This window comes from Nuphar pumila, chromosome 10 (assembly GCF_984573655.1).
Source record: "Nuphar pumila chromosome 10, dmNupPumi1.hap1.1, whole genome shotgun sequence".
NCBI lineage: Eukaryota > Viridiplantae > Streptophyta > Magnoliopsida > Nymphaeales > Nymphaeaceae > Nuphar > Nuphar pumila.
In genome coordinates, this window is record NC_143258.1 from 112190295 (window position 1) to 112334473 (window position 144179).

General features: G+C 38.1%; 1 protein-coding gene and 1 pseudogene across 3 annotated transcripts; one reads left to right on the top strand and one right to left on the bottom strand.

Moving 5' to 3' along the window:
• Nucleotides 1–1472: 1472 nt before the first annotated feature.
• LOC149827940 (uncharacterized) lies at nt 1473–98630 on the bottom strand. Its single transcript, XM_090019737.1, has 9 exons — nt 98033–98630; nt 96287–96424; nt 81920–82339; nt 57713–57817; nt 49865–50005; nt 30937–31140; nt 29522–29614; nt 23582–23693; nt 1473–1839 (listed from the first exon to the last, which is right to left on the bottom strand). Exons 1-9 carry the CDS (start codon nt 98513–98515, stop codon nt 1796–1798), a joined length of 1740 nt encoding a protein of 579 aa, XP_089875863.1. The 5' UTR covers nt 98516–98630; the 3' UTR covers nt 1473–1795.
• Nucleotides 98631–134932: 36302 nt separating this feature from the next.
• On the top strand, nt 134933–138344 carry LOC149827941 (ETHYLENE INSENSITIVE 3-like 3 protein pseudogene; annotated as a pseudogene). 2 transcript variants are annotated; one of them, XR_016434585.1, is made up of 3 exons: nt 134933–135273; nt 135748–137777; nt 137877–138344. The product of XR_016434585.1 is annotated as an ETHYLENE INSENSITIVE 3-like 3 protein pseudogene, transcript variant X1 (transcript). The 2 variants fall into 2 exon arrangements; XR_016434586.1 differs by having other exon boundaries at nt 135761–137777.
• The last annotated feature ends 5835 nt before the right edge of the window (nt 138345–144179 follow it).

The window sequence follows — 144179 nt, forward strand, 5'->3', positions numbered from 1 at the left end:
ACAACGCCATCAAGAACCACTGGAACTCCACCCTCAAGCGCAAGTGCTCCACTACCGGCAACCCTCCGACCAAGCGATCCAACAGTGCCAGCCCCTCTTCCGCCACCGCCGACGTCCTCTGTCTCAATCTGAGCAGCCCGTCGAGCTCCGATTTGAGCGACTCCAAACATGATGTGCACGCCTTAGAAGCGAAGCGCGTTTCAACTTGAGGCATGCGCTTCACATGAGTGAAGCGTGCATTTCAAGCCTGAAACACTTCACTGCAACGCCTCAATACCTTGAGCGTGCGCTTTGCCTTTGAGGCGTAAGCTTCAGGTATTGAGGTGTACGCCTCTCACAACACCGGTATCTACATCTATATCTAGGTTCCTACAAAATAGATAGCAGTTTAATGTAAGCAAGACCTACGGAATTGGCATTTAGTGCAAGCAATGGCGAGAAGCTACTGGTGCATTTTTCACCAAGCATATTTCTCTTTGATTGAAGGGAAGCTTTTATAAAATTGTAGTAGCGAAACAAATTTGAGTGGCGCGAACCTTTTGGTGAGAAAAAAAAATTACTAGAGAACAGATGAGAAGAAAATGTCGGAGAAAGTAAAAGAACAATTCTACCACCACAAGGGTTGCCCGTGTGGCCAGCGGGGTGGGCGTGAAGGCATTTGAGATGAAAAGGCTAGTTTGAGCCCTGCTGGCATGCGGGTGTGTCAGTAGTTTCCACAGGTGGGCCACGTAAAGGAGGTTGGACATAGACCTCGCAGGGGGTGGGCCTATTAAGTGACAAGGTTCTTGGCGAAGGTTCCTTGTCATAAAAAAATATAATAATTCATCATTAAGGCAAGGTGGTCGTGCCTCCACCCATGGTTTACCTCACAGGGGGTGGGCCCATTAAGTGACCCGGTCTTCAGCAAGGGTTCCTCATCAATAATAATAACAATAATAATAACAATAATAATAACAATAATAATAATAATAAAGAGAAACTTCAGCTGTATCACTAGTCAAGGCAAAACAGTTTTGATCTAGACAAGAATAGTGACATGAGTTAAAGCAACTAGGAGAAGAGAAAATGAAGAACAGGACATGGAAAATGAAATATGAAAGTGTTGAAGAGAGATACATTTAGCCTTAGAAATGAGAGGAGAAGAAACTTTTCAACCCTCGTCCTCTCTCTCTGCAATTCCCCATGTATCAGGCACTACTCCACTATGGATCAAAGAGAGAATGTTGGCCCTTCTAAGGTTTAAACCACACATCCAGAAACACTCGAACTGCGGAACAAGTTTATGAAGGAAAATGAAAACCTCACCATGCAATTCTGGAAAGCTGACAAAACACTAAAATTTGCTTGGTGCTTCAACCATGTCATTGTTCTCATCTGTGTGCAATTCTTGAAATACATTTACATTAAAGCTTGTAATAGACATACAGCAATTGCAAGTTTTGATACAAAAGATTCTAAAAAAAAACAGTAACTTGCATCAGCATCAAAAATCATATTGGTGTTTTACCAACCCACAAGGCTGTTATTGCCCGCAAATTCCTGGCATATTTACAACAAAGCTCGAAGTAAACATGCCTGTGTCTGGGTTTTGCAAGGAGGTGAGCCAGGATGAATAAGATACATGAATTTACGACTCAATTCCCAAATACAATCCATTGTCAGATGAGTCTAAAAATATTACAAACAAGTGTAGACTGATAGCTTAGACCCAAGGAAGTCAAAGATTGAGGGAAATCAGAAGCTAAACTTACAAGCTCCCAAATAGTCATATCTGACTTTTGTAACTTCCTGCATATCAATCTCCTTGCAGGCAGTAGAGCTGCCGGATATTCCCTGAGGCTGCAAAGAAACAGAAAATGGCACATGAATTAGACAGATTCAGCCATAATAAATCCAGTGCTGAATAATTGCTTTCAGAATTGTGTTCAATGTAGTGTATTACATTACTATGTGAAAATTCTATTTTGAAATGCAAGAATGACAAGAAAAGGAAAATTGATTATCAGAAGCTTCCTAGGAAACCATCTGTGGGCCATGGAACCAAGTTTTTAGTAATTGGATGAAAAGAGCTGGTGCCACAAACACAAGAATAAAGGTAAAGAGCAGCAGGACCAGAATGTAATTTACTCATGAATGTTAGTCAAGAAACATGTTGCAGAACACAAAGATCCAAATTTTCCATGTCCAAATTCAGTCTTTAAGTTGGTTATTTCCAATTTAGGGTGATACTTGTCAAAATCCATGGATCCAAGAAGCAAAAGTCTCAGGACCTATCATGTTATAACTCAATCAAGAAACACTTGACCCCAGATTATGACTGTTAAAATATATGTAATCATATATACATATATATGTATTTATCTCATCATACCCAATAAAGGGTATTTGTGTAATTCTGCTCATTAGGGGCATTTTAGTCTTTTTACATCTTTTTACATGTATTTTATTTTACATTTTCTTTTTCTTTTTTATTTTTCATTTATTGTAAAATGCATTAATGCATTGCATTGGGGGTCCCAACCAAAGGAGTTGTTGGACCCCCAACGGTCACAAATGTGACCGTTGGGGGCCCAACGAGTCCCTTTTGGGCCTCCCAATGTTCTCTCTCTCACTCTTTCTCACTCTTTTGTGTATAAATAGAGGGGTATTCCCCCATGTAAGGGATGGCCTTTTAGGCCCTCATTCAATAAAGCATATGTAACTTATGCCTCTTCGTAGGCTTATTGTGGTGTCCCTTAGTGGACCATTTTGTTATTCTCCATTGTGGGGTTGTGTTTGTCCAATGTTGGACCTTATGAATGCATTATGCATTCTTGCAATTCATTTCCGCATACTTTCTTACATGGTATCAGAGCTTGGTTATAATCAAGCTAGTCCTTCGGTGCATCGGAAAGCGTGATGTTCAAAAAATCGAAAAAGTGGTGAAGTTTTTGTTATCTCTTTTCTTTCTCTATGTTTTGATGAAGCGTTTGTTATCTCTTATCTCTCTTCCTTCTATTTGGGATTACTTGGCATTTATTCTTACACTTTTCAAGTATTTTGCCCAAGCATTACACATGAGAAAAACACTTGTTTTTTTTCTACCATTGAATATATATATAGATATATATGTAAACATATATACATATGTAGTATGTTTTGAAAGGAAATATATGGAAATGTATGGTTTTTTTTCTAAAATAGTATTTTAACCGTCATTAAACTTATTTAAGGAAACTATATATATGTAGTATGTTTTGAATCTTGAAGCCTTTTTTTGAAAATAACTCATATATATATATATATATATATATATATATATATATATATATATATATATATATATAACCATGAATTATTTATTCTAGATGTTTCGTCAATCATTGTCTTATCTTATTGATTTGATAATGATGTCTTATTTTATAAAATATAAACTTGTTTTTCACACATATATATATATATATATATATGATAATCATCAAAATACAATTTTTATTTCATCCTTGATAGACATGCATATTCATGTTTGAAATTCTCGATTCGTTACATGCTTAAAAATGTAAAATTTTATATAATCATTTGCATATATGCTTAAACTTGATTAAAAGCATGTTTATTTTATGAGACATATGGCTTTAATTATTGCATGAGTGCTTTTTCTATGAGAATGTATGCACTTAGTCTCTCATATTGTTTCTTTTATCTATGCATATGCCTTGGTTCCTTGTTAAAACTCTCTTGTGTCATCTTTTGAAAATATGTATTTTTGTATTACAATTGATAGCATTAAGATGTTCTCAATGTTTGAGAATGGTTCTAGATTTTTCATCTCTAGATTGTCGTGAATACATTTTGATAACCGTTTTGTAATGCTTGTTAAGCATTCTTTTACATAAATAAAATTGTTTATTCATGTGTGTTGTTCCTCTTTTACCCTTTTTATGGGTTTTGCTTAAAGTGTTTTTTAGACACCTCCTTTTGAGTGTTTGAAGAACTTTTGTGGAAGACCACCTTTTGCTTCATTACATGATAACTCAATGTTCTCTAAAATGTGATTGCATTATGATAAATGATTTCATAACCTTCTTTTGGCTTCATCCCTTAGTGGGTGTGTGTACTCGCACTTTATGTGCATGTTTATTGGTTCATTATTGAACCTATTGCATTCAAAATCATCTTCTTGTGTACTCTATCCCACTTTAATGAGATATTTTCTCTATTTTATGTATGCCTTTTCGAGCATGTTGTATTATGAGAGCTTTCGTGAGCTTTCTCTTCTTACATGATATAGAAATTTCATATGCATTATTTGTTTAATGTTTCATTATAAGTCTTTTTTAGTGTAAATTAAAGAATTGATCATGATTAAGCATAATTTGTGTTTATGCAAAATTGTTGTTATGAGACATTGTTGTGATTGATTATATTGGACCTTTGATTCGATTTTTTAATCGGACCTCTTTGTAAAAACTTCTATTCGGAAAATGATTCCTTAAGTGTTTATTGCCTTTTTGTGGCATTTATATTTGTCCATCACATGTTATTTAATGCATCATTTGTTTGGCCTTATTATTGTTATATTAGAGATGTTTGTTAAGGTGAGTTATGTGCACCTCGTGTTATGTTATTTTAGGTTGTCAACTTGTAGTTTGACCCTAAAATGACTTGTTATGTGATCTTTAATTATGAGTGTGTCACTCATTTATTTTTTGCCATTGTTCCTATGGATGCTCTTAATTATGTGAACTTGTGATGGATATATGATGGTTGGAACCTTAAATGTTTTAAGGTATATTAAAATCAATGTTTTATTTGTTATATGTTTGTCATTACAAGTCTTATTGCCTCAAAAGTCTTCTCCTTTTATAACTCTTATCTAAGTGTCATCATATGTAGACAAGATTTTTATTACACCTTTGTGTGTTGATAGCCCTTTGTTGGCTTTGTTGTCTTGGTCTAGTAGCTGAACACACTTGTCTTAAGTGTTATTATATGTAGACAAGGCACGTTGATTCACACCATGGTGTGTGATTTTAGTCCATATTGACATTTATGTCCTTGTTCTAGTCGATGAGATGTATGCCCATGGTTGGCTTCTTTCACTCATTTCAAATGCCATTTTATATAGACAAGAGATGTATTGTGTTTTAGCCCATGGTTGGCTTGATACTCTTGTTCTAGTAGCTGAACATACTTGATTTTGAGTGTCTTTTTACGAAGACAAGAGATGCTTTTGGTCCATATTGGCGTGTATTCTCTTGTTCTTGTCGTTGATACACTCATTTCAAGTATTATTACATGTAGACAAGAGGTGTTTATACAACCTTTGTGTGTATCTTTTGGCCTTTAATGGCATTATGATTATGTTCTTGTTCTAGTAGCTTATACACTTGATTTGTGGGTTTTGGAGGACTAATGATGTAGTTGCTTGTAGTGGATGAACTATTGTTGAAATTTGTGAAATTTTATTCATATTTTGCCTTTTAAAGATACAAGTGAATCATATCATTAATATGCATATTTTAAAATCAAATTGATTTTTTGGCATTTAATCTACATATTAAGTGCTTATGATTTTGGCCACCTTTTATATTTGATATGCAAAATGAGTTTTTGTAATTGCAATAATTTGAGTGAGATGTTCCTAAATGTGTAAGGTTCTCTACTAAAATAACACTCATTATTTTGCCTCTTAAGTGGACTTAAATCTTTTTGAACTTTTGTGTTTTATACACTCCTTTTATGCTCTTGACTCTTGGGTGGATGTTTTTTAGATCATGTCCTTGCAAGTTCACATATGGCATTTGTTTGGCATAAAAAATTTTCTCTCTAAGATGTGAGAGAAATCATTAACTCATCTTTTGTTGATAAAATGTCTCCCTATTGGTGATCTATGTGTGTTAAACATGCTTTCTTTCGTATGCTCTTGTACACATTCCCTAGGGAGCAATTTGTTCGTATGTGAACATTGTCTTCTTAGATATATTTCTAATACATGAAATTTTTTACTTGATCTTAATACAAATCTCATATTTTGTGTGTCTTTGTGCACTTGTGAGTGTTCTCCGTGCACACACTCCTTACTTCCAAATATTGATAAAACCCTTTGTACGAATGATTTTGGGAGCCTGTGCTCACCTATTCTAAGAAATTCAATCTTTTGCATTTGTGGGTGTCCCATTTGTACCTTTGAGTACTTTTATTCAAGTGTTCTTGGTGTGTCTTTGCACACGTATTCCTTTGTGGTGTTGGTGCTTGAAGTGCACATCTTTGAAGGCATTTTTACATGGTTCTTGGAGATATTTTTGGTCAAATGTTCTTAGTGTGGCCTTTGTGCACTTATCTTTCTTCAAGAACTTAGTGTGTTCTATCAATGTTTAAGGTTAATTCGTGTTTTGCATAAATACTCAATCAAAATGCATAAATTATCTTTTGAATCATTGTCCTTCTTAATCAATGTTATGGTCTATTATCCATTTTTTTATCTCTTATTTGATTAAGATACAAAGGTACTTTTTACTTGGAGTTCTTTTGGCTTGTTTCACAGGATCTTCAGGATGGGATGAATGAAGCATCTATGATACATCGTGAAAGGAGCTTGGGGATGATTATTAAAGACAGTTAAAGGCTGACAGATGCAAAGTTCTTTCATGTGCTATAATGTTGATGACTTCTTTTTTTGAAGACGAGAACCCTCCTTTGTATCTTCAAACTTCTCGTTATCCCCATGCAAAGTTTGAGGGGGTGTTAAAATATATGTATATATATACATATATATGTATATATATACATATATATGTATATATATACATATATATGTACTTATCTCATTATACCCGATAAAGGGTATTTGTGTAATTCTGCTCATTAGGGGCATTTTAGCCTTTTTATTTTACAATGACACCATGGAGGAATATCTTCTTCCAACATCAACTTAATGGCCTCCTTTGCAGGGATCGGATCCTTATCAATCGCATATAATTTTTGCAGTCAATTTAATTTTCCTCATATTCATGCTTTTTGATAGATAAAATACAAGTTAATTTCAAAACCATGCAATAACTCCGTCCATGATTCTCGCACTGTGCAAATCTTGGTTATGGCTGCCGCTGTTGCCATGACATGAGCCATTAGGTCTTTCACCATTTTTGGTCTGTCAATTATCACAGATTTTTTTTCTAGGCTTTTTCTCCCATCTCCTTTTGCAGTTTTACCTTTCTCTTAAAAGTACATAGTTGTTAACTCTGCTCTTGATATGCATTTGCAGCTTTCATACATCAAAATCTGCATGCATGTGAACAATCGTTCCCTACCTGTCAAAATATGTACATTTTTGTACTTTTTTCTTTTTTATCTTAGGTTGTATGCTAGGAATCTCTTGTATATGTATTTTTCTTTTTCTTTTTCTTTTTCTTTTTCTTATTTGTTTTGGTCATAAGTTGTGTACACTTAGGTAGCCGTTAAGAATAACTAGTATCCTTTATGTTCTATATATGGGCCATTTGGCCCCTTTGTAAAACTATGCATATTTTGTGCATAATATTATTAATACAAATATTAATTTTTCATGTGCTTGTGATTGCCCTTTTGTGGCTTTGTGAGTGAACCATTAGTCCTTTAGTGGCCATTGTATTTTTGCTTTTGTAGCTTTGCGCTATTGCTTTCTTGAGGAGTATTTCATTACATGGTATCAGAGCCTTGGGCTCTTGATCCCTTGAAGTTCTTGATTGTGATGCTCGTGTGTTCGTGAGCTCTTGGTGATCTTGTTGCTTGCCTTTATTCCTCATTCCTCAACTATCTCCTAGTTCTTCCTATTTTTTATTCCTCATGGCCAACAAAGTTGTTACTGTTGTTTCCATTAAGTTTGATAGAAACGACTATAACATATGGGCCACGACTATTAAGAGAATCTTGATGGGGAAGGAGCTATGGCAATATGTTGATAGATCTGACACCGAAGCCTAAGCCTATCCTTGTCATGAACAAAGATGGTGTAGAGAAAGCATTGAAAGATGGAGAAAGAGAAAAGACCATGAATGAATATCGCAAAGCTATGAAGGAATGGGAGGTTGGCCATGCAAAAGTTCTCTTACTATTTATGAGTAGCATGAATGAAGAGACAAACCTACACTTGAAAAGGATGAGGATTGGGTATTCATCAAACATTAATCCAAAATTGAAGAATTGAAAACATTATGCCAAAATCCTTGAATTCGAGAGAGTCGATGAAGCTTGGGTATTCATCAAACAAACATACATTCAAAAGGATGCTGGTAACAAATGGGAGCTTCGTGACCGCATCCAGAATTATAAACAAGAAGATAAAACTGTGAGAGAATATTATGATGTCTATGGAATGAGATGGCCAAGTTAGAGCCCATTTGGGACAGTCCAAATGATGATCTTCAAAGAAACAATCAAATCTTTGAAGACCAATTCTTTCAATTATGAAGGGATTGAGGACTGAATTCGAGCATGTGTGTGTTGCTATTCTCCACAGATTCAAAACTTTTCCTTTGCACAAGGCCCTTGCCGAAGTTTGCATGGAGGAAACTAGACTCAAATCCATGGTGGAGTATAAAGAATCAAAGGACAATGTGTTGGTTGTCTCTAGGACCAGTGCTAATACTAACACTTACTGAAATGAAATGGGGATCTTCGAAACACGAGCTTAGATTCACAGGGGCAAGTGTCAAGAATGACACTAAAGCATAACCCTTAAAAAGAGTATAACTAAAAACAAAATAAAAATAAAAATGTACTCTTTATTGATATGAAAAACCAATTGCTTAAGAAGCATTGGAATAAAATACAAGAGGGGCTGCACCCCTCTATATACACAGTTGAAAGAGGACTCAATAGAGTTGTTGGACACAGTCCAACAGCTCTATTTAGAGCTGTTGGACTGTGTCAGTCCAACAACTCTATTGCTAGTCAAGTCTGGACTTGACTAGCAACAGTCATTCTAGTTCAAACTGAACTAGATGACATAAAGACAAAAAATAAAAATAAAGGAAAAAAACTACAGAAATGATAAATATATATTTATATATATATAATAATATAATATTATTATTATTATATATATGTACAATTTTACATTTTAACACTCTCCCTCAAACTTACGGTACAATGAGCAAAAGTTTGTCTAAGAGAAAGTGAAATCGGGGAGTAGCGAGAGGTTTTATAAAGAAGTCTGCTAACTGATATTCTGAAGTGGCATATGACAGATCAATTATCCCGTGTAGATATTTCTCTCTAACGTAGTGACAATCCATTTCGATGTGATTGGTGTGCTCGTGGAATGTTCTGTTACTGGCAATGTGGATCACACTTTTGTTGTCACAACACATTTGTGAAGCCTTTGTTGCTTCAGCTCCCATGTCAGCAAGCAGTCGCCGGAGCCAAACTACTTTCATGGTCGTGGTTGCCATGGCTCTGTATTCAGCTTCGGTGGATGAGAGAGATACCTTCTGCTACTTTTTACACCTCCACGATATCAATGATTCCCCTAAAAAGACACAAAAGCCAGTGGTTGAGTGTCTGTTATTGGGATCACCTCCCCAATCAGTATCAGTATATGCAATTAAATCAAGAAAAAAGGAGGAAGATAAGAAAAGTCCTCGTGAAAGAGAGGACTTGATGTATCTGATAATACGCATGACTGCTCCCATATGAACAGAAGTAGGAGCACGTTGAAATTGACTTGCTGTGTGAACAGCATTGCTATATCTGGTCTGGTAATGGATAGATAGGAAAGTGCCCCGACAAGCTGTCTATAAGGAGTAGGGTTTGCAAAAAGTTCTCCATCATCAATCTTCATTTTAACATTAACAACTTCTGGAGTGTCAACTTTCTTATCATCAGTAATACCAAACCTGAAAACAATATCAAGAGCAAATTTAGTCTGAGATAATAAATATCCTCTAGGAGAATAAGCAACTTCAATGCCTAAAAAATATCTCAACAAGCCCAAATCAGTCATTTCAAAATGAGATTTAAGAAGTGTTTTGATTGTTTCAACTCCCTGTTTATCGCTTCCGGTGATGATCATATCATCCACATAGAGAAGAAGCACAATGATCCCTGCATCAGAATTCTTAATAAACAAAGCAGTGTCAGTTAAACAGAATTGAAAACCAATATCAATCATAACATGACTAAACCTATCATACCAAGCTTTTGGTGCTTGTTTAAGTCTATAAAGAGTTTTTTTCTAAGCGAAGGACTTTACCCTTAGGAATACTTAGACCAGGAGGGGGTTTCATGTATACTTCTTCAACTAGCTTTCCATTTAAAAAAACATTTTTGACATCTATTTGAAAAATAGACCATTTTTTTATAGAAGCTAAGGCAATTAAGGTTCGGACAGTTGTCATACGAGCCACCAGAGCAAATGTTTCTTCATAATCAATCTCATATTCTTGGGCATAACCTTTGGCTACTAAACGGGCTTTATATCTTTCAAGAGTACCATCACTCTTGGTTTTAATTTTATAAACCCATCGACATCCTATAGTTTTCTTTCCTGGAGAAAGATCTTGAATATTCCATGTAGAAGCCTTTTCAAGTGGATCTAATTCAGCTTTCATGGCTTCTATCCATTTGATATCATTTTTTGCTTGAAAATATGTGGATGGTTCTTCATATGAATGAATTAATGCAATAACTGCCCTATATGTGGGTGAGAAAAACTCGTATGATACAAACTTTCCTGGAGGCCTCGAGACTCGAGATGATTGTCTAGTTGGAATGTTAGAATATTTTTCAAGTGCACATGGAGGATTAGACTCTTGTCGCCTAGAATATTGAATACTAGTATCTATATGAACTTCATTTTCAACATTAAGATCAATAATTCTTTGATCATCATCAAAGTTACAGTCAAGGTCATATTCATCAGATGTTGATGTTAGATCTAGCAAAAAGGAGTACTCAGTGACGTCTTTTAATTTTCTAAAATCAAAGAAGCTCTCCTTTTCAAGAAAGGAAACATTTCTAAACACATATAGTCTATTATTTTTGAAGTCAAAACATCTATAACCTTTCTGTTTTTCAGCATATCCTAAAAAGGCACAGGGAATCGCACGAGGAAAAAGTTTATCATTTTTATCAGTAAATATGAAACATTTGCACCTAAATATTCTTAGTCTAGAGTAGTCTGGAGAAATGTTCATAAGTTTTTCAATGGGAGTAATATTTTGTAACGAAGAAGATGGCATCCTATTAATGAGATAGGTGGCAGTTAAGGCAGTTTCTGCCCAAAAGTCTTTCGGGACTTGATTTGCTATTAATAAAGTCCTAGTGGTTTCTATAATATAGCGATGTTTTCGTTTTGCCCGCCCATTTTGTTGAGGTGTATAAGGACAAGATCTTTGATGTGTGATGCCATGCAATTTAAGATAATTTTAAAAATCTGTGGATAAAAACTCTCCCCCTGAATCTGTGCGAAAAATAGTAATATCATTTTGAAACTTGTTTTTAACCATATTATGAAAAGTTTGAAAGTATGAAAATACTTCAGACTTATGTTGAGAAAGTACATCCACGTATGTCGGGAGAAATCATCGACAAAAATAACATAGTAAACAAATCCTCCTTTAGAAATTACTGGTGCAGGACCTCAAACATCCGAGTGTATTAATTCAAGTGGTCTTGAAGAGAAAAAGGTTCTGTTCTGAAATGGTAATCTTTTCATTTTGCCGAGAATACAATCTTTACAATCAAATGATTCAGAGTTATAAGATTTTCCTAAATTTAGAAAATGTTGGAATTTGGCTATATGTGGGTGACCAAGTCTCTTATGCCACAGTTCCAACTCTATTTTTTGAATATTATAACAAAAAGCTTTCTTCGGCATTTCCAAAAAATTCATGTAATAGAGTCCTCCTTCTCTATGGCCTTCCCCAATCAGCTTGCCTGACTGGCGATCCTGTACCCAACAATCATGAGAAGAAAAGAAAATATTACACCCATAATCAGAAATTTGAGATACAGATAAAAGATTTAAATTTAATTTGAGAACATGTCTAATTTCTGGAATAGAAAATTTCTTTGTTTTATAATTTTTTTCAAAATTTCCTATTCCTTCTATTTCAAGAGAAGTCTCATCAGCAGTAAAGACCTTTGACACACTTGTTTTATTTTTAACACATTTGGATAGACTTTGATTATTTAGGGTCATATGAAAAGATGCACCAGAGTCAAGGAGCCAAGAAATTTTACCTAAATCAGAAAAAGATGAGGCTGCTGCGCCGGTTGAAGCTTCAGATGAGAAAGAGGCACCTTTGATGAGAGGCTGAAGAATCTCCATTAGTTGGGCCAAAGAAACTGGTGCATCCTGATCTTTAGGCTCCGATCTAGCAATTGCAGCTTTTTTTCCTCTCAGCTTCTTAAGTTTGGGACATTGTGGCCTGTAGTGTCCCGGTTCATGACAGTGATGACAAATAACTTTCTTCTTATCAAAGTCAAGATTTTGTCAATTAAAGTGAGGAGGCCTATATGATCGGAACATGATTCCCTGGTCTAGACACGACTAAAACGGAATCATCTTCAATTTTTAAAGAACCTTTTCGGAGACGATTTTCTTTCATTGTTAACTCTTCAATAGTTTCAACAATAGAAGGAATTTTTCCCCGATGAAGTAGGGCCGATTTAGTAGTTTCAAATTCCGGCCTTAATCCAGTGATAAACTGGTAAAAATGTTCAGTATTGAGTTGTTTCTGACGAAGCTCGATGTTTTCGGCACAATGTCACTTTGGTTCTAAAAGGGAAAGTTCTTCCCAAAGTTCAGACAACCCATTGTAATATTCACGAATAGTTTTGTCTCCTTGTGTCATCATTCGAACTTTTTCTTGGAGGTTGCACACGTGTGCAATATCTTTAAGGGAATACATATTCTTAAGGTATTCCCATGCCTTATCGGCATGATCAAATTTGGCAAGACATGAGCATTTTTTAATGTCAACGCTATTGATAAGCCATGACATTATCTTCGCATGAGATATTCTTCATTCTTTCCATTTCTTCTCGTATGAGGCAATAGCCTTGATTTTCTCTTCTTCTAATAGAGGGACCTCTTTATCTCCCTCCTTTTTAGTAAGAGATAGCTTAGGTTCCGAATCAGAACCATCCACAATTCCCCATAGGCCTTTTCCCCATATATGGTACTTCATGATTGAAGCCCATGTTACATAGTTCGTATCGCTTAGTTTCATAGGCACGATGGTGACTTTATCATTGTCATCCATCGATTACAAGGAGAGAAAGAATAGGGATAGAAGAGAAACAAGAAGGAAAATGAAAAAGAAAGAAGAAAAAAAATAATACAACAAGACGTGAAATCTTCCCCAATGAAGTGATAAAACACTTCTCTTCAAGTGGCGAACACTTTTGCAAATGGGCATGGAAACCGAGGCAGCTTTTCCTCAAGATTTAGTACTTCCGCGGTTCTGATACCATGAAATGAAATGGGGATCTTCGAAACACGAGCTTAGATTCACAAGGGCAAGTGTCAAGAATGACACTAAAGCATAACCCTTAAAAAGGGTACAACTGAAAACAAAATAAAAAAAAATGTATTCTTTATTGATATGAAAAACCAATTGCTTAAGAAGCATTGGAATAAAATACAAGAGGGGTTGCACCCCTTTATATACACAGCCGAAAGAGGACTCAATAGAGCTGTTGGACACAGTCCAACAGCTCTATTAAGAGTTGTTGGATTGTGTCAGTCCAACAGCTCTATTGCTAGTCAAGTCTGGACAGTCATTCTAAACTGAACTAGATGACATAAAGACAAAAAATAAAAATAAAGGAAAAAATTTACAGAAAAGAAAGAAATGAAAAATGTATTTATATATATATATATATAATATTATTATATATATGTACAGTTTTACATTTTAACATAGTGAACACATAGATTCACTCTTTAACCATGGATTTGCACTAAATATTGCATGAAAATCGAATCAGTATCCGATTTCTCACATGATTCAAAAGAAAGAACCCGTACCTCAGAACCGACGCTTGGGACATGGGGCACGACTAAGATCCGTCGCGAGAACTGCCAAAAATGAAAACACTTAAAATGCTATACAATTAATAGCGAAAAAGGGAGGGACAGCAAAGTAATCGAGCCGAACACCAAGGGTTTTGGACATGGTTACGTGTTCTAACCGCTTTTACCAAATAGCACAGGCGGAGACCTATTTGGTTCCACTAACAAGAGGAAAATCAGGCGGAGAGTGTCGGTCCTGCCTACTAAAATAGAAGCTCGGCAGGGATGAGCCCCCTACCAGCCGAAAGCAGAGGCCATCAGGGGCATTACCCCTGCCAACCGCAAATAGAAGGGCAGCAGGGCATTGCCCTTGCCAGCCATAAATAGAGGGGCAGCAGGGGCATCGCCCCTGCCTGCCGGAACCGATAGGGAGCAGAGGTCTTGCCCCTGTCTGCCGGAACAGGGAGGCAGCAGGGGCCTTGTCCCCTGCCTGCCGGAAACTAAAAGGTGGCAAAGGCGAGCCCCTGCCGACCGATAATATCGAAGAGGAAGGAGAGGGTGCAAGCAGGGGGTTACTGGCTCCCTGCCGTCCCTTCGACAAACAGACAGATGGAGAGAGGGGGCACGACAGAGGCTGTCGTGCCTCTGCCAGCCCTCCGGCAACCACAAAATGGAAGGGCCAGGGGCAGCAGGGGCCACCTGTTGACCCGCTGGCAGGCCCTAAGGAAAAGGGATAGAGGCGGCAAGGGCCACCGGCCCTGCCAACCCCATGATCAAAACCAGATGAGAGAGGGAGGGCATGGCAGAGGTTGTACGCCCTCTGCCGGTTCTCCGGCGACCCAACCGAAAAGCAACCACGAGAGAGAGGGTCATACCTGCGAATCCACGGTGACAGCAGCAACGCCGACGATCGAGTGGAACCCGTAGCCGCACGCCAGAGGGGTTAGAGCCTTCGAGGGCCCACCGAGAAAAACAGAAGAGACGGGGAGAGATCATGAGGGATCAAGAGGGAGATGAGTGAGGAGGAAAGAGTCGCAGGCCTGAGGGTCCCCTCCACCGCTCTTGCGACTACTTGAAGGCTCGGAGTAGCCCGATTCAGGAAACCCCAAAGGGGTTTCCTTTCTCAGTGTGAGGGGAGGCGACAGGGGTTTGAAACGTGCAAGGGTTTTAACCCTCGCATTCACATTTCATAACCCTAATGGGTTTCGGGTACGAGTCGGGTTCAGACCCGACCCAAGATCGAAAATTTTATATTTTTTTAACTCGCCTCATTACACGGGGCGCGGCTTGGGTCCGAGTCCGAGACCCGGGATCTGAGATTCCAGATGCGGTCTGGATTCTAGATCCACGACATCTTTGGGAAATGGATCCGTGAGTCAAATCCAATTGCAGATCCTCGCACAGTTTTATATACATATATATTTTTATATATGTATACTCTTATATGTATCTATATGTGTATATATATATATATAGTTTCATTGTGGATCTTGGATCCGAAAGGTGGATCCCAGGCCCATCTACGTATTATTTTAAAAAAAAATCTCACTTAAATAAATAAATTAGTTAAAGTTATTGCATTTATATATACATATAAATTTATACGATATAATATATATAAAGACCCCTTTATGGGTCCTGGATCCAAAACTTGGATCCCAAGCCCAAATCAAATAATTTATGCATTATAATAAAAAAAATCAAACAAATAACAAAAAAATACGGTTATTACATCCCTACCCCCTTAAAAGAATTTTGTCCTCGAAATTAGAACCTACCGAAAAAGTGTGGGTAGCACCAAACTCAAATATCACATGAGTCTAATAATCGGCAACTAAGAAGATACCTTCGATCAGATCAGTCTCATCCTCTTGCGTAAAAGTCATATCAGCATAGACTCTGCCACTAAGTCAAAGCACACATTTTTCACAAATTAGACCCTTACCAATCCTACCCCCTTGGGGTTGATCATGAACAATAATCGCTCATACAATCACACTAAGACTTAAATTCACACCAAATGAAAGTTTAAACTATGAATGCGATCAATCATACAAAGTTTATATATTTTCAATAAAGGTATTAAATAGCCTTACAAGTGAAGAAGACTGCTCTAGAGGACGAGGCACGACTTGTTGACGCTTTAGGACATGGCTCACATACCAAAAATTAAAAATTTAACACTAAAAAGATGATAAAAGTGTAAGTCTTTGTAGTGGCTCTGATACCAAACCTGTAACGATCCCAACTCATACCCTTTGAAAATGTGAAAAAAAAATTTAAACAAGTGCGAAAATCGTCCCTGAGACCTGGGGTCCTTACAGTTCCAATTTCAGCTGGATAACCACACACCACAAACGAATTTACATTTATCATCCATAACCAAACAAACCAAACTCTTTATTAATGAATCAATAAGAGTCTCATACTTAAGTCAACAGTGAAGTAACATCTGCAGAAAATAAAAACAACTAAAAGAAACAAAAAGTAGAGTCACTATGTCCATAAGTGAAACAGCAGAAAATCATAGAAGTAGGGTGTCAGAACCGAAATCCTGAGCACAGGTACTTCTAATAAAACAAGTGAGCTAAAGAATACAGATAAGATCTTATGTAATAATTTAGAAGAATACAATGATGACAATTACATAATTCAATTTAAGCATTCATGCAAAAGGGAACAATTTCTAAGCATGAAAAATCATTTAAGCAATAGCAGAGATCACAAATTAAGTAAGCGAGACATTAGAGATTAAACATCATGCATCCACCAACATGTAACAATTAAAAGAACAGATAACATATGCATGTTCTAATGCATACCAGGAATATGCATGATTTATGTGTAATGCATGAACATTTCGTTATCTTTCAATAAAGTTTCCTTTTTTCATATGCATGCCCTATTAAATGCATACAATTTAAGTTCATCTTTTTAATTATCGTTGCCCGCGGATACACCAAACGGGTAAAATCCCCGAGGTCAAGTTAGGTTCCCAAGGTAACTTAACACACAATTTATATTTTATTACTGGATTCCAAACTTAGCCCTCGACCGATATCATGAAACACCATCTATCAGAACATTAGACCTTCACATCTAATGTCGTGGACACCCCACGCCCACAAGTGTCTCTTTCTTGGTACCAAAACAACAGTTGTGTCAAAACACACCACCCCAAGTCAAGTGGCGGACTCTCCCTAAAATTGTGGCCAGGAGAAGGAAACTCAATATCGGGTTCAGGGGACAAAAGTAAAGCTCACGGAGTTTTTGTATCCTCACAGTCTCCTCAAGACCGGATCTCTAAGATCCTCACTCTTTCGATGAGAAATCTCAGAACGTAAATTACACTTTTCTTAATTATTATCTCTTATTAAAGTCATTATTTGAGGTTTGCAATTCAGTATGCAAAAGTAAAGGCAAAAGGCATCTACCCGTGCGAGAACCATCACGGGACTCTCACCCATTGAAACACATAGAACAACGCAATTAAAACCATAATATAAATGTGATTTTTGTGATGCATTTAAACAATTAAAGAAAGAGCAACCAAAGCTCAAGGCTCTTCAGGCTTGTGATGATTCATTTAAACCATCGATGCATCATACGCAAAAACCATAACCTGCAATGTATGCAATGAGGTCAACAAGCTTCCAAATGCATATTTATATATGTCAATTTAACCATGTGCATGATATGTCACATTCATATGCATGTGTCTTTACGAAATCATTCCACATACATGCATTCACTCATGAATCATCTCAATTGGGACAAGTGAACTCATGCATTTATGTACATGCGAAACACACATCAATGCATATATGCACATGCATTTGAAACAAACTTCATATAGTATGATGCTTAAGCACGTCACATCAAGTCAAAGCATATAAATAATTCCAAATCTTGACATGTCTCGAGAACCAAAAATACATGCACACCACACCTTTTGAAAATTTATATGCACATTCAGAAATACAAACATGTATCATGTGCATACCACAAAAATATTAATAAGCATGTCTTTGTTCAATTCGGATGCATACTCAAGTCAAATGCATACTTTTATTCATGAACCAGTTCCAATTAAAATATGTGAACATGCACGCCATGAGGTACGTGCCAAAATACATCAATTCCATGTATGCACATGCATATGCAAGCAACCTTGCACTAATGTCTTAATCAAGCATAACCTGTCGATTCTAAGCACAAGAGAAATATCATTCTTTCCTTGATTCACCTCTAGCAAAACATGCAGACAAGTATATAAGCATGCGAGTGCAATAAAAATAAACTTTCATGATCCATGTTTTCAATATATGCACATGTCCATACATTCATATGCGTAGAAAGAAAAACTAAATCTTTAACACATGTAAACCAGGGGATAACATGAACACTTTTCATATGAGAATCCGTATATAGTCATATGCAATTTGCTGAGTCAATGAACTTGAAAACAATTTTGCAAACCTAATTATTGATCTTAACTATGCCTAAAAAAAACAATTTTATAAGCATCGATCAAGTCTTTCAAACTATATCCAGCATGAACCCAATTCAAGAACAGAAAACGCAGATTAAGGTATATATAACCAAGCATAAATCTTGATCATAACAAACAAAAATAAATCTCGATCATAACCCAATATGAGTCCGTTTTTGTATAAAAACCCCATACACCGAATTTTTATGTGTAAAGAACCGAAAACACCCATATAAAAGAGAATATATGGATCTTCACCCATGTGATCTAGAGTGAACACATAGATTCACTCTTTAACCATGGATTTGCACTAAATATTGCATAGAAATCAAATCGGTATTCGATTTCTCACATGATTCAAAAGAAAGAACCCGTACCTCAGAACCGACGCTTGGGACATGGGGCACGAATGAGATCCGTCGCGAGAACTGCCGAAAGTGAAAACACTTATGCTATACAATTAATAGCGAAAAAGGGAGGGACAGCAGGGTAATCGAGCCGAACACCAAGGGTTTTGGACATAGTTACGTGCTCTAACCGCTTTTACCAAATAGCACAAGCGGAGACCCATTTGGTTCCACTAACAAGGGGAAAATCAGGCGGGGAGTGTCGGTCCTGCCTGCTAAAATAGAAGCTCGGCAGGGATGAGCCCCCTGCCAGCCGAAAGCAGAGGCCATCAGGGGCATTACCCCTGCCAGCCGCAAATAGAAGGGCAGCAGGGCATTGCCCTTGCCAGCCATCAATAGAGGGGCAGCAGGGGCATCGCCCCTGCCTGCCAGAACCAATAGGGAGCAGGGGCCTTGCTCCTGCCTGCCGAAAACTAAAAGGTGGCAGCCGACCGATAATATCGAAGAGGAATATGAAGCACAGTCCAATAGAGTTTTCAAATACTTCTGCAAAATTGCAATTCACTGTTGAAAACATGCAAGGCAGTTAGCCAGTGGACTTACCTCATAAGATCATTGGTTTCAAAATTTCTAACATCATGCACGTAGATTTTCACAAAGACTTCTTCCATGTTCTGTACATGAAGCAATGGAGTCTCGGCATTTCACACAATGCATGCTCTTGATACAATTCCCTGAATGCTAGTCCCAGCTCTGCTGCTAAATTGATGCACACCAACGTGAAAATCCCAGAGCAAAATGATAGGAAATTCGGATTCAAGTTTGATAAAGGCCATTCATAAAACCACAACAAAGACAATAGAATATTAATCCCAAAGAAGTCTCCTACCTTCATATCTAGCCCTAAATATTAGTTTTCTATATTTTCAGAAGTAATCAACCAACTGTAATCCCAACTATCCTTTCATAGTTGATAATATCTTATCTGGCCCTTATATTTTTTCCTAGTTTAACAAAAATCATCTAAAGAAATAAATCAGGCTCGGTCAGCATCTTGGGTCAGCATTAACAATGGTCACAGGGTCACTAGTTCGTGGTTGGATAAGTGCCTGGATATCCCAATATGCTACTTAGCTTCACTATTGATGCAGCGGGGAGGATCTGCGCAACCATCACGTAAGGGTGCCGATGTTGAGGTAGCTGGTGCAGTGAAGAAGTCGAAGTTATTCCGTTAATGGGCTGATGTTGGCTGCTCCTTCCAATGCACGATTGTGCAGCACACAGTAACTCAATGGCACGTTGAAGCAAAGGCTCGGATCAATGGATCCGAGCAACAATTTATTAAAAGATTGACAGTGCTTACAGGGAAAAGAAATCAATAAATAACAGGAAAATAAATAATGGTGATTGGAAAGAAAGAAGAATAGAAAAAAAACAGCAATGAACGTGCGGCTGCCAAAGAAAAAAAATTTGCAAAAGAAAGCTTTGAAGATGCCAAATTGTCTCCCCCACGCAACCCTAGAATAGGGTTTTTAAAGGAGTCAACTGGATCCGGGTCTCGGGTCCAGTCCCGGACCTGAGTCGCCTTCTCGTTGATGCAGGACCTAGGACGACGCTCAGGCATGGGCTCGTCTGGAGTAGGTACGCAGGGGTACCTCATCCCTGCGCCTTGGTACCACGATCTGGATCGGATCCCCTGCGTGGGTCCGATCCTCGATCCCCTCGTGCATATCCGGTCCCATGCCTGGGTTAGGCTGTATGGATCTGGGTCGATCCTGCTCTGCATCATTCGCCCCTGGTTGGGAAGAAATCGGCTCTGACGACTTATTGTTTCTATAGTAAGCATATAGATCAGACACATTGAAGATAGGCGAAATGTGTCAATCTTCGGGCATTCAGACCCAATCACCGAAGGATCTTGAAAGGGTCATATTTCTTAGGACTCAACTTGCCATAAGTACCTACTGGAAAACGCTCAGAACGCAGGTAAACCCATACTAACTGACCGACTGAAAATTGGACATCGTGACGACCCTGGTCTACAAAAGCCTTGTAAGCTTCATAGCTTTCAACAAGTTTGGCTCAGACCTGTCTGTGAATATCTCGCATGTACTCAACAGCATCAAATGCGTCTGGGGCTGGGTCAGGGAAACTGGAGTATTGACGAGACCGACAGCACCGTCGCCCACTCCCGTACCCATTTTTTGTGTTGACGTCGTGTGCGGCTCCGCTGGCGACTCTAGGGCGACGAGCCAACCTTCAATCCTGTCCAGCCGTTTTGATCAGAGTTATCAATCGAGGAAGCGATACGGGAAGCGGGAGCGAGAAACGAGGCACTTTCAAATTTTTAGGAAGCGGGAAGCGTGGGATGACTTAGAAGAAAATTATGAACCGTCTCGAAAGCGACCTAGGAAGCGAAGCGGAAGCGAGGGGGAAGCGAAAAAATAAAAAATAAAAAATAAAAAATAAAAAAATGGAGAAGCGTGGGGGAAGCATGCTTCTCATAAATGGGAAGCGCGTTTCCCATAAAAAGGAAATGTGCTTCCCATTTATGGGATGTGCGCTTCCCAAAAAAAGCTTGCTTCCCTGCATGTTTCGGAAGTGCGATGTTCCGCGCTTCGAGGAAGCGCACTTCCCCATGCGCCTAAGCGCTTCTGATAACTCTGGTTTTGATATCCCTGCCACTTCTTTGTTCATGTGCAACATATTTTCTTGCATTTTGGTCATCATATCCATCACATGCATCATTGGATCTTCGTTACCGGTTTCCTCCCGCTCTTTCCCACTTACAGGATCGTTCCTCGCCTCTTGAGCCATGCCGCTGACGAAGGAGGAGTGTTGGTGCTCTGATACCACTTTGATGCAGCGGGGAGGATCTGCGCAACCCTCACGTAAGGGTGCCGACGTTGAGGTTGCTGGTGCAGTGAAGAAGTCGAAGTTATTTCGTTAATGGGCTGATGTTGGCTGCTCCTTCCAATGCACGATTGTGCAGCACATAGTAACTCAATGGCATGTTGAAGCAAAGGCTTGGATCAATGCATCCGAGCAACAATTTATTAAAAGATTGACAGTGCTTACAGGGAAAAGAAATCAATAACTAACAGGAAAATAAATAACGGTGATTGGAAAGAAAGAAGAATAGAAAAAAAATAGCAATGAACGTGCGGCTGCCAAAGAAAAAAAATAGCAAAAGAAAGCTTTGAAGATGCCAAATTGTCTCCCCCATGCAACCCTAGAATAGGGTTTTTAAAGGAGTCAACTGGATCCGGGTCTCGGGTCCGGTACCAGAGCCGAGTCACCTTCTCGTTGATGCTGGACCTGGGACGCTCGGGCCTGGGCTCGTCTGGTGTAGGTACGCAGGGGTACCTCATCCCTACGCCTTGGTACCACGATCTGGATCGGATCCCCTGCGTGGGTCCGATCCTCGATCCCCTCATGCAGATCCGGTCCCATGCCTGGGTCAGGCTGTATGGATCTGGGTTGATCCTGCTCTGCATCAACTATACATGCTATATACATAAAAAATCCATATGTATGTGTGTATGTATGTCTGTATCTGTGGGTGTGTGTATATATCTATCTAGACAGAGAAAAAGGAAGGGGCAAATATGTATTATGCAGTTAGAAGCTCTGAAACTATATTAGATTGTACTATCTTATTTATTAATAGCTTAGAATTACAAAAATTGTATAGTGAAAAACATATCAAGCTTTCTCCCTTTAAAGATACCAATAGAAAAAGGTCTGTTAATTTCACAGGCAAATTCAGCAAATCTTGTCTCATAGCACTGATTCACAACAAGGAAAATGAAGTTATGCAGAACATAACATAAGCATACAGCCACTGGAATCACCATTGAGATAACATAGGAAAGGCAATTTCTCAAGAGAAATATTAAAAAATGGATTCTTTCTCCAAAAAAGGAAAACAGATCAACTTTTTAGAAAATTAGAAAATTTTGCAACAATGACTGAGTTTCTTCTGCTGCTTTAAACAAAATGACTTGAAATTCCTCACAATATCTTGCAATAATTTTTGCGAAATTCAATCTGTTAATATTTTGAGTTTTCCTGCAAAAATATCTTTAAAACTTTTGAAGCTCTCATAATACTAACATAAGAAAATTTAAAAAGTCAGTAATATTGATGACTACAGCATCAAGCGACCAGCTCACAGACCATCAAATAGAAAGCATCCAGAAGGAGAAACCATGGTCCCAAAGTAATAAACACATGTGACCACTCTGTGTGAAACAATCACTTGTAACTCCTGCTTGAACTTCGTATAATTGTACTGGACAAAGTTCTCCAGTTCAAAATGGCTATCTTGAAGTTCATTTGCATATTTTCTTTAATTTCATCTCATTAGTGGCTGATGAAAGAGAAATTTAAAGCTGTGATACACCCATCATCTTTGAAATTTAACCATATCCCTGATTAAATATTAGCAAGAACAATATCCAGCTAAGGGGGGTTGAAACAGTGATGACAAGGCACTAACAGGACCAGACATCGAAAGATGCAAATAAAAAGTATTTGTTGGTGTGCACCAAATTTGAAATGATAAGTACAGTGTAAGAGAAATGGAGAAAAGATAAGTAGAACTGAGACAGTCATGCCCCTTCCATTGTTTCAACTATTCCATCTCACTGATATATTGAATCTTCGCATAACGACATGTAATACTTTCATGTATGAACCTCATAAAGTAAAAGCTATCTACTTGTAAGCTAAAAGAATAAAAGAGAATGGAACAGTTACAGTAGAGCCAATCCTTGAAGTATATGTGAAGGGCATTCGCTAGTTCTCGTTTCCGGCTGTCCTCAAGTTGAGAATTTCTTAAGGAGTGTTTGATATCATCTAAAACAAGAAACTGAGAAAGAAATATTTATCAAATCAGCAACATAATAATACAAAGCATGCATTCATAATATTAAAACATTATGGAATCACATAAAGCAAGGCATATAATATGAAATAGGGAACGCATGTCAATAACACACTAGGAGAAGGAAACAGTTCACAATTAATACTTTCTTCCTCTTTCTTGTTTCTATTTAGTTTAACTTTTCTAAGGAGTTTGTAGCAACAGTTTCAATCTCTATTGTTTCTTGAAAACAAAAAAAAAGGTAATCTTGAAAAAAGGGAGAATTCTTTTAAAACATCCAAAAGTTGAACCAACCTTTTAATCATTTTATTAGAATCTCCTTTAAAATTATTCCATCCATCAACAATTTTGAGGTTCGATTCAATAGTACATTTCAGTCCAGGAAAACTCATTGATGCAACAACCTACTATCCCACTATTGGCCGGGGCATGACTTTCACACTTTTTTAAAAGAAACAACAGTATTATGGATTGACTATTGCCTGGACTAAATGGATTTTACGAGAATAAGAAAAAATTTTGATAAAAAAAAGGTTTTTTCCTGTGAGAATAACATATTAATTAATAAAACATTTCTAGTAGAAATTTACCAGTATCTGTGTGTTGTGTGTGTGTGAGTGGGTGTTCGGTGTATATGTCTGTGTGTGACTGTGTACAGATATGTATATATGTATAGAAAATATTTGGTTCTAACGAAGGTACAGAACTATTGAGCTAGAAATCATAGGTAAGCTAATATCAACGACATCTAATCACATAGATGTGTTCAGCATGGTTTGTTTGATAAGGATAAGACCTTGGATCATGTTTTTCTGACAATAAGAACATGACTTTTTGAGTTTTGAAGTTTGATACATTGTGGGCCATTGATTTTTTTACCCCTTCAAAAACCAGCTTACATGTCAAAATCAAGTGATTCAAAACTCATTTCCTACTAAACAGACCATGCAAATCACATTTGTAAGGTTTGATTTTAAAAAAAAAATTGAAAAAAAGGGTGATTTGCACTCAATGCTTCTGTATCTTTATTAGTACCAGATATTTGCCCCATATAATATATATATATATATAGAGAGAGAGAGAGAAAGTGGCAGCTGCTAACTGCCGTGCTAACCGGGCTTTCGAAGGGTTTTCCCCATGTATTGCTTAAATCTGACCGTACAGATTTACTAGGAAAAACCACTTGGATCATGTTTCTTCGATGAAAAATGTAATAACCTCAATTTTTGACAACTATTTGTTTAAATTTATTTGAAAATAATGGGTATTTTTCTAAATTTGGGCCTCAGATCCACATTTTGGATCTAAGATCCATAAAGTGGTCTTTATATCCACATCTAAAATAAAACTAATAATAACAATAATAATAATAATAAATGAATAAAATTTTAATTTTTAAAATTAATCCGAGAATCCACAGTTGGATCCATTTGGATCCAACTTGTGGATCCATATCGTTTGGGGTCAGGTTACGGGTCTCGGGTCCGGACCCGAGCCGCGCCCCTGTGTAAGCAGCATTTTAAAGAAAAGGGGCAACCCGATAAGGGTTGCCCGATAAAGCTGTAACCGAAAACAAGAAAGGCGCAGGGGGGGGGGGGGTTACGCAGGGCGTAACCGACCCCGACTCAGTCTCTCTCTCTGTGTCGAGTTGGGTGCGTATCGGAGAAATAGGGCACGCCGGAAAACCTGCGGCAAACAGCAGCTAAGTCTACCTGTCACGGCAGCAGTGAGGGGCGACTCTAGCCAGCTCGGTACTCCCGCCACGGCAGCCTCCGATCGCCGGAAATTTCTCCAAAGAAGGTACGAGTCTTCTTGGAATCGGGGTTAGGAATCGAACATGGGTTCGATTCCATGAGTGGATTTGAGGGGAGGATTTGGGGTTCCTGTCAACCCTAAACCTAAAACCCCAAATCTATGAATTTGGGGGTTTCGGATCTTTCCTAATGAGGGGTGTTTTCTTTTGTTTTTGTTGGATTTCTGGAAAAGGGGCGGCTCAAGAGAAGCTGTGGCATTATCGACTTTGATATCGTTATGATGAGGCTGTTAAACTTTTTTTTTCAAAGGGTCGTTAGTCATTCAGTCCTAAGAAGATAGTTCTTGTGATAATGCTGAAATATTCTTGTGTTTAAAAATCATTTGATACTGTTTAGTTGAATAAATGAAATAGCTTCATTTATACTTTAGTTTAGGCATTAAGATGTTTGGGGATTTTCATTAGGTGACTTTAAGTCTTATTCCCTAAGAGTTTTGTGGATGATTTTCTCAGTACACAGGATTTTCTTCATTAAGCATGAGTGCACAGTTTCCATATTTATAGCTCCATGGCCCGATCCCTTCTTTTAGAAAGAAAAAAATTTATGTGCAAGTTAATGAGCCCAACCTAGTCTTTTGCTCATGTTGAAATCTTTGTGTTTGATTTGCTTTTGCTTTTGCTGTTTCGATTTGAGTTATCAAGCCTCAGAAATCTATTTCAAATTTTGTCTTGCAATTTCATACTGTGATGTGCCAAATAGGAGGACAGAATTATTAGATACACATAGCCGACCTTCACTCTTTTGTACAGTCCCCCATTCATATTCGGTATAACATGTAAACAGGGCACATTTGTTATCATTAGTTCACTGAATTTTTGTTTGTTGCAAAATCTTATTGAAAGTTTGACTGTTTTCATTAATGTGTTCTAAGTTATCCATTTACAGAAGTATTGGTCATCCGCATTGATATTTCAAGTTGTTCATTAACAGAATCTTGAATGGGTTCATTAGTATTTTTCTGTTAGGCAATCTATTGATAGAAATTGGAATTTCTTCACTGTACTTTTCACTTTCACATTGACAGAATGCTTCACCTCAATCTAATATCATGTAGCTTGAGGGTTATAAGTAGTGGTGTTATCCCCAACACCATTGTCGTTGGGATCATCTTTGTATCTTTGATCTGCAACATTTGGGAAGTCATTGATGACATTGACCGTGTGGTTTCGGTATGATCGGTAGATTCGTAGTCGGCTGGGTCAAAATGATTTTTATTGCACCATTATGAATTGCTTTCACAGCTCTGATTTTCTTGAAACAGTAGGAATTGACTTCACTTGATTAAAGTAACATTGACTATTGGTTTTTGTATTAGGTTACACCAGATCGTTTACTTTTCCCTACTTATGAATATTTGAGATACCTTCTCTTGAATGTCTGGTTCTATTAATATGATTGCAAAGTTTGTTTGGTGGAGGTGCATACACGATGTGAATGCGTGCAGCCCTGAAATATCAATTTCTAGATCCGGTTTATGTGCATGTGTGTGGTTGATAACTCATGCTATGAATGAAAGGTTTCATGTATCTACATTATGGGACATGTTTAATTATCATGCATGTATGATTTGGTTTCAAGTGCATATGCATATATGGGATCGAAGTCTATTGGCATGTATAATCATGCATAAATATTCTCATATACTTATGAAACTATGGATGAATGCATGTGTGTTAAGTGATTACATGAAAGCACTTACACATGCATATGACTGTGGAAGCTCATGCACATTGTTAAAATGGTATGAATGAATGTGCATTTTGAATTATGTTGGTATTATTGCATACATTGCAAGTTGTTATGATTTTTGCATACGATGCATCGATGGCCTAAATGGACCATCGTCGGCATGGAGAGCCGTGGGTTTGGTTTTCTTTCACCTATGTTTTTAACTGCATCACTTGAACCACATAAGATGGTTTGGCACATTACTACACTGTTCTAGTTGTTTATACAGGCTGGAGTTCCGTATGGGTCCCCGCAAGGGAGGATGCGGGTTTTCACTTTATTTTTGCATATGGTGTTGCAAACTTAAAAAATTAACTTTAATAAAAATATAAAAAGAACAGTGTAATATACATTCTGGGATATCTCATCTGGAGTATGAGAATCTTAGAGATTCGGTCTTGGGGAGACTGTGGGGATACAAAAACTCTGTGTGCTGTAATTTGATCCCCTGAACCCGATATTGAGGTTCTTTCTCCTAGCCACGATTTTAGGGAGAGTCCGCCACTTTACTCGAGAGTGGTGTGTTTGACACAGTTGTTGTTTATGTTACCAAGTAAGTGACACTTGTGGGCGTGGGGTGTCTCTTGTGTCCCCGACATTATATGTGGAGGTCTAATGTTCCAAAGGTGATTCGGTCGAGGGCTAAGTTGGAACCCAGTAATAAAATATAAATTGTGTGTTAAGCTATCCTGGAAACCTACTTGATCTCGGGGATTGTACCTGTTTAGTGTATCCGCGGGCAACGGTAATTAAAAAGAGGAACTTAAAGTTGTGTGCATTTAATAGGGCATGCATATGGAAAGATGGAACTTAAATGAAAGATAACAGAAGAAATCATGCATTTTCCTGTTATACATTAGATCATGCATGTTTGAATCATTCTTTATAACATGACATGTTTTGGTGGTAGCATATGATTTACTTCTTGAAATCATGCTGCAAGGTTTGGTTATTTAGTTCTTGATATATGGTACTGTTTTACTGTTCTTGACTGGTGAGCATATGTAATTGTTGGTAGGTATGAATATTTGAATGCTGCAAATCTTATATCTGCACTCACTCAAATTACATGAAATCTTATACATGTTCTTTGTCTCACTTGGTTTCTTTAGAAGTAGCTGTGCTCAGAATTTCGGTTCTGACACCCTACTTTGTTGGTTTTTCACAGAATATGGTGAACAGTGAGGTTGGACTAGCTACTGGGGATGGATGAGAGTCATACTTGGGCTTGTCAGCTTCAGCAGGGGACAGAGTGGCTCTTTCTTCAATCCTTCTTACTTTTTCAGTTGTTACTTTACTTTCAGTTGAATAAAACATTGTCTCTGAAATTTACTTTTACTCATAAATAAATAAATGGTTTTTGGTTCTTATGGATGATGGTTGCAAGTTCGTTTGTGGTGTTTGGGCTATCCAGTTGAAATTGGAACTGTGAGGACCCTAGGTCTCTGGGAAGTTTTCCGCCACTATTATAATATATATATATATATATATATATATATATATATATATATATATATATATATATATATATATATATATATATATATATATATATTTCCGCATTTTTAAAGGGTATGGATTGGGGTCGTTACAAAAAACATGATTTTTAAGCCTTGAATATTTGGCAAAATCTTAGACCATCGATTTTTTAAACCTTATAAAACCTACCTGTGTATCGAAAACGAATGATCTGCCTATAAAATCAAGCATGTAGAACGCATATGTAAGGTCGGATTTAAGAAAACATGGAAAACCCCTTTGAAAGCCCGGTTAGCATGGCAGTTAGCTAGAAAAGTGGTTAGCAGCTCTCTCTCTCTCTCTCTCTCTCTCTCCATATATATATATATATATATATATATATATATATATATATATATATATATATATATATATATATATATATATATGCCTCAAGTGCATTGATCCCAACTGTATGGATGTGTTCGGCATGTCCCATTTCCTGGGCTCTGACCCCTACATTGTGTTCTTTAGATGAAAAAATAAAATCTTTTAAGGCTTGAAATTTAAAAAAATTATGGACTGTTGATTTTTTAAACCACAAAAAAAACCTGCTTACATGTCCGAATCAAACAGTCCAAAAGACAATTCCCACTGAATTGCCCATGTAGAACATCTGTATACTCAGATGGAAAATGGCCGTGCACACCCACCCTTACTCTACACACACACACATGCAAATCGATAACCTAACTGAACAAGAATCAATCAAACGTAAGCAAACCCTGGTTGACAATCAACCAGCAAATTCACCTTATTCTTCTGTGATGACAAATAAGTCTCTGGCAAAGGAAATGGGTTTTGCTTTGTAGATCGTGGCAATTCACCTTCAAACCATCTAGGAATCTGACAGCATAGAGTTGAATAAGTAAATATCAAAATAATCAAATCCTTCTTTTATTGGAAATAAAAAAGCATACACACAGATGCAACTGAAAGATAACAGAAACGAAATCCTACAGCTTATGTAGAAGCCACCTTGAACGACAATTTATTTGCTAAAAGCATCATTTCATTGGCCATGATTCATGAATTTCTCAAGAGATATCCAAAACGTTTCACTTTTCTTGGGTTTTTATTGCAGAAAACTTACCAAAATAAAAATACAAGATAAAACAATAAATAAAAGAAACATATGAATGGGATTTTCCAGATAAATTACCAATAGAAGAGAAATATACTGCATTTTTCCTCAAAATTATTTGTATTAGCAACAAAATTGCAATATTTTCAATTATCTCACAATTTTATTGGAGTTTAAAATGTCCTGTAAGTAGCACACTGTTATAAAAAACATTGCAACATTTGTCACTGTGGTTGCTAGAAGCTAAATTGCCTCAATATTGAATAAATAAATAAACTATGGCAACAATAGTTGATTGCAATCAAGGATCCAATTAATTGGATTGACTCCAAACCAGTGGGATAGAATTCAGGACTGGATACAATCAGACTAACCCTGATGTCCGGTAAATTTCCAGGATTTTGTACAAATCAGATTTGTCCTGATATTATATAATAATTATCACAATACATATATAACGGTATGATAAAAAACTGGAACCACAGATAAGTGAGCAGTTATGTAAAATATAAAATTATGCACATTTCTAAGTACAGCTTCTTCAGAAGCTTTAAGATTCTCCAAAGGTTAATTAATGCCAAGAACCCATCAGCCAGAAGCCCCAAAAATGGGATAGGATACAAGCAGCAGTTGAACTAGACTTCGGCACTTGACAGCACATTTTGACCTTGTTGGCATTAAAGAGTGCCAGGCATCAAACCACAAAACCCTTATTTACTTTGTCAATTTGTCATGATTGAGAAATAGATTCACATCAGGAAACATCCAATGAACTACATGGAGGGTCAGATTAGGAACTGCCAGAGCAGAAAGAAAACACTAGAAGCGAAGTAATTTATCAAATTATGAAATATGAACCTGCCAGAAGAGTGCAGTCATGTGTGGTTGTGCACATAGATGTGTGTGTGGAAGCAAATAAGATGCATCATGAGGTTAAATAGTCGTTTTTTCCCAAAACAGAGGGAATGTTCACATAACAGTTACAATTAAGAGTAGGGTTACTTTGGTGTTTGGAAATCTGTTGTTCTATTACAAAGGTGATCTTTTATAAAGCACTGATGCAAAAAATGTTAAACCAACATACCAAGAAATTTGTGAACTGATATGGATCAAGGCATGTGGCAGACTCAGCCTGAACATCTGAAACCCCTGCTGGATGAGATAGTGAATCATGTGGATCAACCATTCCAAGCGTTAGAGGTTCATCCCATCTATTAATACTTGAATCAATGCCAACTTCAGTCATGTGCTCTTCCAACTGAGAATAAAATGTGTTGTATGGAGCAACCTGATATTCAAGAAGACGCAACAATTACACAACCTTCATAGACACCAAACTCTTATTTCTAAAGACACCTTCAGCACAAAAAGAGGCCACCAAGTATCCATTTAAACAACACAAATATAACTAACTCTCAAAATAACTTCAGAAACTACAAGCAAGTGCTTTCAACTAGAAGATGCAAATAGAATAGCAGAAACAATCATAAATAACAAAAAAAGATGTTAAGAGTGTTTAACACTAAAACATGTAGTCAAATTCCTCTACATAAAGAATAACTCAAACGAAAGACAGAAGAGTTCACTAACATGACAAGGAACCATAAATGCACCACCTACAAAATGAAACAATTGCTTAGCATGGCTTTGATTTTAAAGAACAAAGGAAGAAATAAAGGATAAATAACAATTTATGAAAAAGCAGACCATGAAGGGAAGTGTTGTAGCTGAAAGTTAAGTAAAAATGTGGTCCAACAGGGTCGGGTGGATTGATCCATGAGCCATAGTGAGAAATTAGTGTACAGCTATGCCAGATATATATATATATATATATATATATATATAGAGAGAGAGAGAGAGAGTAGCCATCTTCCACAAAGGACATCTCTTTGTGTGAAATCCCCACTCATTGCTGTTGAAAGCTGTTAAGATTGATACAGGACATTATTAAAATTTCACTTCTGTCTTAAGGGCATTTTGGTCTTTTTTATTGGTTGCCACTTATGAGTGGTGGTTTTGATATTTTTGCTTTTGTATTTTTTTTGTCATGTTACTTATTGGTGGCAGGCGGTAGTTTATCATTTACATTTGTAATCTCATTGTTGTAATTATGTTTTTGTCACATAAATGATATCAATAGGTCCCCCGCTACTCACCCCCCCCACACACACACACACACACTAAAAAAAAACTACAATAGAGCAATTGGTGTCATTTCTTGTTGTTACCACCATTGCCAATGGCTTCAACTTTGGTTTTTAAGGTATCAGAGCTTGGTGCATCTTCTTGACAGCTTTGGGTCCATCCATCATCTCTATATTCTTCTCCATTTTCATTGCTTCTTTTATCTTTATCCTCCTTTTTATTTTGTCATATCTTTTGTTCTTATTCTCCTGTCTTTTCTCTCTTTTTTTTTGCCAACTGTTGACAACACCTTGTTTTACCATTTGTGGCATCTGATTGCTTTTTTCTATCTTCCTTTTCTATACTCTAATAGATGATCTTGTTTGGTGTTCTTGATTTCATATACTTGACTTGTTTCTATATCTTATTCTGAGGTGGACCCATTATCATCACGTACGATAACCAATTCAACCTTAATGCTCCTAACCTACATGTTCCAAACCTTAATGCTCCTAACCTACATGTTCCAAACCTTAATGCTCCTAACCTACATGTTCCAGCTCCAAACTCAGCCCTTAATGTTCAAAACCTACCATTTCCCAAGGTGGAAATCAAGTGAACTTTAATTTCTTTGGTTGTAAGGGAATCACCATCCCTTGCATACAGTATCTTAAGCTCAAGAGTCACAATAGTGGGACCTCAACTCCACCTCAATTCTTTGGCAAGCAAAAAGAAGCAATGTGATCATGGAAAACCCAAAGTATGATGGTTGCCTAGCAAAAGACTAAGGATTGATTAGCTGCTTGAATTCCACGCTATTTGAATGCATCCTTGCCTCTACCTATGCAGTGGCGGGCCCCGCACTCCATATGAATGGCTAGGGGATGATTACAACCTTGCCTTGCTCCATCTTCCTTTTCTGATTGAAAAAAGCCACTCCACTACTGGCACAAAGGCCAGATAGAAGCTTGCTTCTTCTTTCACCAATGACGGAGATGAAGAAAATAACAAAGCAAGGGAAGGTTGCAACCATGCTCCAATAACGAATAAAGAAGAAAGCTCACGAAGGCCAATTACTTTTTGTAAGGTAAAGATCTAACTAAAATCCAAAAGGCAGAGTGGAGTTTCAAGTCCAAGTAACGTGGGCTGGCACTATCCCTTTATAGAGATGGTTGTTTATCCAGTCCAGCAGATTCTTTTGCAGCAGTGCAATGTGAACCAATCCAAGTGGGGTTCGCCCTCTGTCACCTCTCCTCCTTGTCTCCATTCTAATTGATTCGCTTCTTTGTTCATGTAAGTGCTTGGTTCGCCCCTTGTTGCAATTTGTGATCTTCCGCAAAGCCAAGTGACAGACATTCTCATTACCTATGAGTAATGGACTGAATTGCACAACTCGTGTGCTTAAGTATCACAAACAAATACGATGAATCTTAGAGACTAGTTGGACATTCCAAAAAGGGAGACAACTCTATATCTATGTATATGGCTCAAGTTAAATCTATTTGTGATCAGCTTGCCTTATTTCAATAGTCGATTTCAAATTCAAGTAAAGTATATTATGCCCTTCAGGGACTTGGCAATGAGTATAGAAGTTTTGTAATCAGTATGACCATGAAACCTCCATGCTAGGAGCCTTTTATAGAGTTGAGAACTATGTTGCTTCAATATGAATCATTGTTCTCAGCTAAGAAGAAATTTGATACCTCATTTCATTTCAATGACCATGAAGAGTTTATGACGAATAATAATAATAATAATATCTACAATCACTTTAGTCATGGTAATCATGGCCACTAGAGAAATAACTACAATACACTGCAGTAGAAGGCGATTAATAGAAGACATGGGTATGGGGTTCATAAAAACCTTAGTTGAAACAAGTGGAATGCAAATCATGGATTTGATAGGAAAAATCAAGGTGTTTTTTAATAACCAACATGCTGGTTGTGATCTCCTACTGATTTTAGAGACAAATATATGTCAATGTTGGGGTAATGCCTATGTAGTTAAAATCTCGCCTAGACTACCTGGGCGCAAGTATACCGCCTAGGAGTGCCTAAGCGCCCAGGTGAGTACCTAGGTGGTGAGACACCAAGGTTGATAATTTATGTTTTTCTTTAATGTTTAAAACATTATAATCATGTTTTGACTGTGTATTTTGAAACATTTAAGTTTTTCAATGTTTTTAATTTTTTATATTTTATTTTAAATAATTATATTATTTTGTGGGTCTTTAGGTGACAACTAAACAAATATTTGTTTACATGGATTTGAATGTTAAAAATGTAATTATATTTTAATTACTTAGCTTCATTCATGAATTATGTGTGTTTCAGATGTTTAGTGTCATAAATTGTGTTGAATATGTATTTTCTATTACTTTATTGTAATTATAAGAATTTACTGTAATTTTTATTTTCCGATTGTTTTCTTTTTTTGGGTCCTGACTAAGCCAATTAGTCCCGCCTGGGCGCCGACAAGGCCTTTTAGAAGACTGGCACCTAGGTGGCAACTGGTGCTTTTGACCACTTACGATAATGCACATCATAGTTGGAAAACTCGACGACTCAACTCATGACTCGGCCGAGTTGACTCGTATCGGCAACAAACCGAGTCAAGAAATTAGGTAAACTTGGTTTAAACCAAATTCAGCCGAGTCCTAAAATTGACTCGGCTGAGTCGGACAAAACTCGGATGAGTTTTAGCATTGACTTGGCTAAGTCAGCCGAGTCATAGCCAGTAATAAAAAAAAACTTAAAAGTATAAAGTAAAGCACCATTTACTTTTGAATGGGCAAAATGATAATTTGAAGAAGAGGAAGAATGAATTTTGAGGGAGGCTTACACTTTATGCCTCGCCTCAGTTTTTGGTGAAGTGCCTCGCTACGCCTCAACGCTTTTCACAACACTGATGCCAACTATGGTGCACATGACAATATAAGCAATCATCATATCATCTATACTTTAACATGCCCAAGTATCACAACAAGAAGACACTAATAGTAGCACAAATGTAGTTACTCTAGATTCTTTTATGATATTGCCTCACGTTTAGAGGCTAGTCATGTGAAACCAAGTATGCACTCATCTCTTGCCCCTTATCATGGAAAGTGTTTGTTATAGTGGATAAGGGATTATGTTATGTGATCACTCACATTGAATGTGCTATTCTCCATTCTCTTAAAGGTTCTATGTAATATTAAAAAATGTATTATGTGTTCCCAACTTCAAGAAGTTTAATCCCAGTTGTAGGTGCTTGATGATTACAATATTGATAATATCTTCACAACTGAGCATGTTGTTGTTGTTGTTGTTGTATTGATTGTCAAGCACTGCAGTAGAGGTTACCACTCTAGGAAAAATTTTGTGGTTGATGTTCATGTTAGAAAATGGTATTCCACCATCAATCACAAGAGGAAGAGGAGTAGAGAGGGAGAGAGACGTCGATGGCTGCAGAAAACTTAATTAGGGTCTGCGGTATTGGCTTCCCATTAAATATATGATGATACAACTATTAGGGTACGAAAATACCCATTACATAACATAAAATTATATTATGCCATTAATGAACATGTGTGAAAATAAAACCGAGTTGGGTCTGGATCCTGAGATCCAAACTCAGTCATGAATGACATCTTTTCACCCTCCCTCAAGTTGTACATGGTTTTGAACCATGAACAACTGCCTTTTAACATCCAAAATTTGTCTTTGATAAGCCCCTTTATAAACAAGTCAGCAATTTGATCAGCAGTCCGAACGAATTCTGGTTTAATTTCCTTCTCTTCAACCTTCTGTCGTACAAAATGTTGATCAATTTCAATATGCTTGACACGGCTATGATAGATAGGATTAAATGACATGTTGATGGCACTTTGATTGTCACACAATAGAATACATTTAGAAATTGACTCTCCTACTTCTGTCAATAGGAGTCTGATTCATGTTACTTCGGTTGTAGCAGTTGCCATTGACCTATATTCAGCTTCTGTGCTCGACCTGGCTATAGCCTTTTGTTTCCTACTGCTCCATGAGACAAGATTTAAGCCAATGAAAACACAGTATCCTGAGACAGACCTAAGCTCATATGGATCTCCTGCCCAATCTGCATCTGTGTAAGTGAGAAGTTCATACATGTGATGGTCATGCATATCCTTTATGTACTCAAGACCATCTCCAATAATTTCCTTCAAATATCGAAGAATGCATTTAACAGCTTCCATATGCCCAATATGTGGTTCATGCATGAACTGCGATACCTGATTGACAGAATAGACAATATCAGGCCGAGTGAAGGTAAGGTATTGAAGCATTCCTACTATCCTGCGATATCCTGTAGGGTCCTCATACAGATCTCCATCTTGTGAACTGAGTTTCTGATGAAGTACACTGGGTGTGCTCAGAGGCTTGCAATCTGTCATATCTGCCTTGCTAAGAACATCAATGGTATACTTATGTTGGGTAAGTGTCGTGCCTTCAGTAGTCCTATCAACTTCTACTCCAAGAAAATATCGCAGTTTACCAAGATCCTTCATCTTGAATCTATGGTTCAAGAGTTCTTTAACCTATTCAGTATGTTCATTAGAGTTACCTGTAATGATAATGTCATCAACATATATCAATAACAAGGCAACTATATTTTTACATTTGAATATGAAAAGAGAATGATCAAGAAGAGACCGACTAAAACCACATTTTTCCACTTCAAGAGAGAAACTGTCAAACCAAGATCGAGAAGTCTGCTTCAGACCATATATAACTCTCTTTAACCTGCACACATATTCTGTGAAGTTCCCTTCTGCATACCTAGTGGGTTGCTCCATGTATAATTCCTCCTTCAGAATTCCATGTAGAAATGCATTTTTCACATCCAGTTGACTGAGAGTCCACTGGTGCTCAACAGCCAATGATAGTATGACTCTGATAGTGCCCATTTTCACCACCGGACTGAAGGTCTCGTCATAGTTTTATCCTTGCTCATGTGTGAAGCCTTTGGCAACCAGTCTAGCCTTGTATCGCTCGATAGTACCATCCGGCTTATACTTTATCTTATACACCCACTTTGACCCAACCACATTTCGATTGTGTGGTCTGGGAACAATATCTCAAGTGTCACATTCATGAAGAGCCTCAATTTCTTCGTTCATAGCTTCAATCCATCTTTTAGAATTTATTGTTTGATAAAATGTGGTGGGTTGATCTTCCTTGCCCAAAGAGGTTAAGAAAAGTTGAAAATCCATCGTCAAGTTCTCATAACTAACTCACCAGTCAATAGGATGTCGAGGCCGGGTAGACCTTCTGTGAACAGGTGATTGAATGAAAACAGAAGGAGAATTCAGCTCCTGATTAGAGCTGAGAAATATTTCCTTCTCACGTCGAGAGTAAACAATGCCTTTATACCTTTCGGGGGCCAATGATGGTTCATAGATCACACTTTCCTAAGTTCTTTGCGCAGCAGTAGACACATTTCCCTCATCTCTTTGATTACAGTCTGAAGAACAGACACCGTCAATACTAGAAAAGAGATCTGAGTTCAACCATGGGTGATAAATTTCAATTTCAGGAGTGTCATCATTATGACCAAAATTTGATTCATCAAACACAACATTTCTGGATATCTTGATGTGCTTGCTTACGGGATCACAGCATATGTATCCTTTGTAATCATCAGTGTACCCCACAAATCTGCATTGTAAGGCCTTATCCTGAAACTTGTCGCATTGAACTGTCAACATGAACATAACATACACACCCGAATACACGCAAATCATGATAATTTGGATCCATACCATGCAAAGAGAAATGGGGTGATTTGTTTTCCAAGATATTCATGAGCAATCGATTTATGACATAGACTGTTGTATGAAAAACCTCTGCCCAGAAGGTAACTGAAAGATTACTATCATGCATCATGCTCATTGTACTCTCGACAATATGACGATGCTTTCGTTCAGCAATCTCATTTTGTTGACGTGTATGAGGGCAAGACACCTGCCTACTTATTTCATTTGTTTGGAGGAAATTAATAAAGTCATTTGAAGAGAACTCACCCCCTCCATCACATTGAAAACAAGTAATATTCTCAGAGAATTTATTTTGAACAAAGGAATGAAAATTCTGAAACTTGAAGGTTTCAGATTTACTTTTCATGAAGAAGAACCATGTATATCGAGAATAGCTATCAACAAAAATGAGATAATATCTAGTGCCAGACATGGAAGGAACTGGAGCTGGACCCCAAACATCAGAACATACAATTTCAAATGGTCTTGAAGCTCTTTTATTAATGAAATGAAATGGAAGAACATGACTCTTACATTAAAGACAACTAGAACATTTTTTATTATCGACACTTAAATTCAGACTTGGCTTGGGAATAAAACTGCTTGAAACAAGCTTATCAATAAAGTGACTACTACAATGACCCAGACGACTATGCCAAAGATTTGGCTCAATATATTCAGAAATATTAAGAACACTCTCAGGAGGAACTGAAGATGATGATGTGAGCTTCAAAATAGAATCAACAGGTTGAACACGAGAGGAAGGATTCTCTTGGAACACGTACATATTTCCTTGTCGTTTTCCTTCAGCGAGCGTTTTCCTCGTGTGAAGGTCTTTAACATGAACAGAAAAATGAGTAAACTCAACTGAAGCATTAATGTCATCGACAAGCTTAGAGACAGAAACAATATTTTTCTTGATATTAGGAGCATGAATGACATTTGAAAGAGCAAGAGAAGATTTGGACATAGGAATTACAGAATTTTCAATGTGCGAAATATGGTGATGAGACTCATCTTCAGTGACAATACTGTTTCTACCAACATAAGGAACAAGATTTAGGAGCTTACCAGCATCACCAGTGACATGAGTGGTTGCACCAGAATCAACATACCAAGTACCTTGATCATTCTGTTTGATGTTCAATTCAGTCAAGGCAGATAATAACAACTCTTTGACTTCTCCAGTATTCTTCAATATATTTGTTCCCTTTCTTGTCTACAATTATTTTCCTCTATTTTGCGGGTTAAACCAGCAATTTGCTTTGATGTGCCCTTTGCCTTTACAGATTAGGAGACATACTAGGAGTAGGTAATATTCCACGGGCTCCTTGTTCATTCTTCTCTTGACCTCCTCTTTCCCGAGATTCATACCTATCACATCCTCGACCATAGGTAACTCCTGTGGCAAGAATATTGTGTGCTCCAATGGGGTTGTGAATACCTTCAGAGAATCCCTTCAAGGTCATCTCATACTGTAAGAGCTTAGCACGAAGGTCTTTAAATGTAGGTAAGTTTGGCAAACACAACAAAGAAGTAACTATCATGTGATAATCGGGTCCCAGACCGCTCACAGCAAAGAAGTAACTATCATGTGATAATCGGGTTCCAAACCGCTCAAAGTCTGTTACACCATATCTTTATCACTGACAGCGCAACCCACGATGGCCAACTGATCCGTGATAGTCTTCATTTTGTTTAAGTACTTCATGACAGTCATGGAATCCTTTCTCAGCATTTGAAACTCTTTCTTTAAAAATAAAATTCTAGCCTGAGAAACTTGAAAATATGTCTGAACAAGATGATGCCATAACTGCATAGTTGAGCAGTCATTTGGGATTGCCACAAGCACCTCCTCTGACAGAGTAGAAGTGATGTAGGCAACCAAAGCCTGATCTCGCTTCATCAAGGATATATACTCTAGATTTCTAACAAAAGTAATTGAAGCATCGCCCTCCCCATTCTTTCCTTCTTGTGATATGAACTCTGGAAGAACAGGAACAGAGTCATCCAGATGTCCAGAAAGATCCTGACTCCTTATGAATGGGATGATTTGTCTCTTTCAGGTTAAAAAATTGGAATTGTTCAGTTTCTCAGACACAAGCTGATAGAGAAAGTTGGAAGAAAGGCCAGATTGAGAAGAAGAAAATGAATCCATAGTTAATGGGAAGCGAAAAACAAGGAGGATTAAGAAACCGGAAAGAGAAGTCACTTTAAAGTAAACAAAATAGAAATTTAGAACAGATAATTGAATTTTAGAGAACTTGGCTGCCTTTTCCTCTATTTTTTTAATAATAATATTAACCTGCAGACCCGAGGCAGAAAAAACAGAATATGCAGTAAAGAAAAATTGTTCTGAAGAAAAATAAGTATTCAATCAGTAAGAAAACACGTTAATATGAAAATAACGTGTTTTTTTTCTAAAAGGGAAAATACCAAAGTAGAGAGAAAGATAGATTGGTAGAACAGAGATCGTGTTTAGGTCAGATTCTGTTCTGACGTCAATATGGGAAAAAGGAAAGAACGAGTTTGACGTGATTTTAATCTTTGAAATCACGCAAACATGAATTCTGATATTGCGTGGTTAGGTAAGATTATTGTATGGGTGAAATCAGATGCAGCAGTATGAAAGAAAGAACAGTGAGAGAAGAAACAAACAGGAGAAGAAGATAATGCAAGGTTAATGAGCAAATCGGATATTTTGGATTGTGAAGGAAAAGAAGAAACGATATGAACAGAGAGAGAAATACCTTAGAAGAAGACAAAGAGGCTGGACTGAATGCTCATAGGAGAACACGATCTTCAAGGAAGAATCTCTGCTCTGATACCATGTTAGAAAATGGTATTCCACCGTCAATCACAAGAGGAAGAGGAATAGAGAGGGAGAGAGGCGTCGATGGCTGCAGAAAACCCAATTAGGGTCTGCGATATTGGCTTCCCATTAAATATATGCTGATACAACTATTAGGGTACGAAAATACCCATTACATAACAACATAAAATTACATTATGCCATTAATGAACATGTGTTAAAATAAAACCGAGTTGGGTCTCGTGAATGACATTTTTCAGTTCAATCTCAGAAGAAGCTTCATCTGTTGTTAGTTAATCAAAGCAATGTTGCCTCTATCGTACAATGTGGTGTCGAATCGTACGATACGATACCTGTGGACTTAAAAATGGGCAAACACGTGCTTTTATGTTTTGGGGTTTTAAAGAGATTTTGAGGGCCGAAACACTCATTTGTATAAAACATACTGGAGAGCTTTCAACCATAGTCACAAATATCGGCGATATTTTGAAAATATCATGATATTATCGTTGTAAATTCAGCAAACCATAACATAGATAAAATATCGCGATATTTTGAAAGTATCGCCAAATTTGATAATATCGTGATATTATCAATTAGTTTTACTGTTTTATTTATTTTTTATATTTTAAATATGCTTTTCTTCTTTCTTTTACATTTTTTGCTTATTTCCTTTATTATTTATGTAATTTTTTCTAAACATGATATTTTCTTATTTTTGTTATTTTTTATATTTTTTAAGCCCCAAGATTTTCTCAAGATTTATCACCAAACCTATAATATCACGAGAAATAGCCTCCCGAGATATAGTCGATATTGATATTTGTTACTATGCTTCCAAGAGACCCTAAGAGCCATGGGGGCTGATCTTTGCATCAAGGAGAGGGCTTTCATGATTTTGTCAAGTAAGAATGCATTCCCACCATTTTTTACCTAAAGAAGTGGGTTACGGTAAAAAAAGTACATTTCCACCATTTTTCACTCAAGAAAATGTATTAAAGTAAAAAATCTTTATTATGAGTAAACTTACAAGGCTACTCTCCACAAAAATTTTGCCTCTAGAGGTGCTTCCCCCCTGCAACCCCCGGCCAACTTACCGCGAGTTTGGATCCACGAAAATTAAATATTTATATCAAGGTAGAAATTAGGCTCCACACTCCTCCAACAAAAATGGTATCATATGATCCGACATAGCAAAAAAGCACTCAAGTAACGAGTGAAAACTGATTGAAAATTGAATGCAACTATTGCCATAATATTTTTATTTATGTAATATGAAAGTATGAGTCTTGTGGCATGTTCTTAATTGCAAACAACAACAACTACGCCTTCATCCCAAAACAATTGGGGTTGGCGATATGAACCAAAAAAGAAAATCATTCTAGGTCTTCCACATGAATCATTCTCCTCCAATCATTTCTATCGAATGCCATGTCCTCAGTGAGGTTCAAAGCATTTATATCCTTTCCTATCACCTCCATCCATGTCTTCCTAGGCCTACCCCGACCTCTTTTAACTAATATATTTTCACATTTCTCCATCCTTCTAACTGGAGCATCATTAGACCTTCGCCGAATATGTCCAAACCACCGTAAACGATTCTCTCTCATCTTATTTTCAATGGGTGCAACACCTACCTTCTTACGTATCTCCTCGTTCCGAATCTTATCTTTTATTGTATTTCGACACATCCATCTCAGCATACGCATCTCAGCTACACTCATATTTTGAATATGATGTCTCTTGGCAGTCCAACATTCCGTATCATATAGTAAAGCGGGCCTAATAGTCGTCCTATAAAATTTTCCCTTCAACCGCAATGGCATTCTACGATCGCACAACACTCCAGTTGCACTTTTCCATTTCATTCACCCAACCTTTATCCTATGATTTACATCTCCATCAATTTCTTCATACTTTTGAATGATAGATCCCAAATATTTGAAACAATCATCCACCGGTATTTCTTGCTCACCAAGCTTCACTACACTCTCATCACTACTTCGTTGCTTACTAAAGTGACATTCCATGTATTCTGTCTTACTCTTACTCAACTTAAAACCTCTTGCTTCCAATGTCTGTCTCCATAATTCTAACTTAGCATTAACCCCAGCTCTAGACTCATCAATCAAAACAATATCATCAGCAAACAACATACACCACGGCACATTTTCTTGAATTGATTTCGTAAGCTCATCCATCACTATAGCAAATAGGAAAGGGCTTAAAGCAGATCCTTGATGTAACCCAACCGTTATAGGAAAATTGGTCGTCACCCCTCCACAAGTGCGAACATTGGTTACTACTCCTTCATACATATCTTTAATTATACTAATGTACTTGAGAGAAACACCTTTCTTCATCATTGTCCACCAGAGAACGTCCCTAGGTACTCTATCGTAAGTCTTCTCCAAATAAAAAAAAACCATATGCAAATCTCTGTTCCTCTCTCTATTTCTCTCAATAAGTTGTCTAAGAAGATGTATAGCTTCCATAGTTGATCTTCCAGGCATAAAACCAAATTGATTCTCCGATATCATGACAATCTTCCTCAACCTAGACTCAATCACCCTCTCCCAAAGTTTCATAGTATGACTCATGAGTTTTATACCACGATAGTTTGTGCAATCTTGTATATCACCCTTATTCTTATATAGAGGCACCAAAGTACTCTTCCTCCACTCATTAGGCATCTTATTTGCAATAGTTGATGTTTGATGACGTCTTATGCAGCTCATAGAGACATAAATGCTTCATATGTGATTTTATGGTTGCATTTTGTGCATTTCATCATTGTTTCGTGTGTAATGATTTTTTTAAAAAAATGCTATTTTTCTGGGTTTTTTATGATTTTTTTAATTTTTTCCATAATTTATTATTTTTTTAAGATAAGATACGTATCTTATTTTGGGCCCGACCGATATGGATTACGATACGATACCTTACAACCTTGAATCAAAGTGTTAATAATGACACATAACATGACATCATAGAATAGGGCATTGTTATTTTGAGTCAGACCATAAGTAAGATGGGTTATATTCCTTCGGTACATGGTGACGTCAATAATTTTGTTTGACAAGGTTGTCATCTTGGTAAACATATTAGACTTTCTTTCCAATTAAGTATTAAAAGAGCATCTTCATCATTTCTTTTGATTTATTGACATGTGGGAGCCTTATTAATGTTTTTTCTAGCACATCTTATTATATGATATTTGTGGATGATTAAACTCAGTTTACTCAGATTTATTTTCTTAAGTATAAATATAAAGTCAGAAAAATTTACAGAGTTTAAAGTATTTGTTCAAAATCAGTTAAAGAAGAATATTTTGTATTCTCCATTGTGATGGAGGGAGAGAATACACATCCAAAGAATTTAAAATTTAATTAAGGGATAATGGGATAGAACAATAATTCTCTCATCTGTATACTTCACAACAAAATGAAGTAGTGAGAAAAAAACAGACATATCATTGAAGGCCTATCTCATGCATGCCAGTGGCATGCCAAAATATTTATGAAATGAGGCCTTCCATACAGCCACTTGAGAAATAGGCTACCATAAAAAATGTTGGATGATAAATCCTCTTTTTTTAGTTATTGCTTAAAAGAGCTAGTGATTATAGTTTCTTGTGTGATCTTGGATTGCGATTTTTCTTCATAGCAAGCTGAAAGAAAAAGATTACATTGAGCAGCTTGCAAAATTTTATCAGGCCGATCCCAATAAGCTTGTGTGCAGGTTGAAAAAGTCGATATATGGCTTGAAACAGGCTTCACATGCATGGCACCAGAGTTTCTACAATGCTCTTCTGGATTGTGGCTTTAATAAGGTATAATTCTCTATTTATCCATTTGGGACCTCATTGTATTACCACTATTCTTTTATACATGGATGATAAGATTATCACGAGGAGCTCAGGAAGTTTAATTGATGAATTAAATGTTTTGCTTAGATAAAACTTTCAAAATAAAAGTTTTGAGCATACTATGCTTCTTCTTGGGAATTGAAATAGATGAAGGAAAAAATTACATTAAACTGTTTCAGCAAAAGTATGCATATGACATGCTACAGAAATTCAACATGCACAGCTGCAAGACAATTGGCACCCCATGCTATGAGTAAAAAGATGCAAAAGGCAAACAATATCGAGATACAGAAGCATAAGAGGGACTCTACAGTATCTTACTCTTTACAAGATTAGACATAAAGAGTATAATTCAAGCCTGCAATTTATGTACAACCCTACTGTCGTTTACATGGAGGCACTGAAAAAAATAATAAGATATGTAAAACGCATAATGGGAAATGGTCGTGTATATAAAACAGATATTAACCCACTTCAAGATCAAACTGTGGTTGGCTTTTCTAATGAAAATTGGGTAGGTGATTCTGGCCAAGATCAATTTTAGGATATTTTGTCTAATTGGGTAAAAATCTCATACCACGCAACAGAAACAAAAGAGCACAGTGAGATTTGAGTATAGAAGTTCAATCGCATTAGCATGTGTTTTTGCTTAGATAATGTAGATAAAAAGCCTATCAACAATTTTGGAGACGAGATTGCAAAAGTTGACAATTTTGCGATAACAAAAATGCAGTAGCACTGTTTTTCTATCCAGTGTTGCATGATTGATTGAAACATTTTCAGATAGATTACCACTTTGTACATGAAAAGGAGGAATCAAAAGAGGCGGCCTGTGACAAAAGTGATTAGATCAGTCTCTTTTAGCCCCACGCATGCAACTCTTCCCTATTTGAGCACTGCCGAGATCCTGTCCGTCCAGGAGGGTTGTGGCATTTTCTTGGCTTGTTGTGCAGGATAAAATAAACATGAAACAAAATCTAAAAAGAAAGGGCTGACAGCTTGCAAGCTGGTGCTTGTTATGCTATTCTAATGAAGAGAGTACTAACCACCTATTTGATTCTTGTCCCTTCTCTCACAAACTACTCTCATTGGCCAGATGTGATCAGGAGATAGTGGGACAAAAAATATCCATCTTGCATTGCCAGATCCTAGCACTTTGGACCAGGAGGACAGGTAAAAAATGCATCTCTATCTGGAGGTGGTGGCATTCACTGGCATGGTGGTTCATTTGATTGGAAAGGAATGGGACCTATGAAGACACGATGTCAACCCCCTTTATCATTCACCATTGGCATCCAAATATCTATCAAGCTTTATGCTGAAATTGTATGGATTGGGAAGGAAGGACCTTTCTTGGATTGGTACTCCAAGAGCTGGGACGACTCACTTTCAACACTATCCTTTTGTACTGGTGATTTCTAGTCACTGCTTCCCTGTTTATTAAGAATATTACTTGGTTTTCTTTTCAATAAAAAAACAAAAAAAGAGGTAGAGCGTAGATTCATCACAACAAAACACATTGCAAACATTTCACCAGAGAATTGTCAAAGGAACACCATAATTATCTAAAAGACATGTTGTACATGTTTAAAAATGATAAACAACTTGAGGAAGAGTGTTAAGATTGATGGAGGGGTTGTAATTTTACTCATCATAAGCGTATTTTGGTCTTCTCTGTCTGGTTTCCACTCATGAGTAGCAGTTTTTGTTTCTTGTATTGTGTTTTGGTAATGTTGCAATTCATACCTCATGTAATTACCCTTTTAAGGGTGTTTTATATAAATGAAGTTAATAGCCGGTGCCACTCACCTATGATAGACTGTTTAGGGCCATTTTTTGTTGTAACCACCATTGCCAAGGGCTGCAACTCTGATTTTCAAGAACAAGTTTCAAACTTCTTTAAGAAACACTGATTCTATCCATCTGAACCCTCTGATGTTAAGAAAAAGCCTGTTCTCTTGACCAAGTTAAGGTTTTCTCATCTTTCATGGCGTTCTACTGCTTCCCAATTTCAGGGTTTTTCATCTTGCACGGTCCTCTGATGAGAAAAGTTTGGTTTCTTCCATGGTCTACAAATAAAAAAGAAAAAAAAAAACTTTATTTCTTATGTTTATGAATCAAAATCTACCCAATCTGTAATTATCCTCCCCCCCCAACCATTCAATTCATAAGGTTTGGATAGAGCTGCTAAACGAGCCGAACTAGACAAGTTTGGCTCATTAAGGGTACAACCCTGCTCGTGCTCGGCTTGCAAGCTTATCATGAGTCAAGCCAAGCTCGAGCTCGTTAATGAGCCAAGCTTTACAAACCCAACACAAGCTGGCTCGTTTTCTACAAAGACTGTTTTTTAGGCATTTTTTAAGATGTGCTAATATATATAATGTATATAATATACGCATAATATATTATATATAATACATATATAAAAACTATATAATATATGCATAAAATATATTATATGGTTTATATATAACATAGTCACAATATCAATCTCGTCACGATAATATAGGTTTAGTTGATAAATATCAGAAAAATTTTGATGCTTAAAAATTTTTAAAACATAAAAATATCATAATAAGTAAGAAAATAACATGTTTAGATAATAGAATATGCATATAATAAGAGTGATAAGTAAAAATATATAAAATAAATAATAAAAAATAAAAACATATTTAAGATATAGAAAAGTAGTAAAAAAGTAATAAAAGTGATAAGCTATGTCACGGGAACTCGCCCAACTGGGTGCCGCACCGCGTCAACGCGACGCGACGTGGGTACGCTTGCGGGTGCGGCACCCGGTGCAGTCAACCTGACCCTGGGTGCGTTGACCGCACCCAGGGTCATTTATGTCCAACTTTTGGACTTTTTTTATATATATTTTTTTATATTTTTGCCGCACCCTCACACCCAAGTTTTTTGAAAGTGCCGCACCCCCACACCCGCACCCATGTGACATAGGTGATAAGTAAAAAAATAAAAAAACATATTTAAGATATTGAAAAGTAGTAAAAAAAGTAAAAGTAATTGATAATATCATGATATTATCACGATGTATAAAAATTTCTGATATTTTCGAAATATCGCAAGATTTTATCTTTAATATCATTTTATGAATTTACAGTTATATTATCGCTATATTTTCAAAATATCACCTATATCTGTGATTATGATATATAATATATAAAACAAGCCTATATGAACCAAAATGAGTCAAGCCGAGCCAAGCTGAATAGCAAGCTGCTCGTCTCGTTTCCCAGACCTAGGTTTGGATGGTTCACTGTTTGAAAGATTAAACAAGACGGACATAGGCTTCTAAGAGAAAAAGGTTTACACATTACCTCTTTAGATTTAAGGGCCTGTTCACAGTTAAACAAGTTCACTGTCTGGTCCAGTCTGGTTACTAGCACAATAACAAATATAGATAATAGCCATGTATAAAATTAACAAAGCAGATGCCCACTTAGATTGGGTGTAAGGACATGAGCATAGATGTGGTATGCAAGATAATTTGTAACGCTTCCCAGAAGAAATGGCAAACATTAAAGTCTTAATTTCAAAAATGAGACCTGTAAGAGGATAAGCCATCAGAACTGTTAAAATATATAGACATTATATATATAGTATAATACCCACTAGGGGTAAAATAGTCTTTTCACATGTATATATACATATCCATTATGAATATGCTTTTTTCAATTTCTTTTTTTTTCTTTTTCTTTTTTTCCTTTTGTAATGAAGGGTCCACCATAGATTCATTGGACCAAGGTTGCCAGACTAGGAAGCGGAAGCGGGAAACGATACGGGAAGCAGAAGCGAGAAGCGAGAAGCGAGGAATAAAAAAAATATAAGAATTGAATGAGAATCAAAATAAAACACAAATAAAAACTAAAATAAAAGTGACTAATATTAAATTTCATGATTTTTTAGTGTAAGAATTAAACTTTTAACAAAATCTAAAAATGATGACTGCCAATTTAGCGAAAGCACATGGAAGTGAGTGAGAAGAGTCGGAGAAAACACATAAAAAAACATGAAAAGTTGAGTAAGCGAACATATAATAAGAATAAATGAAGCGTGTAAAAAGCATAGGAGAAACGTGGGGGAATCGATGTTCTCGTCAAGTTTCGAAAGCGAGGAGTATCGTGCTTCCTAAGTGAGTTTTCGGGAAGAGAGCTTCCCACCTATCTAAGAAGCTTCCAGTAACTCTGCGTTGGACCCCTCCAACGGTCATAAATATGACCATTGGAGGGGCTCCAACGACTCTTTGTGGAGCCCCTCTTTGGTTCCTTTTTGTGCATAAATAAGGGGCTTTGCCCCCACTATATTGCAATCTTGTTAAAGCTTTTCTCAATAAAGGTTTACATATTTTTTAGCTCTCTCTCATATTGTGGGTGTTAGTCAATTGCCACTTTGTTGCTTATTGTATTTTTGCCCATCAGAGACTTATTGCTTGTATGCTTGTGCATCTCTTAGTCACTTAGTGACATTATTTCTTTTCATTAGCATTATCAGAGCTTGGTTGTAAAAGCATCATTAGGGCACTCTTGGGTACGTGTGAGAAGTCTTAAGTATCATACATGAACCAACTATAGAATGTGGGCAGCCGCCATGAAAAACAACCTCAAAGGCAAAAGACTTTGGGAATATGTATGTGGAACCATTCCGAAACCACAATTAAAGCTTACCAAATTGGAAGAAAATGAAGAAAAAGCCTTGAATGAAGAAGAAAAGGCTAAAGCTATTCAAGAATATCAATCAAAAGTTAAAGATTGGGAAGTGAGCATGCCAAAATATTGGCATGGTTCATGAATAATGTGGAACTCAAAATTTGAGCCAACCTTGCAAAATTCAAGAAATCAAATGAGGCATGGTTCTTTATGAAAGGTATGTACACTAAAAAAAGGTATATATATTGTAATACCCACTAGGGGTAAAATAATCTTTTCACATGTATATACGCATATCCATTATGGATATGCTTTTTTCAATTTTTTATTTTTATTTTCTTTATTTTTCTTTTTTTCCGTTTGTAATGAGGGGTCCACCATAGAGTCGTTGGACCCCTCCAACGATCATAAATATGACTGTTGGAGGGGCTCCAATGACTCTTTGTGGAGGCCCCTCTTTGGTTCCTTTTTGTTTATAAATAAGGGGCTTTGCCCCACTATATTGTAAGCTTGTTAAAGCTTTTCTCAATAAAGGTTTACATTTTTTTTAGCTCTCTCTCTCTCTCATATTGTGGGTGTAAGTCAATTGCCACTTTAAGACCTATTGTATTTTTGCCCATTAGTGGCCTATTGCTTGTATGCTTGTGCATCTCTTAGTCACTTAGTGACATTATTTCTTTTCATTAGCATTTCATTACAAGAACTAGATAAAACTAACAAAGGATGAGCTTAGCATAAATAACAAGTCAGAGGTGTTCCTACCTGCAGCTTATGGTTATCCCCAAGGATAAGAGGCCGTTGACTGACTCCTAAAAAAAACACACATTCACGGCAATTGGCAATGCACACACGCCTTGCAGCAGTAATCACTTGTACCCTCTCACAGTGCTCCACTCTTACAGCCTGAAAAGAAATAAAATGCAGGCCTAAATACTAATTTGAGCCACAAATATAACTTGTATACATTACCATCCAAACAAGGGGAAGAAGCAAATGAAACGTGTAATCTGTAAAGTTTGAAACAAGGCCAAGCATTCAGTGAGACAAGGTGCTACTTCATCAAATCTATATAGAACATTTTTTTTTCAGGAGACTCAGATGCCTTGAACAAATTTTTTTCTCAGGAATATAGACCAGTAGTTTTGATCAAATTGATAGCAAAAGGCAGATATCCAGTTTAATATCATTAATAAATTGGGAGTAAAGAAACTAAAAAGGCACCAAAAAAAGTGTGCATTGTGAAGAATGACAATGGGAAACGAACAACATTTTTAAGTCGCAATAACACTTTTTATCTCCTTGTTCAACAATAGGTGCAGTAGCCCCCAGATTTCGAAGAAATACAGAACCAACAGATCAATGAACTCTATTTATATGATTAGAGCAATAACAAGATGATCTTAGGATGATGGTCATTTGGGAAGTTGGCACATGGATAACCAGCCCAATTATTTCAACTGAGGTTTCAATTAACGATATCTCAAATATTTTCAGCATTCAAAGTTTCAAACACTACACAAGCAAGTTTCCAGCAGTCATGGAGGCCTTAAAAAAACCATTGACACGAAAGTACATGGGTGGAATTTTGATGGATTTTTTGCCAGACATAATTGGATGTAGCTTGATCAAACACACATTCATACTTAAAGTCACATGAAAGATTTTACTGAACCTGGATCCTATGATCTATTTATCTTAATCAGACAATTTTACATGTAAACAAAGCCAGATCTATCTTTATTAAAATTTGAATGTGAATATCAGGGCACCCAGTCCAGCGGGATTAACTAATCACTTTTGAGAGTCTTGAGAGTCAACAAATCCAACTACACAGATTCAGGTTTGTTGACTATCCAACCCAAACTTGTACAGTTTATGTCCCTAAAAAATGCAATTTCTATCTGAGAAATTCTTGAAAGGTGACTGACCTAAGTAATGGTTACGCAAAAACTTCTGAAAAAAAAGAAACTTCTTAAGTATGGAAACAGACACCTATTACATATGGTAAGAATTATGACATTCAATCTAATAGCAACAAGCTACAAGTCTGACATCTCTGATAAAAACAATCGAGAAAAGGAGAAAGTCACACTTCCACAAAAATACTCTAAATCTTTCAAGCGGTGAGCATCCTATGTACACAAAAAAGAACACATTCCACGTTCTGATGCATGTACCTTTACTGCATACTGTTAAGACTACTTGGAAGCATAATATGAACATAACTGGAGTATCGATATTCCAGCAAGGGATGAGACTACTTATACCACCTGAGACATCAAGATTAAGAAGCTAGGAAGAGCACCACACATGCTAGTGCTGTTCCCCCCATTGAAAAGGCACAAAGAAGATTATGAGAAGTGTTAAGACAATTAGGACATTTATAACTTCAACAGTAGAAATTAAATTTTATTTTATTATTATAATATAGGGTGCTTGAGGTACTCAATATTACCAGCATCATTGGCTACTTGACAACCTGGTACCCACAATTTAAAATTTACAACTCTGGCGACATTCTGGAGACACAATTCACAAGAGGAACCAGGCGTGGGTGGGGTGGAGAGAGAGAGAGAGAGAGATTATGGAAAAAAGAGTAAGGATAATGTGTTATATAAGCATATATTCTAATATTTCTATTGTTCTAAAATTGCATCACATAGGCCAGATTTACACTTGGGCCCAGACCATCTACCCCAGACAAAGCCCATTGGTGTCACGCAAGCTCTCTTTGCCAGTCCTGAGCTTGAGCCAGTTCTATGTGCAAGTCAAGATCAACCATACTTGGCACAAACTTGTTCATGCTCAAGTCGGGAGAAAAACATATGTAATAAAACTTTGTTTTGAAAATGTAGGAAATAGTGGGATGAGAGGGAGAGGACCTGAAAACCTTACTTAAGAGTGAATAAACAAGCACCACCCCACTAAAGTAAGGCTATCTTTTTCTCTTTTAGTTTTTCTCTTTAGTGTGTATGTGTATGAATGTGGAGTAATGGTACCGGTTTGGGTTGGGTACCAGACCGACCCGAACCAGTTTGGTCGAGTTTGGTAAAATATTTTGGATCCGGCAGCATAATTGGGTCAAGTTCGGTATAGTATAATCAGGTTCGGTGTCAGACTCGGTTTTAGGAGAAAACCCGATAGGTATCTTGTGGGTATAATTTAAAAAGCAAATGCCTGTTAAAATTTAAACCTTTAAAAGTATTATGGGAATGGTAAAGCTGTGCTGGCAGCTGTGACTGCAGTAAATGTAGATGCTGGCAGATTAACTACAGTTTCCTGATCATGTTGTTTATATAAATCTGAAGTTTTTGAACCTGAGATAACATATATTGGCTAAGTATTTACCTCTGAAAACACTGCAGATTGTTGAAACATACACCCAAATTTCCTAAGGATGTTACAAGCAACTATGATTTTTCTGAGCATGCTGTTATACATCTGAAATTTCTTAACATGAAATGACACATATGTTGCTGAGTATGTACCTCTGAAATCAGGAACACGCTGCAGAAACTTATATACATGAACAAGGACTATTAAAAGTTGTGCAACCACGTCTTTTACCAATAACTTTTTAAAAACCTGCCATAAATGCATAAGTAAACTAAAGAACTATCTAACCAGGTGGGTTAGTTTAGATTTGAGGAATTTTTTAATAGTATTTAAATGAGTTTTATCAGATTCCGGTTGGATCCGGATTTTATGGTTGTAGTCGGATGCGGGTTTGGTTGGCATATTTATGCATCTGGCTCCGAATCCGATTATCAAAAACCCGATTAGTCAGACTTGGTTTCACGTACATCCGACCCGTTTACATCCCTACTGTGGAGTTCTTAATGTCCATGGCCATAAATGGACCTTAAGAAGCTCACCACAAGTTTACACCAGTGGTGTTTTCATTCATTAGCTGTTGCCATCATGGACATTTAATAATTTTATAGAGAGCAAATGACATATACGTTAGTTTTAAATGACACATTATTAGTAGAACATTGGAAATGCATAATGCCTTTTACTGTATACAACAACAACTACGCCTTCATCCCAAAACAATTGGGGTCGGCGATATGAACCAACAAAGAAAATCATTATGGGTCTTCCACATGAATCCTTCTCCTCCATTCATTTTTATCCAATGCCATGTCCTCGATGAGGTTCAAAGCATTCATATCCTTTCTTATCACCTTCATCCATGTCTTCCTAGGCCTACCCCGACAACTTTTAACTAATATATTTTCCCATTTCTCCATCCTTCTAACTCGAGCATCATTAGGCCTTCGTCGAATATGTCCAAACCACCGTAAATGATTCTCTCTCATCTTATTTTCAATGGGTGCAACGCCTACCTTCTTACGTATCTCCTCGTTAGGAATCTTATCTTTTATTGTATTTCCACACATCCATCTCAGCATACGTATCTCAGCTACACTCATTTTTTGAATATGATGTCTCTTGGCAGCCCAACATTCTGTACTATATAGTAAAGCGGGCCTAATAGTCGTCCTATAAAACTTTCTCTTCAAACGCAATGGCATTCTACGATCGCACAACACTCCAATTGCACTTTTCCATTTCATCCACCCAACCTTTATCCTATGATTTACATCTCCATCAATTTCTCCATACTTTTGAATGATAGATCCCAAATATTTGAAAGAATCATCCAGCGGTATTTCGTGCTCACCAAGCTTCACTACACTCCCATCACTACTTCGTTGCTTACTAAATCGACATTCCATGTATTTTGTCTTACTCTTACTCAACTTAAAACCTCTTGCTTCCAATGTTTGTCTCCATAATTCTAACTTAGCATTAACCTCAGCTCTAGACTCATCAATCAAAACAATATCATCAGCAAACAACATACACCACGGTACATTTTCTTGAATTGATTTCGTAAGCTCATCCATCACTATAGCAAATAGGAAAGGGCTTAAAGCAGATCCTTGATGTAACCCAACCGTTATAGGAAAATTGGTCGTCACCCCTCCACAAGTGCGGACATTGGTTACTACTCCTTCATACATATCTTTAATTATACTAATGTACTTGAGAGAAACACCTTTATTCATTATTGTCCACCAGAGAACGTCCCTAGGTAGTCTATCGTAAGTCTTCTCCAAATCAATAAAAACCATTTGCAAATCTTTGTTCCTCTCTCAATTTCTCTCAATAAGTTGTCTAAGAAGATGTATAGCTTCCATAGTTGATCTTCCAGGCATAAAACCAAATTGATTCTCCGATATCATGACAATCTTCCTCAACCTAGACTCAATCACCCTCTCCCAAAGTTTCATAGTATGACTCATGAGTTTTAAACCACGATAGTTTGTGCAATCTTGTATATCACCCTTATTCTTATATAGAGGCATCAAGGTACTCTTCCTCCACTCATTAGGCATCTTATTTGTCCGCCAAATCTTGTTAAAAAGATTTGTCAACCATTCTAAACCTTCTCTCCCAAGCATTTCCAAGCCTCGATAGGTATACCATCTGAGCCAACTGCCCTTCTTGATTTCATTTTCTTCAAAGCCTCTGCAATTTCTTTCTTTTGAATCTTGCGCATGAAGTCGCGATTCATCTCATGAAAAGGAATTGAAAAGTCTCCAAGATCCTGAGCATGACTTTCATTAAATAGCTTATCAAAATAATCTTTCCATCTCTCCTTAATCTCCTCATCTTTGACTAAAACCTTTTGTGTTTCATCTTTGATACATCTAACCATACCCAGATCCCTCGATTTCCTATCTCTCATCTTTGCAAGCCTATAAATATCCTTCTCACCCTCTTTGGTATCCAACTTGTCATAAACCTCCTTATATATCTTATCCCTCGCGTTCCGAACTACTTTTTTAGTTTCCTTCTTTGCTATCATATACTTCTCCAAATTCTCATTATCACGATTTTTACTTAGATTTCTATAACACTCTCTTTTAACCTTAATAGCTAATTTGACATCCTCGTTCCACCATGATGTATCCTTACCTAGCGGTGCACCGCCTTTAGACTCACCCAATACCTCCTTAGCCATCTTTCTCATGCCACCCGCTATCTTATTCCACATAGATTACTGTATATTGTTCTAAAATTACTAAAATGCACATGGTTGTAAATTAATGTAAAAAACTAATATGTGATTACAAAATTTGTAGGAGTATAATTTTGTGATTAAGGATCAAATATGGTGCCATGGATGTCAGCACCTCACACACCCACACGCAAAAATATATATACATGTCATTCTTCTAATCTACGCTTCGTTCTTCTGACAATGGGAAGAGATATAAATCTGATTATTGATCCAAGCAAGAGTTTGAAACTCATGATTAACTTATAGTCTTCAGATCATTTGATTTGGTTGAACAGTAGGGACACATGCTGAATATCCAATTTGGAATTTAAAAAATGTCTTATGAATGGATGCAGGTCTATGTTGCATCCATAGTCACCTATAGGTAATTTCCCGGTGAGGGTTTCTCTCGGGGAGATTTTCAAAAGTTTGTATTTCTCAAAAAAAACTAAGGGGTTTAAATTATACATGGAGGGAGGTTCAAAAAGTTTAAATTATTGAAAAAAAATTTAAATTATTGGACAACATGGAGGGGTTCAAAAGTTTAAATTATTGAAAAAAAATACAAATAATAACCAAAAAAGATAAGAAAATAATAAGTTTTGCATTATTTTTCTTCCAAAAATATAATGAAGGGAGGTTGCACTCAGCTCCTGGTTTCCACAACTGTTGTTCGACTTTGGGTGAGCAGGATGCTTAGGAGCATCGCTGGAGGACAATGCAAGAGTCCTTTCATGCCACCTCTTTCTTTTTTCTCATGCCTTTCATCGAGCACATTGTGGGCAGTGATCCTCTGCTCAAACTCAGAAAATTTTGTAGCCAGATCTCCATGGTCCTACTGCAGCCACTCTATGGCCATCTCCATTTCCATGATCGGCACACCTGTGAGGGTGTGATGGAGCTCTTCGAGAGCACAATTTATGGCGTCAAAATTCATACCATCAAAAGGCCCGACCTCCTTGCTGCATAGTGCATAGTTTCTCCACAAATGCGTAGAACACCTCAACAGCAGCAATGATGGTGGTGATTTCCTCCTTAGTAGCATCTACCTTCAACTGCATCATCTTCCCAAGCATGGCATGCAATCGGAGCTCCATCTCCCAGAATGCAACAATGAATGCTTGGTAGGTTACGGTTCCCAAGGATTTGCTGCTCTGATACCAATCGATACGCATTATCGAGTGCCAACACAGCGCCCAAGTGAAGGTGTGCATGGGTGGGGTGTGTGTGGTGACAATGCACACGGAGGATGATGCAAGCCATGGGAGGTGCACAGCAAGGGAGACGACGGAGACCTAGACCAAGCAATGGCCGCGCAAGAGGGAAATGGACGTTTGAGTGTGCTAGGGAGGAAGAAGAGAGGGAATTGCTCTTTCGAGCCAGAACTACCCCGAAGACTAAAGGCCAAAATTCTCATTGATGCCTTAGCCAATTAAATGGGGCTTATTTATAGCCTCTTAGCCCTTCTGTAGGCCTCACCTAATTGGACCCACAAACGGATCCATCCTAACCTATTCTCACTAATGCCCCGTGATCCCATTATACAATCTTCATTCAATATACCTCCTGGGTCCCAAACCCATATGTACATGATCAAAATACATTGGTGCTGAGCCCCAAACCTGTCCATTCCGGAGAGCCCTACTCCCGCATGCATGTTGGCCCAAGTCGATCCCCACTCCTTCAAATCACCCATCCTCTCAAGGTGGTATTGTGCTTAGGCCGTAACATTGCACATATATGCCTTTGTGTGTGTGTGTGTATGAGTGGATGTGTGTGGGAGTTTGTAACAAGCAAGAGCTTCGATGAAGTAGAGTCTGGACATGCACAAGCTTAGCTTGTTAAGTAGCATCTCGATACCAAGTCAAGCCCTGCTTGAATGAGACAAGAAACAAGCCACGCCAAGTTATCTGTGAGCAGCTCCTTCCATTGAGATGGATTGAAGTAGCCAAACATCCCATCTAGATGTTATAACAATCAACAGAGATGCCATTATATCATTAAGCCTCCCTTATAACAAGTTCTGAAAAGGTGTCATAGTGACATTAGGGACCATCCACTTCCCACTCTTCCAGCAGACACTCAATTCATCAAAAGATACCACCATAAAATACTACAGGCATAGAAGACCATTATTACCTTCAGCAATTGGAAAAGTCCAGTCCAACAGAGTTTTCAAACCAACTTCCTGATGGCATGAAAAGGATCCAAATTTCAGAGGTACGCCCTCTCTGAAATCTAAACATCCCAAGTTCCAACTCTAATACCAAAATGGTATCCATTTGGTTGAGGGAATTATAAAAGTGTTACAGTAAGGCCAAACAAGTCATGAGAACTGCACATGCATGCTCATTTCTCAAGAAAATCTGTAGGAGCCTAAGAATGCTATGAAATATTATAAAATAACAATGTAGCATATTAAAGGATAGCAAATAAGTCCCTAATATATTTTAATTCATAACAGAATATCCTGAAGAAAATTGGAACAAAAAATAGGAAGCAAAGAAAGAAGAATTTCGCGATTTAGTCAAACATACCTTACCAATGGCTCCGAGAATGATAGTAGCATCAGAGCATCCATTAACAATGGCATATCTTAATGGTGCTAGTACGTAAATGACAGAATCATGACAATTTAAAACCTGCAATAGAAAAAATCAAGAATTGTTGCAAGAATTGAAGTCAATGACCAAAGGCAACACTATAATTTTAAGGAGAATATTGCATGTACATTATTAAAGGGGTGAAGAAATAAGGCAAACGAAACTGGAATAGAAATAATTGCATATGATTCATGGACCTGCAGAAAAGAACGGCCATGTAGTAGTAGATAGGTGGTAGCAAAATGGATAGGATGACTATTTGAAAAAAATGGCCAATCCAATCATTGACACTTTGACTAATGAACTTAATGTGAAAGAATCTAGTCAATCATCCAAGCACAAGAAACAATTCAATCATCTGCCAACATGTAGGACAAGGATCAATTTTTTTACACAACCATTTGGACAGAAACTAACTCTCATGGGTATCCATATGAAGGACACATTTTTGACAAGGATATATGTTTAAATACTAGATCAAGAAAATGCAAAGGCACGATACTTCTCCAGAGTAAGACATTAACAAATTTAGAGCTTTGCTTATTATAAATAGGAAGTAATTAATATCAGCAGCCTTTGTAGACAAACAAAAAAAAGAAAATTAGATGAGAAATGCTTAGAGATGGTGACCCATTCATTGCAAAGTAGGGACGTTCATGCAGATCAAGACAACAGGTGCATAAAACATATTACTCTAGCATCCCAACAGTGTGCACCTCAAAGTAGGTGTACATAATTCACCTATTTCGTTGGCTGAATGATTTAAAACACCTATATATTGTGTAAGGATGCTGCATGCCCAAATCATGCTGTGGATTGGACTAAGTGGATTTGTGCATTTCCACCTCTAACAGTGCAAAATGAAGCCCATCTTTGAAACTTAGATGTGGTCCTTGGCAATGGGATACGCTCTCCCACCTATTTAACATGGTCAATGAAGATTTATCTATCTTCATAAGGCAGTCCAAGTATCTTTCTCTCAAGCAATACATCATTTGCCCTAGATGCAGATGACTTAACCTTTAATTGTGACAACTGCCAAATATGGCATATACAGTAATCAGTCAAATCTTTGAATTACTTCCCAAATTCAGGATCAATATTAACAAGTGTTAATCAGCCAAACCTTTTAATTGCTTCCCAAATATAGGATCAATATTAACAAGTGTATCTGTTCACCTTCAACAGCTGAGGTCATCTTGAAGGCCACCTCAGTGATGAGGTGGAGGCCTACTGAATAGACTTTAAATCTAGTTGCTTGGGGACACTTGTTGGATTCTGATTAGGATGCCTAATTGTTTTTGCTAGGGCAACATGTCCTCACATTTTTCTATTCTCACGTTCATTTTCCTACTAGCTGTGGGCGGCTGTTATCTCTGATTTTAACATATGGTTTTCCTTTACTTCTTCATCAAGATTGAGAACAGGTGGAATATAGAAAACAACCATTTGTTATAATGCCACTGGTTTTCTTCACTGCAGAAAGAGTTAGTAAGAAAATATTTGTAAGCAGTCATCATGAAAAGCAACTGTCTATGTCACTCTCGTAAAATTGAACCTTACAGGTGTTCTCAAGCATCTTTAAAACACTGAACACGATTTTAAAATAAATTAACAGGATTATTTGCAGCTATCTATGTAACGCCCCCAAAATCCTGGACTTGTAACTTTTTAGGAAAATTTTGAAAGCTTTGTAATCATTCTTTTTTCAGAGTTTAAAATAGCAGTTCAGCGGAAAATGGTATTTGAAATGACAAGTCAACAGACCTTGGGCGCATTACAGGCGAACCTTCATTTACACAACGGATTTGTAACTCCATACATTCATTGAAACCAAATAGATTCAAAATGAGGTTTTAAAGTTTATACGAAAAGTGGAATTTCTAGGAAACCCTTATACCAAATTACAAAAAATGTTCTCAAGAGCGAAACTTCAGGAAAAGAGTTTCATCTTGATATCATCACGTCATCGTGTCATCGCCTGCCATTCCAACTTAATCATCACATGTATCTATAAAACGGGTCATATTGATGAAAATCTGGCAAGTGCATAGATATCAAAATTAAAAACAAAACTAACATATATGTTGTCTCTTTCGTTATGTGCAGCTCAGAATAAGCAAAATGAGCATAATAATCATGTTTCGATATTAATTGTCTTAAGGGTACGCACAGGAGAAACATAGAAACAACTGAAATTGTCTGGAGGTTTGTTGTTCTATTTATTTTGATACCCCGAATAACTAGCTAAGTCCGCTCCTAAGGGGACGGCTAATGACCGAGAGAGAATTCCTCATAGGCCACTCATTGAAGGACGATGCATCCATACTTCTGCAAAAGTCATTGGGACCTACCACCTATGATAATTTTTAGTAGCCCAGTCCCCTAACTCCGATGACCGGAAATACCAAATTCAATTGCAACTCGAGTAGCATAGTTGTTAACAACCTGTCCATAAAATTTTTTTTACCATCTCATTATCTCTCTTGACAGAACCAAAGAAACGAATAAGTATGTCAGGTTCTATTTTAACTAACGACCCATTCTAATGTTCTGGTCTTTCAAACCAACTCAAATATCTTGCCTCTGAAGGTGATCATCACCATTTATGTGATTTTCTTTTCAACATTGTGCATTTGCACGTTACGAGGTTACCGTGAACCAGTGTTTTAAAACTCGCTGAGTCAACTCGTTGACTCGGCTGACTCGGCTCGGCTCGACCCTCTAGCGAGTCAACCCGGCAAGGCAAACTCGGTTTGCCAAAACTCGGGCTTGACTCGGCCTGACTCGAGCGAGTTCTGGGATGTTTGAAATTTGTTTTTTGAGTTTCAAATTACAGTTTTGAAGTATATAAGTACATATATTTTAACAAGGGATACCCCCAGATTTTGTATAAAAAAAATAAAAATCATTTAAAGATAAAAAAAATCATTTAAATCCATAGAATAAAATCGCCATGTTGTTCGAACTACTGTTCACCCTGTGTTATCAACTTATTCTAGCAAAATATTTTAAAGAAATGATTCTCACTATATATGGAGGGTCAAATGTGCCTATGGGAAGTCACATTTAAGTTTCATCATCCATTTGTTATGTGAACAAGCATTGTACAGATTCAAATATTAGTAGTCTTTTTATAGTTGTGCCATTAATATATTTCCTGCATAGTTTTCATACATGAGAAAATTGCTTATTTAGGTTGATATTGGGCATTCTGTAAACTTTCAATATGCACATATATCCCTATTTTACATTTATGGATTTGTTAGAGAGGGAATTAAAACTTTTAAAACAAGCTAGCATATATGATTGGCCATTTTAGGAACCTTAGGTAGTAGCAGACTGAACTCATGGTGACCACATCCTCTAATTCAAGTCATGAATTAGTCAAAGTGCTTGTATAGATATCAAATTCAATTATTCAAGCAAACCTCTATAGCTCTTTGCAGTTGCTTTTATATTCTTACAGACATTTGGAGACTATGTTTACTCAAAAACATGGTTTCGGACAAATTATATATTGTTTTTCTTTTAAAATCAAAAGTTAACAAAACTCGGTCCGAGTCACCGAGTTGACCCTCCGAGTCACGAGTCAATAAAGAACGAGTCGAGTTCCGAGTCACGGGTTTTAAAACCTTGTCGTAAACCTCTCATCCAATCATCGTAGTACTAACATGCCATGCATGTCTGATAGTACCATTACGATGAGAGGGGTATCGGTTTCTCGTAAAGAAACCCCAACATTATTTAGAAATCTCAAAGTTCTGATTATTACCATTTATGTAATTTTTTTTATCATTTTGTATTTGCACGCTACGAGGTTACCATAAACCTCTCATCCAATCGTCGTAGTACTAACATGTCGTGCATGTCCGATAGTAACACTACAATGAAAAGGGTATCGGTTTCTCAAAAAGAAACCCCAACTTTAATTAGAAAACTCAAAGTCCCATGCTTTAGGCCAGGGATATCCGAGTCATCTCGGATATCATAAAGGACCATACGTACCACTTAGGGTTACGCAGGGATGAGGAAAAGACTTGGTTGTGAATATGCAACTGCTGCAAAATATTTGTTTTTGCTTTTCGAACCAACGAATATTAGGAGCTTTGAAATCTCGCGAGACTTGGCAAGCATGCGCAAATCTGTCTTTAAATGCAAGCGTAATGCAAGGTAGGCAGGAGTACGCAAAACTGCGTACCTTACAAAGTTATATATATATATATATATATATATATATATATATATATATATATATCAAAACATAAGCTTGTGCACATTACAGTGTGGAGGCAATTTAAATGACATAAAGCAAGACTTAATGTGCGAAACCACACATCGAGCTAAATAAATTACGTAAGTGATGCATGATGTATGCAACCGTACATCGGCTAAATAAATTGCGTAAGCAATGTACGATGTACGAAACCGTACATCGGCCAAATAAATTGTGTAAGCAATAGCTTGTGCACGTAACAGCGCGGCGGCAAAGTAAATGACATAAAGCCAGACTCGATGTGCAAAACCACACATCGAGCTAAATAAACTGCATAAGCGATGCAAAATGTACGAAACCGTACATCGGCTAAATAAATTACGTAAACAGTGCATGATGTACAAAATCGTACATCGGCTAAGTAAATTGCGTAAGAAATAGCCTGTACACGTATCAGCGCGGCGGCAAAGTAAATGACATAAATTCTAAATGGACAAGAATACGCAAAATTGTGTTCTTGAGTTTAAAAGCATATATATATAAGTTAGAAATATTTTGTTATTTGTCCTCGTATGCAACTTTTTCCTACCTGGGAGATGGTCAGACTCGTTAACGATTTCGAGCGTAGGTTATCAAGGGTTCGTGCCTTAGTACGTGTGTCGCGTCCGTTGCGCCGATGGGGTGCGCTAAAAGGTATATTATTGTGTTGTGAAATAAATGATGAAACCTTTGTAAATTCATTGAAGTAAGCAATGCTTGCATTGCAGGGGTCGAACCCGAACCTAGTTCGAGCCGAGCTCGGTACCATAGTGAACCGAGCTGGGGCCCAGGGCTAGCCGGGCTCAGCTCGGCTGTGTCCGACCAGCAAAAGGCGGGGACCGAGCTAGGCCAAATAAAGACTGAGCTCAACTCAGTCGGGCCTTCCCAGCATGGCTGGGCCACTGTCGGCAGTGGCCAACCCACGGCTGGGCAGGCCACAGCCAAGCCAAGCTCGGTTCTCGTGCATCGGGGAACAAAGGGGGTTGTGCTCGACGATTAGGCCGATACTGGTCTAGCCCCTATCCTGGATGGGACTGAGCCTAGGCTCGGTCCTCTAGTTGAAAGAACCGGGCTAGGCTCGGTTCAAACCGAGCCTAGCTTGGTAACATGCTTCAGCTACAACAGGATGCTGCAGCTGAAGGAGACAGGGGGACGAGAGGCAAGAGGGTCGGCACCCTATTGTTGTGCCTTAGCAGGGAACGAGAGCGGGCAGGAGGGGCAGTGCCCCTCCTCTGCCTTGGTTTAATAGAGAGATGAGAGAGGAGAAGGCAAGAGGGGTAGCGTCCCTCCTTGGCCTTCTTTCACAAAGGGACGGGAGAGAAGGAGGCAGGAGGGGCAACGCCCTTACCTACTAGCAGATGGAAGGGAGAGGGAGCAGGAGGGACGGCGCCCCTCCTCTGCTGAGTTACCAGGGAGACGGGGGAGAAGGGAGGTAGGAGGGGGCGGCGCCCCTCCTTTGCCCCGATTTAACAGAGAGAGACGGAGAAGAAGAAGAAAGAAGACATACCTGGGGGAGGCGGCGGGTTGCGCCGGCGTAACCGACAGCGAGACGAGAGGTGAGCACGGGGGGGGATGAGAGGGCTCCCCTGTGGAGACCATTGTCCAGCGTGAAAAGGGTAGGGGGCTCTCGTGAACGAGAGAGAAGGATGGGAGACGGGAGGGTGACGATAGGGCTTTCGGCGGGGGGTCATGCACCGGCAAGAGGGGGAAGAAGACAGAGAGGGAGGAGGTTGGGAGTCTCGGAGGTGCAGGAGACGTCGGGAAGGGGGTTGTTGTGTGAACCCGTCCGGTCGGATCCAAACATTTTTTTTTTTAAAAACATGTGTGTTACAACCTATGGATGGAAACCCTTTTAAAAGTATTAGCTTGGAACGAAATTTTGGAAACTTGCCATGTTGGCTCGGTAACATGGCCAAGTCAACCTGGTTCAGTCATTCATTAGGTCACCTTTTGAATGATCGGCAACAATCAAGGTTTACTGGTCTGAGATAGCGGAGCTTTGGTTGTGACTTGGCTGAGTCATACATACATTTGATATGCACATATACAAATGCACAGACGGGCACATTTTTAGACCTTTCCTCAAGATCCTGTTTTGAATGTTCAAAACTTGGATCTGAATGGAGCCCCGAGCTAGCAACAAATGAATACTCTAATCTGAGCCTCACGGAAGAGAGAGGATCGACCTAGAGGTTCTTGGCCTTCTGAGGTTGGGATGAACGTGTCGGGGGTACTAAACCCCCACTGGATATGATGGGGTAGAAGTTGAAGAGTGACCGTGATGTAGGGTTTAGGTGGTTCTGGGAAAAGATCTAAGGAAAAAGAAAAATAGAGTAGGCAAAAAATGACTTTTGAGGCTAATCAGGAAAGGGTTTTTATTCATATCTGATATGCGCTAAAACAAGGGCTTGTTAGACACCTAGGGACATGTATCAGGGTTAGGATATATTGTTGGAGGTCAGGGATCACTAAAATAGGTCGTTAGGTGGTTGGGATGATCTAACGGTAAAAATTAAACGTTCTGCAAAATCAGCAGGGTGCGATTTTGGTATTTTGGGTCCCGAACGTGAGTAGAGTCTTAGCTAAGGCTGGGATCAGCTCTTGGGATTGTATAGCAGATCTAAGAAGGTCCTAAAGGGCTCTACATATTCAGGTATAGGAAGGTCCCAAAGGGCTATGGTCAGGGTATGTGCAGAAGATGGAAAGAGGCAAAACAGTCTGCATAACAGGACTGCAGTGCTCTTTCGGATGCGATCCTGGTCTAAATGGCTTATGCGAAAAGTTAAGGACTGCTTTTAGGGCATGATAGAGGTTTAGAGAGTGGTATAGATACCTGACACACATTCGTAGGGAAGGCTGATCAACAGAACCAGTGTCAGCATAGCTCCTACGTTGATTTTCAAGGTAAGGATCACTCCACAATGAAAATACGAGTACAAGAAGGGCTTGTGCCCTTAGAATGGATGAAGGAACAGCCTAGGGAGGCCTCATCTCACATGTATCACAGAGAGGAGAGGAGGAGAAACGTTAGGGAGGAGAGAGAGAAGAGAAGAAAGAGAGGGAGGACGGCTAGAGGGAGAGAGAGAACTTGAGAAACTTCAATATCTTAATTGATTTATTCATATGGCTCCCCAAGTCCTCCTTATATAGACGGAGTTTGAGTTTAGTCCTACTTGCATAAAGAAACCAACTAGACTAGGACTCCTTAGCAAAAGACTCCTCAAAAGAACAAATTAACTAAAAGATTATCCGATAATTAATTAACTAACTTAATTAACTCTAATTAAATCTTCTAGAACTAGGAGACGTCACCTAGGTGGGCCCCACTCTTAATTGTCATGTATTCAGGTCTTGACACATGGTCGGCTGATCTTTGACGTGTCAATCACTAGGAAAGCCATTTCAGCTGCCACATCATCAACTTGGGACCCACATTGTGTTGGTCGACCCTTGGAGGTGGCATTTGGATTCACACCATCTTCTAAAATTCAGGTCGTAACACACATGGCCATGCCCGCAAGCACGTATGCACACACGCAATTATACATGTATAAAATATCTCTCTATACATTGCTATTTCAAGGTAGCCGATAATATCAAGAATATATCGCGATATTTTCAAAATATCGCCAAAAACAAAATATCGTGATAATATTACAATTTTTTTTTAGAAAAAAACTTTTTTTATTTTAAGTTTGGATTTATATTTTTTGTTTCTTTTATATTTTAAAACCTTTAAAACATGTTTCTTTATATTTTTGAAATAAAAATATTGCAAAAACTTATTATTTTTCTTAGTTTTTTGTTGTTATTTATATTTGTTTCAATTTTTTAAATGCCCTAGAATTTCCTTAGATATTCCCGAGATTTATCAACTTTTGAAAATCTCTCTAAGAAATACCCTCACCGAGAAATTACCTTTAACGATACAAGTGACTATGATACATATATATAATATATAACATAGACACAAATATCGGTCTCAACCTAAATCACACGGACTCGGCTAGGGAGGCGACGCACCCGAGTCGACACGCCCTGACACGGGTACGGCTTAGGACACGACCCGGACTCGGTCAACGACGATTCGGACTCGGTCAATGAATCGAGGCCGAGTCCATCCTCGTTTTGGACTCAGTCAATGTTGACAGAGTCCAAAAATATCCATTTTTAGGGCAAAAAACAAAAAAATTTGATCTTTTTATATATTTTAAAAAAACATATATATATATATATATATAGCATGAGTCTCAAACATAAGCCCCAGAAGAAAAAAAAATTCCAGGGGTGCTGCCCCCCCGACCCCCGCCCGCTGACCGCGCAGCGGGACCCGCACCGGGGGAGCCCCCGGACCCCCCTTTCTGCAAGGGCAAAAGTACAATTTGCAAAGTTTGTAAAAACACTCATGTTGGTGCCAAACTTTAGAGGACAATATCCACATATATAAACACATTGGATATACTATTATTATTATTATATATATATATATTTAAAATATATATATACATATATATATATAGCCGTATCCCTGTGTCCAAAAATTTTGAAATCGCGCCGCACCTGTGTCGCACCCGCACCCATGTGACATAGGTCTCAACCATATTTCAGTAAAGTAAATCTTGCAATAATATAGGTTTTTTGATAAATCTCAGAAAAAAAATTTAAAATATAAAAATAGCAAAAATAAGTAAGAAAAGACTATGTTTAGATCAAGGTTGTAAGTATCGTATCGTTACCTGTATCGGTCGAGCTCAAAATAAGATATTATCGTATTGTATCGTATCATAAAAAATCATAGTGTTTTAATAAAAAATTCTAAAAAATAAAAAAAAACATGAAAATCAGACAAAATTAGCAAAAAATTCATAACACATGAACCAATGATGAATTGCACAATATACAATCATAAAATCACATATAAAGCATTTATGTGATTTTTTACCATAAAATTCGAGAGCCACTGCCATGTCGGATCATCTAATATCGTCTTCCCCAAAAAAAAACTCAATAAGAAGCAAAGAATAGGGATCTTTTTACCTTAACCCACTTCCTTGAGTGAAAATTGTGGAAATGCACTCTTACTTGAGCAAACTACAAAAGCCCTCTCCCTTGTGCACGACTCGACCCACAAATCTCTCACGACTCCTAGGGTGCGCGTGAATACCCCTCTAATGGCCACTACGCAAATGAGGAAGTCAGTCCTCAAGAGGTCTTTAAAACCCAAAAAATAAAAAACAAGTTTCGGCCCTTTTTGAAGTGTCGAAGGTGTATCATATCGCTTTTGCCGATAGTAACGATATGTATCGTATCATATCATATCATACGGTACGATACTTACAACATTAGTTTAGATAATAAAGTTTTTATAGATATGTAAATAAAAGTTATAAAATTTTGAAATATAAAACATAAAAGAAAAAAAACATATTTAAAATGTACAAAAGGAATACAAGTGACTGAAAATATCATGATATTACCATGATAATATCGATATAAATTTTTTAAAATATCACAATATTTTGCATTTGAAATTGTTCTTCAAAAAAAAAGATCTATAAAACCGATATTTAAAAAAACCATTGATATTTGTGACAATGATACATAACTAATAATGTAAAATACTATATAGAATATATACCATATATTGTATATAAAAAGTCTATATATAACATATATTAGTAATAAAATATATAAAAAACATATATTTAGATATTTTATATAAAATATAAAGTTGTCATGACCAAGCTGAGTCACAAGTCAACCTTTGCCAGATCGAAGCACGAGTCATTGGATTTTTAGACAATGCTTTTTCACTTTGTTATTACAATTTGCCCTAAATCTGATCTTGTACAATGGACTTCGAAGGAATCAATGTTAGAAAAACTAACAGCTGTCAAGATCAAGACACCTGAAGTGGGAGGAAAGATGAAATCAATTTCAGAATTTTAGCTCCTTGTTGGAACCTGTTGTGCATACATTGTATGCTGCCAGTGCATAGGCAGATATGGTGTACATAGCTAACTGGCCTCTTGTACACTTTATATGGTCAAAATCAGTTGAAATGCCAATGGAGGCAGACAAACTTGGCATTCATCGACCACAATGCCTAAATCAAATTTTCATTTTTAAATGCTAGCAGAAATTATGTAAAAATAGTTATTCATCAATGGCCCCTAATGATCGAAAGAAAACTTCACCTTGGACATCAGATGAAAGGTAAAAGACATGCATAGTCAGGGACATTGGAAAGCTTGGCCTTCATACAATGATTAATTTTATTGGGGTTTTTTTTAGTGAGCTATTTGACAGATGTGGTAAAGCTTTGGGTGGATGAGAGACCTCATCAAGCAATTATGGAATGGAGACTCAACCTAAGAGGAAAATGTTTACTCATCTAGTCGTTAAGGTCAAACTTATAATTGAGGACAATCTTAAAGATAGTGGTTTTTTACAAGCAGGATGATGTATCACTTACAGAAAAAAATACAATCGGTTTCTTCATTCATCAGTTAGTGTGTGTTTGGATAAATTCTCAAAATTTGTCATGAGATTGAGAATTCTTAATGCAAAGAATTCTAAATAAAAGAATCCCCTTTCTTTTGTTGAGTATTTTTGGAAAGTCTAGATTTTTTGGAACTCTCTCTCTCTCTCTCAAAGAACTATATCTGATTTGAACAGGTGGAGATTGGAAAAAATCTAGATGAGTATTGAGATTTCTGATTGTTCTAAGGCTAGATCCTGCTCGATCAGAATTGGAAATTGGAAGAGAGGGATCTGAGTGATGAATTGTGATCATCATCAGAGAGAAAGAGAGAGGGTGGAAGTCAACAAGGATAATCTTCTCCAAATCTTGGAACTTGATTTCCCATCTAGATAGGTGGGAATTTAAAACAAGGATTGGGAATTCTCAATCCATTTGTCACTGGAAACCTAAACATGAGAATGATGACATAGCGATGGTATGTGAGAATGAGAATTCTCAGTTTCTAATCTATTTTGGTTTCTCCCCTCTTTCTAAATCCCGAAATATTAATAGAAATCTGCAACTGCTTTGGACTCATGTTGTTAACTATATTATCAATTTGTCATATCTTAGATTCTTATCTACTCTCATCAATAAAATATATGGCACCTAAACTTCATGGTATTCTAAATCTTTGAAAGAACATGACTTTTACATGTTGGGGTTGGGACTATGTTAAGAATGAGAGAAGTCTTGTTCAGGCTTGCTTGGGTCAAGAACACGTAACTCCCAAACCAACCCCATATATAGCTGGATCTGTATTTTTGGGACCATATCCAACCTATGTTACTGTGACACGGCAAAACAGGCCATATACCCGTGTCGGTACAGCCCGACACGTGTACGGGTAGTGGGTGCAGCATGGGTACGTGGGCCTGTGGGTTGGGTCGGGTCTAACCAGAGTTACCGGAAGCTTCTTAGATAGTTGGGAAGCCCGCTTCTCGAAAATTCGCTTCAGAAGCATGATACTCCTCGCTTCTCAAACTTGATGAGAACCTCGATTCTCCCACACTTCTCCTATGCTTTTCACACTCTTCATCTATTCTTCTTATATATTCTTTTATGCGTTTTCTCAAACTCTTCTCACTCACTTTCATGTGCTTTCTCTAAATTGTTTGTCATCATTTTTAGATTTTGTTAAAAATGTAATTCTTACACTAATTTATTTTAATTTTTATTTGTGTTTTATTTTGATTCCCATTTAATTTTTATATTTCTTGCTTTATTCCTCACTTCCTGCTTCCTATACATTTTAAAATGCATCGCTTCTCGCTTCCACTTCCCGTATCGTTTCCCGCTTCCGCTAACTAGTCTGGCAACCTTGGGTCTAACTAAGACCCAACCCAAAATCCACACACATTTTTTCCTACGTTACTATGACACGACACCTTGGGTGTCATACCCATGTCGACATGGGTACTGGTACCTCGACACGGCATTTTTCGTGTCCTATATTATATTTATATTATGTATTATATTTTCAATATATAATATATATTTTAGATATATATTATATATTTTCAGTATATTTTAGATATATATTATATATTTTTCAATATAGATTTAGTCATGTCCCCGTATCCACATTTTTTGGAATTGTTGTGTCGTACCCTCCGTACTCGTACCCAAGTGACAGTTTTTTTCTTGTTTTTTTGTTTTTTTTCTGTCGAACCACCCCCTTCCCACCCTCGGCAGAGGGAGGGGAGAGAGAGAGAGATCGTTTCAGCCAAGTGACAACAGCAACCGACCCAAAAAAAAGTTTTTTTTAGGTTTTTGAGAGAGAGAGAGATGTACCTCGCTGGAGCTCCTATCGTCGGATACTGAACAATCCTCTCCTTCGTACCCAGAGAGAGAAACGGCTCCACCTTCTTCTTCATCTCCTCGTTCGAGAGAGAGACAGTTCACCTTCATTTTCATCTTCATCGTCTTTATCGTCTCCTCGTTCAAGAGAGATCGAGATCGAGAGACGGTGGCAAAGGGGTTACGAGGTACCCCTTTCCCTTTATATAAAATTGCATTTCATTCCCCCTCCCATTTGTGAAAATTACAGAGATAGGCCTTGTTTTTTAAATTTTCATTCTCCTTTTTTTTCAAAAATTACACATACAGACCTTTTTTTTAATATATACCTTAATATGGATCCACTATGCCACATATGATCGAGACCCAAACCTTATATAATATATATATATATAGTTGTGTCCTTGTACCCTCATTTTTTGAAATTGTCGCGTTGTACTCTGTGTACTTGTATATGTACCCCCCAGTGTTATTAAAAACACGCCTTAAGGCGCAAACAGCGTGCTTCGCCTCAAGGCGACGGGCTTTATGCCTTGAGGCGCAAGGGTAAAGCGCAAAACCCCCGAGGCGTGCGCCTCATAGGCCTTGAGGCGCATGCCTCGAGGCGAGGCGCGCCTCAAGAAGAGGCGTATACGCCTCAATGCATTTGGTCAAATGAGGGTCAAAACCCTCATTTGACCAAAAGTTAGGGCTTAAATAAACCGCCCCGACTCTAATGAGGGTGAAAACCCTCATTTTTTTCTTACGCCTCTTTCTGTCTGGTTTTTTTTCTCACAACAGTCACACTCTCTCGGCTCTCACAGCGTTGTCTCTCTTGTGGTGGAGCCCCAAAAAAGGTACGCTCTCTCTCATCTCTAGTTTTTTTTTCTCTCATTTTTTCTCACACAGCCTCATTTTTTCTTTTCACGCAACGTTTCTCTCATTTTTTTCTCACACGCAGTCTCCTCTCTCATTTTTTTAACACGCCTGTGTAACTGTGCATGTGTGTGTGTAACATTTATATCTAAAGTTGTACATAGGAAGGAATGGAGTCTCACTATTATGCTCGGTTTTAATGCAGATCACTTGTTTAAATGGATTTGTCAGACCTTATAAGTATACAAAAAGAATGTAGCACATCCCAAATTACCTTGTCTACCCCATTCTATAAGTTGCCTTAAGTTTTAAATATTTAAGATGAACACCCCATCTTTTCAAGGACAAATTTCTCCAGAAACTATGGGTACTGTTGAGAATAGGTGGTTTAAGTTTAAATCTTCTTAGTTTGAAGGTTATTTGAAATTTTTATTTAATAATGGACTTAGATGTAATTTATTCTTTTGGCCTCTCTCTATTTAACATAGAGAGCAGCCCTAATGTGAATTAACGAGTTTTCTTGTGCAGCCGTCTCTCTCTCTCTCTCTCTCTCTCTCTCTCTCTCTCTCTCTCTCTCTCTCTAGGGTTCGGTGTATCTAATCCTTCCTTCAACATGGTATCAGAGTTGCCGATCGTGGGAGCGTGATCGTCGATCGTGATCAATCTTCGAATGATCTACACCAACGAAAAAAAATTATATCTTCAAATCAGGTCAGTTGTTCTTATTCTGTGTAAGATCTGATAACAGATCTGAGATTGATGACCCAGATCTGTCATCAGATCTAAGGGAGCAGATGTTTTGTTCCTGTCGTGATTTTCTGTTGTTTGGGAGAAGCCTTGTCGTGATTTCCTGGATTTCCTGTCGTGATTTTTTGCTGCCGAGTTTTCCTGCCGTAATTTCCTGCTGCGCAAAACCCTTGAGCCCGTGAGTTCCACCTGCCGTGATTTTGGGTTTGGCAGCTGATAACAGATTTTAGGTGCTGCTATTTGTGATCGAGATGTGTTGCTGCCGTGATTTTTTATCGTGTCCCTTGTTAGCTGTCGTGAGATCTTGAAGAAATGAGCTTCCTTTTTGTTGTCGTGATTTACAACATCTGTCAATATGGTTTCAGCAGCAGCTGTCGTGATTTACAGCTGTCGTGATTTCAGCATCTGTCGTGATTTACAACTGGTATCAAATTTCAACATCTGTCGTGATTTCAGCATTTGCCGTGATTCATGAAATTTTTTTTCATGCTGTCGTGATTTGTTTTCTTTTGCTGTGAAAGAGTTTCAGTTGTGCTCATGTCGTGGAAACAGCAAGCGTTTTTCTCTGCTGCGTTGAAAAATATCTTTTTTATGTGAGTTTTTTTTATTGTCGTGGGATTCTGTGTTGAGTATAGATGCTGGTCGTCGGTTCTAGCTGATGCGTGATTGTCACACACGCTATTTTATGTGCTGCTAGAAGCCTATTAAAAAAAATATTTTATCTCTGGTGTGGCTGTTGGGTTTATAAAACCTGCTATTCAAGTGGGTAAATCTGATTTTTTTTGGCTGAAATAGAATTAAATATTCAGTATGGGTGAAACTTCGAAATGTGATTCCAAAATTGAACATATTGGAGAGTATAAGGCTTTTGCCAATCCCTTCTCGTACGGCTCTTCTATAAGGTAGAATGAAACTAACTATGCCAGGTGGTCCAAAACTTTTATGATGTCGGTGTATGGACATCGTAGAAAACATATTTTGTTGGAAGATGAACCCAATTAAAAGGTGGGAAAATACGTTACTTGGGATGAAGATAATGACATTGTTATGTCATGGATCATGAATAGTGTCGAAACCCATATTGCAGATGGTTTAATTTACTATAATACTGCCAAACAGATGTGGGACAATCTTAGAGATACGTATTCACAAGAGACTAATGTGAGTCATATCCTGCAAGTCGAACAGGAGATATATCATTTACAGCAGGGAGATCAGACCTTGGCCCAGTACTATGCATCAGTAAAAGTTGTGTTTGAAAGACTCAATGCTCACAGGCCTCTTTGTTGTTCGAAGCAGAAGGATCATCAAGAACAGACTATGGTTGCTCGGTTTCTTACAGGCTTATCTTCAGAATTCTCTGTTGCAAAAGTCCAAATGTTGACTGGATCAGATGTACCTACTATTGTTGATGCATACAATCGCCTAAGTAGACTTGCGATATCTCTTCCACAATCACAGCTTGTGACCCCGTCATCTGCTCTAGTTGTCTCCTCTGGTTATGGGCGTGGAAATATTCAGAATATCAGAGGACGAGGTCGTGGACGAGGTATGGGAGGCAGAGGAAAGCTTCAATGTACATTATGTGGAAAATCTGGACATTTAGAAGATCGGTGCTGGGATAAACATGACCGGCCAACCTCTTCTTCATCAAAGTCATATGCTCCCAAAGCAAATGTTACTACTCTCGAGGCCACAAAGGTACAGGAAAATATCTCTGCAAGTGAGTAGTATCATCCTCAGTCGTGCTGAATATGATGAGCTGATAGCTCTTCGTCCTTTGAGTTTAACCCCTCCTGTAGCTGGTGTTGCCTATTCAACCGGAAATCATCTTCATCCGACTGACAGTAAGTGGATTATTGACTCTGGTGCATCCAGACATTTCTGTGGAAATTCACTTGTTTTTTCAGATCTAAAGGATATTAATGCTCATCAAGGAGTCTCATTAGCCGATGGGAGTTCCTCTCCGATTGTTGGTCAGGAAAATATTTCTATATCCTCCTTATTACAGTTGCAAAATGTTCTTCATGCTCCAAACTTTCCTTAAAGTTTACTCTCTGTTAGTTGCCTTATAAAAGAACAAAACTATAGAGTAATATTTGATCCGATGGGATGTCATTTTCAGGATTTGCTGACGGGGAAGAAGATTGGTGGAGGCTATGAAGAAAATGGAGTTTACTACCTACATCATCCAATGGGTAATGTTCATGCTGCAGTGGAACATTCATTCAGTCATGTTCAGTGGCATCGTCGTCTTGGTCATCCTTCATTGTCAAAGCTTTGTTCGGTCTTTCCTCAAATTCCTTCCACCACATCATTTCAGTGTGAAGCATGTCAGTTGGGCAAGCATCATCAAAGTTCGTTCCCTTCGAGTCAGAGTCAGTCTAGTAATAAAGTTTTTGAACTTCTTCATGCAGATGTATGGGGTCCTAGTAAGATTCCTACTAGGACTCGGTGTCGATACTATCTAGTTATTGTTGATGACTTCTCTAAGTTGTCATGGGTGTTTCTAATAAAAGAACGATCTGAAGTTCCAAGTATTATCAAATCCTTAATTCTTGAAATAAAAACTTAGTTTGAATCTATTGTCAAGATTGTTCGCACTGATAATGCTCTTGAGTTTAAATCAAAAGTTTTGTTACAATTTTACCAAGACCATGGCATTCAACCTCAAACTTCCTGTGCCTATTCATCTCAACAAAATGGGGTGGCTGAGCGAAAACATAGGCACATGCTTGATGTTGCCCGGACCATTATGATTCAATCTAATGTTCCTGAGTTATACTGGGGTGATGCGATTACCACTGCTTGTTATCTGATCAACCGCATGCCTTCTTCTTCCATGGGTGATCAAATTCCATTACATATCCTAAAACCCAATGCCCCACTCTTCTCTTTCTCGCCCAAAATATTTGGATGTGTTTGTTTTGTACACAAACTTGGCCCTGACCGTGATAAATTAGTTGCTCAAGCTACAAAATGCATATTTATAGGTTATCCCAAAAATCAAAAGGGATATCGATGTTATGATCCTGTTTCTCGTCGAAAGTATGTCAGTGCGGATGTATCTTTCTTGGAATCCACTCCATATTACTCTAGTACCAGTTCCCCGTTGCAGGTTGATCCAGCTCAGTCTTTTCCATTACCTATACCTCCTTTTCCTTTTGAATCCGTGCCCTTATTACCGAACCAAACTTCATCATCTTCCAGATTTCATAATCCTCCATTGGTATATGTGCGTAGAGCTCCACCTCCACAAGTGCCTTCATCTTCTTCTTCCCCTGAGGTAAGTTCTACTGACAATAGTGATCTTCATGATGATGATAACAGGCCTATTGCTCTACGAAATGGGACACGACAATGTACCCTATATCCCATATCTCATTTTGTCTCTGATGCCAGAATTGAAAATCAGATGAAGTCTTTTATTTCAGCCTTATCTGCTGAAACTATTCCTCTGCACTATCAGCAGGCAGAGCTTGATAATCGCTGGAAGCTGGCTATGCAAGAAGAAATGGATGCTTTAGTATCTCATCATACATGGGATCTAGTTGATTCCCAAGCAGATGCTGACATTGTTGGATGTAAATGGGTGTATACAATAAAGTACAAATCTGATGGTTCTATTGAAAGGTACAAGGCCAGATTAGTAGCAAAAAAGGTATACTCAGACATATGGTATTGATTTCTTTGAAACCTTTTCACTTGTTGCACGGATGGGTACCATTCGTCTTGTTCTCTCAGTAGTTGTTCAGCATGATTGGAGCTTGTATCAATTAGATGTGAAAAATGCATTTCTATATGGGGATCTATCTAAGACCGTTTACATGCAACAACCTCCAGGATTCGAGGTTGAGGGGGAGTGTCAGAAGGTGTGTAGATTGAGAAAGGCGATTTATAGCTTGAAACAAAGTCCTCGTGCATGGTTTCAAAAGTTGTTTGAAGTGATGTCACGCTTTTGCTTTAATAGGTCAGCAGCAGATCATACATTATTTATCAAGAAAACTAGCTTTGGCATAGTTGTTATGGTGGTATATGTGGATGACATCATTCTTATAGGAGATGATGTGAAAGCTATTGAAGCCACAAAGGCTCATCTTCAAAAACACTTTGTTACAAAAGACCTTGGTTCACTTAGGTATTTTCTGGGTATAGAAGTTGCCAGGAGCCGTGAAGGGATGGTTTTGTCTCAACGGAAGTATGTTCTTGACTTATTAAAGGAAACGGGAATGTTGGGAGCTAAACCAGCAAATATTCCCATGGACCATAAAGTTCAGTTGTTTGAAGAAGGGTCAAAACTGGTTGATAGCAAAAGCTATCGCTCCCTAGTAGGGAAGCTACTGTATGTAACTGTGACCAGGCCGGATATTGCTTTAGCAGTAAGCAAAGTTAGCCAGTTTATGGACAAACCAACTGAGATACACTGGAATGCAGCTATAATGATTCTCAGATATCTAAAATATTCTCCTGGAAAGGGGTTATTGTTCAAGAAAGGTGGAACTCTGGAGATAGTGGTCTATTCTGATGCTGACTATGCAAGATCTGTAGTGGATAGAAAATCTACCACAGGATTTTGTGTGTTTCTGGGAGACAACTTGATTTCTTGGAGAAGTAGGAAACAAAATGTGGTTTCTAGGTCGAGTGCAGAATCAGAATATTGGGCTATGGCCCAAACAGCTGCTGAATTGATGTGGGTTCGTACTATTCTTCATGATCTTCAGGTGAAGGTTTCCTCTCCTATGACCATGATGTGTGATAACAAGGCTGCAACATATATAGCGAACAATCTTGTCTTTCATGAGAGAACAAAGCACATTGAGGTTGATTGCCACTATGTAAGAGATATGGTTCAAGCTGGACATATCACTACCAAATATCTAAAGTCGGAAGATCAAGTTGCAGATATGTTTACAAAACCCCTTGCTAGACCAAATTTCTCAAAATATTGTGACAAGCTAAGCATGATTGATATCTATGCTCCAGCTTGAGGGGGAGTGTTGAGAATAGGTGGTTTAAGTTTAAATCTTCTTAGTTTGGAGGTTATTTGAAATTTTTATTTAATAATGGACTTAGATGTAATTTGTTCTTTTGGCCTCTCTCTATTTAACATAGAGAGCAGCCCTAATGTGAATTAACGAGTTTTCTTGTGCAGCCGTCTCTCTCTCTCTCTCTCTCTCTCTCTCTCTATATATATATATATATATATATATACCTAGGGTTCGGTGTATCTAATCCTTCCTTCAACAGGTACTATAGACCACGTAAAGTTGATGAGGTCCATAGCTTAATTTGTACTGATAAGTTCGAAAACCAACGTTGTGTATTTTTTGGAGCACAGATTGGTTATATCATCCTCAAGGATCAGTGAATTCTGGTGTTGAGCTGAATTTGAAACAACGTACACATACTGCCAATGAATTTACAGTGTCCCCATTGACCGCTCTGGCATCAACCCAGGAAGAATCAATTTAATCAAGTTAGTCTTTATCAGCTGGTAATGAGACGTTCTAATGTGTTTAAGATACAGCTCACCTTAACAAAATTCCTTGCATCAAAAAAGTGAAATCAGAAAGGCCATTTGCAAATGTCCTCAGATACCTGAAAATCCCGTTAATAAAAGTTCATGTACCCTATCCAGGCCAATTGGGTAGACTGTTGTTATACCTGTTTGCAAACCCAGTGTAGGGAATGCTAGAAACTTACTGGATGTAATTGCTACAACTTGAGGGGCTTAAGTCCACCCATGCAACACACAAAGCTCCAGTTGAGTGCTACCGGAAGAATTTCAAGGATGACCAAAACATGAGACACATTTGGGTATAATATCTGAGATTAGAGAACTTAGCGACTTTGAAATGATATTCACACAATTGATCACAAATATATTTACACAAACACTACATCTACTTCACTGTCTTGCTCATCTAAGTAATCGAACTTTCTTGAAGTACAACCAACAGCAGTTTTGCATCAACAAGAATACACGATTTACCCACTCAGGGTCCAAAGAAACAACAAAAATAAAAAGGAAAGAATTAGTAAACTTGGACAAAAAAACAGCAGTTGTTGCTTCATCAATAAAGCATTTCTTATTTATTTATAATTTTAGATAATTTTTATAGTTTTTTAAAGTTTTAATAAAAAAAAAATTGAGGCTTACGCTTTGCGCCTCGAGGCTTACGCCTCGCCTCAAATTTTGGCGAAGCGCCTCGCTACGCCTCAACGCTTTTCACAACACTGGTACCCGCACTACTTGTACCCATACCCAGGTGACATAGTATCCAACGTACACCAACCAAGATAGAGCTAGAGTTGTGTCATATCAAGTAAATGGTTTAGGTCAAGGCCAGGCCAGGTTTTCTTGCTAGTCTTACCTACTCATAGGAATTCAGGTTGGGGGGCGGGGGGGAATTCTTGAAGACAAAGACTATGTCACATGGACATGCCACTTAGGGGTGAATTGTGTGTCGATACAACTAGACACGGATTCAGACACAGGACGCATTGTGATTTGCATAGAACACGGTCAATACCATATCTGGCACGTCGACACGATGCACGACACATTTGACATGGTGTCTGACACGTCTGACTCAGTATCTGACATGTTAACCATGGTGTCTAACATGCCCGACACGGTAAAAATATGCTTATAAATGTATATTTTTCAAAAAAATAATGGATAATACATATATATTATTATATGTAACCAGTGTTATTAAAAACGCGCCTCAAGGCGCAAAAAGCGTGCCTCGCCTCAAGGCAAGGGGCTTTATGCCTTGAGGCACACATATAAAACGCAAAAGGTTCAAGGCGTGCGCCTCATACGCCTTGAGGCGCACGCCTCGGGGCGAAATGCGCCTCAATGAGAGGCGTATGCGCCTCGTTTTGTTGGTCAAATGGGGATCAAAGCCCCCATTTGACCAAAACTTAATGTTATTAAATCAGCCCCCCCCCCGACCTTAAATAGGGTCGGGAGCCCTAAATTTTCATTTTGTCTCTCTCTCACCTCTCGCAGTCTCTCTCTCACCTCTCGGTCTCTCTCTCGTCTCTCGTAGTTTCTCTCTCGTCTCTCGCTCATCTCTCTCTCTCTCTCTCTCTCTCTCTCTCTCGCAGTCCCTCACTTGCCTCTCACTCATCTCTCTCTCACAGTCCCTCACTTGTCTCCCACTTCTCGTCTCGGTCTCTCCCACCTCTCTTCGTCTCGGACTCTTTTGAGTATGTGCTTTTTGAGGGAGATCCTGACAACATGAGAACTGTTGTATCTACCTCAAACCACGCTAGCCCTTGGATTGATCCTGGAGTGTTAAAGCTCACCCACAGGATTGGGAGAGGTCCTCTTGGTGATGTCTGGATAGCAACACTTCATCTGTCTACAGAAGATTATGATAAGTATCATGAAGTGGCTGTGAAAATGTTGAATTCCATTAAAGAAGATCAAATGCAAGCTTTCATGCTTAGATTTGAAGACGTGTTCTCGAAATGCCAAGCACCGAAAGATGTCTGTTTTCTGCATGGTGTCTCAGTCAAAAGTGGAAAGGTGAGTTTTGCTTGATGAAGTGCTAGTTCGGATAATTCCACAAATTGCAACGTTATCACTTTTTTCTGCCACAAGTTTGACAAATTGGTGTTTGATATAAATACTTGTATGAGCAGATTTGCATTATTATGAAGTTTTATGATGGCTCACTAGCAGACAAAATGGCTCAATTTGAAGAGGACAAGCTTTCCGTGGCAGATGTCTTGAGGTAATAAGTTTTCTGAGTGCATGCAACTTATTTCTCGCAAGTGAAGAAGCAAACTTGATGCTAATAGAACTTAAATTAGGAATAAAAACTATGACTATGCTTTTACTTTTTCACTTTCTATTTTGATGTGATTGCAGTGAAAAATTTATCGTTTACATGTGACTGTTTATATTGGCTAGAATTTAAACAAAAAATTTGGGTGCATAAAGATCGAAATTCTTGATCAATGGAGGAACAATAAGATATCAAAGTGGATGATTGACTCACTCCATACTAGGAATAATCAGAGGATTTCTTTGATAACACCGATTCCTATTTTATTTATTTGTATTTTTAGATATTTTTTATAATTTTTTAAAAGTTTTCAAAAAAAATTGAGGCTTACGCTTTACGCCTCGCCTCGGTTTTTGGTGGAGCGCCCCGCTATGCCTCAACGCTTTTCACAACACTGTATGTAACTATATAAATATATGTACGGCGGTCCCATAATCCTAATTTGTGAAAATTGTCATATTGTACCAAGCAAACCTGCATTGTATCCCGTACCCGCATACGCAATCCATGTGACAGCTTGAAGGTATAGAAATGGTGAGTTAAGGTCATTTAATGATCATTTGGATAGAAAGATGCTCTCATCTTGGAGACAAGGGTTGTTAGCCACAAGTAAATCATCTAAAACTACAATGTGATATAAGGTGTGTGCTCCAATGACATCATCTATGGAAAATCTACCTAGCCAAGGGCCAATTTAATTGGGACAGCTTTGACCTGTAATCTACTTCATGTAACTCTTTAAAATTCCTGTGGCTAATTACCCATCACACTTTGTTTACCCTCTCATTATTGATAACATTTCATTTTCCTTGTCACTTCTTTTTACATCATCTCATGCTGTCACTTGTACAAAATTAGGTGTATTTCTGGAAATGAGAACAAAATGTAATATATTTGGGTAAAATGTGTTATATTGCACATGGTAGGCCAGCTATCAAGACTTCTTTTTGGATAACCACAAGTGGATGAAGAAACTATAATTCAAGAAAGATTACAAAAGATGACCAGGACCTTAAAAGAGTACAGTTGTATTTTCCCTTCTGGGTTGAGCAATAAGTTTTTAACTGTTCACATTGATTATGTAGCTTCAAGGCAGACCATTCATGGACTGCACAAGCTAAATCCACATTGGGATGTTTTCCTAGCATATGATTTAACTTCAGAGTTGCTTTCAGTTCTTTGATGCTCTTCTTTTCTACCCTATGATTCACCTGTTTTTTTTATGACAAGGAACCCTCCCAGAGAACCGGGTCACTTAATGGACCTGCCACCCTGCGAGGCAAACCCCGGGTGGGGTCCACAACCACCACTGCCCATGACTCACCTGTTTGTGTGCCAGATGCTGTTCCTTTGTCTTTTCTATTTAATGGAAAAGTTATCCCGCCAGCCAAAGAAAAAAAATATCCTCCAGAAAATTTTCCAGAGAAGAAAAGAATATGAAGGTTGATCAATGATTGGATTGGTGTCATCTCCAGAAGGCATTCGACAAAAGAATGTTCCATTCAATAATGCCAAGGAGTCCGTGAAACCAAAAAAGAGAGACCTATAGTATGATGAACCTAAACCTTTTATATCCAAAGAAAAAAAAATCCTTCCTATACTACTTGCACCGCCATAATATTGTTCTCTGCTGAAGGATTGTCAGGCAGAAACTATTCTTTCGTATAGATAAACAGATATTTTACCATTTGAATGAACGCAAAAGAAAAAACAGAAGTTCCTGAGAAACGGCAGATGAGACTATTGGCAGTGAATCTTGAAATTAATAAGTAGACCATCATGCCAGAAATATTACAAATGGAAAGGTGGTTGAAGATGCATATTTACATAGTCAATGTAGTGATGGATGGAGTACAAATGCATGTACATGTGTACATACTAATAAGTCTAATATGCATTTAAACATGAGACATTACATATATCTGGACCTAATAAACCAATAAATGCAGTAAACTGTGAACATGGTTGGCACTAGGCTGTTCATGCTAGTCATACAGATCCTTAAAGTATTCATTACGATAAGTGAACATTAACAGTTGCTTGGCAGTAGGCAGGTGTCAACAATGACTTAGATATAGGTGTGTATGAATCTGTCTGCACAGTCAAACCAACCAAAAGAAGGATACTAAGAAAACTAGTGAAAATGTGGTTTGTATCACCTTGACTGAGCAGCCCTTAATGTCACATGATTGCTTTACAACTGAAGCTTTGGAGATACCCTCGATAAATGCCTGGCCTCTGGAATGTGCAGATGCATTATTCATGGACACTCCAGCTAAAAGTGAATTCTGATTGCCCTTAGGATGATTTGTTGAAGCATCAGTCATAGTAACATCTGGATCAATGGCACTTAGCGGGCCATTTTCTTTATTTGGAAGCTTCTCAGCAAGATGTTCCAGAGATGCACAAATAATCTGTAGAATCCATTCATGAACATGTGTAGCAGGAACAGGAACAGCAGGCATATCTGGATCTGAATTTGCAAAGAAGGGTGCAGCTTGGCTCAACGAGATTTCTGACCCATTTTCCCCAAATTGAAGGAGCAGACCAAGGTGTTCAAACCTCTCCAAGCTTAAAACCTGCATAAAATATTCTAAAAGCATCAGAAATGCCAAGAGATCTAATAATATGTAGAGAAAACATTATTTTGTAAGTCCACTCATATAGAACTTAAAAGAGTATTAAACATGGCAGAGTAACCAAGTAGAGTTCATTGATTTTCTATCCTGAAAATAGCAAAATAATAACAAACATAAATTCAGCAAAACAACCATTCACCAGCCACACAAAATCCATATTACTGATCAATATGGCTTTTTGGTAGATGATTTTTTCCATGCTGTTTCATGATATCAAGTATCCAAGGAATTCGTTTTTTCAGGTTGTCAATTTATCATTGCTTTGTGCTTAACAATCACTAAGTGCACAAAGGTGCCAATCTTCAGTATTGATATTGGAATACAATATAACTAAAGTCACATTTTCATTCACTGCTGAAGATTAAGACATGGTCTAGATCCCTAACTTATTCCATCCATCTTGAAACTTTCTATAAAGTATGTGATATTTCCTTTTTCTCAATGGCAGCATCCTCCCACTTTATTTTCTTTCTTTATTGTGTCGCTTATCAGTTCTTTTATTCGAAGTCAAATAAATATTGGAAAAGAATCAAACTGCTACTGAGTAATGCAATTTGCACACACTTCTGCACTCACTCTTATCATGTCTGCAACACTTTCCATGGCAATCATCCGGTCAGATGAAAATTTTCATTTTCAAAATTTGTTTTCAAAAAATTTATCAAAGTGCAGTTCCTTTCTTTTCTTTTGAAAAAAAAAATGGAGCATCATTCTTAGACTTAGGTCATCATGCGCATTGCATTTCATAAATCCCACCATGGCACTTAGCCTTATGTCATGCATCATTGACAGGTATAAATATCATCTTTGATTTGTCATTTGTTCGTCATAAAGTTCTTTAACATCATGATATGATTCTCATCCATAGCATTTATATTACAATCATTTGTCTTATCTTGGCAACCTTCCATCCACATACCATAATCCAGAAAATAAGATAAATGACATTCTTCATTGCACCATTATCATTCATCCTTATTTCTCTGCCTTGTCAAAATCAACTTTTGCCAGTATTTATTCCCCTAGTTTCATTTCATTCTTTCTTTTTTAGAGTAAACAATAAAAGCATTGTTGAATACGAAGTCATGTTTCCATTTCAAGTGAAAAGCAATGCCTGTGTATGAAGTATGATCAGCAATTGCATCTAGAGCAAGTTCCTGTTTTCCAAATTTTACATGTATTAGTATATGATTATGAAAAGGTGGACCAATGTGAAGAAAATCTGCAAGTTGTTGGGACTAAAAATCCAACTTAATGGAGATTTATATACCACCAATAACAATTGATGTTACCAAATCATAAATAAGAAAAGTACCATATTGAATACAAGATATTGGATAAGATAGAAACTGCCAAGGGAATACAATATTGTGAATAATTGGAACTTGGAATTATTTGCATCAATATCATGTGTAGTGTCCATGTGTACAGAAAAGGAAAGAAGATAATGAGAAGGACTGCCTTCAAAATCCTCAAACCAGTTCAACGTACAAAGCTATAATACAAAATAAGCTATTCGGACAATCTTGTTGGAAGCTATGTCACATGGGTGCGGGTGCGGGTGCGGGTGCGGAGCAATTTCAAAAATTTTGGACACGAGGACACGGCTATATATATGTATATATATTTTTAAAAATATATATATATATATAACAATAATAAGACTCGGTCAAAGTTGTGCCCATTAGGGGACACAGCTATATATCTGTATATATATTTTTAAAAATATATATATATAACAATTATAAGACTCGGTCAAAGTTGTGCCCATTAGGGGACACAGCTATATATCTGTATATATATTTTTAAAAATATATATATAACAATTATAAGACTCGGTCAAAGTTGTGCCCATTAGGGGACACGGCTATATATATATATATATAACAATAATAAGACTCGGCTATATATATATATATATATATATATATATATATATATATATATATATATATATATTAAATATATAAAAAGATCAATTTTTTTTAGTTTTTATACGTCTTTTGCCCTAAAAATGGACAAAATAGACTCGGTCAAAGTTGACCGAGTCCAAAATATAGACGAACTCGGCCCTGGTGCATTGACCGAGTCCGACTCTTCGTTGATCGAGTCTGCCCCGTGTCCGAAGCCGCACCCGTGTCAGGCTGTGTCTGTGAAAATATCTCAAGAGAGATATAGTGCTAAATACGCACAACCACCACAAAGGGAGAGGTGCACAAAGGCACAAGAAAACTTACAACAATGTACACAAAGGTACTAAAATAGAACCCAAATGCAAAAATATAAAGAATTTTATTGAACAAGTTGGAGGACAATGCTCCCCACATTGAATGAAAATACAATAGGGGTTCAACCCCTTTTATAGAAGAGAGGAAGCCTTAGAGGGGCTCCCACTAGCCATTGGAGCCCCTCCAACGGTTAGAAATCTAACCGTTGGAGGGGTCCAACGCTAGTGTTGGACCCCCCTCCAAGGTTGACTAAGTCAGCTTTAATAAAAAGAAAAAGAAAAGAGAAAAAAAGAAAAAGGAAAAGAAGAAAAGAAAAAAGAAATAAATTACAAACATATTTACAAGTGTAAATATGCGTAAAATAGAACAAAAGATAGAAATACCCCTGGGGGTTACATGAAGTGAAAAAATATATATTTATATATATATATAACAATAGATACATATACATATATGTATGATACATATATGTATACGTATCTTTCATCATATACATATAAAAATATATGTACATAGGAGATACAATTTAACACCCTCCCTCAAACTTAGGGCGAAATGACCGAGAGTTTGCCAAGAAGAAAATTGAATCTGGAAGAGCATAGAGCCTTGGTGAAGAAATTTGCCAACTGATATTCTGAAGTCACGTATGGAAGATCTATAATTCTTTGCAAGTATGCTTCTCTAACGTAGTGGCAGTCTATCTCAATATGCTTTGTGCGTTCATGAAATGTGTGATTTTTGGCAATGCAGATTGCACTTTTATTATCACAGCACAACTTAGTGGGTCCTTGAACCTGAATCCCCATATCCTGTAACAGTTGATGAATCCACACAATTTCAATAGTTGTAGAAGTCATGGCTCGATATTCTGCTTCTGTGGATGACAGAAACACCTTTTGTTGTTTCTTGCATCTCCATGAGATTAGGGATTAACTTAAAAAATACAAAAGCTTGTAGTAGAGTGACGGTTATTTGGGTCACCTCCCCAATCAGAGTCAGTATATGCAATCAAATTTAATTCAGAGGATGAGGAAAGAAAAACTCCCTTGTTGATAGTTCCCCTTATGTATCTGACAACTCGGAGATCAGCGCCCATATGAACGGATGTAGGAGCATGCTGGAAATGGCTTGCAGTGTGCACGGCATGTGAGATGTCTGGCCTTGTGATGCTAAGATACATTAGAGACCCCACAAGTTGTCGGTAGGGGGTAGGATCCTTCAACAGAATCCCATCATCGATTTTCATCTTTGATCCCACAATTTCAGAAGTTTCACAAATTTTATCATCAGTAATACCAGATCTGTCAAGAATCTCACATGCAAGTTTGGTTTGAGACAAAAAATAGCCTTTATGAGAATAGGCTACCTCAATACCAAGAAAATAAGTTAGATACCCCAAATCTGACATTTCAAACCTTTTTTTCAAAGTGTTTTTAATATCTTTGATACCCTTTATGTCACTACCTGTTATCAACATATCATCAACATAAAGCAGTAAAATCACAATACCTGCATTAGACCTTTTGACAAACAGAGCAGTGTCAGTGTAGAATGAAACAAAACCATTTTGAACCATTACTTCATTAAATCGATCATACCAAGCCTTAGGATCTTGTTTTAAACCATAAAGAGTTTTTTTGCAAATGAACGACTTTTCCCTTTGGAACATCCAAGCCGGGAGGAGCATCCAATATATACTTCTTCATTAAGGTCCCCGTTTAAAAAAATATTTTTGACATATATTTGATAAATGTTTCAGTTTTTAATAGAGGCAATGGTGATCAAACACCTAACAGTAACCATTCGTGCAATAGGAGCAAAGGTTTCTTCGTAATCAATGTCATATTCTTGACTATATCCCTTAGCGATAAGGCGGGCTTTATATCTCTCAAGAGTGCCATTACGCTTGGTTTTGACTTTATAAACCCATCTACGTCCTATTGATTTCTTTCCTTTTGGAAGATCTTGAAAAACCCAAGTTTTAGCTTTGTTGAGGGCTCTAAGCTCGTTATCCATGGCGTCCCTCCACTCTATTCTTTCCTTGGCTTCTCCAAAATTTCTAGGTTCTTGGTAGGAGTGAATAGCACTAAGACATGCCCTATGCTTTGGAGAAAAGGACTCATAGGATATAAATCTAGAAGGATTTTTCCTAGATCTTTCGGTTCTTCGAGATTGGTTAGAAGATTCACTAAGGTCACTATATTTTTCTATTGCACTTCTAAAGGTACTTTTATCTCTATGTGTATAGGTGATTGGTTGAACTATTATTTCTTCTTCATGTTGGATGGGTTGTGGAGTACTTTCACTTCTACCCACATCCTCATTTACTTCATCATCACTAAAAAAATCTTCATTTCTAGATAATAGTTCAAACAAAAAAGAATAATCGGCATTATCTTCATGAGCTTTGTGTTCTTCAAAACCGCTTATGTTCTCTAAAAAGGTCACGTTTCTTGAAACATATAGTTTGTCATTTTTAATATCATATCTAAAACCTTTTTGTGTTTCCGAATAACCCAAAAATGCACAAGGAATAGCTTTAGGAGATAATTTATCATTTTTGTCGGTGAGGACAAAACACTTCCAACCAAAAATTCTTAGTCTATTGTAGTCGGGTTTCTTTTTATATAAGATTTCAAAAGGGGTTATTTGCTTCAAATTTTTGGATGGAAGTCGATTTATGAGGTAAACCGATGCAAGAGCCGCTTCAGCCCAAAATCTTTTTGAAATTTTTTGAGAAATGAGTAATGTTCTTATAGTTTCTATTATATGTCTATGTTTTCGTTCGGCTAATCCATTTTGTTGAGGAGTTTTGGGACAAGACCTTTGATGAATAATCCATTATTTTCAATATAACTTTTGAAATCATTTGAGAGATATTCTCCCCCAGAATCGGTTCTAAAAATTTGTAATTTACTACTAAATTGGTTTTGTATCATCATATGAAAAACCTTAAAGGTAGATAACACCTCATGTTTATGCTTGAGGAAGTAGATCCAACTATATCTTGAAAAATCATCAACACAAATAACATAATATGAAAACCCTCCCTTAGACACAACGGGTGCCGGTCCCCATGCATCCGAATACACAATTTCAAAAGGCTTAGTTGAAAACATAGTTCTTTGTCCAAAAGGTAAGCTTCTCATTTTACCAAGAATACAATCATTACAATTGAAGTTGTCTTTACATAAAGTTTTGGTAAAATGTAAATAAGAAAGGTTGACAATATTTGGGGTGCCCAAGGCGTTTATGCTAAACATTTATATCCTTATGTTGGGCAACATTACAAAAAGATTGTTTTGGAACTTGAAGAAATTCCATAAAGTATAGATCTCCCTTCCTAAAGCCTTCCCCAATCAACTTCTCGGACCGGCGATCATGTATCCAATATTTATTTGATGAGAATTTGATATCAAACCCATGATCCGATAGTTGAGAGACGGAAAGCAAATTTAAATTTATTTTTGGGATAAATCTAACTTTAGGAACAAAAAAACCTTGACTTTCAAAATCTCCAATTCCCTTTATTTCAAGAGAAGCCCCATCCGCCGTAGAAACAAAAGAATGTGACAAATTTTTTGAGTATTTAGAAAGTGCAAAAACATTGAGTCATATGAAAGGATGCATCCAAGTCTAAGAGCCAAAGAATCTTATCGGGAGGAGAGAAGGTGGACATGGCGGCTCTGGAAACAGATTCCTTGAGGAGAGGTTGAAGAGCTTCCATTATTTGATTTAAATATAATGTAGCATTGTTGGAAGTTGATGGTCCTTCCTCCTTGTATTGTTGGAACGTTGTAGACATAGCCACCATCTTTTTCCATTTAGGACATACCGGTTTAATGTGACCCGGTTCTTTGCAAAAGTAGCATATGATTTTGCTATAATCTCTTCTTCCATATTGTCCACCATTTTCTCTTCCTTCTTGATTTTTGTTCAAGTGAGGGGATTTATATGTTTTGACATTATTCCCCGGTCTAGAGACGGCATACGCACCCTCATCTTCATCTTTAGAGGGAACGGCCAACACACTTTAATTGGTTTTATTCATCCCCAATCGAGTTTCTTCTCCACTTAGCTTGGTAAGTACATCTTCCAACGGAGGAGAAGAGAAAGAAGACAAGAGAGAGGACCTAGTTTGCTCGAATTCGGGTCTAAGCCCGTTTAAAAAGTTGAAGAAGTGATCATCTTCAAGTTGTTTGGCCCTTAATTCAATAGCCTCTCCACTCCATTTAGGTTCTTGAAGAGCAAGTTCATCCCAAATGGTGGATAGCTCGGCAAAATATTCTCTAACGGACATTTCCGCTTGTTGAAGTGTCAATGTCTTCTTTTGAAGGTAATATTTATGGGACAAATCTCTCGAAGTATACATTCTTTCGAGATATTCCCATAGTTGGAAGGCTTTCTTGAACTTCAAAATATTGGCATTTATCTTCGTTTCAACGGAAGAAAAGAACCATGAGAGAATTTTGTAGTTTTTCATCTCCCATTCTTCATGTCTTTTGTTATATTTTTCAAAAGCTTTTTCTCTTTCTTCACCATCAAGAACCTTTATTTCACCCTTATCAATAATAGTGATCTTAGGTTCGGGTTCGGGAATGGTTCCTTTAACATATCCCCAAAGACCTTTCCCCTTAATGTGAGCCTCCATATTACCGGCCCAAACATGATAGTTGGAGCCATTTAATTTGAAACCAAGTGAAAAATGGGACTCTTTCTCACCCATTAGAGAGGGAAGAATGGAGAATATATACGTACCACAAGGGATTCTTAAGTCTTTCTTGTCGTAAGAATCTTCCAAAATATTGATGGAAGAGAAGTCCCTACTTCAATCACCAAGAAGCCAAAGGCACGCTTTACGAGGCACTTTGAAAAAGACGAAGAATCACACGATCTTCAATCTCCAACCTTGCTCTGATACCATGTGAAAATATCTCAAGAGAGATATAGTGCTAAATACGCACAACCACCACAAAGGGAGAGGTGCACAAAGGCACAAGAAAACTTACAACAATGTACACAAAGGTACTAAAATAGAACCCAAATGCAAAAATATAAAGAATTTTATTGAACAAGTTGGAGGACAATGCTCCCCACATTGAATGAAAATACAATAGGGGTTCAACCCCTTTTATAGAAGAGAGGAAGCCTTAGAGGGGCTCCCACTAGTCATTGGAGCCCCTCCAACGGTTAGAAATCTAACCGTTGGAGGGGTCCAACGACTAGTGTTGGACCCCCCTCCAAGGTTGACTAAGTCAGCTTTAATAAAAAGAAAAAGAAAAGAGAAAAAAGAAATAAATTACAAACATATTTACACGTGTAAATATGCGTAAAATAGAACAAAAGACAGAAATACCCCTAGGGTTACATGAAGTGAATATATATATATATATATATATATATATATATATATATATGTATCTATGTCACATGGGTGCTGGTGCGGGTGCGGGTGCGGGGATTCGGCACTTCCGAAAAACCCGGGTGCGGGGGTGCGGCAAGGGCAAAAATGTAATATATATATATATATATAAAGGGGGTAGGGGAATAGGCGGGTTTTTTTTTTGCAGCTGACAGCTGCAAAATAGTATTAATGGACCTTCAGCTGCATAATTTTTTTTTAAAAAAAATTCGAAGCCCATTTGGGCAAAAACTTTTTTTAAAAAAAAATAGACCTTAATGATCCTGGGTGCGGTCAACGCACCCAGGATCGGGTTGACCGCACCCGCACCCGCATCGAGTCGCGTCGACGCGGGTGCGGCACCCTCCTACCCGAATCCCTGTGACATAGATATGTATGTATGATACATATATGTATATGTATCTTTCGTCATATACATATAAAAATATATGTACATAGGAGATACAATTTAACAGTGTCGATGCGGGTGCGTCGACCTTACAGCCGAGTCCGTGTGACTTAGGTTGGAAGCTATTCACCTTTTACAGAGAAAAGAATATATTAAGAAAACCATGCATGTTGTTGGGAATCCTCAACCACAGTCACCCAGAAACAAACTAAACACATTGACAAAAAAATACTCAACATAAAAGAATACAATTAAAATCTCATAAATCCATCCAAAGTGACCAATTTAGTGAAATTTGTCCTAAAGAGACTTAGATATAACACCTGGGAAAAACCAAAGAGCCTTCGATCACAAGCAAAAGTCCACCAAGAACCAAAATGGACAAGCACAAAAGTGGCATGTAAGGACACACTCACAAATCCCACAAAGGGAGCACACACAATGAAGACTCAAAATACAAAAATAATATTTTATTGTTCTCACTAAAATGCAAGAAGCATTACATAAATGAGGGGGTTCACCCCCTTTATATACACACAAGGAATCCCCAAAAGAGTCATTGGTGCTAGCCCACCGGCTATATTTGCAGCCGTTGGACTAGCCCCAACGGCTAGTCAATCCTAGTCAACACTAGATTGACCAGTAAAAAAGAATGAAAATAAAAAAAAATAAAAATATTTACAAGTGAATTTAAATATATATATATATGTATGTATGTATTTATTTATATACGTATACAATATGTATACATACATGGGTATGTATACATATAGATACACATATATATAGAATATTTATATATATTATATGTATATACAATTTAACAACACCTTCAAACCAGAAATAGAGAAACCTATTATAGGCCATCAAAGGAAGAGTTAAGCTGAGAGAGAAAAAACACCAAGTGAAAATGTTGCATATAGGAATCAATTCAGTCGTGTGGATCATTTCTCTGATTCTTATACTGTGATACAATCTATGTAGTCAGAAGCACCATCTAGGCTCTGATGCGTCCGCCCTTGCCAGACAGACCCTGCGGACTCCATCCGCGCGAAAGACGCACAACTCACCGCCCCGAAACCCATGGAAGCGGGAGAAACACCAGACTGGAGGCTGAAACGGATAAAGCACACCATTGTAACGAGGAAATCATACTCAGTGCACAGACAGGAGAAGCACCAGCAATTTTGGAAATTTTGGCCACAAAACTTTGTGGGCCCCACATGGGTAGACCTAGCTGGGCCCCACTTAGTTCCACCTCCTTAAGCTTGGTGGGCCCCACAGCATCTTTTTATGTGACCAAAAAGTTTGTCGCATCAAAGTGGGTTAATCATGGCTTAATCCATGGTTTTCTTAAAGCAAACCATACCACCTGTAAAAGGACCACACTACCCCCCTTGGGCCCTATAAAAAGCCCAAGAGGGGGCAAATTTGCCTTATTGGGAGAGAACTTGTCCCAAGTATCTCCTTGTGTCCTCAAGAGCCCCTAGAAGTCCATATGTGTTCCTTGCATTCCCAAGTGGACAATGTGAGTTCCCAAAGTGGATTTGATGGTTCCTGTGGTGTGACATGGATGATTCTTCGGTGGGCATCTCCAATCTCAATCACATGCCATCGCTTGCCATATCACGGTAAGTAATCCGTACACGCCTTTGCTTTGGGTGTGCACATGTGCCCCCTTGCAATGGCTGCTCCTCTCACCTCTGTGAGGCACTTCGCATGAGTCTTTCACGGCACCGGAGGTGTAATAATTGTAATTTTTAAATGTTAAATAACTTCATTATATATGATTCTTGAACCGGATCTGGACATGATCTATAGTCCAAAAGCTCAATCCAAATAATATTCGGATCTGGATACCTTACCAGACCTAGATATTGATCTAGACTCATATCCAAAAATAAAATGGATCTTTTTAGTGGATCGGGACATTTATTCAAATCCATATTTTAGGGATATATTTGTATGTCCAAGCGCAAAATAGTAATTTCATAGCTTAGGGGCTATGTCACGGGGACTCGGCCAACTGGGTGCCGCACCCGCGTAGACGCGATGCAGGTGTGTGTGCGGGTGCAGCACCCGGTGCGGTCAACCTGACCCTGGGTGCGGTCAACGCACCCATGGTCATTTATGTCCAACTTTTGGATTTTATATATATATATATATATATATACCGCACCCAGGGTCATTTATGTCCAACTTTTGGATTTTATATATATATATATATATATTATTTTTGCCGCACCCCCGCACCCAAGTTTTTTCAAAGTGCCGCACCCCCGCACCCATGTGACATAGCTTACGGGTATATTCTGGGAAATAGGTAAGCTGCTGAAGGTTATATATGTATTTCAAGTTAAAAACAATGGCATCATTTTAATAATTAATAGTATCTAGGTCATAAGAGACACCACTAATGGTATCCTTGTAATATATCATATCAAATGTATGTTTCATTTATGGCTTGACCTAAATTAGCACTCAATAAATACATGCTTTGAATGTTATCCATCTCCATTAACAAAAGAAGGGGTTGCATGGTTGGACTATTCTTCTCCTTTTTCCCTACCTTCATGCATGTATGATACCAGTTTTCATGGTACCAGAGCCTGGTTCTCTCATCCATTAAGGTATTGACACTGTGCTTTTCTTGCCTTCTGTCATACCCTTCCTGTCCTCTCTTTTGACTGAATCTTCCTCTTCGGTATCCTTCTTCCTCTATTTTTACCCAGTCTGGATGTTGACTGGCTCACATGATGTTTTTCATTTTTCTATTTTCAGTTCACAACTTCCCACACTTAAATAACCCTTTAATAAATCTCATTTTCCATCTCAAAATAATAAGGATCATGAGTTGCACATCTCAGAAAACCCATCTTGAGACTGATGGGTTAGATTCGTGCATGACACATATCTAAAGTGGCTTCTCAAGTAACTTTAAACCCAAGTTTGATTGCTTGATAAAATGTTCAGCAGAGATTATTGCCAGAGTAAAATCATATTTCCAATGTTTGGTTTTCCCCAAGGGCAGAGAAGGGTGTTAGGTAATAAAGGCACTTTTTGTTGTTTGGGAAGAACTAAGTACAAGACAGTTTATCCACTGACAGTCTTTCCTGGAACCCACCAGCCTAATTCCTCTTTTTTCTCCTTTCACTCTGCTAATCTATGTGATCTTTTTTTTCTTTCTTTTCATTTTGCCTCTCCAGCCTTTTTAAGAATCTTTGGCACTGCATCCAGTATAGGTCTTAGTTTGCCTTTCATCTTCAACATGTCAAGATGGGCAACCATGATTGGCCAAGGGCGCCTCCATCACATTACTCACTGAGTACAAGCTAATGTTCTTCACCCATACTAGGAGGAAGCTTGAAAAATCCATTGTTTCATGGTCTTCAATCTATGATTGAATCATGACAACTTCATGACCTGCAATTTTTTCTCCAAAAGACCCTAAAAATCATGGCTAACAGACAACAATATTCAATGGGGGAAGATTCCCTTCCGATTAGGGACAAATTTCAATTAGAAGGCTGATCCATTTAGCCCCCTTTAGTCTATCTGTCTTCTCCAACACAAACATTGACAACCGAGAATATTGGTGACCATCATGCAGCAGACACTAGAGTTTTCATATACTCCTAGTTGTTTGTGATGATTTCCAAGATTAGCAGGTACTAATGAACTTAGATCTATGACACAGAGACAAGGACATAGGTATAAGACACAATATGGACAAGATACAACAGAGTGATGTCAACCTAAGGCACAGCCCACACCACCACCACACCACCCACACACATACAAATAATGTGTGCACATCTGCATGAATAATGTAAACTCAAAATTCTAAGTCTAAAGCAATAAAGCATGAATAAGTGCAATTTTTTGAACTAAAATGCTAAGCTATTATGATTAATAAAAACTAAATAATGAACCCAGGTCGAAATTAGAAATATATTGCAATCAAACGCAAATTTCAAAAGGAAGTGATGCAATTAATCACAAAGTAAAAGGATCAAGATTGTAAAAGAAAATAGACGAAATTAATGAATAATTATGATACTGTGTTGACTATGTTTGAAACAGGTTTAATTGCATTTATGAAGGGTTGTGGTGTGTCATGGCATGCTGACTTCATGCATTGTATGTGAACTGTCCATGTGTCCATGTGACATATCTTAGATGAATAGAGATTATCTTTATATTAGAAGCAGAGGCACAGAATAAACAAGCACTAGTAAAGTTCTAAGTTCATAATGGGTTTAAACTTTAATCCCATTGAAATGCAATGCTACTCTTTTTTCATATTATTTTTTTACATTTGGGGAAGAGGGCAATAACTAGCCACTACCAATTTGCAATAGAGTACGGCTACATAGCTTGCTTAATTAGCTCCTGGACAATAAAATCTTTTACCCTTAACAAAGACACCGGCTCATAAGATGGAAAGAAGGGTTCCCGATGGCTATCTGTTGCTTGTGGCTGAAATGGTTGCAGTTGCACTCTTGTTGTCAAATTTGTGTGGGTCTCTAAAATTGCCAGGAACCTTTTCTGTTCTTATACCTTGGAAGGTTTGTATCATTGAAGTTGCATTGTTGGAGGGTTCAACGTTGACAAGAACTCATGTAAATTTTAGAAAAGGTCTCCTGTAGTTAGCTGAATAGGAAAAACTCACTTATTGATACAGAAAAGGTTTCCTGTAGTTTGTATGGAACAAGAATTGATACAGAAGAATTTATCAACTGAGGGGGGAAAAGGGAGCAGTGAAAGGAGAGCTTTAATAAATCAAATATAAGAGGAGTTGCAAGGCATCACTCCTCAGCAACAAAGGAAAGAAATTACTGGAATTTTTCTGATGGGATTTTATAGAACTAACATAACCTGATGGACATGATAACACCTCCTATTGTAGCAAAATGCTGTACTAGCGATTAGCTATTAGCTTTATTTGAAAGATGAATAATGTTATTAGGTACCAGAAAAGAAAAACCATCTAAACTTTGGTGAATGTTCGAGTGAAGATGTCTCTAATCTTAACAGCCATGAAAGCAAATAATTTTTTCAGAATAGTAGTGGCAGCAGTCAATCTTCACATGATGTCTTTAAAATATTTATCATAGTCCAGTAATGCCAAATACTTCAGTCAAGTTCCAGATATCATTGAGCAAAACAAAATAGCAACTTAATCACATAGTCACAAATATTGGTCATGCTTTGAATTTATTGAGAAAAAACCCTGATAGATCACAGCTAAAAATAAATGCTTAAATCGTGATATGTCCAAAATACCATCATAATTTTATTCATTTATGATTTTATCGTATTCTTTTCAAAAGCAAACAATAAAATCATTTAACCAAATAAAAGAAAATATGTAAAATACAGAGGGCAATATCATCAAATGAATTTTGGCATATTTTAAAATTATACATTAAATGAGAAGCTTTTCAAATGCACCTTAGGAGGGGATGGGTACACTATTTTATTCAATATGGGGGCAAACCGAAGAGTCAACTATTGAATTCCCGATTAGAAATTATTTTTTATATATAATATATTTCTGATGTACAAAATTTTTATTCTTCAATTCATATATATATATATATATATATATATATATATACATATATATATATTATTGATTTTTTCCAAGAAACACTTTATTCAACATCTCCTAATATTTTCCCTTGCCGAGCAAAATCTGAAAATGAGATTAGTGACATAGCTTAATCGACACATATAAATAACTGATTTTTATGGAAAAAAGGTGCATTTATAAATTCAAACAATACATGCAGATATGAAAATTAATAAATACATAAGCAGCAGAAAAGAATTTCAATTGCAGCTACCAGCGCTTCATTATCATCTTCTTCAGCAGGCTCTGCCAAAAGTGTGAGTATATTTGACAAGTGTTTCTGTAAATAAGATAACTGATGAGCCTCTTCATCAGCCTGCGATGGCATAAATCGACGGCTTGATCTGACAAGCTGCAAATAAACATGCATATCAGTATTTAACCAATTTCAACAAACATCCATCTATTGTCTGCAAAAATTCCATAGAGTCTAGGACCCTTTTTTTTCAGAAACGCTTTTCTGGAAAGAATAGGTCACTGTAGAAAAAGGGTATTCAAAGTTTCCATAACAGCTACTGATTTGCAATGTGTCTTTCATGGAAGGAATTCCCAAAGTTTTGAGTGCTGTTTAACATTAATGTCGGTTCCTTTTCTATTTTGCAGTAATATAAGAGTGAGTTTTCCCATAAAGACACCCAAACATATAATTAAAGCTTCTAGATTGCACATGAAAGGCCCTTCATCTACAACAACAGAAAAAATAGAGAGATCACTTTGGAATGCGGCTTTCTCTTTCTGGGGTGTTCACCATAGCCTCTTGCATGACTAGACAAAACATGTTGACCAGAGATCAGAAGCCCTAAGTGCCTGCAATTTGTTAGAGGATGTTAAAGAAGCATGCTGTTTGAAATGTGGAGATGCTGGTAGACAAGTGCACATTCACCAGATGTCAAACACACGACAAATGCTAACGGTGACTTACTAAGAATAAGGACAAACTAACAATTACGACAATTAGCATATTACTGATTACACAGTTAGTGATATCCTAGGCACAATGGGTCTTTGCTTAAGCAATAAATGGGGCAGTGGGTTTTCTTTTGATGAAGAACTGAGTTTGCTCTCCCTTTTGCACTGCTCGTTTACTTATGGAAGAATCCTTATGAAAGTGTGCAAAGAACACATGTTTATAACAAAAATAAATAACACGCACATAAAGAATTAGCAACATGTCTAAACAAGCATGTACTTTTTGGTAATAAAATTTGAATTATTTTCCTTTTATAGGTAAATTTCTTGTGATCTCCAATAATCATAAGTCAAAATAATTCCCGACTCCACTATGTAAAAAAAAGCTGAGATAAAGGGCCCTCTAACTTACAGCATATTGTCTTTATATCTGATAAGATGCATAACAACAACTCAATTTGCAATTAGAACAGTAACCACATGTCCACAAATAACACAATGTAGATTACTCGTTGAAGCAAGAATTCTAAGGTAAGTTGCTTTCACGAACATTTTATGCATCTTTCATTCAGTTCTGTATTAGCTTTCTGAATTGGAGTTTAGGTCGGCAAATAAAATTCACGGTCCAAGTTACTTGGTAGCCAATAGTATACGTTACAGATCCCATTCGAGCAACTAAGTTACCAAAAATCACCCAATTTCCTTAGTTCATGAATTTGTGCAGCATTGTAATTTTTGTACGTTTCTGTGAAGAAACAGGCCAGTGATGATTCATCTCGAAATCGATTTCCGTTTAGCCAAGAATTTCACAAAAATCGCACTCTTGGATGAAATTCAACAGTCGGATAGTAGTTTCACTAAGTAACTCTATTATGCAAATCGCGCTGATACTGTTGACATTCGCTATCAATCTAGGAACAGAAAGAAAGAAAGCGAAATGTTAACCAAAACCTTTGGCATTACTTGTTTTAGGGAATAAACCAGTCAAACATCCAAGAACCTTAACGAAGCATCTTGCAGCCAAGCAATAAAAAAAAGGCGAATTCCCGACCTGCAGAGGTGAAAGCACAGACAAGTATCCATCGAAGGCAGAGGTCGACGGCCAAACGTCGTTCACCGACGCCGAATCCTTGTGCGTCCTGGGAAGAAGCCGCTTGTAGGACTGAATGTAGAGGAACAGGATCAGGTCGAAGACATGGGCACCGACGGCGTCGACCTCGCCGGCCTTGGCGGTCGAGAGCGGATCAGCGGGCTTGCCTTTGCCGGGATCGGGCAGGACGGAGGCCAAGGTGTCGAGGACGAGGTTGGCGTTGTCGGGCGGGATCTGGAGGATCTCGGCCACCGCTGCGGCGTCGATGCGGTAGGGACCGTGAGGGGTGTCGGATGGGGAGGATCGACGGAGGAGCTCGTCGCGGAGGGGGAGTAGGGTTTGGGTGCCGTCGGTGAAGATGAGCTTGGAGAGCGGGAGGAGGCCGTGCTCGAAGGGCTCGCGCCGCGCGTGCAGCAGCGGCGGCGACGCCGACGGCTCGTTCATTTTCTTCGGCGGCGGAGAAGAGGGGAAACGCTTCGTTTGTCGGAGGAGGGGCAAATGGCATTCGATGGAGGAGAGGAAGAAGACCACGATTCGTGGCGAGAGAGGCGAAGACGAAAGGGACGAACTAAAAAGGAAGAAGTGGAGGAGTCGGAGTCGGAGTCGGAGTAGGAGTAGTAGCAAAACAAGGGTGCCGATCCGGAACGGTACGGAACGCAGTTTGTGAATCGGATAGGCAACCCGCAAAACCGGTTTTTATGACAGATTCGGTTTTAGTAATAAATAATATAAGGAAATTTTCATTTAGGCCATTTTTTGTCTCTTATTTCAAATATAAACCTTACATTTCTGAAATTCCAAATATGAACCGAACTTTCTCCGAAAACTGCCAAACAAGTGCCTGCCTTTAATATTGTCCTTTCAACTCAGGTTTTATCATAAGCGCAATTACATCAGTGGCCTTTCAAGCTGTTTAACTTTGTTTTGTCTTTTTACGAAATTTTTCATTTTTCAAGGATAATACAAGAAACCAAAAAAGAATCACGTTTTCCAAGATGAAAATGTTGACGTGAAGTCCCCATTTCATTGTTTTGTAGAAAAGTTTGGTTCAATCTTAGAATTGTAAAAAAGTTTGGCCCATATTTGAAATTAGAGGTAAAAGCTTGGCCCCTAAATGAAGTGGCACCACGAAAATAGGTCGGATACCAGCCCCGTCATCATAGAGCCGAATTTAAAATCCAATTTAAGCAGCAAATCCAAATCCGAATCAGATCCCAACTGGCACGGTTGAATCTGGATCTTAGTTTTTCATGATAAAAAAAACTAACAACAAACTCTTATTGCAAACTTTTTTCAAGCTATTGATTTTGAGCATATTATAAAATCTTACTTGCACATTGAATAATTTTGTCACAAGAGTCGGTTATTAGGTGTTTTTACATAGAGAACCCTTCCATACGGTCATATTTTTCAAAAAAACACTTTTAGAATGAAATTTTTAAAGTAGTTTTCGACGATTTGTACCATAGTTACCACAAGCTTTCTGCTACATGGGAAAACTAGTTTCCTCAGATTCTTGCTTCGGAAAAGGAAAACTCCACAATTTCTTAAATAGAGGGAAAGTTGTGCGAATCTCACTTCTGAAATATGAAAAACTCGATTCTCTTTAGTGGGATGCCCGCTTCCTCCTTGTTTCTCAAATTGATTCATTTTTGCTTTCTCAATGTTTCTCCCTTGTTTCCTGTCACTTCTCATTTTCTTTTTCCTCAATCCTATGTTTTTATATTAAAAAATTATTTTTTTATAACAAGCTTGCATATTAATTTAACATCTATTTATATTTGCGTTTACATCATTTCTTATTTGCTTCTACCCCAGCTTCATATTGCTTTCTAAAAAATTTCATAATCTCTTCACAATGGCATCAAGCTTTACATTTCATTCTACTTTTTAACACACACACACATATATATATACACACACACCAGTAGAAGGTTGCAATCTACCAGGGGGAACAAGGGGTTTCTGAGTTGTTTTTTGCAAATCTGACTCCACAGATACGGCCAAAGTTGTATGATGCAAGATGATTCCTATAAAATGAAGCACGTAAAACACATCTGTACGATTAGATTTTTTTAAAACATAAAGGAATCCTTCAAAAACCCTGTAGGCTGTGGTAAGCATGGATCAATACAACAACAACAACAACAACAACAACTACGCCTTCATCCCAAAACAATTGGGGTCAGCGATATGAACCAAAAAAGAAATTCATTTTGGGTCTTCCACATGAATCCTTTTCCTCCAATCATTTCTATCCAACGCCATGTCCTCGGTGAGGTTCAAAGCATTCATATCCTTTCCTATCATCTCCATCCAAGTCTTCCTAGGCCTACCCCGACCTCTTTTAACTAATATATTTTCCCATTTCTCCAACCTTCTAACTGGAGCATCATTAGGCCTTCGCCGAATATGTCCAAACCACCGTAAACGATTCTCTCGCATCTTATTTTCAATGGGTGCAACACCTACCTTCTTACGTATCTCTTCGTTCCGAATCTTATCTTTTATTGTATTTCCACACATCCATCTAAGCATCCGCATCTCAGCTACACTCATTTTTTGAATATGATGTCTCTTGGCAGCCCAACATTCCGTACCATATAGTAAAGCGGGTCTAATAGTCGTCCTATAAAACTTTCCCTTCAACCGCAATGGCATTCTACGATCGCACAGCACTCCAGTAGCACTTTTCCATTTCATCCACCCAACCTTTATCCTATGATTTACATCTCCATCAATTTCTCCATACTTTTGAATGATGGATCCCAAATATTTGAAATAATCATTCACCGGTATATCTTGCTCACCAAGCTTCACTACACTCCCATCACTACTTCGTTGCTTACTAAACCGACATTCCATATATTCAGTCTTACTCTTACTCAACTTAAAACCTCTAGCTTCCAATGTCTGTCTCCATAATTCTAACTTAGCATTAACCCCAGCTCTAGACTCATCAATCAAAACAATATCATCAGCAAACAACATACACCACGGTACATTTTCTTGAATTGATCTCGTAAGCTCATCCATCACTATCGCAAATAGGAAAGGGCTTAAAGCAGATCCTTGATGTAACCCAACCGTTATCGGAAAATTGGTTGTCACCCCTCCACAAGTGCGGACATTGGTTACTACTCCTTCATACATATCTTTAATTATACTAATGTACTTGAGAGAAACACCTTTCTTCATCATTGTCCACCAGAGAACGTCCCTAGGTACTCTATCGTATGCCTTCTCTAAATCAATAAAAACCATATGCAAATCTTTGTTCCTCTCTCTATATCTTTCAATAAGTTGTCTAAGAAGATGTATAGCTTCCATAGTTGATCTTCCAGGCATAAAACCAAATTGATTCTCCGATATCATGACAACCTTCCTCAACCTAGACTCAATCACCCTCTCCCAAAGTTTCATAGTATGACTCATGAGTTTTATACCACGATAGTTTGTGCAATCTTGTATATCACCCTTATTCTTATATAAAGGCACCAAAGTACTCTTCCTCCACTCATTAGGCATCTTATTTGTTCGCCAAATCAAGTTAAAAAGATTTGTCAACCATTCTAAACCTTTCTCTCCCAAGCATTTCCAAGCCTCGATAGGTATACCATCTGGGCCAACTGCCCTTCTTGATTTCATTTTCTTCAAAGCCTCTGCAATTTCTTTCTTTTGAATCTTGCGCATGAAGTCACGATTTATCTCATGAAAAGGAATGGAGAAGTCTCCAAGATCTTGAGCATGACTATCATTAAATAGCTTATCAAAATAATCTTTCCATCTCTCCTTAATCTCCTCATCTTTGACTAAAACCCTTTGCGTTTCATCTTTGATACATCTAACCATACCCAAATCCTTCGATTTCCTATCTCTCATCTTTGCAAGCCTATAAATATCCTTCTCGCCTTCTTTGGTATCCAACTTGTCATAAACCTCCTTATATACCTTAGCCCTCGCGTTTCGAACAACTTTTTTAGCTTCCTTCTTTGCTATCATATACTTCTCCAAATTCTCATTATCACGACTCTTACTTAGATTTCTATAGCACTCTCTTTTAACCTTAATAGCTAATTTGACATCCTCGTTCCACCATGATGTATCCTTACCTAGTGGTGCACCGCCTTTAGACTCACCCAATACCTCCTTAGCTACTTTTCTCATACCACCCGCTATCTTATTCCACATTGATTCTGAATCCTCCTCGAGACACCAATCAACTTCCTTAACTACCTGCGCTACAAACATTCCTTGTTTAGCTCCTTTCAGTGCCCACCACTTAATTCTAGGATCTATCCTATGTCTATCCCTTTTGCGGCATTGTCTAATTCTAAGATCTAAAATTAAGACTCTATGTTGTGTAGCTACACTTTCTCCTGGTATAACCTTACAATCGATGCAACAACCCCTATCTCTCTTTCTAAGTAGGAAAAAATCTATCTGACTCGTATTAACCCCACTTTTAAATGTTACTAGGTGAGACTCCCTCTTCCTAAACCAAGTGTTTGCTAAGATCATATCATAGGACAAACAAAAATCTAAAATCCTTTCTCCACTTTCATTTCTTTCTCCTATACCATAGCCTCCATGGATATTCTCAAATCCATCCCTACTAATGCCTACATGTCCATTAAGGTCACCGCCGATGAAAAGCTTTTCTCCATAAGATGTCTCTTGTACTACTCCATCTAAATCTTCCCAAAATTGATGCTTAATGGAATCATCTAAACCTACTTGAGGTGCATAAACACTAATAATATTAATAATATCCGTACCTAATACTAATTTAATAAGTAAAATTCTATCACCCTTCCTACGGACCTCAACTACATTATCTATAAACTGACGACTCATAGCAATCCCTACTCCATTCCTATTCCTATTTATTCCTGTATACCAAATCTTATATCCCCAAGGTTCTATCACTTTAGCTTTCTCACCTACCCATTTGGTCTCTTGAAGACATAAAATATCAATCTTTCTCCTACACATAACATCTACTAACTCTACCAACTTACCAGTTAAAGACCCTATGTTCCAAGTGGCTAACCTAATTTTATGGTCTTGGACTAACTTCTTTACCCCCACCCGTCCAACAAAGTGAGGGAACCCTTGCCTATTTGACACCACACCCGGGCGCCGGTGTGACGCGTCGCTTCTGGGCGACGACCTAGCAACCCTTGCACATTTATCACTGCCTCCGGGCCTAGAGAGTACAGCGCGTCGCTCAGTAGGGAACGCCCCAACGAAATTCTCATATTGGTTCATTTTCATAGGATATGACAAAGTTTTTATGCTGGCTGTCACAGGCCTACCGCAACCCTCCTCCTTTATCCGGGCTTGGGACCGGCAGTGTATAACTACACAGGCGGAGTTTAAGCATGGATCAATGTAGACAATTAATTTCAAGGGATATTGGTTCGATGATTTGCTGCAAGTTTGTTATTTCAAATGGTGTGCACATTGGATTTAAAACCTATAGGAAATTTTCTTTATGTGTACATATCCATCTTGTGCATAATGTTGTTGGCGATTCTCGCACATAGGTCAACATAGTAATATCGTGTTCTTGAATAAAATAACTATACTGGCTTCACAAAATGTTCATGAGCGTTCATTCATTTTATGTAAGCCAGTATCTAAACTCTAGAGTTTGAGGTTGTTGGTAAAGATGGATTTCAGAACTTGATTTAAATACACTGTACCTGTGAATTTTTTTACCTCATACCATGTTTTTATCTGAATATTATCTCATCGATGTCATATAGACAATGGACCATCATTTTTGCTTAATTGTTTGTGTTGTTCTACAAATCTACCAAGCCCTTGGAATATCTTGTATCCTTAAGTTATATTGAGATGGAAGGATACAAAACCAAGATGGCATATGCCTTTGTAGCTAAACTTTTGACAACCCCATTTTATGGCTTGAAAATCCCATTAGTGATATTCTTCTTCTATGGAGTGACGAAAACACATTTAAAAATTAGTACTGAGTTTTTTTTTTTTTGTGCTTTTGCTCTGTTTTTTAATTTTTCTCATTCATTCAAGGTTGTTGACAGGAGAGTTTGAATTGCTGGTTCCAATAGTTTGGTGCTCAAGCTTTTTATCTATTTTGTCAAGGATAATTGGTTTTGATTAGATGGTAATCAAGGTTTTTTCTTTTGTTTTGATAGTTGGGTGCTTAAGATTTTACTCGATTCTAATAGTTGGGTGCTCAAGAGTCCTTCATTTTTTTGGTGTTTTGTTTGTAATTTTCTCTCTGTTTCTAATATTGATTCATATTGAATATGATGTTTTAGGAAATATGATTAATGTGCTTTTCTCTTCTTGCATTATAATGTGCTATTTCATTTATTTATAAGAAACATGTACATGAATTCTAAGAGGAAATAATGGCTCATAATTCATGTTAGTTGGTTTCTTGACTTCTTCTCGGAACTTAGAGTGTGCCACCTTATCAGATAGTTGTAGTCAATGTCTTCTTTTAACATATTTTTGTTGAATATAGTGTCAAAGTTTAATTCTAGCTTCAATCAACCTTATGTAAGATATCTTGTCGTTTCTCACTCTACTTAGTTATCTAGTAAACTTTAAGAGATTCCCACATTTAAATGGTGATTGTTTGTATTGATGCATGTTTTCATTGAATGTAGGATTCAATGTTCTATGTATTATATACTGACTGAACTTAGGGAGACACAAACGGCAGTCATTGTAATGCTCCAAAAATTTTAACTTAGAATATGTGAAAATTTCGCTCAAATTTTTTTTTAAAATTGATAATAGAGATAGCATGTTAGATATAGTTGGGTTTAAAAGTTGGACAACCCTGGGCGAGTTACATAAATGAATTAGTCGAACTGAAGTGAACCCAATTCTCATCATAACCAGATCCATCCCCACTCACATAATAAGAAAAAATATTTTCATTCCAAAATCACATCATTTGTTCATAAATTGAAATACAAGTTTGCATAATTAATTAAAACATCTCAAATTAATTGAGACACAAAAGTAGTCTTAGGATCGCCAAGACAAGTAAAAAAGATGGTTTTTGATCTCGCCATCACATCACATCACATCATCACACTGCTCCTTAAACTTCACTTACACCCCATGAAATGGGGTCAAAATCTTGCAAGCAGGTAAGAAAATCCGCAATCATATAGATAATGAATAATACCAAAGCATTTATTATTGATATCATATCATGCTTATCATGGTATCACAATTTAATAGTCGTGTGAGCAATATGTATGCATAATGAAAATAATTATCCCTAGATATTGCAACATATAATCAACTAGCAATCACGACATGGAAATCAAATAGATATCATAATCATTGAAATCAACTAGAATGGATATGATAATCATTGAGGTAAGATAGTTAGTAGTGTTAGAATAACTTTGTTTCTCTTTATTACATATTCGGGTACGCAAAGAGTGACTTTATCGTATCTGCTGAGAATAATATGATGTTTATTATGCCATTTGATGTATTTTTATGTAGTACCTAACAAATCGGATCCCTACCAAAAGCGAACAACCAATGATAGTGAGATCTCTGCAAGGGTTAACTAGATTGCAATCTATACTACTGCAATAGATGAGGTGTACTACTTTTGGATAACACTGACCTCCCAAAATGCTTTCTACAACCATTTCATGTCATCATTAGGGTATGTTTGATGGCTTGTCTAGGGTTGGACGAAATGAACAAAAAAGATGGAACAGAACATTGGTTATGTTCGTTCCATAACAATTATTCCAAGTCCAACATTTGTTTGGATCGTATTTAGATGCTATGTTCCAAATGCTCGTTGTTTGATGTCTGGTATGACAGGAATGTCTTCTTTCTCATTTTCTTCGCTCGCACCCTCTTCACCACATAGTGCAGCTTGTGCATCGACGGCACCAGAATCCGCCGCTTTCTGGCACCATTCCCAGTGGAACCCTTCTTCTTATTATTTGTTTTGGCATCCCTCTTATGGTGGTGATTAGGGATATTGGTAGATAGCGACGTTCAGACAATGCCATCGTTTCTCACCGGGGCTACTTAAAAGGAAGAAAAAGAGCGGGCCAGACTCTAGAAAACCCCAATTGAGCAAGACAAAAATCGTTTGGTCATCGATCTCACCGAGCAGATCCTCTTCCCACTTCCCTCTTCTCTTCATTGTCCGAGCTTGGCTCGTCTGCAAGTTATGAAACTTTGTCATCACCCAAGAATTGTTCGCTTCTTGTGTTTCATGCATGAAGAAGTTGTGGTTCTTCCTCTACAGGTAGAACAACGTGTTCTTGAAAAACAACCAGGCATTTGGATTTGACCCTGAATTGAAGGAGTGGATTCACATCCCCAACGGTTTCCTCCCTCGCCCTCATCAGGAGGACTCCTTGATCGGCTCTAATGACTTTTTCTTTGTCTCGACCTGCTTGATGCGGTCCCGGTTCATGTACACCCTCTTTTTTGCACTCTCGGTTCGTGTCCAGGCCTCAGGTTCATCATCGTCGAGGGTGCCCAGTTCATCGAAGGATTGGTGGATCTTGAGGAGAGGTTGACCGTAGAGATCTACGAATGTTGGTTGGACTCGTAGGAGCTCTTCCCACCTTCGTACTCTAATTTTGCCCCCTTCCACTCCTTCCTCTTCATCTCTGCCAGCACCCCCTCCTGCCCCAACCCACCAAAGTCCCCACAGTGAACAGCCTCTGCTATCGGGCCGACGGTGAAACCCCCCCTACCCATCTCCAAAAATGCTACACACTTGACCATCATCGTGCCCACTCGAGCATGGAGCTCGTCACACGACCGGAGTCTGCTCCTATCGTTGATCTCTGGTAGAGCTTTGAGGAGGAATAAGGCATCCCATACATCTTGGTGGAGGAACCCGATGGTGGAGCGCCCAGCCCCGGTCAGAGACCTAGAGTTTCTGATGAGGTAGTCGAACTTCGCCGTTGAAATCTCCGTCGTGAAACCGGACTCGAATGCTTGATGGTGGTGGTGGAAGAGCGGTGTGTCATCCACAATGTCTTTCTTCTGCCTTGCTTAATCAATGGAGAGAGAGAGACGCATTGAAGGACAGGGTGCGCCCATCGATACTTTTTTTTAATTGTTCTCTCTATTCTTGTTCATGTTCCTGTTCCTGTTTTTTTTGTAATAGGGGGGAGGTGGATTGAAAATTACACACACAAATGAACGCGCAAAATGCCATCTGCCACGTCCAATGTTTGTTAAAAATTATGTTCTCAACGTGTTTTTTATCCCACAAAATGCATGGGATAAGCCATCAAACATACTCTTAAAGAACATCATCATATCATACTTCTTACTCATGACATGCATCATAGTTTATATGGCATTCATTCTATGACATGATGTGTATGTTTCATGGCAAATACATATATGCACATACTTCATCATGAATACATGAACAAATATACATATGCATTAAACATAAGCATACCCACTTAAGCAATACATAAAGCTGAATATGTATGAGTTATTTTTCGTCATATGCATCTCATCTCATCATGAATGCATAGGCATATGTACCTATATATAGGTATATTTTACTTGTATAGTACATCAAACTGAAGATACATGAGTTACTTCATCATATGCATTCTTATACTATTATGAATGCATGAACATACATAGACATGGTTACATGTACAATACATTCAACTGGATATGTATAAACTACTTTGCCATATGTATCTTATAAATGCATGAACATACACATTTGCAAATAGGCATTTTACTCATGTTCTACATAAGCTGAATATGTATGATTTACTTTATCGTATGCATTATTGTTTCACTTTAAGTTCTCACATAGATATATCTATATTTTTTTTTATCACATGTTTCACAGAGTGGGGTAGGCTGGTTCAGATCAATTTTCTCTGACTGGGTTTAGACCTAAACTAAACTGAGCATTCGGTTCAAGCCGATCTGACCTGTCTAGGTGCAAACTAGGCCTAAACCACAATATAGGCAATCACTGACTCTTCAAATTTATTAGTTGAAGAACTGAAAACAAGATAGTGTGACTCTCGCAACCATTCTAAAGTGGCTCATCAGCATCTCTAAGTAAATCATAAAATCTACTAGCTGTATCGTTTGTTGCTTCTTTCTCTACCCCGGTTGGTACATCACTAGGACCCATAGCAGAACCCAGTTATGGTCCTGCATCATCAAATATCAAATCCATATATGAATTATCGTGCACCATATTCACCCGTGCATCAAAATTGTTTCAAAATTCTTTACCATGAAGCGTTCAATTCTGATAACCACTCACAAAACCTTTCCTGTATAGGTGATGTCTAACGCCATGAGGTTCTACAAATCGATTATTCTTACACATCGTGCAAGGGCACCTGATCCGACCTGTGGGATCCACTATACTGGCACTTGTCATTGTAAATTCAATAAAACTGTCAACACCATCCATATATTCAAGCGACACATTGTTGTCAACTATCTTACGGTACAACCATTCACGATTTGCAGTCATTTTGTCCTATGATGTTACGGATATTATCCTAACCAGTTAAAAGAGAATCATAAGAATGCTATGATGAAGAAAATATCTAATTTATCATGCATTTATGGTGGATGTAATGATTTGATATCACACACACGCACACACACACACACACATATATGATGTCATTCAATCACAAGAACTATGATGCATGCATTGATAACTTAATATTTTTATATGCAAAACCATTCATTTGAAGCATATTTTCATGATACAATTTCACATGGAAGGCATTATCAAATTGAAAATTACTTTATGCAAGTATGAATATAGTCACATCAAATATTGCAATACATTCAAATCATTCATATCAAAATAATGTCAAACATATACCTGCAGCAAACACACTCTAATATCCCGCTAACTACTACCATGACTAACATGGAATCTGAACTCCAAAAATAAGAACATTTCTATTTTCATATATTAAAATTATGCTCAGCATGATCTCCGAACTCCATCAAAGCAGTCCTAGATATCCACAACTAAGTGAGTGTGTGAACAGAAAAGTGTTGCATCTAAGAAATTAAATAACCTATGATGCGCTTGCATCGCTTACTCACCACGAGTATTTACCCAATTTGCATTTTGCTTGTTTCATTTTGCATAGCATTTTAAGCCGCATGTGATACTTAGCATTAAACATCACACATTTTGCTCTGTTATGCACCTGCAATGCACATTACTCTTGCCGGCCAAAGACAAAGGCACAGGGAGAAGCAAAAGAAAATAGGTGGAGTCCCCTACCGAAAAGTATCAGCGATAGGGGGCGCCCCCTGCCGACCGAGCAAACACAACGGTAGGGGGGGGGGGCAGATCCCCCTACCGTTGTTGCTTAAACAAGGGTAGGGGGTGAAGCCCCCTGTCGAAAAGTACTAGCGGCAGGGGTGCGGGCCCCCTGCCGGCCGAGCAAACACAATAGCAGGGGGGTGGATCCCCCTGCCGCGGTTGCTTAAACAAGGGCAGAGGGGCTCTGCCCCCTGCCAAATGAGTCAACACAACAACAGAGGGGGGAGATCCCCCTGCCGCTGTTGCTTAAACAAGGGCAGGGGGGCTCCGCCCCCCTGCTGAAAAATACCAGCGGCAGGAGGGTGGGTCCCCTGCCGACAAGTTGGAAAGAGAGACAGAGGGAGGCGCGAGGGTACGGGAGGCGAGCTCACCGGCATGGTCACTGGTGGACTTCGGTCAAGTTGCCAGAGCTGGAGGAACAGGTGGTGGGTTGTCGTTGGGGTCGCTGAGGGAAGAAGGGGAGATGGCATCGGTCGGTGTTGCCAGAGAGGGAGGCAATCACCGAAAGGGGGAGAAGAGAAAGGAGGAGGTCGCCGAAGAGGGATGGGTGTCGGTCGGTGTGGCCAGAGAGGGAGGCGATCGCTAGAAGGGGGAGAAGGGAAGGGAAGAGGTCACCGGAGAGGGAGGCAGTCGTCGAAAGGGAGAGAAGAGAAGGGAGGAGGTAGCCGGAGAGGGAGGCAGTCACTAGAAGGAGGAGAAGGGAGGGCGAGCAACAGGGTGAGAGAAAGGAAAACAAAGGGGGCTCGCATTAGGGATTTACGAGAAATTTAGCGATGGATTCACGATGACAAAATTCTGTCACAAAGTCCGTCACAAATTTGTGATGGAGTATCGACAAAAAATTTCTGCCGCTGATCCGTCGCAAAGTTGCGACGGAGTTTGAGATAGCTTTTTTTCGTCGCTAATCCGTCACAAATTAACAACGGATTCACGATAATTTTTTCCCATTGCTAATTCCGTAAATAATTGAAATGTTAGCGACAGATAATTTTCTCTAGCCAATCCATCGCAAATTTGCGACAGAAAAAATCTATCACAAATTTCTGTCGCTAATTAGAGTTTTTCTTGCAGTGCTAGTAGTCAAACAAGAGATGTGAAAATAATAAAAAAGCACCAAATACGTGAAAAAGTGAGAAAAAACCTTGTCATACCCCTGGATAAGAAGTTATTAGACAGTCAGATCAAGTGATAATGGTTTGAGAGGTGAAAAGAACCAAAAGTGCTATATGTGATAAAAAAAATAAAAACAGAAAATGTGTATAATAGTGTCTTAAAAAGTGAGAAAATGAGGAGGTTGTTTGTTGGGGAAAACCATGAAGAGGCGATCTAGCTTAGGGTGAACTTAGACTTATCTTTGTTATTTCTTCTTCTTAGGGGCAATAAAAAATATCTTAAATGCTTTTCTTGTTTGGCAACATGTATAGTTTTATTCAATAGGGCTCATTATGGCAGCCCAGTACTATGGATCTTAACTTAGAAAACCTATGACTAATCATCTTTGAGTTTCCATCAAGATCAACAAGGAGGATGATAGTGAAGCCAAGTTGGTTCTGATAACCTATGATAACATCGAAATGAGGAAGAAGATAAACATGACTAAATTTCAAAGTCAACATAGACTAAAAGTCTATTGGATCAAGATAGAAGGGACACACTTTTTGCACACACATGTTTGATTTTTTAGAACATTTTTAGTTGAATAAGTCTGAAACATGGTCTTGAAGCACTGCTCACTTATTCTCGCTCAAACTCGTTTAACTTGTTACCCCAAAGTTGCATGCATGCATATTTTGTTAGATGCATAATAATAAAAAAAATCATATCATGAAGATCATGAGTCAATAGTGTCAAGCATACATCATGAGAATTGTAGACCTATGAGTCACTTTTCTAGTATCAATCCTTATCCACTTCCCACATCTTGTGCGTCAATGGCAAAAAATCAAGCTAAATCCTGTATCTTGAAAACCCTAGATAAGCTCCTGAACAGTCTTTGGATGTGATTTTAGGCTTTGTTAAGGAGAGAATTTGCAGAAGTACCTTCTCTTGTACTTCTCATACTTGCCATTTTGCAAAAACTAAGAAGCATCCAAATTTGAAAAAAAAAATAGTATTAAAAAATCAAAACAAAAAATGTCAAAAGCAAAGGATATGATCTTTGATGTCATTATCCTAAGAGCTCTAAACCACCATTTTGAAAAGAAAAAAATCGTGTTATTTTATGCATTCATTTTTCATGCATATGAGCTCTATATTAAACTTCATGCATATTTTATGCAATCTTATGCATATTTTAGACTTGCATGCAAATTCAAAATTTCCTTTTTGTCTTTCATGCATATCTCAATGTGCATTCCATGCATTATTTCACAAGTATTTTATAAATTTATTGCATATTACTAATGTGTTTTCTTGCAGCTGACATAGTTCTTAAAAACACAATTGTCCCATTAGGTAAACCTTATCCCATTCTATCTTAAGATTTTTTGAACTTAGATAGTTGAACATTAGGTCCTAACTCCAATCAAGGCGAACACACAAATATCCTCATTCCAAATGCAGGTTTCACATCTTGAAAACTATTTTGCTAAAATGATCGTTTTTGGTCCAATAACTCAAGCATTTTAAACAAAAGTTTGTCTTTCACGTTGTCAACTGATAGTGGAAAAAGAGTAAAGGATATTTTTCCAAAGGGGTTTGGCATAGTGGGATTGGACCTAGCCCACCAGGCAAATGGTCTAGGTTCAAATCCCATGGGCATCACTCCTTGCACAAGCCAAAGCATGGCAACTCCTAAGGGGCAAAGGATAGGCCCACAAAGTTTTACACTGCCAGGACAGGACAGCGACCGTAAGTACTGTAGATATAGCCAACATAACTATGGCTCTGATCATGAGGGTGGTTTCTTCGTGTAAATAAAAAGAAGAAGATATTTTCATTATTTAAAAATATTTAACTGAACTTAAGTAGTTGAGGCTAAGGGACGGTCATGGTAGGTTGGTAGTACCCTGTTTGACAATTGTCAGAAGTGCAGGTCTATATTGGGATTTGAAGAAAAAAATGTTTGTATTTGAAATTATGAATAAAAGTAACTCTCTGAATAAAAATTTGGCAAAATTCCATTTAGGAGATAAGCTTTTGACCATTATTCAAATATGGGCCACCTATTTCTAAAATTTCAAATATGAGCCAAATTTTTCTTAAAAACTGTCAAATAGGGACCTCAGGTCAACACTCATCGTATTGGAAAACGTGAGTTCTTTTTAGTTTCTTATATTGTCCCTTTAAAACTTAAAAGTACTTAATTATCCCCATAAAAAAAAAGTAAACGGTGTTAAACTTTTAATGCTGAAGGCCACTGTCCTAATTTGACTTATGATTTAAGGGATTTAAAGGGCAATAATAAACGCAAGCCCTTGTTTGACAGTTTGCAGAAAAAGTTTGGCCATTATTTGAAATTTCATATGCGGGTGACCTATATTTGAAATTAGTGTGTGTGTGTGTGTGTTTTTTTTTTTTGGGGGGGGGGGGGGGGGCTGGGGGGGCAAAAGGTTGGCCCTTAAATGAAATTTTCCCTGAAAACTTAATTACATATTTCATCAAACTGCAACATCAAGCAGAGTACCTGATACTGTACCACCTATCAAACGGATCCACTCCACAGCATGAACACACTGTCACGCTGAAGCTTATTAAAATGCGTCATACAATACACGCAAATTAAATGGCCCATGTCATAACAGATAAGCTTCAGATCTGGTGTACTTTAGATATCAAGATGCAATCTCAGAAGCAAACAAGCGGTTGAAATCCAAAAGGCATACATCTCATCTATACGTGATTGGAAACATATCAGGTGATAAATAGACCACGCTACACGTCCTAGTTGGTCGAGTTGCTTTCGAGTAGGTGGACATACATTATCTGCCCAAAACTAAACCATGTGAATATTTTTCCCACCAGAAAATTGTATAGCAAAAGTTAATCTTGGGAGCAATTACCAACGGTGGGGCTCCCCTTGTCTGGTATGAGCAGCTAGTGCACGTCATGTTGTGTTGGAACGTAGCAGGTTCAAAACACAATGGTATAGTTGTATAACTGGTAGGGGGCCAGACTAACCCCCGTGTCACAGGCAAAATTCCAAGGCCAAATTTTTCACCATTGCCTTTCAAAAAAAAAGTTAATCTTGGGGGTGATGCTTGGTTGAAGCATAACATATTTTTCCCATAGGAAAATAATTCACAGGTTTTCCGGCCATACTGAAACACAATCAAGATGGTTTTCACAACTATGAAAGCCTTTTCATGAGATGAAGGAACATGCCCCAGCCAAGATGGGAACTTCCGACCTAGCTGCACCCACCTGTCGACCTTGACTATGGCCCTCACATGGCTTTCCTTCTGGCGAACACAATGCCAAATACTATTAGAAAAAGTAAATTAGGAAACAATTCAATCAAAAGAAAATTTGTTTTAAAAGAAGAAATCACATATCGTATCATCCAAACATAAAAGAACAGAAAAGCAGAAGCGTACCAAAAGCATCTGAAGAATGAATATCAGAAGCATCGCAACTGACTCTACCTATCCTAATATAAACTACTGTTTCTCTTGCTGCAATCGGACTAGAGCAAAACTCCAAGGACAAAAAAGGAGGCCGTACCAAGACTAATCAACAGCCAGGAGGGATGCGGCAACATCTTCAGCAGTGAATTTGCCTTTTCCCTTCTCTGCAGCCCTGCCCTTCCCCTTCCTCTCCAGTAGCGCCTTCCTGTCCTTGTCCAACTTCAGCTTTCCAAGGACAAAAAAGGAGGCTGTACCAAGACTAATCAACAGCCTGGAGGGATGCGGCAACATCTTCAACAGTGAATTTGCCTTTTCCCTTCTCTGCAGCCTTGCCCTTCCCCTTCCTCTCCAGTAGCGCCTTCCTGTCCTTGTTCAACTTCAGCTTTGTTATCATCACCTTTGAAGGATTAACACCAACATTCTGTGATTGTAACGCCCTAAAATCGTGGACTTGAAACCTTTTATGAAAAAGGTTGAAAGCTTTGAAATTAATCATTTATCAGAATTTAAAACAGAAGTTCAGCGGAAGATCATGTTCAAAACAACAAGTCCCTAAACCTTGGGCATATTACAACCAAAAGCAGATTTCCCCTTACAAACCGATTTGCAATTCAAATATATATTTTATTGAAATGAAAAGAAGAACCACATTTTGGTAATACAGTTTTAGAAATCCAGAGTTCTAATCAAAAGAGATGCTTTCAAGGAAACCTTATACCACATCCATCAAAAGTATCCCCAGGAGTGCAACGTCAGGAATAAGCATTGCCTTGAATGCATCGCGTCATCGTGCCATCGCAAGCTGTCTCAACCTGTTCACCAGTTGCCCATGAAAATGGGTCAGTCTCACAACAGACTAGTAGGGGTGCAAAGGACAAGAAAGAACAAAGGCTGCAATAAGCAAGATAAACGCTAGATCAAGCAAGAACAAGCAAGACTAGCAGATCTAACCAAATATGTTATAGAGTAGGTAAGGCTCTAGTAAGGCAAACAACTACGTACAAGAGCAAGAAGGATTATAGTGCTAAACAAGCAACTATAACAATCTCATAGATATAACAGGTGAAGAGTAACTAACTCTATCCACGGGTCAAGCAAAGCAATTGCATAAGACAAGTATTCATGACAACACTCGTAATACATATACAAGTACCATAGGATGGCTCAGTCCATCGATAAGTGATTACATTAATCGAGAGACACAAGTTAATGCATCACAAGCAATTCATAAGCTACACAGGATAATCAATCAACTAGTATGAGAAGCTAGTTATTACTAAATAGGGAACTGCGTAAGTAGTTTAACCAACAAGGGTAACGCCTCAACAAGCGTACCTAGCTCAACGAGTAGTATACCCAACTACTGAGCTAACAAGCAAGTAAGCAATGCACGTCACAACATGTGTATCTCATCATCATGTGTATAAGTTATATTTTGTCTCATTACTGAGCAGGCCGTTGTGAGTACGCACAAGGCAAAACGTAGAAACAATCGAGATCGATTCGAGGGTCCATTATGCTATGTATTTTATTATACCCCGAATGACTGACTGAGTCCGCTTTCTAAGGGGACGGTCTGTGACCAAGAGAGTAAATCCCTAAAGGCAAACAAAGTCCCAATGGATGCGCATCCGTACTTCTGCAAAAGTGGCCCAAAGGATTTCCCCTAACCTCCGATGACTGGGGAAGGTCGGATCTTTGCCCGAGATTGCTATTAATGACTGTCCATCGGAGTTTTGTACCATCCATCCTCTCTCTTGATGAACCGTCCCGAATGAGCACGACAGAGGGTTTCTTAACCGCCATCCCAGTCTCATGCTCTGGTCTTTCAACCCAATCGAGCATCTTGCCTGTGAAGGCGCATGATTATTATTTAGGTGAGTTATACGCACCATTGCGCGTTCGAGGCAAGCACACAATTCACATCCTACTCACCGCAGTACGCATCGTACCTATTCAAAAGTATAATCACGATGAAAGGGGTCAATCCCCAGTGAGGGTAGGAACATAACTCTTGTGATCTCAAACACATGCCATTACATGTTCGAGGCAGACATAGACCTCTCATCCTACTCATTGTAGTATGCAACATACTTGTTCAAAAGTACAACCACGATGAGAGGGGTACAAATCTCTCGCAGGAAATCCCAATGCTTCTACTTTATAGAAGCCTACAGTGAACTCATTCCAGTTCCAACTGATCGTGCTCGGGTTCTTTAGACAATCGCGAGCAACCTGCCTATTAGGCGAATAACAATATAACAAGATTAGCTTAATGTGTCAATACACACTTAGAGGTTACTATAGACCTCTCGTTCTGCTCTCGCAGTCCAAACATATCGTACGTGACTAAGGGTACAACTACAAGAGGAGGAACATGGATCCCTTGTAAGAGATCCAATAATACATTCACGAAGGAGGGAAGGCGCTACAATCTTGGTTGAACCAGAAAGCCTAGAAACTAGGTTTCAATCAGAGGTGAGGTAACGCCGATCTAGTGATGGCGCAAGTACCTCGCTAGGATCCCCACCCTATTCGTGCACAAGATCCTAAACAAGGTTATCTAAGTCGTGTCGAATAGGCAAACTAAGGTTGTACACATCTATCCCAAATACATCAATTTGGGAAGTCCGACCGCTATCACTTTACAAGCTACACATTCCTGAAAATAGGTTTGTACCTAAGACAATGTCTTTGGAGAACCGAAGTACATAAGTGTGTGTCATGGCTTGTAAGACAAGCGAGACGATATACACTATACACTCGAAGCTGCACTCAGGGAGTGCAAGCTGACAAGAGGCAAAACGAGGGACAAGACTCGCTAGGCGAAACCGCAACGCGAGGGTAGAACGCTAAAGCTCCACACGAGATATGAGATCATACCTCGATCGTCGTAACACACAAGCAGGCAACTACACAAGCAACTTGTGAGGTAAGAGATCCTATACTGACTACGCAAGTGTAAAGGATGACTCACGAGGCATGGGGTTGCACCTCGATAGATCGATAAGCGTAAACAAGTAAAGAAGCATACGACAAAGATAGAATACATAGATGAGCAAGGCATATGTACAAAGTGCGGAAACAAGGTAAAGACGAACGCATACAAAAGATAAGGGCAAGACCAAGCACGACAGCACAGGAAGGTAAAGCACGAGAAGTAAAGCAGAAGCAAGGCCATGGCGCATAAACTGCGGGGCAACAAGTAAATGCAGGAAGTAAAGTGCAAGAACGTAAAGGCGGACCAAGCATCCTGGAGAACAAGGCCAACATAAGCAAGTAAATGCCAGGGCGCAAAGCGCGGGACAGCAGGAAAGTAAAGTGCGAGAAAGTAAAGAGGACAAGGATCGTGAAACCGCGTCCTTGAGTTAAAAGACATGGAATGTAAAGACAGAAATAGAAAGCCTAGGCACATATAGCGCGACGGCGACATAAAGGAAAGTGCAGGAAAGTAAAGAGTACAAGAATCGCGAAACCGCGTCCTTAAAGGTAAAGACATACGTATATATATTATACGTATACATATATCGTCCTCTTTTAGTTATCTTTCTTATTTTAGCATTTATCAGTTCATTGTCCTTTCACGCAAGAATCCCCTACCTTAAGGGGTTGCGGGTCCTCGTACGCATGCAGCGTAGGCAAACAAGAGCTCGAGCCACAGAGGGCGAGCTGGATCCACCGTTCAACCTGGAGAGCTTAGATCGTTAGCATATGCCGAATATACACAAGCAACAAGGCAGCAAGGCCTCCTGCCTGCAGGAAGCAGATGCAGGGACTTTGCATCCTGCAGACAAGGGTGCCAGAGGCAGGGGCCTCAACCCTGCTTGGCAACAGCAGCAGAGGCAGGGAGCAGAAGCTCTCTGTTTGCCAGGCACAAAGAAAAAGGCAGAGGAGGCAGCAGAGGCTCCCTGCCACAACAAGGCAGGGGGGGAACACCCCCTGTCAGAACACGAGACAGGGGCGCAGCCCCCTGCCGGTAGCATGAACAAGGCAAGGGGGCAAAGCCCCTTGCCAGAGAACAACACAGAGATGCAGAGGGCAAGCCCCTGCTCGAAAACAGAAAAGCAGGGGGGCTTCACCCCCTGCTGGCATAACGCAGGAGGCAGGGGGGCCTCGCCCCCTGCCGGCATAACGCAAGAGGCAGGGGGACAGAACCCCCTGCCGAGGAGCAACAGATGGTGCAGGGGGGTTCCGCCCCCTGCAGGGGAAGCAATCGAAGGCAGAGGGCCAGCCCCCTGCCGGCAAACAAAAAAAGGCAGGGGGGCAAAGCCCCCTGCCAAGAGGCAACATCAAGGCAGGGGGACCCCTCCCCCTACCGAGAACCAAACAAAAGAGCAGGGGGGCTCAGTCCCCCTGCTGACCTACTGCAAAAAGGCAGGGGGGTAACCCCCTGCCGACAAGAGGCGACAGGGGGCTCAGCCCCCCTGTCGACCAACAGCAAAAAGGCAGGGGGGGTTAACCCCCTGCCAAAACAAGAGGCGACAGGGGCTCAGTCCCCCTGTCGACCAACAGCAAAAAGGCAGGGGGGGTTAACCTCCTGCCAAAACAAGAGGCGACAGGGGCTCAGCCCCCCTGTCGACCAACAGCAAAAAGGCAGGGGGGGTTAACCCCCTGCCAAAACAAGAGGCGACAGGGGCTCAACCCCCCTGTCGTCCAACAGCAAAAAGAAAAGAGTGACAGGGGGCGGAACCCCCTGCCAAGAAGAGCCAACGACAGGGGGCTCAACCCCTTGTCGACCAACAACAAAGGGTGGCAGGGGGGTTTAGCCCCCTACCAACAAGCGGTGATGACAGGGGGCTCAACCCCCTATCGATCCACCCAACACACAGGAGAAAAGAGGGGAGGGTTATATCTCCGAAGACCGCAGCGACGGGGGAGGAGCTGAGTGGAAACGAGTGGCGAATCGCTAGCGCTCGGCAACTGCAGGGAGGAACGCAGGTCGTCGTCGGCTGAGGATGCCGTCTGCGAATCGCCGACGACTGAAGGGGGGAAAGAGGCCTCACGGGAGCAGAACAAGGGGGATCGGGGGCTCACCGGAGCTCCGACAAGGGCTGCTGCAAGTAAAGATCGTCGTCGATGGCCGAGGATCGCCGACGGAACTCTCAGGCTCACCAGCGACAGGAGGCTGGTGGCGACGCTAGCTGGCGGCGAAAGGGGAGTAGAGAGGGGAGGCCGATGGCAAGGAACCCTCGCTCGAAGGGTGAGAGGCGAAGAGGAGACAGCAAGGGGGAGGCAACGATTGTCGGCGGCTGCAGCACCTAGGACGGCGGTCGTGGCTGACGGCGAGTCGTCGGTGCTCGAGGTCGCTGGTGGCGCAGTCGTCAGCAGACAGGGGGAGTGCTCGCACTGTCGGGAGGCCGCATAGAGGAGCAACAGATAGGGGAAGAGGTTGGCGGCGAGTCGCCAAACCGAGAGGGGAGGCGGCCGGACGGAATCGCTCGTCGGCGTCTCTGATCGCCGGCGGCAGCGTGAGGGGGGAGATCGGAGCAAAGGAGAGAGAGAAGAGGCGAGGGTTTTGAACCCTCGCCCGAGACGCCTGCGTCTTTTTAAAAGATGCAGGTTCTCGAGAGTTCAAGAACCCGGGTCCGGGTTGGGCTCGGGTCCGGTACGGACCCGGATTCGGGCCGGACAAAGCTGCCCAGACCCCGACACGTGTCTGACACGAGTCAGACACGTTTTTTTTTTCACGGGCTTTACAGTGATATCTAACGAACAGTACATATTATCAAAAATGATAAAAAAAATAACCAACCACAATATTCCCTTGTTCCATGCCTTGTAGTGTTAGCCCTTATGGGCAAGGGTGTCAACATCCCCAGACAGAGGAGACAAACAAACTGATTATACTCGTTCTGTAAGAAATTTAGTCTACCCTCCTCTCAAAGCAGCCAACACTCGGGCTATCTATCGTCAAGGCCTCTATGGCTGGAAATAATTATTAACGAGTAGACTACCAAGAAAGAAGAAGGTAAACGCATGACAATGATAATCTGCCAACTCTACTAGGATCAGTTTTCAAATTAAAAAAAATTGCAATTGTAGCATCCGTAAGTGTTGAGTACAAATAGGCATTGAAAAACCCTATTAAATGGGAACATGAACAAGGAAGAAGAGCTTCTCTTATAAGGACCATTCAGATCAGACAATTTTGTCAGAAAGGACTGAACATAGTTGAGTCACTAAAGCATCCTAGTGAAAACATTCTAAGAAGTTGGTGCCAGCAAGTAGTAATTTGTCCAACAATCAACCTGAGATGGAACAAAGGAAGACTTTGGAAACTCAAGAGAGATGAAGTGGTTTCACATGCAAAATGATATGAAAGGAAACTTGAGCTTATCTGCAACTGCTGCTCTTGTTCATGTTATGAAGGATATGTCCAATTACAGTAATCAACCTTAATCGGATTATACATAAAAGTTGAGCTGATTTAAGGACTACGCCAAGAGAATACGTTTCCCAGAATTTTGAGTGGTTGCACTACAAATTAAATTTATCGATAAAAAATAAACATGAATTCTGGGCTTATTACCATTAACCTTTTCCCTTGTAATGCGCTCGATGTGAATAACCCACTTTCTTCTATAAACTTGAACAATTTTCCCTTCTCTTCCTTTGAATGTCCCTCTGACAACCTGCACCTCATCATCTTTTCGGACTGGAACAGATCGTACCTGAAAGAAAAATGAAACCTTTTTATCATCGAGAATATAATTAACTGATAAATCATTCAGGTCAGTTCAGCTTAACAGGTTGCCTGATACAAAAATTGAATTTCAAGATGCAAGGAGGCTTTGGAATTTTAAAAGTTACATCACCACTGCATTGTAAAGGAACAAACTACAGGAAAATAATCAGCTCAGGATAGTCTTTTACTAATCTTTTGTTACCATAAATAATGCATGTTTATTTGCTAATTTTCCTTTTGTTTGCATTGTTGGTAGTAGAAAATACCCCATCAAGAGTTCTATGATTAGCACCAGATCATGCACCTGTAGTAGATGCCCCTATACTGGGAATGAGGTGAAGGTTGATTTTCTCTGTGGAAGCTGACGTGGACGTGAACTTAATTATTTGTTGTAGTTTTGTACTCTTTTAAGTCCCAGAGTCCTTCATTTAAAATGCTTATAAATAAATAACTCTGTTTTTTCTTTGTAGTTTCAAGGAAGACACAACTTAGACAAAATCAACCCAAGGTCATTAACTCTGAATGAACCAGGCTATTAAATCATTTCTTCTATTTATGCTCCCTGTGATATCTTGGCTGGATTTGCTTGAAGTGATACAATAAGGGCGTGTCTGAACCGCAGACAGCAGAGTACGAAACAGAGCATCCTGTCTGGTCGCATCCGCAGATGTTCCAGGTTGCACTGTCCTGCCCTGTCCAAGCATCATTAAAAAAAAAAGTTTTTTGGGCATGTCTGTCTGCCAATGAATCTTTATAGCTGCTATATAATCAACATATGTGATACATTTATGTTAGATTTAAATGAATCTACATACAAACATAACAAACATACAAACCTAATATGAGTGACTCTCTAATATATAAATAAGCAAACATGTAAACCTAACACTTACATCACTTCTCATCAAAGTGTCTATGAAAATTCATGCTCAGGCAGTTCTTCTGCTTCATAATCATCTGGCTTGTTCTCATCAACATGTTTCATGGAAAATTGTAATTGAATATAAACATGTACATGTAATAGCACTAATTGTATATATATATATAACTTGTTTCATCATACATTTTACTACAACTAGATCTGTGCTTGGGGATAAAGATTTGACTCCCTTTCTACTGTCATGTTTCTCTTTAGGTGTCATATCATGAAAGACTTAAGATATACGTAGAAGACATAAGATATTGGAACAGTTCATTAAAAAACTCTCAATAAATACATATAAACAATTCATTCAATAATTCTTAACAATACACAAACATACACATTTTACAATAAGAGGTATTGAAACATATTGTTATGCATGCTTTTGTCTATTGTGGCCAACCTCACCACATATACTACACTTGTATGGCACAACATCATTTGGTGTTGTTTTCTGTCCCTTCACCTTAGGCCACCTTGGTTTATGTGTTACCTTCGGTGGATAGACTAGAATAAGAGTCAATAGAACCCTGTGTAAAACATTATCTATCCTCGAAAAGAATGCAAATGTATGATATACAACTATATACAAATCAATTGTCAAGTACTTGTTGTAGTAATCTTCTGGTAGCTTACCATCATAGAATGCATGCAATCGCATATTCACATGGAATTCCACTCACCTGTCACTCATTACAAGAGCATCAACATTGTAACCATAAGATCGATTGCGAGCCTCGTACATATGTCGGTGGCAATGTCTAACAACCACACATAGTTATTGTGCATTTTTCTTTAGTGCATCTACCTTTTCTTTTACCTCAGATACAACAATGCCTAACATTTTTTGCCTGATATTTTTTTTTCCAAACTGTGTCATTAGTATAAGATGAATCCTCATAAAAAGCAGCATTAGAGGCTTGTCACGTATGAGAAGAATTTAAGAATTAATGCACTATGCTATATTAGATGTCAAACACCCATATCTTTATTTTAGAAAGTGAAATGTATCTTAAAACTCGGATTTCACGTTAGTGACAATATAATCATATGCAACTTGATCTTGCTTCTGATTTTTTTTAAGAAAATATGTGCACTATTGTTTCATGGTTGCTCGAGCTACACTCCATCAAAGTACATTGAGTGGTGAATCAAATTTTCTAGCAAAGTTTTTTGTCAAGTGTTTCATAAAATATCTAATATGATTTGTAGGAAAGGTGTAGGAAACAACATACAACAACCCTGGGTACCTATATGAGATAACAATCAATTATATTCTCTCTAAAGTTGTAGAAGTGTATGAGTTCATGTTTCAGATGCTTCAAAAACCATGCCCATGATTTCTTAGACTCATTATCTACCATTACAAATGCTACCAAAAAATCAGACTACAAGGATCGATACTATGAGCTGACAACAATATACCAATATATTTTTCTTTTAGGAATGTATCATTTACAATAAGAATTGAATGATACCCTTTTAAAAAGTCATCAATGCATGAATAAAATAATAAAAATAAGTACTTAAATTGATCTCTCCTATCAGTCTCAATGGCCCCTAGCATTCTTGGGTTTGTCATCATCAAATGATCTAAATAGGCATGAAGCATCTTGAAGGACTCTTCATATGAACTATATAGCTCTTCATTTATGCATTTTCATCCATGCCATGAACGATATCATTGATGATTTCTCTTGGAGTCATTTTTAGGTTATCTTGCAACCGTACACGAATAACACCTGCAATACACGCGAAACATACTTATTTTCACTTGAAGGTTGCCCAATGAACCATCACATATATGCTCTCTTTTGTACTTCTTCACTTAAAAGAACATTGTTCCACACACTTTTGTGCAATGGATCTTCCAGAGGCAATCACCCATAGTCTGCAAGTTCTTTCTTGTGCATACAACAATGACTCTATTACTGTAACTCCTCAAGAATTTTGTTTTATAGTTATTTCTAATCACATGATCTTTTTAAAAATTGTGACAATGTTGTAGATCATTTGCTATAACTCGAATTTTAAAAGATGGTACAAATTTGAGCTCCAGGATCCACATGTTTTTTTCAGCAGACAGTGAGGGTCATCCAGTCCTAGTTGGGACCCATAAGGGTGATATGGCAGCTCAAGTGAATTATTTATATATTAAAAAGTTAAAGGTTACATATGCTAATTTGGAGGAGGAGGGACCTAACATGTGTCACATATAGAGTTAGTAGGCAGAGCATATATAGGAGGCATGAACTAGGAGACCAGCATGAGAGGTCCCCCACTTCCAGAGGCTTTCTAGATTTGTATTAAAATTGATTAATTATTAATTAGCTAGAGTCTTAATTATTTTTTTTTTATTGTTTAGGAGTTTTAATTAATGTAGAAGTCTTGATAGAGATTAACCTTTAGGAGACTCTCTCTTATTAAGTTTCTTATTCTTGGTAGGATTCTTTATAAAATGACAATTGGTTTAAGATTAGACTACATGCCTCCACTCTATATATAGAGGGTTGGAGAACCCATTTGGATTATGGATTGAATAAGATTGAATTGATTTCCTAGACCTCTCTCTCTCTCTCTAAACATCTCTCTTTTACCTTATTCTTCTCTCTCCTCCATTACATCTCTCTCTCCTCTCTATGATACATATGAAGGCAGGCCTCACTAGGCTGGTCCTTCATCAATTCCTAGGGCTCAAGTCCTTCTAGTACTTGTATCTTCGCTATGGAGTGATTCCTACATTGAAAATCAATGTAGAAGCCCTGTCAACCGAGGTTCTGCTATTTAATCTTCCTTACGAACGTGTCTCAAGTATTTATACCACTCCCTGAACCTCTATCATACCTTAAGAATAGTCCCTAACCTTCTCTAAAACCACCTAAGCCGTCTAGACCAAGGCCACATCTGTAGAAACAATGTCGTCCCATTTTGTGCGTTGTTTTACCTTCTCTAGCCATCTATAACTTAGCTGGCCCTACATGAACGTGAATAACCCTTCTAGATCAACCTAAAACTGTCGCTTAACCTCTAGAACTGATCTCAAGCTTAGCTATGACCTTACTTCATGTTCGAGACCCGAAACACCAAAATTGCACACTATCGATTTGACAAAATGCGCAATTTAGCATGTTCGACATCACCAGCCTCTTTTACGACCCAACTTGATATCCCTGAGCCCTAGGACTTATATTAGACTCTAACACATGTCCTTAGGTAACACAAGAACTGTTGGACCAAAGTCCTTTCAAGTTTGGACTGTAATCCTTATCACAACCTACATGACTCAATCCTGTCTAAACCTGAAACCTGATAAACCCTAAAATTAGCTTAACTTTCAAAAATTGCCCAACCCAAACAGTGAACCTCCTGGGTCTAAAATTTAGACTCAATATTCTTTATGATATCTAGTTTAAACCCTTTAAAAATCTGAATTTTATCATATCTCAGTTTTGAAATATCAATTTTACAACTGTAAACACCCCAAATTTTCCAGTTTCCTCTCTGGACATCCTTCTCACAGATATTGACCCTCTGTAGTACAATATAGGAGTCTAACCCCTAGGTCCATCCCAGTTTAGGCATCATTTCATCCCATTTTACCTAAAAATTTACCATTTTAACCCTAGGTCACCTTAGATCCATGTCAGTTAGGCTCAACCAAACTCGTTTTAAGTTCAAAAGAGTTAGAATGATAGTCATTTCTAGCTCCCTTGAGCTCACGAGGAATTGATTCTATTCATTTCTGATCATTTCAGCTAAAATTGATCCATTTCATGAGAAATGAGCTCATTTATAGCTCAAATCCAAGCCAATTGTCTCTGAGTCAGTTAATTCCGGTCGACCCTATTTCTCTGAGTCTAATCTGAGCTCACCAAGAGTTCAAGTGGCTCGGTCTCAGTTCAAATTCATTTTCCACAGTCTTGAAATCCATTTTAGCTCGTTTCAACTAGAATTGAGCTAATCCCAGTCAGTCCATCTAGTGTTTAAGCTCCGAATTTAGTTCATCTTAGTATAGTTGAGTGTCATTTCAGCTCACACTCAGTGCATTCTCATTACTCACTTCACTCCAGTGTGCATTTCTCACCATTTCACCGAGAATTGTATCATTTCACGATCATTTGGTCTAGGAATCTAGTTGAGTGAGTGTCTTTTTGGTTCACCTGAGTTTAGAAACCTTAGAACCCAGTTCAATTTAGTTTAAACCAGTTCAAACCTCATTTTTTAGTGTCACTCCACACCCTGCAGGGCGAAAATCATTTATCAATCATTTTTATGCAGAATATCAATTCTATCAATTTTACAAGCTGGTATAACTGCCAATCTGGGCTCGGATCAATCCCTTTATCTAACATTTTATCTATATCCGGGATCCAATTCATATTTCAATTCAGATATTGGATCCAATACCGAATCTGATATCCATTCTTTATTCTAGACCTAGATCTTTTATTCAATTCACTCCGTTATCTATATCCAGAGTCCAGTTTATTTTCTGAACCTAGATTATCTCGTCAAATATTCAGAATCCAATCATTTGTCATTTTGGATCCATTTTCATATCCAAGATCCATTTCCACCTCATTTTTGACCCAGGAGCCACTTTTTTAAGTCCAAGATCCGAGAGCCATTTTATCTGTTTTGTCGAGATCCAAGAGTCATTTTTTCAATGTTATCCAAGATTTTTCATTATTTTCATCATTGGATCAGACTCATGGTCTGAGATCCAGATCCATTTATCATTTTACAATTTTAGATCCATATCCGAATTCAAACCTTCTTCTAATTTCAAACTTGGATTCAAAACTGATCTTTTAAAATCCAAATTATTTTTTCATAACCCAGTGATTTACATCTGATCTTTTGAAAAGCTTTTTTTAGAAAAATATCTTTTTAAATGTGTCAGATCTGGATCCGGATCAGATTTCTGATGTGGTTTTTTATCAAATTTGAGTTTTAAAATGGATCTTAGATCCAATTCATTCCAGAAAGGACCCATCTAAGTGGCGTCACCTATGGATTTGTTTCTCCATTTTGTCTTTCTTTGTCATTTCAGAGTTTTAGTTGGTTTAGGACTCTATTTTGTTTTTATCCTTCACTTTTATTTTCATTTGTTTTTAAAACCTTTTTAAATCTTTCATTTGCTTTAAAAAACCAAATGTGGGGGGCCCACGTAGGTGGCACCACATTTGAGAAAATTTTCAATCCATTTAGGTCTTTAGTTAGTTTAGGACTTTGATTTTTAACCTTTGATTTTATCCTTTATTTTTTAACAATTTTTAACTTTTGCTTTAAAATTGTTTTTAAAGATCAAATGTGGGGCCCACCTAGGTGGCACCACATTTGATTCTAGAATCCCCCATTAGGTTAGAGTCATAATTAGAATTAGGTTAGAAAAGTTAAAATTAAAACCTGATTAGAATTCTAGGAAAATCGCCCCCCTCTTGTTTATCTTCTTTAATTAAGAAGAGTTTCGATAAAATCAGAACTCTTCACCCTAAAGCCCCAAATTTTCTATGAATAGGGCCTCTAGGGGTCGACCCCCCTATGCTTTCCAACCCTCTCTCACATTTTCTCAAGTCTCCTTCAAGCCCCTAAGGTAAATCCCTCCTCTTCTCTTTTTATTTTTATTTTTCTTTTCTTTCCCCATGGTGCCGCCCCTTCCTTTTTTGCTTTTCTTCCTATTTTTCTTTTGATTTTTGTGTAATAGCCTCCATGACCAATCCAACTACAGGTAAACCCTTGTTTTCCATTTTTTTATTTAGTATTTGTGATGCTTGAATACCGATTTCATTTCATCCACACGAAAGAACAAGATCTAATCTCTCATAGATCAGATCGTTCTTTCTCACGGCTACATTAAAGTAAAATCCCATGCAATCTTATTTTCTATATTTTATTTTATTTTATTTGCATATTAGGTTTAGTTTTTATATTATTTTATTCATAAAAAAATAAAAAAAATATTGCATCTATAGGTTTCTTTACGTTTTATGCATGTTAGACCAAGTTCTTTAATGTTCTTCATAGCCTTGTGCAAATCTTGCTTCTGGCCGCACGTTAACAACATTAATTTATGTATGTTTTTTAGTTGTTTTAATCTGATTTTTTTATGAGGGTTAGATACATGTGTCTGCACAAATCTGACAAAATTTTATGATTTTTGGTGACCTAATGACCCATTTATAAATTCAAGAACCAAAACCTATTTTCTATACCGTTAAAACGCTGTACAGAATCAGGTGCCACTTGCCGGAGATCGTATTTCAGATCCATAAAAAGAGGCATCTTTGTCTGTGTGTCTAGTTTGTTATGTGATTTTTTTATGATTTTCTACGGTCACTTACTATTTTATCTTCATTTGACATCAGAACCTGTTCTTCTTGAACCGACAAGCACAATTTAGATTCAGGTTCATCTTGCCGGAGTGATATCTCTCTAACCAGAGATCGTATTTTTAATCCAAAAAAAATGATCGATCCGTCTGTGTGTCTAGTTTATGTGGTGTAAGTTTTATGATTTTTACCATCGTTTACTATTTTCTTGAAACCTAAAACTAGAATATGCTTTTCTTGAACTGTCAGACACAGTTCAAATCTTGGACCATCTTGCTAGAGTAATTTCTCCCTAACCGAAGGTGATCTTTGCGATCTGTAAAAAGTGATGTCTCCGTTTACATGTTTAGTTTTTTTGGTGTGATTTTTATGATTTTTTCAAGACATTTTTTATTTTATTTTAACTCAAAACCGGGGTCCATCTTTCTTGAATCATTAAGCGTTGGCTAGAATCAAGTGCATCTTGCCAGAATCGTATCTCCCTAACCAAAGATGCTTTTTTCAATCTGTAAAAAGAGTTGTCTTTATTGAGATGTGTAGTTTATCCCTGTGGAATATCATAAATTTTTATCACTTTTTGATATTTTATTCGGATCTAACACCATGATAGATACAAAATAGCAGGTTAGACAATATATTTTCCTCTTTTTTATTTAATGTTTATATCTAAAATAATTATAAAAATTTATTTTTTGATTGCATATTATTTTTAGGATTGTTAACAGTGTTTATGTCGATTTTCATAATTTTTAGAGGTCATTTGATATGTTATTTGGTTGTTTCTTAAAGACAAGGTGCTCGTAGAGTCCCGATTCAACTGAAATACAGGCAAATTTCATCTTTTTTGTTTCTTTTATTATTTCTATAAATCATTTTCATAATTTTAAACTTTGATCATGTTCATAATCATGTCAAGGTTCTCTCCACCCGATTTGGTATCGTTTTGAATTTGTTTGGTCTTTGGATTAAGCATATTTCAAAAATCTTTTCTAAAAAACCCTGTTTTTAACCCTGTTTTGTAAATAATATCAATTTTCAAGGGTATTTTGGTTATTTTTTCCTCAATTCTGAATTTATAATTTATTTACTTTTATTATTTATTTAGTCATACATCATCCATTATGTTATTTAAATTTTTTTATTTTATAAATGCATGGGAAAAAGACTTATATCCGGATAAATCCCTCAATTTCTAGATATTATTGGATAAATCTTGAAAAGCTGACATATTTCTACTAACAAGTTTGCTAATTTTGCAGGAAAGCTCAAGATTGTATTTTTCTTTTTTTTTCTTTTTTTTATTATTCAATTATTCGATATAAATTATAATAAAAAACCCAAAATAGTGAAAACTTACTTTTCTGCATAGATTAGGGTTGCATTTGCATATAGTTTATTTTCAATAATTGACTGTTATGGATGATGATTCATATGCATATTTCAAATTCCACAATGGTCAACACAAATGACACGTACACCTTCTTCTAAGAAGTTAATAAACTTAGTGGAGTTCGTATTTATGGCCATAGTCAGAATATGAATGAAACTCAGATTTATAATCTTCTTTTAAGTTACAAACGATGTACACTCTTAGGCTATCTTTAGAAATCATTGCATATTTTTAAAAGCTTCCCAAGTATTTTAAAAAAACCATCTTTTTAGGAACGAAGTATATTCAAAATATATTTGTGGCCATAGTCATGGATATATGACAAATTTATTTCATCTGAATTCTATAAGGCACAAAAAAACTCCTTTTTATAAAAAAAAAATCAGAAACAAAGGGGATTCACAAATAATTTTTCTCAAATTCTTTAAAAAATATTTTCATAAACTGTATCCATGCATCATCTAGGTTTAGATTGCATCATGAATGAGTTCACAGGGCCACACGCCTATCCATTTTGATCTATTTCAGAGTTCAATTAAAAAAAATTTTAGAAATATGTTCTTTTTTAAAGTGATTTCCAACAATTCCAACAAGCATGCATCATGTTTTCCACTAACCCCTTTTTCAAATCATATCATAGCACATGTATGATTCTTTGCGCATTCTAGGACTTAAAATACTTTATCAGACAATTAAGCAAACAAGGCATAATATTTGATCTTTGGTTCGATTACCCCTGGTTATAGCACCAGGAATAGTTGAACCTCGTACCGACAAGCGAGTCCCATTCTCTTTCAATTTCCCATATTTTTAAAATGGAGGCGAGTTTTTCTTAAATCTTTTCAAAAGGTCAGTTTGACTTGCAAAAGTAAAATTTTGCTTGATAACAACAACCCGAGTGTGTTTGTCCTCAAACCTAGTCTGACCTAGTCTTATTGTGTATGTTCATCCCATTTCATAAATCATAATGACATTTCCCTATGTCTCCTGACCCTAAAAATTTGTATGTATCTTTCTTATGGTGTCTGAAACATTCTCTCCAAATTTGAGATTTTTCCTTAACACCATTAATTTGGGCATATCAAATTTTCTACCAAAACCTATCACAACCAGCCTACCCTGCTTACATGATTTTTACTTTTACTAAATCTGGACCTAATCAAGCCTAATTAAGCCTCAAAACCTAACCTAATCGAGCCCATTTAAGCCCCAAAACCTAACATTGACCCACTTAGAATGCAAAATCTTTGATCGACAATAATGTTTCTATCATTTGAGCTTGTAGTTAGCCATTGAAAAGATTCTTGATCATTAAGCTTTTCATTACGTAACTTGTCAATTATTTAAAATTTCTATGCTTCAATGATTTTTGATTATTCTTCATTATATGAGAATTCATTGAAAAAGAATCTATTCAACCAAGTCTCATTAATATAAAAACAAAAAATAATTCAATTGCTCAATCAACTCATATAGCTTATAGAACATACCAAGGGTTCAACTTTCCAATTGCCAATTATGCATCATTTGCATCTACCATTATTTGGCCCATGTCATAGTCTCTTCGTCATCTCCTATCATTTTATAGTCATCCTCATCCAACATGGTATAGTCATCATCACCATATGATTCTCCGCTAAATATATGATTGCTGCTACTACTAATTGGCTATTCAGATGCATAAGCTAAATAAATGGCCATCATATTTATCTCTTCATTTGCTTCTATATATATGCATTATTTTTATATTTCTAAATTTCAAGATTAACCATAAAAATAACACCTTTGTCATCACACCTACATATCAAGCATAAACTACAAAGTCCAACAACTTGTAGCTAGTTATTTCATATGCCCTATAAAGTTAAATGTTATCTGCATTATTTCAGTGAACGTCAATAACACCAATTTGCTGATGTAGCTCTACATCATCTGAAAACATCATCTGATTATGTACAACATTAATTGTTGATGCAAGTTGTTCATTGTCTGCACATACGATATTTATATCCCTAATTGGTTGGGATAACTGCATGCCCTCTGCGTGCATGTAACAAATATCAATATTGCTAACTGTTTGGGAGACTTGAATTTCACCTCAAGACTGAGCTCAACATATAATGCTTGATATAGATACACATTCTCCACACGATTTTCATTATTCATATCATCACTTTTTCTGTGGATATTTTGTTCATCAACTGCTTCTTATAAATCACTTCAAATAGCTTTTTGTTTAACATTGTTATCTTGTACGATTACTACATAACATTGAGTCTACATTACCATCATTAAAAACTTCTATCCATATTTGTTGGCTTCCTATGTTTGGAGAATAACTATACTAAAGAGTCAATATCTCTTTCACATATCTGGTTTTATGAGACATCAAAGCCTTGAATTCTTTAAAGCTATTATTTTTTGACACCATTGTAGATCTTTAATGAGGGTAATAAATGAGACGATAGTGTAACACCAACCACAAAATATATCATTCATCAAATGAAAATAACATGTAAGAAAAGACTATCCATATATCCTTCACATATTCAATTAACACAACTGCTTACAACAACCACTCTTAAAACCAATCACTTCAATCATTATCCCTATTGAATGTTTGTGCATAGTCAACTCCAACCCCAGTATACTAATTGAATGCTTGTACACCGTTAATCCTAAACCCATTACCCCAAAATAAAACAACCAAATATTAAATAAAAAAAATAAACATAAATCATCCATAACCAAATATAAATACTACATGACCAATAAATATATATCTATAAAAAATAATCCTAAACATAGTCAACCCTAAATGTAAATCCAATGCTAACTATTAAATAAAATAGACAAACAAATATAAATCGTCTATGATAACAATCAAACGCAAATACTAAAAGGCTATTAAATATATATATCTACAAAAAAAATTAAACATACAAATAAATATATGAAACTAGAGTTGACCAGAAGATGGAGAAGTTGGCCAAAACGATGCTGCAACCTCGCTAGAATGTTGCATCGTGAATTTTACAAGAACCATTGCAAAAGGGAGAGAGAAAAGGGTTAGGGTTCTAACAAGAAGCAAACAAAAAAATGAAAAAAACACAATGACTTTATATACGAATAAAGAAACATGCAAAGTTAAGAACATTCACAAAATGACATTAAGAATGATCTGTGAAGGTCGTATTGTATTTATGAACGTACATTGAGAGTATTTAGTTGAAGGAGGTCTACAAATTTTGCGATCATTCACAAACATGATTTGTAAAGTTTGTACGATATTTATGGAGGTATGTCACAAGTGTTTAGTTAAATATAGTTTGCACATTTTGGGTGACATTTACAAAAATGATTTAGGCAGGTTGTACCATATTTTAAGTATTCAGTTAAAGGAGGTTCACACATTTTGAGTGACATTCACAAAAAGTGATTTGCAAAAGCTATGTCATATTTGTGAACGTACCTTGGGAGTGTTTAGTTAAAAGAGGTTCATACATTTTAAGTGACATTTGCAAAAAATGATTTGCAATAAGCATGCCATATTTGTCGAGGAAAAAAATGTTCTTAAAAAGTCAAAAATAAAAGATTTTGAATATAAAAAGGATTTCGGCAAGTTTTGAGGCATTCTAGAGAACACATCGTTTTCCGTACGGTTATTTTTTTGATCATTTTTTCTATATTGTAGCATGTCTGCAAGGACGGGCGCTTTGCTAGTTTGCAAAAGTGCGTGAATGGCATATTTAGTTATGTGCGCGTGGGCCCGCAACAACAATATTGCCTCTAAAGGCTCACGAAAGCTCTAGTTGGAGATAATATATTTAAAAACGGTGATAAGAAATTGCTAGTGGCTGTTATTGGGTTCTCCTTCGGTGAGTTCGGTTCCACTCATCCCCCATCTTCATACCCTTTTTAAATCTTATTATTAAGTCGGGTCCACTAACCATTTAAAATTCAGAAGTCAGCTCCTAATGGGTGCCCTACTTGGGTTAGGATAAGCCTTTAGCTTCCTGTTGATCCCACCAGCGTACTCGTTTTCATCTTGGCATCCTCCAAATCCAGTAAAGGTAGATCCGATTCTTCACTTGCAAATCTGATTTTATTTTTTGGGGTGAACGCAAATCGGATCATATCCAAGTTAAATCCTAAGATGGTAGGGTTTCGGTGGAGCAGGATGTGCACCGTGGAATGGGTCAAGTACGTTGGAGAGGGGATTTTAAATAGAACAAAATTGAAAACAAATCGGATTGGACCCAGACCCGACTCCAATATGTTGGTGGGTAGAGCTCTTCGACCTACATGTATAGGATTTTCTAACAAGCTTGAATAACAATACCAGAAACCGTAAAATCTCTGAGATAGACAGCTGGAGTCAGACTCAGGAACATGTCCACTTACAATGGGATTGGATGGCGCTGGAACCTGCACGATTTAATGGTCTGCCCGGATCAAGTTTCATCTAATTGGATCTGACCCGATCCACAACAAACCAGTTGAATATCTGATACCAGTCATTCCATAAGGTGGCGTTTGAATGCGCGGGATGCCCATCGCATGGAGCCCGCACACCTATGCAAGCACGGGACGCCTGGATGGACTAGATACCATTCCCGTGCGTTTCTTTGGAACAGGGATTGCTGTCTTGCTAGAGACAGTAGTGGATCAGGGGGAAACGGGCCCCACCCCGTTTGGACCGGGGATGAAGGACATGAAACGGAGAATGAACCGGATGTAGGTTAAAATCAAAACCCCGGAAGTGATAGAGGCGGGGATGGACTTACTCTTACCCCTGTTACGTCCTCAATTCTCATTAAGAAAACTATTATTATACTTTTATACACATTATAAAATCATATATATATATATATATATATTTTCTAATCCTAACGTAAAACCTTTCTCAAATCTCTTTTTTTCCTTTTAACAAGCCTTGCGAGCTCTCATTTCTCTCTTCTCCTTTTTCTTCTTTTAAGGCGCCAGAAAGATCGGGTTAATGGAGCTCCGCCCCACCTTGCCCCATTTGAAAGACATGAAACTAAGAATGAACTGAAAATGGAGGTTAAAATCAAAACCTGTGCAAAAAATGAAGGGCAAAATTTTAAGATAGAGCAAAGGTAGAGACCTTGTCCTCCACCCTCGCCCCAATCCACAGACATCCTTATGTCATAGAGGGTTCCTTCCTCACAGGGGAAGACAGGACAGGACAAAACACCTTAAAAAAAAAATCAAAATGCCTCCTTGCAGACAAGATAGGACATGGTGTCCTTGTCTTCCCCTATCTGTTAATCAAATGTCCCCGTAACTAAAATGAACGGTCAGAGAAGTATTCAGAGCTGTGGGGAGCTTGAACTGTCTGGATCCAGTACCATTTTGGAGCCGACCCAACCCACAACAAAACCCTCACAGTTGACAAATGGACGGTCAGCATACGATTCTCTCCTTGCAGGTTGCGTGAATCCTCCTACGGAAAAAGAAGGGTGCTCTTATGGCACTACTGTGACATTTGGAGGGCAGAAGGGGCCACCGAGTGAACCCCCTCCTTAGTCCTTATCTCACAAGGTCAAGGAGTCCGAAAAGGGAATGTGGTGAATAATAAAACAGTATTTTTCAGCCGAATTTTGTGCTAACAGCAGGGCCAAAACCCAAAGTCAGAGAGAGAGAGAGAGAGAGAGAGGGGGAGAGACCCAAATTCTCCTCTACTCTGAAAGATCCCAAAAAATTTCCCTTTACCTGAAAAATCCTTTCTTTTTCCATTTTGGTCTAATTTCAGTGCTTTCTTGTGTTCACATTTTGTCTTACTGGTCTTCTGTTCATCCTTCTATCGCGAAATTCGCACTCTTTTCAATCCCTTCTCCCTCTCTCTCGTTCCTTTTTTGTGTTTTTGGTTTTCTTTTGGTGATCAAATGGAGGGTTAGTCATGGGTGTTGGAGATGGTACAAGACGGACAGCCGGACAAAATGGGTGTGTATCGATCGCTTTTAGTGTGTAAAATTATCTTTTTGCATGGTTGATGTTGATTCATTGAGTTTGGGGAATTTGAGTTTCTCGATTGGTTTGGTTGCTCTGATTAAGTTGATCTTTTGCAAAATTTATTAATCTATTTTTCATGGTTGGATATGTTTATTTAATGAGGATGATTGGTTGTTATCCATTGAGTTCGGGAGATTGAGTTTCTAGTTTGATTGAGAGTGTCTGAATTGAATGTTGTTTGGATAGAAATTGTAAAAATTGTGTTTTTTTGCATTCCTTCGCCACCCACTAGTTTTTTTTCTCCTTTTGCTTTTGGGGTTAATTGGATTCTTAGTATTGATGGCTCTGGTGTGGTGTGCGTTGTGAATGGTTGATTATATTGAAATTGGTATTTTCGCTTTTCTTTTGTTTTGCATTCCTTGGCTTGAAATTCTATAGGTATTAATGGGTTACTGATTTTCATAGATTTCTAATTCAGAATGATACAAGGGCCCTATTGATTGTTTTCTGAGAAATGCTGTACTGGGTACGTTGAGGTTAAGCTGATCAACTGCAGATTAGCAAACAGAGTAGCAAAGAATCAAGGGGTATTTGGTAGATCATTGACCTGAGGACAGGGGGCTGTTTGTGTAGAATTGTATTTTAGATGGATGGTCTTGCTTTAATTGCCACTGGATTAGGGGATAATTCTGATATTGATGTCGATGACCTGAGAAATAACTTGGCAGAGAATGAGGTTAGCGACGAGGAAATTGAACCTGATGAATTGGAGAGGCGGATGTGGAAAGACAGGATCAAACTTAAGAGGATTAAAGAGAGGCAGAAAACTGCCGCCCACCAGGCGGAGAAGCCCAACTATAAGCAGACCTCAGATCAGGCTACGCGGAAAAAGATGTCCAGAGCCCAAGATGGTATACTGAAATACATGTTAAAGTTGATGGAAGTGTGTAAAGTTAGAGGCTTTGTGTACGGAATCATACCGGAGAAGGGGAAGCCCATGAGTGGGGCTTCTGATAACATAAGAGCATGGTGGAAAGAAAAGGTGAAGTTCGATAAGAATGGGCCAGCTGCGATAGCAAAATACGAGGTTGAGAATGCGGGGAGCAATGGTGACAGTAAGGATGCTTTCCACGGTCTCCAGGATCTTCAAGATACTACCTTGGGGTCCCTGTTGTCGTCACTGATGCAGCACTGTGATCCACCCCAGAGGAAGTTTCCTTTGGAAAGGGGGATTCCACCACCTTGGTGGCCTACTGGGAATGAAGACTGGTGGATACAGTCAGGGCTTCCAATCGATCAAGCGCCGCCGTATAAGAAGCCGCACGATCTGAAGAAGGTGTGGAAGGTTGAAGTCCTCACTGCCGTGATCAAGCATATGTCCCCCGACATTGCAAAAATCAAGAGGCATGTTCGGCAGTCAAAGTGTCTGCAGGACAAGATGACTGCAAAAGAGAGCTCAATTTGGTTGGCAGTTTTGAACAAGGAAGAATCACTTACTCAACAAGTCAGCAATGACAATGGAACTTCCGGTTTGACCGGAACACCAATGAGTGGTAACAGCGAAAGACAAGAAGATGGTCTGACGAGTAGCACCAGTGATTATGACGTGGATGGTTCTGAAGATGGTCCGAGTTCTGCTTCTTCCAAGGATGATGAAAGAAACGTACAAGCAGATGTTGAAGCTTGTGCCCAAGATGGTGACTTGGTTGACAAACAGTGCCGACATGAAAGTGGCAATGAAAAATTGCAAGGTAAGGATTCCACTGAGCAACCCAGAAGAAAGAGACCACGCAGGACTTCTGCACCAGCTGAGCAATTAGCAGCATTCCCTCATGATGTCAATGTCCAAGAGGAACCACAAAACCCTCTTCCTGATATGAACCATATGAACCTTCAGCCTGAAGAATTTCATATTCGTGTCCCTGAGCCTGATATTGGCTCTAACTTGGCACCAAGATCCCAAGGAGGAGGAGATGCTCATCCCTTAATAGAGCCAAGGTTACAGAATATTTCTGATTATTCCTCAGCAAATGCAGTCGCTCACAGCATGTATGTTGATGGCCATCCCTTAATATATGCAGGAACCCAAGACAATTTCCTGCAGTCGAAAACTTCATTTGGTTTCAATGGTTCCTCTAAGGGATATGAGTATTCTCACGGTGGAGAGCAGCATGATATGATTTCAATGAATGGTCAGATCAGGCAGAAGGCTATGGAAATGCATTATGAAAGTCCAGCTTTTGGAAATGTCTTGACACTGGATGGGAATCCAAGTGAGATTCCTGGAGATGTGCATCATTTAGTTAAGGATGCATTCCCTAGTGGGTTATACAAACTTGAAGACAGTCGCTTCGGGTCTCCCCTTGGTGGCCTGTCATTGGATTATGGTTTCAATAGTCCATATAACTTTGAAGTTGAAGGATCTGGTTCACTTGAGCCGGCTGATCTTGATTTTTCGCTCGATGATGACTTTATTCAATACTTTGGAGCATAGAGTGAGTAACATGTTTAAACAAGATTATGTTTGTTGCCTTTGTTTGGATGTTCTCTACAGTTAAGGGAATCTTATTGTTTTTTAACTGATCTTTTTGCAGGGAATACTGTTGAAAACTTTAAATTATGTGATGGTCAATTTTTTTGGCCAAGTTGCAGTCAGGTGGTACCATGGAGAGATGGTGGAACATAGAGGAATTTTATTGTGGGTCACTGCTTTGGCAGGGAAAACTGTTCAACCCGTGTGATGGTCGATGCATTTGGCCTGATGGATACTAGATGGTTCTGTGGAGGAGATAGTGCATAATGCTTTGTTGCAAGAATGCAGTGCCTCTTGTGATATTGAATAGGGCTGTGGATATCTTTGCTTTTGAACAAAACAATTAGAATTAGGCTCATCAACCCTTTGATTTAAAAAATGTATAAAACTGGATCATCTAATTCCATTTTGCAGTCTGTGGAGTCTAATGACCTTCTGTCTTTCAGGGTGGGTGTTGCCATTTTTGATAAATTGTAAGAGGTATGGTTGCCTATTGATGATTCTTCATTCCTAACTGCTAATAAGGACGGTTCACATGCTGCATTACTTTACCTTATTGATGAGATTAATCTGTTTTACTTTCAGCTGTGTCTTGTTTCATCTTCACTGTTTTGGTAATAATCTTGTTGCAAGTTATGCTTATCTTTACTTGATCTTCAAAGAATTCTTCATCGTGTTTTCAGACTCCCAGAATAAGTTTAATCATTGTGGGATTCTGTATTACATTTATTATGTTTAGATCTTTGGAAGCCCAGATGCTATCGATAGGTAAACTGCTGTTGTGCTTGTCAATATTATTTAGGATTTATCTTTAATTGTTGGACGTACATGTCAAGCATGGGTTGCAGATGCAACTGAAATATCCTTAAATGGAGACACAAGAGCAGACAATATTGACATACTACATAGAAGGTTAAATGAATTTTCACTTTATGAGAAAGATATTTTCGAGATGATCGTGGGCTGTATGAGGCATATATTTTAGGTGCATCCAGTTTCAAAATTGCAGAATGGCAGTATGTTTTATGTGAAGCTTCAGTCCAGTAAACCTGTTTACAACGAAACAGTTGATAAATATGTAGATTTTCTGCTTACTCTAATATCAGATCCTGGAACCTTTGATATATGCTTAGCTATTATTATGGATTATTGGATTTGGATGACATTTTGTCATGTCATTGCCAATTGATAAAATATCTTAAGATTGTCTGCTTCAAAATCCCATTGCATCTCTCTCTCTCTCATATGCAGAGGCATATCCTAATGGGAGGTGTGCTTGTAGGTCTTTGCAACCAAGCCGCTCTATATTTCTAGAAATCCTGATCCTAATATATTAAATGATGAATTATTGTAACATCTTGGTCTGGTGGTCCAGTAGTGATCAAATACTGTTGGAACAGATTTGGATGTTGCTTATGCCCTGGTAACATTCATGATGCTCGTGAATTTTGAACCTTGGAAAGGTTGGATAAAAGCTGTTGATGTCTAGCAAAAAGTTCCGTTGGGCTTTATGCTTTTCGTTTATACTGTTTACAGGTCCGTTGGGCATTATTTTTTTAATCATATTTTTCTACCATGATTATCTTAATCGATTGCCTGATGATTCTGTTCTGGTTATCATTTATATCGTGGGATAAATGATATTAGGTAATGGTAATCATTTAAGGTGAAAAGAGCAATGTTTGTCAAAATCGGTTTGAATTCGAATAGGCAACTGATTGTGGCCCGAATCATCTAAACCAACCAACATCAGTCGATTTGAAGTAGAACCGGTTCAGAATCAGTCAAATACTGTTTTTTGTATTTTTTCTGATTTTTTGAATAAAAAATCTTTCTATTCGAAAATGATTCGATTCTTTGTTTTTTTTTAAAGAAACGATTCACTTAGTAAATTTTAACATTGGAAGAAATCTCTCATATTTGATCAATACAAAAGTCAGGGTTGCCCCTGACGCTATCAGGGCTTCTTGGATGTCGTTCATCAACAAACGTATTTTCACTTATTCTGACATAATGACTATATACATAATAGTACCTACACACACCCCAAATTGACTCGGCAACTGGAGGATTCGATCCAAGTGACACCCCAAATTTGTCAATTAGTTAGTAAAATTTGTTTTCTAAGCGAAACTTGCTTTTACTTTTGGGTATAACTTGACAAAATCGTCCAACTTGCACTTACCACTGTGTAACTCCACTCGTTTTTTTTTTTTTTTTATAGTTGTCAATATCACGCTTTTCACTTCATACTAAGAAATGAATCAGCAGTGTTTTTTTCTTGAAAAGAGATGAAAGTTGCGTGAACTTGAGGAAGTCGGAACTCAAATTAATTACCTACTCAAATTCTCACGTTTGGTTCTACTTTGAAGTACGGTAGTTAGATAGATTTCTCATATCCCTGAAATTCTCTCTTCAGAGTTCCCACCTCCCTTGGTAGGAGGAACTCCAATTGCTAGAATCCTCCGTTACCCACGTGTCCAAAGAGTCTCTCTCTCTCTCTCTCTTCCTCTGCTGCCTCTTTTCCTCTCCTCTCCTCCTTTGCCTCCTTCGCTCCTCTACTTTTACTTCTTCCCTCTTGCTCCATCTCAACCTCCACTGTCTCCTCTCCTCTCCTTCTTTGCCTCTTTCTATTCTTTATTTACCTTTCTTTTTCTGAAAACTGCACTCGAACCCCCAAATGGTTTTACCCGATTTAATAGTTTGACCATGTTTTTATTGTTTCACCCTAGCTACAACCATGAAAAACCTCAAACCTCTTCCCCATAGTATTCAGCAGGGTTCAACACTCCCGACATGTGTACCACATATCCCACGATCCAAAAATCACAGGTTTGATCCTCTCTTTTCTATTAGGCTCTAACTTGATTACCTGTTTGTTGCCAACTCAGGGCTCCCTTTAGGTCCAAGTTTTGAGTGGTCAAATTCGGTTCTTGGGGATGGTGTAACAACTCATCAACAACTCATTTATTAAACGAGCTTTCACAAGTAGAGCCGAGTCGAGCCAAACTTTGACTATTCATGCTTGGTTCGCTAAGCTATACGAGCTAGCTTGTGGCTCCACATGCCGAGCCTATATGACGAGACAAGCTTTTCCCAAGCCAAGCATAGCCGATCAATGAGTGGCTAGGCTTGTTTCTCATCCCTATTCATGACACTTATCTCATACTACTTGTGACTCTACCAACTATGGGTTTGACTGAATCAAGGTTCAAGCTTTTGCAAGCTAAACATGATCCAACTTCTTATCAATCTATGGGTTTGACTAAATCAAGTTTTAAGTTTTCAAAACCATTTTAACATGAACTCTAGACTTCACATCAATCTAGTCCTAGTTTGACCTCTTTGAGTTTTGAGCCCTTGACCCAAGCATATAGCGGATGCCTCCATGTAAGGGTGTAAACGGGTCAGGTTTGGTTCAGACCCAGGTAGAACTAGACTCAAATCTCATTTGAGATGATGGTATCGGGTCTAGTGTAATAATTGTAATTTTTGGCAGTTATTTTAATAAATAAAGATGAAATTTTATGTCAATTATGGATTTCCAGTTATTCAAATGTGCATTGAGACGAAAATTAATTATGTTTATTGACTCAAGATAATCTCAAGTGAGTTGGAAATTTAACTAAAAGTTAAAATGAAATTTGAATTTAACTTAGGGTTAATTTCATATAAATTAGAATTTAGATGAAATTTAAATTTGAATTTAGATTTGGAATTAATTACAAATGAGTTTATGCTTAATTTGACATGTATGCAATGTCATTTCAATATATTAGAATTTGGTTTTTATGTATTTAAGATTCAAAGTACAAAATAATACAAATTAGTAAATTAGGTTTTTATGGAATGAAAATTTTAACTTAACCAAAAATTATAAATTGGTTGAAGTCTCCGTCAGCAACCCAGAAATGCCATGAGAGACGCCAGGTTTTCTGGCGGTGTTTTTCGACCCGTATACCGTTTTCCAGAGTTCTTGGACTCCATAGAAAGCTAACAAAACTCTCTACGAGTTTTGTGTTGAGAGTTTTCGCTGGAACTGCAAGATGACCGTCGGAAAACGGCAGCCTTTCAACTGCATTTTTTTTTGAGATAGATATATCCCTACCAGTTAGTCGGGTTCAGTATGTATCACGTACCTGACACGAACCCGAACAAGAATTCCAGGGTATAGGTATGGAAAGTGCCCAACCGAATAATATTTGGGTCGACCAAACCTGAACCGAGCAATATGTGGCCGGGTTTGGGGTTATGATTTTTTCATAGTACTTGACCCAATCCGTTTTTTTTGCTGAGTACCCAACCCAATCCGAGTATTATATATATATACATACATATATATAATAAAATAAAAACAAAATTTTAAAATTTTGCAGCTTTGGGTTCGGGATTCAATTTCCGTGATTTGACAAAACCCTAACAGGAACCCGATCATTAGTTATATTGGCTGGTCCGGATCAATCATGACCCAACCCATTGACAACCCTACCGGTAAGCACCTCTCAAGTCTCTTGGATTTGGACCTACACCAGGTGCCATCTCTACTCAATTCTAGGTTAGCTTGACATACGAATTGACTAAATTGCCTTGCGTTCTTCGATCGCGGTGACATTTTAGTCCTTAAGACACTCATGAATCATTTACCAAGATGATCCTAAACTTAGGACAACAACAACAACAACTACAACTACACCTTCATCCCAAAACAATTGGGGTCGGCCATATGAACCAAAAAAGAAAATCATTTTGGATCCTAAATTTAGCTTAATTTTTTTTTTTTTGAATAATCCAAGGTCCAATTACCACGATCGCACCTTGGCTGACCTCCAGTTGGTAAAACACTTAAGGTTTGCCTCTCCACTGAGAAGTAGACTCACCTTTGACCTTGCAGCAAGGGACGCCACCCGTGGGTTTGGAACTTGTAACGTTCCGTCAACTTGGTGACATTTTATAAGTCTTCCATAAGCTAAGCCCTTGTGGGCAAACTTGGCTTGATTTTACAACAGCGGTAGCTGGAAGAACCCGACCGCCCGGTAAGGCTATTATAGTCATTTTAAACGGGGATGCCCAGAATCGTTCGCGCGTGCGAGCCAGCTCCCAACCAATCATATGACGCACGTGCCAACGCCACGTCTCCTTCCACCGCACGGTCCGTGAAATGCGGGGATTTTGAACGGGAAAGGGTTTTACTTAAAGACATAACTACCCCTCACAAATTTGGAGAATCTGCCAATTGTTTTGCCTTAAATAAAGTATTTAGAAAGGGTGATTTAGTCATCTAGATCAAGGCGTACTAGCAGTCCAGCGGGGATGTAGGGGCGTGCAGCATTATGCGATTACGTTGTATTCACCACGACAGCTATCCATGCACCATTTGGCGCAAAAAAAAAACAAAAAAAAATCTGGGAAAAAGAAAATCTCATCTCTTCTCTCACTTTACATGAGAAATTCATGAAATTTCCGAATTTTTATATTTATAGAAAAACATAAATACATATCAAATCTTTCCACCCTTTAAATTTTGTGGGGCTTTTTGTTCGTGTGTGTGTAGGGGTGGAGAGAGAGAGAGAGAGAGAGAGAGAGAGAGAGAGAGAGAGAGAGAGATGGGGAGGAGATTGATCATTCTGGTGTGGTTTTGCGTCTGTGTGAGCATGCTGGCGATGGTTTTGTTGCTTTCATCAACCATGGTTGCATCCGCGCCATCCTCTCCTCTTACTGCTCAAGGTCAGCGGTCACACCTCTCTCTCTCTCAGAGTCTAGTCTTTTAGATGATACTGACAAACCATTAGAGCCGTTTTCACCAGGTTTTTTGCACAGAGAGATGATGGCTCAAGAGAAGACACCGCAGGTATTTCTATAACATTCTTATTCACAGAATGGTCTATCTATCTTATCATCTACACATCTCTGGGACTCTTGATGCCAAGGAAAAGAAAGAAAGAAAAACAAAATAGCCTTTTATAACTTGGGAAGCGGTAGATAGATTAGTTTCTCTCTATTCTTTCTTGTGTTTTTGTTCATTAAAAAGATTGATGTATTTATCATGTTCTTTTGTTTCCTGTTGGGTGTGTTTGTGCAGGTGGATGGGGTAGTGGGGTACGGTGTAGGGGTGGAGTGCCGGGTGCCTTCGACTTCGAGGACCAACAGCGAGGCTTCCTCTGTTGAGATTGAAGCATCAGCTAGGCAAGTGCCTACTGGATCCGACCCCCTTCACCACAACGACTCACCATTTGGACGCTTCCCTTAGAGGAAACAAATAACTATACTCTCTCTCTCTCTCTCTCTCTCTCTCTCTTGCTATGGGTATTTAAGACTTGTGAGGTTTATGTCATTCTGGTATTTTCTGGTGGAAAGAGCACAACTG

Excerpts from the sequence above, each read along its gene's own strand:
- LOC149827940 (XM_090019737.1), bottom strand. The coding sequence starts at position 98,515 with ATGAACGAGCCGTCGGCGTCGCCGCCGCTGCTGCACGCGCGGCGCGAG. Across the intron at positions 31,141-49,864 it reads GGGATAACCATAAGCTGCAG|GTTGCTCCATACAACACATT; the intron begins GTAGGAACACCT and ends CTTGAATATCAG. Across the intron at positions 1,840-23,581 it reads CTTCAAGGATTGGCTCTACT|CCTCAGGGAATATCCGGCAG; the intron begins GTAACTGTTCCA and ends GTTTCTTTGCAG.